The 144,179-nt window shown below is 44.9% G+C and overlaps 3 protein-coding genes across 3 annotated transcripts; all 3 read right to left on the reverse strand.

Annotated features, from left to right (window-relative positions):
• Positions 1 to 4,037: 4,037 nt before the first annotated feature.
• PIGT (phosphatidylinositol glycan anchor biosynthesis class T) lies at positions 4,038 to 20,046 on the reverse strand. The gene is made up of 12 exons (XM_063145566.1): positions 19,837 to 20,046; positions 18,041 to 18,218; positions 15,998 to 16,125; positions 15,062 to 15,162; positions 14,718 to 14,804; positions 13,115 to 13,202; positions 12,928 to 13,025; positions 11,414 to 11,579; positions 9,439 to 9,639; positions 7,638 to 7,803; positions 7,407 to 7,490; positions 4,038 to 4,606 (listed from the first exon to the last, which is right to left on the reverse strand). The coding sequence occupies exons 1-12, from the start codon at positions 20,018 to 20,020 to the stop codon at positions 4,354 to 4,356; spliced, it is 1,734 nt and encodes a 577-aa protein (XP_063001636.1). The 5' UTR covers positions 20,021 to 20,046; the 3' UTR covers positions 4,038 to 4,353.
• A 13,961-nt stretch (positions 20,047 to 34,007) lies between these two features.
• Positions 34,008 to 54,546, reverse strand: DBNDD2 (dysbindin domain containing 2). The gene is made up of 4 exons (XM_063120097.1): positions 54,334 to 54,546; positions 40,875 to 41,030; positions 39,629 to 39,775; positions 34,008 to 34,671 (listed from the first exon to the last, which is right to left on the reverse strand). The coding sequence occupies exons 1-4, from the start codon at positions 54,374 to 54,376 to the stop codon at positions 34,469 to 34,471; spliced, it is 549 nt and encodes a 182-aa protein (XP_062976167.1). The 5' UTR covers positions 54,377 to 54,546; the 3' UTR covers positions 34,008 to 34,468.
• A 53,011-nt stretch (positions 54,547 to 107,557) lies between these two features.
• Positions 107,558 to 116,307, reverse strand: SYS1 (SYS1 golgi trafficking protein). Its single transcript, XM_063145567.1, has 4 exons — positions 116,148 to 116,307; positions 113,225 to 113,491; positions 109,627 to 109,694; positions 107,558 to 108,405 (listed from the first exon to the last, which is right to left on the reverse strand). Exons 2-4 carry the CDS (start codon positions 113,384 to 113,386, stop codon positions 108,165 to 108,167), a joined length of 471 nt encoding a protein of 156 aa, XP_063001637.1. The 5' UTR covers positions 113,387 to 113,491; positions 116,148 to 116,307; the 3' UTR covers positions 107,558 to 108,164.
• Positions 116,308 to 144,179: the final 27,872 nt, after the last annotated feature.

Here is a 144,179-nt window from a genome sequence, read left to right on the forward strand (position 1 = left end):
TTAAGGAAAAGGTAAACCTTGATCTATTGGTATACCTCTGGGTGAATAGATTGGCAAGCATGGGGCTGTTCAGATGACACGCTAAGCCATAGGCCGCTAACCCCAAAGGTTTAGTGAGTGTGTTTAAACCATTGTTATGTAGCCACCATGATTAGGAATGGTTCAGATGACACACTAAGCCATAATGTTTAGCTCAAAATGCTTAACCTCCGTGGCTTAACGTGTCATCTGAACAGGGTCGGTATCTGTCTCCCAATGGTTTAGCAAGAGCAGCCAAAGTGATTCCTCAATTTTCACTCTCATTCACTATGCTTCATCAGCTTAACCCGACCCCAATACATTCAAAGATAACACCTTTTAAAAATGCCAAAATTAGGAATGAGAAAGTGTCAACAATACCAAGGCTTGAGCATCTTATGAACTGACACAAATACAAGGAGGAAAGGAGTTCCAAAAAGGGAAGCAACCATTCCAAATGCTTCTCAACATGTGCTGAGCAAATTTGGTGTACACATGGAATACTAAAAAAGATGTCCCCATTTGATCTGAGAATCAGTTATGAGAGCCAGCATTCTGATTTACCACTTGCATAGCTCGTTCATTATTTAGATTCTTGCCCCTAATCCCAGAAAGATTTAAAAACAAAATACTTTATCCTTTCTAATTCAGCTGAACTTCAGATAGCTGGGTTAAAAAACACTGTGGCCTCCTTTCAGTGCACCCTTTATAACTGGCTAAATAAATGTATCAAATTCACACGTGCTTGGACAACAGGGAACATAAGAACTAGATCCAATTCTGATGGTGAAAACAATGCTGCTTTGAAGCCCATAAAGATCAGGCAGTTCGTTAACCAGTGCATCTTCCTGTTCCCTCATTGGGAGCAGCTGAGAAATCAAGAGGAGCATGACTAAGAGGGAATCAGGTAGAATATATAGGCAAAATAAAACTATTTGCTAGGCTGAATAGTACATTTTATGGTTTAAATGGAAAGAATTTTTTTTTTTTGGAATTTGCATGGACCGTGTTCAGAGTAGGGCAACGAGGATGATCATGGGTCTGGAAACAAAGCCCTATGAGGAGAGAGTGAAAGAACTGGCCATGTTTAGTCCGGAGACGGGAAGGTTGAGGGGTGACATAATAGCACTTTTCAGATACTTGAAAAGTTGTCACACAGAGGAGGGCCAGGATCTCTTCTCAATCATCCCAGAGTGCAAGACATGGAATAATGGGCTCAGATTCCAGCTGGACATCAGGAAAAACTTTGACTGTTAAAGCAGTACAACAATGGAACCAATTACCTAGGGAGGTCGTGGGCTCTCCCATGCTAGAGGCATTCAAGAGGCAGCTGGACAGCCATCTTTCAGGTATTCTTAAGGGTGGATTCCTGCATTGAGCAAGGGGTTGGACCCTTATAGGCCCCTTCCAATGCTACTATTCTATGATTCTGTGATTGTACTGTGCTTTGTTCAGCTGCATATGTATTTGTATTAACATCCAGATTCTATTGCTACCTTGTCTGCTAAAAGACAAAGCTAAAGCCAGCAGCTTAGATTGCGCCAATCGACTTTAGAAATGAAGCGATGTTGATATAACTCAAGAAGTCTTCAAACAAGAGTTTAGGGAAATATCAAACAACTTAATTCAGAACTTTAGACACTCAGGTAGCATCTGTTGGATTCCTCAACCATCAGCAAATGGTCAATGATTGAAGGTGGTACAATATTCCCCTCCCTCAGGGCATTACGTGTGAAGTTCACAATGGGTATCTTTCTTTCAGTGACGGTATCTCACACTTCATGTCTTGCACCAACTAGAAGACCCATGCAAACTTGCTTTCTTATTCTGGATCTTCATTCTGATGCGCGCGCACACACAAACACAATCTTAAGTGACATTTGCACACTCTCCAAAGCTGCAAACACACATATATCCCAAGAACAGGTTCCATTAAACTCAATGGCACCTACTTCAGAGTATACACACATCCAAATGGCTAGCACAATTTGGATCTTAAAATGCATGTTTAAAAAAAATGTTACATATCCCATAAAATGGAAAAGATGCCTTTATAGTGGAAACAATGGGGAAGGGTCATCGCTCTGTGTCGAAGCGCATGGTGTCACATGCAAAACGAACCCAGGTTCAATCCCTGGTACGTCCAGATAGGGTTAGGAAAACTTCTTGCCAGACTGTGGAATGGCCTGCCGGAGGAGATTCATCAACTTAACAGTCTTTTAGCATTTAAGAAAACTATAAAGACTGGTCTCTTCCGGAAGGCCTATCCAGTGGAATTTTGGGATGCTTTTAGGATGTTTTTTTAGGAAGTTTTAACAATGTATACTACGTTTTTAATCAGTATTTTATGTATTTTATACTTTTTGTTGTTCCCTGCCTCGATCAGGATGGAGAGGCAGGTTAGAATTATTATTATTGTTGTTGTTGCCTGAAATTCTGGGAAGCTTCTGCCACTCAGTAGGCAACACTGAGCTAGATAAACCAATGTTCTGACTCAGCCGAAGGCCGCTTCCCATGTTCCCTAAATGCCAATTCTTATGGTTGTGTTTGAGGAACACCTGGTGGTTGGAAGGAGACATTGCACACAGCTGGAAAGAGAACCAGTGCTCATCCCAGCACCATTTCTGAGTAGCAACAATGAGAAAATAGTAAATATTACCTAGTAGGAAATATTCTTGACTCTCAAGCATCACACATTAGTCCTTGGACATTCCACTTTTGATGCATCATTCCACTTTTGGTCTAGCTATTTTTCTGCCTAACCACATCTCCCTCTCCTCCCCTTCCTTTTTAAAGGTATTTAAACTAAAGTGTGTTTTGTACTCATGCTCTGATCTACAGCAACTGCTGAAACAAGGACTCAGCAGTAGCAAGTAAGAAAGGTGACATTAAGAGCAACAGTAAGCAACATAGCTTGAACTTAAGTCAACCTAAGGAAGGTATTAAGGGGTCAAGAGGCTACCAGCCTTCCTCAACCCGGTGCCTTCCAGTTGTGACCAGTTACATGCTGGGAGTTGTAGTCCAACACATCTGGAGTTCACCAGGTTGGGGAAGGTTGAACTATACTGTTACTTCTACAACTGGGTTTAAGCTTCCAGTTGCCTTGACTAATGGTCTAATTCTATGACCCTGTTCAGACGACACACTAAGCCATGGTAGTTAAGCTTTTTGAACTAAACATTATGGCTTAGAGTGTCATGTGAACCATTCCTAACCATGGTGGCTACATAGCCACAGTTTAAACACACTCACTAACCATTTGCTGCAAAAGGCTGAGCAGCCTAACCATGGCTTAACGTGTTGTCTGAACAGCCCATATAGCAACACTGTGCGTTTTCCCCTCATTACCTATCCATCCTACGGACACCTTCCACCCTACCTCTGTGGTAATGTTTCACTTGTAGCCTGGTTACCTAGTTTATCAAACGCAGAGAAGAAGGTAAGCATACTGGCCCAAGTTAGGGAGCATGTCTTCAAGTTACACAGCAAATAAACTCAAGCTAGGAAGTATAACTTCAAGTTACAAAGCAAACTCAATACAGCCTTCTCCTTCTCCCATCACAGGACCAATTGGCACCAGTTCAATTCATACAACATACTTCCTCTTCCGTTTCATAGGCCACGTTTGCAGACCTTTGGGTTCACATTGCCCAATTGCTCCTGTTGCAAACGGAAGTAGCTAAACAAATCATAGACCTTCCATCTGCGGTTTATCATGACATGTGAGCAAGGAACGCTGGCTGGTCTCTCCCCAGACAAGTCAGAGCGATAAACTAAGAACAAACTTTATGACTCTGGCTTGTCTGGTGAGAGACAAGCCGGAGGTCCCGATTTGCACACACAGCAAACAAACCATGGATGGAATATCTGCTGTTTGTTAGTTGCTCCCACTTGCAGAAGGAGCCAAGTACAAGCGATCAAGCAGTGTGCACTGGTGCGCTGCTTCAATCAGAATAAGCCAGAATTCGCTGGTGGAAAAAAATGAAAACAGGTTGGCCGATAAAGTGGAGTAGTTCTAGTTCAGCAAGGCCAAGTGACAGGGAACAAAAGTACAGTCACAGAACAGTTTTATTTCCAGTGCCTCTCTACAGAACATAAAAGTTACCCTTATAAGAGCAGACTTTTCCCCCTCGGCATTTTGCATTTGCAGTCTCAAGATCAGTGATTGTGCCTGCCTGCCACCACTAACGACAACAACATCAGTGGCTCTTTTGGCTGTGAAGGAGCTAAAGGGCAAAATATCTTGCTTAGCCCAACTGCCTCTCACAGATTTGCCTCTGTAAGTCCTGGCTCTAGAGTTTCTCAAGCCCCAAGAAGTGTCTGAGCCAACTGCCCTCAAAGAAGTGGGACGCCTCTCATTTTACGGATTATGTTCGCCAGTCGCTTGGCTAGGCCTCCCTTCTTGGGTTCTTCCACATGGAAGGTTCTGGTCAGCAGATTGTAGAAGGACCCATAGCACACGGCTACCACAGTGCAGGTCAGGCAGATGACATTATACGGCATACTGAAGTCTGGGGTGGGCAGGTTCACCAGCAGCGGCTCTGTGTAGAGGCGCACAAAGTAGCTGGAGCCATCCATGGAAGGAAACCTGGGAGGGTAGGAAAGGAAGAAGATCAGCAATGGCCTTAGATTCAGATGCTGATGTGGTACATGTGATGGGCTTGGGGGTGAGGTCCCTTTAAGACTACTGACAAAGTTGGTCTCTGGGCAGATCTGGGACCGGGATGTCAAGGACCTTGAGTAATCATTGTGTCGAATCATCCTACTCTGCACCTGGCTGATATTCCCCTGTTGTACGTGCAACTGTGCCAATAAAAGATCAAGGCTGAGCCAGTTGCGGGGCTTCCTTGCAGCAGTGTGGATTCTGGTAACACAGGCTGAGAGGGAATGTTTTTCTGTCTGAGGCTACAGTCCACAGAGGTAGAGTTTGTGTAAAAGTTAGTTTAAGGGCTGGATGTCTTGGGAAAGGAGTGGCTGCTTGTTCAGCGGGGGGGGGGTGAGGGTTGAGTGTGTGAGTGTGGCGAGGGTGTTGTGTTTGTCCTTCCTGCCTTTCTTGTTTTTGAGCTGTGTCTTTTCCCCCTATGTGTTGTCCTGGCCCTGGGATGTGGGAACCCTACCAGACCTTGTGTGTGCAATTAATAAACTGTTTTGAACCCTACTGTGGTGTGGTTATTTCTGGCGAGTCAGACTCAGCCTAGACCGGGGGCGCAGGTGACTGGCTCCTTGACAGTACACAGCCCTTGCACACAGCGCTAGTGTTTCAGATTGCACATCTGGAGATAGGGCAAGGGAATAGGAGCATCATTTCTTTGATAAACAGTTTCAAATTAAAACTCAAATTGAATTTTCACGTGGATGCTTTCGATACACAAGTGTTTTTATCACACGTACACTGTAAAGTCAGATCTTTAGATTCAGAGGGAACCTTTTTATACCCTTCCCAACTAGATATATTGGACTCCAGTGTCATGTATAGCCCTACTGCTCCTGTATTGGGAGTAGGTGATGCAGGTAATCAAACAGAAACAGATTCAGACTCAGAAGACGCCGAGCCAGTGGGGGAGGAAGTTCACATGGGAGAGGCTTCAGCTAGAAATCTGCCCCCTCCAGAGTCTATCTCTTCAAGGCCAAATTCTATGCCTTCAGGGGACAAGGAGCCAACTTCTGGGGGGTGAGCATTCAGAAACCTTACAAGATGCTAGGAATCGCCAGAAACTAAAATGTTCAGCAAGGTTAGCGGCAAAGAGACAGGCGGACAGATTGCACGAGAAATCGCCCACACATCAACCACCTTGAAGTTATAGATATTTGAAAAGCCTTTTCTTTTCTTTGAACGGACAATTGTCTTGCTTAGTTTGCATAGTTTTTGCCTAAGGGGGAGTTTCACAGAAGATGCCTAGTTTGTATTACAGAAGTGTTTACTGCTTGCAATAAAGCTTTGTGAACTGCCTAGCCCTTTGCCTCATTCGTCTCCCAGAGAGAGCTGGAGCTGCTATAGTACATGACATCCAGATATGTTGGACTACACTTCCTCATCTCTTGAAAGTGCTCCATTATGTTACAGCCATGGGCACCGTACTTTCTGGGCGCAACACCACCATTTCCTATCCATGTGAAGACATTCCACTGTGATTCTGGTTGAGAACAATCTCAGCTCCAGGAGCAGGAGACCACAGCTCAAGCGGTGGAGAGCATGCGCTTTGCATGTTGAAGGTCGCCAGGGTTCACTGCCTGGCATCTCCAGTTAAAAGGATCAGGTAGCAGGGAATGGGGAAAGACCTCAACCTGAGACCCTGAACAGCTGCTGCCTGTCAGAGCAGATATTACTAGAGTAGATGGTCAAATATTCCATCCTGATTTGAGGCAGTTTCCTGCTTTCAGCAGAACTGCAAGAGTCAGTGGCACCAATTCCACATGAGTCATTTCCATCCTCCACCACAAGCAGATACCTCCAGTAGCAGAAGCCATATGCATACAACTCCCCTGTTATAACAGCTCCACTGGCTTCTAGTCTGTTTCCAGGCACAATTCAATGTGCTGACCATGACCTATAAAGCCCTATGTGGCTCAGGTCCAGGTTATTTGAAAGACTATATCCTTCCTTATGAGCCTGACCATGCCTTGAGATCTTCAGGGGAGATCCTTCTCTCGGTCTCACCACCATCACAAGCACGCCAGGTGGGAACGCGGGAAAGGGCCTTCTTGGTGGCTGCTCCAAGGCCCTGGAACTCCCCTTCCCAGACAGGCTAGACTGGCTCCCTCCTTGCTATGTTTCCGGAGGCAGGCAAAAACTTCTTTGTTCTGGCAGGCCTTTGGGGAAGAGTCTGGCCCTCTGTTTATGCATTAGATTTTTTTTTTAAATCGTCATTTGTATTTTAAGTGTTTTAATATTACAGCGGGTTTAATTATATTTTTACCTTTTTAATATTTGTTTCTGTTTTAATTGTATATGTTTTAATTTTGTAAAGCTGTCTGGAGTCCAGACTGACAAGATTGAGTCCAGGTGCTGGACCAGATTGACCCTTGGCTCTTATTATGTTCAATGCACTTACAGTAGGGGTGGGGAACCTCAGGCCCGAGGGCCAAATCTGGCCCTCCTGGAGTCCTCATAAGGCCCCGCCCCCTTCTCCAGCTCCACCCCTTTTCCCCAACTATTTGCCAATCGTTTAGTGGTTTCTCGGCTTCTGCAGCTTCTTCCCCAATTCTAAAAGGTTGAAATGCCTCTCCCAAGGCTTAGTTACTGGCAGTAAGGGCTGTAAGCTAACAACATGCTGGTATTTTGGCTCTACGCCTTTTGCCCTTGGCCCCACCCACCACCGAAATGCAGCCCCTGAGACCGTCTCCAGAACTGAATCAGGCAGAAAGAGGTGCAGCACCCCCTGACTTACAGCGACGCAAAGAGGGGGCTTAGATCTTCCTCTTCCTCTTTCATTGCAATGACGCTCGGGACCAGGGCACTCAGGACAGATGGGCTACAGACCAGAAACAACAACAAAGGACGGGGGAAGCGAAGATGGAAATATTATATAAGCTTTAGCCCCTCTGGGGAAATAAGCAAGGCAGCCTGTCTCAAGGCAGGCAAGCCCAGATGATGTCTTTGGCCTCCTGGAGCCCCTTACCTCACATAAAAGCCGTGGTTGGGGTCAGGAGTGTATTCTGTCCACTTCAGCAAGGCTCTCTCAAACTGGATGGTGATCTTTGTGACAGAGTTTGCTGGCAGCTGAATCAGCATCTCCAGGAGATGGGGCCGCTGTCGGTCCTGAGCGGGCTGATAGTGGATATAACCTAGCGCCAGAGACATGCAGTCATCACACAACGCTTTGTCGAATAAAATAAACAAGGGCCTTCCTCGATGCTCCCATTATGCCTTGAGGGACGTGCTTTACTTTGGCCTGAGTGACCTCCCCAGAACCCCACCCCCACCCCTGTAGTGGCTTTATGGGGAGGAGAAAGAACGTAGATCACAAGAAGGTATTTCTCCAAAGGCTCCTATATCTCCCCGTTTGGAAGACAAATACTTGTGGATTCAGATTCATTAGGAAACAAACGAAGGCGGCCAACCTAGACCCGCTGACCTGAGAGCAAGAATAATTGAACTCGATGGAACTTCTCAATAGAGGTCTACAGGATCGCAGACCATGGCTGCAATCCTACGTGCAGCTACTCAGAAATACTTCCCGCTGATAAAGTGGGGCTTTCTCCTGAATAACGATGTCAGGCACTGCATTCCAGTAGACAGAGGTTTGGATCCAGATTTAAGTTGCAATCCTATGCATGTTTAGACAGAAAAGTAGTCCTACAAATCTCAGCATGGCTGGCTGGGGAATGCTGGCAGTTGTAGGATTTTTTTCTGTCTAACCACTCGTAGGATCACACCCGTAGTCATGCTTTGAGAAAGCCCACTGAAAACAATGGGAGTTGAATTAGTCATGACTGACTGTCTTGCCCCATTGATTTCACTTGGTGTACTCTAAGCATGATCGAGTGTAGATCCAACCCAAAGTATCAGGATCGGTTTGAAATTTCTGTTCACACAAGGACTCGCTAAGCAGCCTTGGGTAAAATCAACATCCCCCAGCTTCAATTCTCATTCTTAAAATAGGTAGCACTAGTGAGCTTCCTCGGTGACACATTGCGAGGAGTAATTAGAAGGGCCATCAAGCACGTGGGCATGAAAAAAGAAACAGAAATGTTGGCAACACACTCCCGAAAGCATCTTTCAGTGTGCCGAGTCCTTTACAGTTCCCAATGTGCTGAGACCTTTACAGTTTCCATGCCTCCAGCTAGTTACACAGCTGAGTAAAACTGCTCAGCCAGGCAATCCTTTGCACACACACACACACTGTAAGACTGAATAACCTCAGGCCCCATAGTTTGAGGAGTAGGCTGGCCCGACGCTTTTTCCCGGCCTTATAAACTATGGCTTATTTTTTTTTAAAAAAAAAAAAAATTATTTATTTATAGCATTTATACACCGTTCCACACCTAAACAGATTCCAAAGAGGTGAACAATAAAAGACAAAATGATAAAAAGACAAAAGAAATAAAACACCATATTAAAAATTGTTACTTGTACCGATAAAAACCCTGGCTGGGCAGTCATGGAAGGCTGTTTTCAGGAGGCGCAGGAAACAACAGTGTTGCCTGACCTCCAGGGGCAGCGAGTTTCATAGAAAGGGGGCCATGAAGAACCACCAGGTTTAATACCAGCCTTTGGCAACCTGGTGTACTCCAGATGTGGTGGACTACAACTCCCATCTTCCCCAGCTAGCAAGACTGTGGGTGACGCAGTTCAACACATCTCAGGGGCCTCAGGTTGGGGAAGGCTGGAGCATACCAAGACATGTTATTTATACCATTTCCTCCCACAGGGCAAAGCCCTTTCCCTTCTGACCAGGACGGGGAGACGCTCTATCTTACTTGGCTTGTTCTCCTTTCCCTTCGTGATAATGGTCAACGTGTGAATGTAGAGACGTAGATACCAGGGCACAGTCTCCAGCAGTAGCACAGGGAAAGCCCGGTAGGGGTGTGCGTTATAGACCAGGGTGCTGATTTCTCCTGTCTGAAGGCCATAGCCGCTTACGTAGCGCTGAGCATGGAGCACAGGCACCGTCAGCTCCACTGCAGGATGGAATTTAAACCGGGGTTAGGACTCAGACTTCAGCAGAAGCGCCAAAACGCAGGGCCCTTCCAGCACCTGGCAGAGAGTTTGGGGACGGAGGAACATTTCCAGTAAACCCCTCCCCCCCACATGAGAATTGAAGGCGGAAGCTCCAGATCTTCCTCTACAGAAGAGGTGTTGAATGTCAGGCTCCCATCCCGGCCTTCCAGGGGTCTCCTCGGATGACCACATCCCCTTCCCTGGTCACGCGCCCTTTCCTCTGACTGCCAATCATTTGGGGGCTTTTCCCATGTCTTTCCCACTCCATTCTAAATGTTGAAATGCCTCTCCCATGGCTTAGTCACGGGCAGTAAAAACTTTAAGATAAAATATGCTGGTATTTTTTGCCCCCACAACTTTTTGCCTTTGTCCCCACTGGAAGACCCCAAAAGCCTCTCTGAAAACGAATTCACCCTTGGGCTGAAAGAGGATCGAGATCCCTGCTGTGCAGGAAAAGGAAGGTCCCTCGGGATCCCCATCTGCACCGGATCGTCCCTCTCTCCATTCTCCAAATAGCTATTGTCCCATAGTCTCGTGTTGTAAGCAAGGCACCACTCGCTCACTTGCTACGAGGGACTATGGGATCGTAACTACTGGCTAGAGTCTTCCAAGCAGGCAGTAGGCAACCTGGTGCCCTCCTGATGTTTTGGACTACAATTATTATTATTATTATTATTATGTATTTATATAGCACCAACAATGTACTTGGTGCTGTACAAAATATACAAATAAAACAAAATATACAAATAATACAACTCCCATAAAGTCCCAGGCTTACTGGCTATGCTGGCTGGGGTGGATGGGAATTGTAGTCCAAAACATCAGGAGGGCACCAGGTTGCCTACTGCCCAATACAGACATTCTAGGCAACTTGTCTAGCTAATAGCTACTGTCCACTACTCTCTTGTAGCAAGTAAACAAATGGTGCCCGATTTGGACATTCCAGCAAACTTTTCTGTTTGGAAGGACAGTAATAGCAATCCTGAATCCTCAAACTGCCCATGCTGCCTCTTCAGTGCAGCTCCTTCCAGATTTCCATCACAATCAGATTTAAAATGGACCAAAATACCATTGGGATCATTTGAGCTCTGAATTGCTAGGACACTTTTAGCAGTAGTCTAAGAGAGAAAAGAATAGCTAAGTACAAACTGTTATAGAAAAGGTAAGGGGAGATATGATAGGGGTGTACAAAATTATGCAAGCGGATAGGGAGACATTTTTCTCCCCCTCTCATAATACTAGAAGGCAGTGGGGTCATCCCATGAAGCTGGGAGGTTCAAGGCCAGATAAAAGGAAGGACTTCTTCACACAGTGTATAGAAACTATGGAATTCACTTCCACGACATGTCGTGATGACCACCAATTTAGATGGCTTTAAAAGGGAGTGAAATAAATTGCTGGAGGAGAAGGATATCAATCACTACTAACCCTGATGGCTATATGCCACCTTCAGTATCAGAGGCTGTATGCGCATATATGCCACTTGCTGGGGTACATGGGTGGGAGGGAGCTGTTACACTCATGTTCTGCTTGTGGGTTTCCTGTGGGCCGCTGGTTGGCCACTGTGTGAACAGAAGGCAGGACTAGATGGACCCTTGGTCTAATCCAACAGGGCTCTTCTTATGTTCTTAACAAACTCAAAATGCACAACCCAATTGTATCCCATTCAACTGGTGCCCATTTGCAACTGGTTGGAGAGAGGATGACAGCATTAGAGGCAGGAAAGCCACTCACAGCTATCCTGAGGCCGCTTCCATTTTAATTGCAAGTTGAGGCTGCGAGACCCATTGAAGAGGGCTGGGTTCAGGAGGTCATAGACTGCATACGTTCGTCTGTCTCCTTGGACTGACGCTTCATGTACTGACAAGGGAGGTGGGGAAACATCGAGTAATTCTTTCTCCTGAAAATAGAAGCAAACTCATTGTCCGTCACCAGAAAGACTGCCAGTCTCATAAACAGGCCACCTACACAGTAATCATGAACACCTAAGCCAATGTATGGCAACCTAGCACCTTCAGATGTATTGTACTACAACTGGGACCATCAGTCCCAGCTAGTTTGGCCAATGATCAGGGATCATAGGGCTTGGAGTCTAAAAAATCTGGAGGTCACCAGTTACCTACCCTAAACAAACATCTTTCTCCATGGCCAGGTTTGGACAATCGCAATGGGGGGAGGTACCATCATGGTTCCTGCCCCTGCCCAAAGGTGCTGGAACGGTACTTTGTGTGCTGCAGCAGTACTGGAGACATGGAGGACCTCATCAGCTGTAGACTTCTGACTAAATCCCCTCCTTACCCATAATACCTGTTCAGCTCAGTTTCACCTGCAGCCTCCATCAGGGATCTTTCACCCATGCAGAGCTCAGAGCAGACCCTATGACAGAAGACAGCTACACTGTGGAAACCATTATCGGGGTCCCCAACTTTTTTGAGTCAATGTGCACATTTGGAATGTTGAGTGTCATGTTGAGTTTCACAAAATGGCAGCCAAGAGGATGGGGCAACTTGCCCAAAAATCTAAGCACAAGGCAGGGGTGGGGACTGAAGACCAAAACATGAACACACTATTTTAAATCCAAACACGGATGGTGCTGCAGGGCAGCCCTTTGCTTTGCAGCCTCTCAGCCTCCCTCTTGTTGTTTTTTTAAATTAATTATTTAAAGTCTTAATAAAATAAAAATCAGGAGAGTTAGGCAGAGGTGCCTGTGGGTACACTGGTGCCCAGGGGAACCATGCTGGAGATTTCAGCTAAAGATGCTGAAGTCTTTAGCATCTGCCGAAGCCCCTGCCAAAGGAAGTGAGGCAGGTGGCTACCAGGAGGAGGGCCTTCTCTGCTGTGGCACCCTGGCTGTGGAATGAGCTCCCTCAGGAGGTTCGCTTGGCACTTACATTATATGCTTTTAGACACCAGGTGAAGACCTTTTTATTCTCCCAGCAACACCCAACTTGGTGTTTTAAATTTGTAATTTTGCATTGCTGCTGTTTTTATCTGGTTGCGCTTTTATCTGGTTGAGCTTTTATATTGTATTTTATATTATGGTTTTATACTGTTGTTTTATACTTTGAATGGTTTTAATTTCTGTGAACCGCCCAGAGAGCTCCGGCTATTGGGTGGTATAGAAATTTAATCAATCAATCAATCAATCAATCAATAAAATAAACCTCAAGAGAATCTGTGCCTGGGCACCCTGACATGGCATGGATGTTCTAGCCCTATTAAAAGATGGTTGAAAAGGAAAAGGTTACCTGGCCTTTACTGGAAATGTCAACGTAGACCTTGCTTTGAGATGCCAGAGGACACGCTTCAGTAAGAGTGCGAGAGAAAATCTTAAAGAGGGACCAATCTGGTGGGAGATTGACAGAACGGTCAGTCAAGAGATGGGTAAGGAGCGGTAACCGTATACATGGAGTGGCCATATGCCATTTGAGTTACCTTTCTTTCCGTGGCCAGTGGCAAAAGTATCGAAGACGACGGTAAGGGTCTGTCGGAGTTCCCATGACACGCTCAGGCAAGAGGCATCCTGAGGCAGAAGGCCAAAAGGAGAGAAGAAAACCATATACTGTACATCTTAAACCGCAATATATTAAAAACAAAGATAAAAACTACAGCAATTTCAATAGTTCATTACCATCTTCCAAATCCCGGCTGAGAATAATATGGTGGAGAACATGGAAAAACTAAACATAATGTGTGAATAATTTCCATCCTGGTTTTCTACGTCAACAAGAAAAATTCAAACCACATTTTAAAAGAAAAGAAAAGCATCCGGTAGGTACTGACTTTTATGGCAGTGAGGCCATTTTGTGCCACACACGGGCCTTGTTGCAAATGCAAGAGAATTCTGTGGTCGGCAACTTGTTTCCAATAATTTACACAGTCTTAAAAAGAGTATAGCCAGGCAATAGAGCTGAGGAACCTGAACAAAACTTGCAGATCAAAATCATCACCCAGAATTGAAGCAATGTCTGGAGCAGGGTATATAGAAAGGCCTGCTGTACGCTTCAAAATCGTGGACACGTTAGCAAGACGTGCGTTTAATTGCATTTAACAGCATTTAACAACATATGCGGAGTTTGTTTGTTTTGAACGGACCCCAGAATAGCTGTTTTTATAAGAATATTGCGTTTTTATGCTTTTTATGTTTTTAAACTTCATATATTTGTTTTAATGTTTACTGTTTTTAACTTTTGTAAACCTATTCTGGAGGTGACAGACTTGACCTTGGGGGAGCTAGGGGTGGCAATGGCCGACAGAAAGCTCTGGCGTGGGCTGGTCCATGAAGTCACGAAGAGTCGGAAGCGACTGAACGAATAAACAACAACAGCAAACCGCCCAGAGAGCTTCGGCTATGGGGCAGTATATAAAAGTAATAAATAGATAAATAAATAAATAAATAAATAAATAAATAAATAAATGGCAAGGGGGAATGCGAAGGCATGCACATGAAATAGGACCTCTTGCCGCAACAGATAGCGATACGCAAGGACTCCACAGCCAATCCCCAACTGAGCCTGAACAGTTTTCTTGCTTCAGATCTTAAGTGACCACAATCCAAGAACTGTTGTTAACTCAAGTAGCTCCTGCTACTGGTTCTTCAGTCTGGACTTAAAGACGGGGGTCAAGTCACCTGACGGTATTTTTGCATGCTTGAAAGCAAGGTGGACTGCCATCCTGGGAACTTGGTCAGCCAGTTCATCACCCCCAATGTCTACGTGTCCAGGTATCCAACAAAATGCAATGGGCACCACTCACGAATGGACACATCTACGGATAATTGGCCTGCTTTTGCTGAAGCTCATTTATAATGCACCTTTCTCAGAATGTTATAGCCAACTGATATTTATGTTTTTAAGGTGCGCATTTATATCTTAACTATTTTTACTTCTTTTTTAAATGATCTGTTTGGTTACAATAAAAAAATAATATTTTTAAAAATACAACCCATAACAGCAGCAGCTAGACAGCGAGGTGCATTGGGGAAACTGTCCCCAGCTCGTCTAACCGAACGACAGACCAAGCACACAGCTGGACTCACCCTGCAGATAGGACGGATATGCACAGCCTGAGAGTGATAACTGCTGTGGAACAAGCGTTCAGCCTTCAGCAGGACAGCCAGCCCAGCCTTTGTGGGAAGAGAAAAGAAACAGAAAACATGGCTGAATTTCTGCTCCACAGAACCCCCAGAAACAAGCCCGGGAACTATGCAACTAAGCATAACTGCCTCCCTGCCCCAACTCCAAACTATGAGCTCCGTTTGAGGAGGCAGAATTTCCACAACGAAGCTGCAGATGTCCAAATCTATTTTTCAATCAGATGAAGGAATCCAGAGGCATGGCACCTGTTGCTTCAAAACTGTGCCTTTGCAACCCTCACCCTCACCTTTGAGCTACATGGCAACAGCTTCTTCCACGGCGTGAGGTTCTCGGTGCAGACAACTTCACGGGGCAAGACAGCGTATCGTAGGAAACGATGGTCTGTAACTGAGCAAGGGAGGAGAGGGGTTAGAATCCTTACCTTATTGGGCCTGTTCAGACAACACGCGAAGTATAAAGTGTTGGTTATCACCTTTAAAGCCCTACATGGTTTGGGTCCAGGCTACCTGCTGGATCGCCTTCTCCTGTACAACCCGCCCCGCACACTCAGGTCCTCTGGGAAGAACTTCCTTCAGCCAGCCAAAACTAGGCTGACAGGTATTACCCAGAGGACCTTCTCTCCTGCTGCTCCCAGACTGTGGAATGGCCTGCCGGAGGAGATCCATCAACTTAACAGTCTTTTAGCATTTAAGAAAGCTATAAAGATTGATCTCTTCCGGCAGGCCTATCCAGTGGAATTCTAGGATGCTTTTAGTATTTTTTTAGTATGTTTTTTAGGAAGTTTTAACAATGTATACTATGTTTTTAATCAATATTTTATGTATTGTATACTTATTGCTGTTCCCCACCTTGATCAGGATGGAGAGGCGGGTAAGAAATAAATTTATTATTTATTATTAAGCCATGGTTAAGCTGCTGACCCTTTTGCAGCAAATTCTTAGTGAGTGTGTTTAAACCATGATTATGGAGCCACCATGCTTAGGAATGGTTCACACAACATGCTAAGCCATAATGTTTAGCTCAAAACGTTTAACCATCATGGCTTACTGTGTCATCTGAACAGGGTCATTGTGTTGGTAGTGTGTATTTACACTTTTATGCTTGGGTAGATTTTTAAAGATTTGTTGTGGGATTTTTTTGGTACCATTGTAATGTTTTAACTGACTTTGTACAACACCTACAACTTGTTTAATATAAATAATACATACATACAATCTCTTACCATTTGCTAATCCCAGAGGTTTGAAGGAGGCTGTTGGTACAACTGTGTTGGTGGAATCAATGAAGTTCAGAGAGGCACAAAATATCCCAGAGAGGATGTTACTAAGATCATTCCAAGCTTTGTCAACGCTGGACGAAGGAAAACATATCACATGAAATGACATATGAATCATCTGAAACTTAAAACATACATTTTAATAAACCGTTTTCAAACTGCATTTGCCCTTAAGTGTTAAACTGTGTTTGGGGTTGTATACTACACACCACTTCGGGTGCAATTTGGACAGCAAAGAATGCAGTGTATAAAATCTGTAAAAAATAAATAAATGGAAAGCTAGGGCTTCAGTCCAACTTCAGTACCACAGGAGAATCCTACAACAACAATACATTTCATAGCACTAATGTATATATTTATCAGCCTTCCCCAACCTGATGACATCAAAGTGTGTTAGACTACAGCTCCCATCATCCCCAGCTAGCATGGCTACTGGCTAGGGATGGTGGCATTGTAGTCCAATACATCAGGAGAGTGCCAGGTTGGAGAAGGAGGATTTACAAGAACTAGCTTAGCCTTTCCCAACCTGGCACTATGCCTATATACACTAGTTGCTGGGGAACATGGGTGGGAGGGTGCAGGACTCATGTCCTGCTTGTGGGTTTCCCATGGGCAGCTGGTTGGCCACAGTGTGAACAGAGTGCTGGACTAGACAGACTCTTTGTCTGATCCAGCACAGCTCTTATGTTCTTGCCCTCCAGATGTTTTGGACTTCAACTCCCATCAAACCTAGCATCAAGGATGCTGGGGGCTGTAGTCCAAAACATCTGGAGAGCACCAGATTGGGCAAGTCTGCTGTAAAGAATTAGCTCAGAAAAACAGCCATTCCATTAATGATCAGTAAGGCTAGATAATCCTCTCCAGTTCTATCAGATCAGAAAACACTTATTTTACACACACAGGCAGAAGGCCAGAAACACCAGGACTAGGAAGGCCAAATGAGCCACATTCACAGCCTACAAGCATCATCTGGTAGTTAATGGATGATCTCGTCCAGCCTTCCCCAATCAGGCCCCCTCAAAATGTGTTGGACTGCAACTCTCATTATCCCCAGCCATTAGCCATGCTGGCTGGGGATGGTGCGAGTTGCAGACTAACACATCTACAGGTCACCAGATTGGAGGAGACTGATGTACTCTGATTAAAAAGCAACCAGTGAGAAAAGAGGGACGACGGCCACCACTGGCTTAGGTGCCTGGATGCCACAGTGTGCCTTGGCCACCTTTGGCCAGACGGCCACCACTGGCTTAGGTGCCTGGATGCCACAGTGTGCCTTGGCCACCTTTGGCCAGACGGCCACCTTTGGCTTAGGTGCCTGGATGCTGCAGTGTGCCTTGGCCACCTTTGGCCAGACGGCCACCTTTGGCTTAGGTGCCTGGATGCTGCAGTGTGCCTTATTATTATTATTATTATTATTATTTATTTATATAGCACCATCGATGTACATGGTGCTGTACAGATAACACAGTAAATAGCAAGACCCTGCCGCATAGGCTTACAATCTAGTAAAGTTGTAGTAAACAATAAGAAGGGAAAGAGAATGCAAACAGGCACAGGGAAGTGTAAACAGGCACCGGGAAGGGTGAAGCTAACAGTATAGAGTCAGAACAAACTCAAAGTTTAAAAGCTATAGGGAAAAGAAAAGTTTTTAGCTGTGTTTTAAAAGCTGTGATTGAGTTGGTAGTTCTCAGGTGTTCTGGAAGAGCATTCCAGGCATGAGGGGCAGCAGAGGAAAATGGACGAAGCGGCCAAGAAGCTGAGTACAAAAGAGGGGCGACATTAGAATTTCTAAGATGAATGAACAACGTCTTCTAATTTAAACAATGCAATGGTCACCTTCAGGTCCAAGATTTTTGGAAGGCGGTTTGCTCGTGCATTTCCCCCCCAGTTTGTGGAGGGGGGACAAGATAAAAGTGCGCAGCTTTCGCACCCTTGCCCTTGATTGTCAGAGAGCCGATGAACCAAGTCCCAATCCGTTCAGGCACTTACTCAGTGACGGAGTCCTGAAACCAGACCCAGAGCTCAGCGCCAGAGGGAGCCTGCAAGTAAGGCTGGCCCCAGCTCCGTGTCCGCCAGAAGCCCTGAGTGAGGGAGAGGTGCAACTCACGCACCGAATACTTGGAAATGAGCTGTCCCAGGGCTTTGGGGAAGAGCCGGTAATGAGAAACTGGAGGGAGTAGAAAAAGGGAAAAAAGAGGAAGGTAGACCAAAGTTAGAAGAGCTTCCTTCTCTTCCAGCGGCAACCCACTTGCCCCTTACAGCCCCATCCCAGGCTCCAGCTAAGACAACTCCTGCTGCACTCCTCCAAGCCAGTCAGTACTTTACTCTCCAACCTGATTAGGTTATCACCCTCTCCTTCCACTCTGCACTTGCTCCTTTGGCCCAGGTTCACTCTCCTTTTGATACCGCATGCCTTCATTGGTTCTTTCCCAGAGTTCTCCGGGATGGGGGGCTCCCAGTGCTACCAATCCGAAGGCATGGGATGGCTGGTCCATCTCTTCTTTTTTAACGGGTTTTCCGCAGTAAGGAAAGTGGATGTAAGACATGGTGGGAAGTAACAGGAGAGTTACGTTGGAGACGGCAGCTTCTAGATCCTCTGTAAAAATCTATGAGCCAGGCAGGGTGAAAGGCTCGATAAAAGCCTTGTCTGGAAGCAATCCACAATGCTATAAATTTGTACCCGTGGGAGCTGGAGGACACATTCATCCTGGAACTGGTTCACATGTAATGCTAAGCCATAGTTTATTGCTATATTGATGGTTCTGAATGAGCCTAAGAAAAGCATTGGGCTCACACATCTCCTCCCACGTGGTCAAGTTTAGTTTCACTTTTAAAGAATCCGGGATCCCACTTTAGAACAAAAGTTGGTTAGTTTAACTTATCCTTAACTTGTCGTGAAACTTACCAGAGCTTGTTTTAAACCAGGATCCTTGATTTAAACCCAAGCCAGGATTTTTTCAAAGTGAAAACTATATTCTAAAAAACTCCTGGCTGCACAGAAGAGGAGAGGGGAGTGGGTGGGCCCCAACCAACCCTTTGTCTGGCTCACTCAGGCTCATCCCATGAGGCGCTAAACCAGTCTTACCCAACCTGGTGTCCTCCATTTGTTTTGAACCACAACTCCCATCAGCCCCAAGCAGCAGAGGCAATGTCAAGGATGATGGCATGTTTACTAGGAAATAAATCCTATTAATCTCATAGCCTTAAAAGAATGTTATTAAGCATGGCTATCCTAGGTAGTTTGCATAGGAGGATTCACTGGCATCCTGCGTAGCCCTATTGCTTGCAGACACCGTTAGGAAGGTTTACCTGGGAGTAAGACACACTGAACCTAGGAAAAATGCAGAGGGGAAGTGATGCCCAAGATCCCCTATTTTAGCCTTCCACAACCTGGTGCCTGCCAGAGGTAGTGGATTACAATCCCCATCATCCCCAGCCCATAAGGCAATGCAAGAGTTTCAGTCCAACACAACCATGTGGACTGGGGGTGATGGGAGTCGCTGTCCAACACAGCCATGCGAGATGGGAGTTGCAGTCCACACATGTCCATGCGGGCTGTGGATGATGGGCATTGCAGTCTACACATGTCCATGCGGGCTGAGAATTACAGTCCAACACATCTGGAGAGCAGCAGGTTGGGGAAAGCAGCACCAAATTATCCAGTGCAAAGTCCCGCCCACAGGGTCCCCCTTTCCTTAAAAGCCAAACGCCACGCCCCCAATTCAAGGCTGCCGCCCAATGGCCGCGCAGCCCCCAACCCACTGCGACAGGCTCCGCCCCCTTACCGCCCTCCCGCTGCAGGTCGGAATCCCAGCGAGTCCGGAACTGGAAGGTGGCGGCCAGGTCCCCCGATGGGAGGGGGCTGAGCAGGAGCTCCTCTCGCAAGGAATCCCGGCGGGCCTCGGCCGCGCTCTCCACAAGCCCCGGCACCAGGAGCAGGAGCCCGAGCAATGCCTTGGCCCGCTCCATTCTCGTCGCGCCCTACTGAGGCGAAATTCCGCACGCTCTCTGGCTCGCGCTAGCCAATGAGGAATGGGAGACTCTTTACGGTCCCACCTCCCTTCTCCCTGTAGCCAATGGAAGCGTTTCATAAGATTCCGGCAATCACAGAGGTATGAAAAAGAAGAGAGCTATCTCCTCGTTTGGATAGGTACTTCCGGGTTAATAGCGGAGCAGCCATTTTTAAATTCACGCTTGGTCGCATGTGGAAGAATTGCCCATAGAGAAATCATAGGTTTCTCTACGGATTCCTGTGAGCTGCTCTCTTTCCATGCCGATGTCCGCAATGACTCAGCTCACCCAGGGAGTCCTGGTGTGCTGGGAAAAGCCAGGATGCTCTTGACTGACTGCCTTCCCCTCGCTGGCGGTTTTAAAGCCGGTGGTACAGTGGAGGCAGAGCTCACAGATACTCACACAGCGGGCAATTTTTTCTTATAACAAGGACACAGACGTCGTCTGCCACCCCCACCCCCACCCCCACTCCCAGGGTTCCCTGTTCCCTCTGATCTTAGCTGCGATCCCCAAAAGAACTGTGTGGGATGAATTATCCCAGCAGCAATACTTTGATGTAATGCAAAGTAAAAAAAAAAAAATGTAAAAAATCGTGAATAGGCAATTAAGGAAGCAATGATATGCATGTTTAGCCAGAAAAAAAATCCTACAACTCCCAGCATGCCCCAGCCGTGTTTCTGGCTAAACATGAAAAACTTTAGACCCTAAAATCCATTAACTTTACAAAAGACCTGCTCTTGATGGAGATGAAAATGCAGCTGCCTAAATATTGATAAGTGCCTTCATTTCACACGTTGCCAATACCCTCCTGTCCTGGTAAAGGCATATGGATGCGTGCACAGCACCTGCCATCAGCAGACTTGCAGGTATGGAATGTTTTCCGTCTTTTTATTCCCCAACCTGAGGCCCTCCAGATGCGTCGGACTACAGCAGCCAGTCAGCCAGGTAACTCACACAACTCATTAGAAAGCACAAAGCAGCAATTCTGCTTTTTCCCCTTCCTGTAGAAAATCTGTTAAGGAAAAAAATTGAAGAAGCAGTGGTAAAAGATTAGTGTGTGTGTGGGGGGTATGAATGGATAACGTTGCCATCTGGGATCCTTGTAAAATCCTATTAACGAGAGCCAGCGCAGCTCTTACGGTACTGCCCCTAGCATGCCTGGTATTTAGGATGGGGATAAAGTGCATTTCAGGCTTCCCCCCTGCTGTGTTTGTGGGTTTTGAGATTTGTTGATATTCTCATGATGATGACAGCAACATAGCCAAGAACAGGCTGGAGCATTTCACTTTGCACTTAACAGCTGGTACTCTCAAGCAGAACTCGACCCTGGCAAATGTTTCTTGGCTTCGAGAGAAGACTTCGCACATCCTGGCAACTCTTTAGGTTCCTGTGGTGGGCCAAGCTGGAAGCACTTCTTCATCAGCGTTTTGCTCTTAAAATCCGTTCTGCCTGTGGCATTTCTCTGCCAATATAAAGTAGCATCTCAACAGACCTGTTCAGGGTGGGTATTTAACTGTGAGTGGCAAGGCTGCCTTGAGAGCAACAGGTGGTTCTAGGACATCTCAAGTGTAACTCCTGCCTAGGCTTGACAAATATCTCCGGGATCAAATAGTTCTGTGTTAATTTTTCGTAGTGGGGAGTAATAGTACTTTACCATGGATCCAGTCCGGTGAGTCTATGTCAGAAGGAAGAGGAAATAACATGCAGTGGTGAACCAAGACAGGTAGGGATCCCAGGTGATTAGAGGAAAGAAGATGAGATCAAAGTCAGGTACCCCTGCTATTCGAGCAGAAAAATAAAAAGTGCAGGTTATTAAAATAATAGCTTGTATTCAAAATGCAGTATGCAAGCTTTTGAGTAACACAGAGTACTTCCTCGGGCTGAATGATTACAAATCATTTTATAAACAAAAAAATCTAGACATGTTAAACTCCGCTGCTTCTTGTCTGGAGATTCCTTCCCTTGTTAAAATGGAAGAGAAAGAAAACTTAGATCCCAATCCTAAATATATTTACCCTGCATCCCATTGGTTTCAGTGGGTTTTCAGGGCCAGCATCAAAGGTTGGATATCAGTTAAGGGCCCATAACCAAGCAAAGGCCTGCTGTCAGGAGTCCCCTGGACCTGCTCCTCTTCACCATTTCAACCTTTATATAGTTATTTATTTATTTATTTATTTCATTACACTTCTATATCGCCCCATAGCTGAAGCTCTTTGGGCAGTTCACAAACCTGCTAGTTTGCTCTGCTCTCACTCTGGCCAAGACAATAGTGTCAGTGTGAAGGAGAAGTGATATGTACCACTGCCTGTTTGCTCATTGTCTCTCTGCTTGCCAAGCAGTCCAGATGACAGCAATGAGGAATAGGAGAAGGAGGAGCAGCAGCTGGCAACCATGCTGGTAAGATGGGAGGCTTACTGGGGTGGGGCCATTGGGGGTGTCTTGCCCAAAACCTGGAGCTGGCAGTGTGGGGTTTACTAAGGATTGTGGACTTAATTGGGTTAAAGCTAGGCCATTTGCTAAGTTTCTCCACTAGAGGGTAGGCATGATCTTTTTTAGACCTCAGTCATCCTCTTCTAGTTCCCAGTCCTGGGGTGTATTGAATATTCCCATCAATTTATGCTTATATCTGTCTACTTAAGCAACGCCATCAGTTGAAGCAGCCAAGTAGTCCCACTAGTGTTCAGCAGTGATGCAGTAGGGCAATTTTAGTGTCTGAACTTAATGATTTTACCCAGGGAGTGGATTCTCTGCCCCACTGACATTGGAGCCAGCCCTGATGCGATGCAAGGCCCTTTGCTTGTTTTGCTGAGTGGAGGCCTGGACATCTGCCCCCAAGTCCGCCTTGATGGCACTGCTGGTCTTCAGTATTGAGTACACCTTGCAAGATGGAAATCGTGCTCCAGAGACTAAATTAGTGAAGGCTAGGGATGTTGGAGAATCCGCATGAAAACAAGTGAGATTTTTTATTATTATTAATACAGCCTATGTATTTTGCAGCAGACTGGTTTTTCCCCTGTGGGGCAGAGTCTGCAGCCTTGTGGACCATTTACCTAACCTTCGGAAATTTTGTGCAAATTTTGTTGTAGAAAAATAAACAATGTTTTTTAAAAAAACAGCAAAAAATGTGCATTTTCTCCAAAGGCTAAAGGGTGAAAATGCATTTTTCCCCCAAGGGCTAAAGTGTGAAAATGCACATTCCCCCCAAATGTGCACATTTGCGCACATACGAATTTACACAGGTTTGCATTTGCACAAATTCAGAAACTGAAAAACCATCTGATTCTGTCAACGAAAGAATCGACAATCTGCGAACCGCAGACAGGATGGATTTTACACAATCCATACATCCGTAGTAGAGGCTGGTGGCTCCGGTGCCATGAAGCTGTGAATCTACCCTGGGTTTCAGTCAGAACCAGTCAGAACTCTAAAGGAGCTATCCAAGGTGCTGAACGCAACTGGTTCTGACTGAAACCCAGAGCAGATTCACAGCCCACTAATATTGGCGCCACCAGCCGCCACTTAACAGAAGAATTTGACTTGGACCTCAGTAAGAGAACTTGAGGGATTTTGCAGTGATAACCCTGGGTTGGTCTGGGCTCATAGCCCAATGGCTGGAGATTCTTTGCAGTTGTCAGCAAAGTACCTCTAAAAACTGAAAAATGTGTGCTTGATATCAGGAAGAACACTGGACTGCACCCACCAATAAATGTTATTTGAAATCTTATAGAGTACTACCCATTTTTTGGTGGTATCTCCCAAAATGTAGGTGTCAGTCTAATCTCTCTGGCCACCCTTTTTATGTCTATAAGATCATTACGCACAAACAATTATGAAACAGAACAGATCTTATTCATACATTAATTTTCATTAACCAATCTGATACTGTCTCTCTTGGTTCAATTAAGGATTATGAGCATTTTTCTCCCTTCAAATACTAATTTCCTCCCATGTATTTTAACAACTACGGTTCAAAATATTTGTACCTTGCTGCTGCAGCAAATGCAATTTGATTTTGCCTATCAGGAATATAGAAGGGATAGATAGATAGATAGATAGATAGATAGATAGATAGATAGATAGATAGATTGCTCTAGACACTGCCCGAAGTGGGCAGCTACACCAAAACATCAGCCACCACTTTTGTAGGCCCATAATGCTCAGACCCATAGTACTTAGCAGAACTTACCCATGTCCTGCTGTCATAGTGTTCCACAGATCTCACCTCCACACACTTGACTCCTGATGGTGTAGCATAGAGAAACACAGCACATCTTGATGTCTGACCACAGGTAGTTTCTACTAGGGGTGTGCACGGACCCCCCGCTCCGCTTCACTTAGAGATCCACCATTTTCGGAGCGGCCCGCTTCACCCCGCCCCCGCTCCGCCCACTTCCGCTCCACTCCGCTCGGAGCTCCGGATCCGGATCCGGAGCTCTGTTTTTTCCCCCTATAGGGTTGCATTGAAAGCTAAAAAAGTATACAACTTTTTTTCTGTTCAAGTTAGAAACCATGTTTGGCACCATGACACCTCATGGACGTATACACATGCACGCCAAGTTTCAAGCAAATCCCATCATCCCCTGATTTTTGGGGAATTTTTGAAAATCGGGCACCCCATTCACACCCCTTGGGATAGCTCTGTCAATTTGCATGTTAGAAACCTCAAACTCGGCACCATGAAAGCTTATCCATGTGTCCACATGGACGCCCAGACTCAAGGCAATCCCATCATCCCCTGATTTTTGGCGTGGCTCTAACCTCTAACGCACCACCCATCACACCCCTTTCGATAGCTCCGTCAATTTGCACGTTAGAAACCTCAAACTCGGCACCATGATAGCTTATCCATGTGTCCACATGGACGCCAAGTTTCAAGGCAATCCCATCATCCCCTGATTTTTGGCAAATTTTTGAAAATCGGGCACCCCATTCACACCCCTTGGGATAGCTCCGTCAATTTGCATGTTAGAAACCTCAAACTTGGCACCAGGGCAGCTTATCCATGTGTCCACATGGACGCCCAAACTCAAGGCAGTCCCATCATCCCCTGATTTTTGGCGCTGCTCTAACCTCTAACGCACCACCCATAACCCTAATTCACACCCCTTTAGATAGCTCTGTCAATTTGCACGTTAGAAACCTCAAACTCGGCACCATGATAGCTTATCCACGTGTCCACATGGACGCCAAGTTTCAAGCAAATCCCATCATCCCCTGATTTTTGGCGAATTTTTGAAAATCGGGCACCCCATTCACACCCCTTGGGATAGCTCCGTCAATTTGCATGTTAGAAACCTCAAACTCGGCACCAGGACAGCTTATCTATGTGTCCACATGGATGCCCAGACTCAAGGCAATCCCATCATCCCCTGATTTTTGGTACCCCAAATCAAGTCCCATTCTACAACTATGTCAATTTGCACGTTAGAAACCTCAAACTCGGCACCAGGACAGCTTACCCATGTGTCCACATGGATGCCAAGTTTCAAGGCAATCCCATCATCCCCTGATGTTAGGGGAAGTTTTGAAAATTGGGCACTCCAGTATGTCAGGCAAAGCAGACAGCTCAATGGGGCCAGTTCAAAGGAAATCCCAACATGCCATGAGATAACCCTAAATCTTCTTCCACACTTGAAAAATGGATTTTTGAACTTGATAAAGTCTAAGTGAGCGCAGGAAGGACTTCTCCCCTGAGTCAAAGCAAGACACATACACCATCCCTGCAAGGCGGGAAGGGGAGAAGGGAGGGAAGGCAGGCAGGCAGGCAGGCAGGCAGGCAGGCAGCATGCATTGTAGTGCCGCAAGGATGGCTTGAGCACTAACGCATAGCAAACCAACCCGTAAGCGTGCGCAAGGAGCAAGTGAGGCAAAGAAGGCTGGTTTTTTCTTTCTAAGCCAGCAGTTACGCATTGAGGGGCACAGAGGAGGACGACTGGGAGCAAGCGTGCGGGAGGGTGCTGGGCACGAACCGCAAAGCCCATCTCCCAGGCACCAGGCGGGCAGAGAGGCAGGCAGAGCAGGCGAGGAGTCAGTCCTGGCAGATGCCCCACCACAGCAGCACCCCGGGGGAGGCGGGGAGGCAGGCAGGCAGTGGGCATTTCTGGGGGCACAAGGAAGTGAGGTCAGGATGGCTGGTTTCTAAGCCAGCACTGCAGTTAGTCACGCATTGCAAACGCAAACCATCCCAGCGAGTCAGTCACCGAGGAGGAGGACAGGCTAGCAGAGGGGCAGGCAGAATGACATGTCATAGATCTAGTATTGGGGAGGAGTCAGTCCCGGCAGATGCCCCACCACAGTAGCACCCTGGGTGGGCATTGGAAAACGCCATCTTGTGGGTCCATACTTCCACCACCCCATGTCCTGCAGGGTTGCCTGCCTAACCCTTGTGGGGATGGGAGATGGAAAGCTTAGAGTGGCAGTGCCAGCAGCAGCCTTCGGCTTTCCCCTGGAACCAGTCGCCTTGCCCGCCTCTTTCCCCAGCAAGACCGACTGGTGCTTCCTCTGAAGATGCATCTTCATGCTGCTGGTTCCATAATGCCCTGTAGATGAACCCCTGCTTAGGCTGAGTTTGCAGTGGCGACAGACAGCAAAGCGGGGATCCGCTCCCAACTCAAAGTGGTCCCACACTATACTTGTCTTTCCCTTCCGTGGTGACATCACCAATTGCCCGCCTGAGCTCTCTGGTGTTGCCACAGAAACAGGGGTGGCAGCGGAAGAGGGGTGGGATGAGACTGGGGAGAGAGCCTCAGCCTGCTGCTGCTCCTCCTCAGCCCCCACATCCTGGAGGACCACCGCCTCCTCCCCCTCCACTGTGCTGAGGACCTCGTCTAGGTCCATCAGCGGGCTCATGGGCTCAAAGGATAATGAAGGAGATACTCCTCCTCCTCCTCTAATGGCACTGCTGCCACCTGCCTCTTGCAACCTGCCTCTTGCTGCCACCTGCCTCTTGCCACCTGCCTACTTACTGGTGCCAGCCTGAGCCTTGCTGCTTTCAGCACGCCTGCTCCTTCTTCTCATGATCACTAATAAAATATTAATACTACTAATAATATGTATAAGGTACTACTAAGAATATGTATAAAAAGAATATAATATGTTTAAATGTAGGGAAATGGGACAAGAAGTGTGTGTATGCTTTCCACAAAATGCTCAATCTGTGGCTGCCTGTTGCACTTCACAAAAGCAGCACACTCACAGTCCAAGTTACGCAGAGAAGAAAAAGAGAATAATTTTTTTTTGGTATTTTTTGGTATTTTTTTGTATATAGATAGAAGGAAACACAATCAAGATTTAAGAGAGGGGGGCGGGAAAGAACCAACCAAACACTACTACTATACTAATATGTATAAGAAGAATAAAATATTAATACTAATAATAATATGTATGAGAATATACTAATATATACTACTAAGAATATGTAAAAGAATATAATAATATGTTTAAGAATATTACTAATAAATGTAGGGAAATGGGACAAGAAGTGTGTGTATGCTTTCAAAAGAAAGCTTTCACAAAAGCAGAACAGTCAGGCTTTAATAGAGGGAAGGGGGGGGGCAACCAACCAAACACACACTCCAAAATTTAAAAATAAAGTTTATATTAAATCAAAGTAAGGGAAAAACACAGGGCAAACTAAGCTATAAGTCAGAAAGAAGCAAACAAACACACACACACACGCCAAACAAAATCTATCCTAATCTATCTCCAAAGTCCAAAGCAGGAGCACTAACTAACTAAGTCTTCCCTCCACGAACGACAACCCACAAAGAGACACAAAGCAGAAAGCTCTCAGGGTGGGTCTGCCTTAGTCCCCCCACCAACGCTGGGATTGGAGGATGATGCTTTATGAGGTGATCAATTCTCATCAGGATTGGGAGTTGAATGTGCCTGTCATCGCTTCAAAAAAAAATAAAAAAAACCCAAACCCCGATTTTTTAAAAAATATTGCACGTGAACCACAGGACGCAGAAAGTTGAGAGTAGTCTCAAAATGACCCCCATCCACGACTCTCTGAGCACAAGAATTTTCAGAACGATAGCTTAAAAACCAACCCAGTTATGCCCGAGTCTTTCCCGCAATGCAATCCTATGGGCGAAAAGCCGAAAAATGCCGTTTGAGCCGCGCGGTTGACCCAATTTTCAAAAAAATATAGCACACGACCCGCACGATGCAGAGAGGTGAGAGTGGTCTCAAAATGACCCCCATCCACGACTCTCTGTGCACAAGAATTTCCAGAACGATAGCTTCAAAAAAACCATAGTTATCCGCGATTATTTGCCGCAATGCAATCCTATGGCGAAATGTTTTCAAGATGGCGACCGGAGCACTCCGCCTGAACTAGGAGCTCCGAAAAATGGTCGCTTCTCTTTGCCTTGCTTCTAGGGGTCCGCGGTCCGCTCCTACTCCGCCTCTGGGTAAGGCGGAGCAGGCCAATCCGCTACTGCTTCTACGCTCCTAATCGGAGCGGAGCACATGCCTAGTTTCTACTCTATTCCCAAGCATTTAATGGTACATGAAGCGGCATCTATGTCTGCTGTATTTGAACGGGCCTATTGTTTATTTAAACTGCTTTTAGCTATTTCCATTGTTTAAATTCTTTTTGTGTGTGTGTTTTGGACTGTTTTTATTATGTTGTATTTTGTAATATTTTTATGAATTGTTGCAAACCACCCAGAGAGCTTTGGCTATGGGGAGATTTAGAAATAAAATGAAATAAATAAATGTTGTGGAGGGAGAAGGAACTAGATGCCTTTTTTCAGCAGGAACCATGAGTTTAGGATAATATTTAGGATAGTCTTTTTTATCTTGCTATGTCAACTTATTTATTTATTTTCTCCAGTGCAGTCTCAGAGAGTTGCATCAGTGAAGCACCTTGGATAGCTCCTTTGGAGTTTCTGACTGAAAGCTGGAGCAGATTAACTGCCCCACACACACCAGAGCCACCAGCCTCCACTGGTTGTATCCAATCATGTCATTCCACTAGAGCAGTCTTCCCCAACCTGGTCCCCCCCAGATGTTTTAGAGCATAATGTCTAGGATTCCTGACCATTGGCTATGCTGGCTGCAGAAGGCTGCGCTAATGCAAAACTACTACCATTTGTTTATAACCCCATTTTCATCCTCAAGCAAATGTCAAATGGAATTCTTCAGTTCTACCTGTGCAAGTTTTTAGAGTAATTGTTGTGCAAGACATTCCACACATTCTTTCACAAGCCAGTCCACAAGCAGACTCACAACTCATGATAACTTTAGTAGGCTAGCTGTTGCTTGCTCTAGTTGTGTTAGTTGCTCCATCAGGAGTTGCGCAAATGCTAGCAGAATGACACCCACTCTTGTACTTTTTCCACTAGTGTAGTGTTGGATTCAGCCCATTGCATACATATGCCCACTATTTCTCCTGTCTGGTTTGATGCAAGTCAAAAAATTGGATCCTAGGAAGCCATCTTATATCAAGTCAGACCATTCGTCTATCTGACTTTGTATTGTCCAGGGGTTGGCAAACTGGGGCTCTCCAGATGTTTTTGACCACAGCTCCCGTAATCACTGACCACTGGCCATGCTGGCTTTGAGGAGTTGTGATCTCAAACATCTGGTAGGCGCCAGATTTCCTACCCCTGGTCTCTACTGGCTCTCTGAAATTTCATACAGGAGCCTTTTCTATCCATGGCTGGAGATGTTAGGAATTGTACTTGGGATCTTTGCCATGCAAAGCAACTGCTCTTCTCCCCCGACCTCTGAAATCTGCCCTTGCTGAGGTCTTGAGGAACATATATCCTCTAACACTGTACTTTGCATTGCCACCAGTGAGGTGGGAGAAGGGAGGAGTTCCTTCCCAAGGCAAATATCATTTTTAGAGGTGAGGTTTTTCTCAGTACAGGAGCAGGGGTAGAAGGAGTTAAGTTCCCCCAACAGCATTTAAAAACCACTGCATGTTAAATGCAAAATATGAATTTAACAAAGGGTGGTCAGATGCAAAACAGGACAGTACTCCTTTCCCTTAACAGTTGTGTAGCTGTCATATAGTAGGTTCATCTGTTGAAATTCCCTCTTCTGCACAACTTTTAACAGTACAGGAATCCTGACCTCTTTTGCCTTTGGTCATCCTAATTTATGTCACTTAACTGAATTGTCATTGTTTTTGCATTTTATTGCCATTAGACTTCAATGTTTACATTTCCCCCTCCTATCACCCTTCTCTAACATGGTGCCCGCCAGATGTCTTAGACTACAACAGCCATCATCCCTGACTTTTGGCTATGCTGGGAGTTGTAGTCCAAAACTTCTAGAGGGCACTCTGTCAAGGAAGGTTGACACCCACCCACACCTGCCAGCTAAGGACAACTCTTTCTGCCTCTGATGAAGTAGACATGAGTTCACAGAAGCTTATGTCATCATATTTTTGTCAGTCTTTAAGATACTACAAGACCTTTGCTTTTCTGTGTCACACTGCGTGCCCAACTCTCCAACAAGGTTCCCGGCAGGAGTTTTTCTGCAAAGCTCTTACTAATTGTTTGCTGCCTTTGCAGTTCAGCAGTTGACCCTTTTAGTGTTTGTATTTTTCCACTGCTTTTCTCATTGCTTCAGGTGGGTTGTCTCTGTGGCCACGAGATCTCGATCACCGGACTCCCTTCCCACCCACCTGTTAGTTCCCTGAGTCACTTCCTCTTTGCAGTTCTTTCCCCTCTGTGCAGCCTCTCTCTGAAAAGTCATTTGCCTTTGCAAATGGAGCATGACTCATTGGCACCTGGATGAATGCTCTAACACTGGACGTTGTAGCTGAGACCTAAGAGGGTTGGCTGATGGGCTGAGTCAGTGCCAATGCCAGGCAGCTTCTGGGAGCTCCCCAGGAACTGGGCTGGCCCAAGATTATTTATAAATCAGGCTCCATTTATATCTTCTTGGGATTGTTCCACTCTCACAGTCAGGGCAGTGTTGTTTTTCCAATTGCACTAGGGGTGCCACTAGTGGAGTCTGGTGGCTCCAATGTCAGTGGGGTGGTGAACCTGCTCCAGGCTTCAGTCAGAAATCTCAAGGAGCTGTCCAAGGTGCTTCTGAAGTTAGTGATTTTTAATGTGGAGAAAAGCATGCAAACTACATTGATATACATTCCTCTCCCCCAGTGTGCACACATAAGGGAAACTTCTTGATACATGTCAACTCAGCAAAACAGGTGTGTGGTACTTTGTTTTCTGTGTAGCAGATTTGCAGTGTCTGAAGTGGCCCTCAGTGTTAAACAATTTTAGTCTTGCATAGGATGTAGGGAAGATAGTATTTGACTCAGGCTTGGAACCTTAGCTGGGAATAACAGTAGACAACTCAGAGGCCTGGTTACACTAAGCCATGGGGTGATTTGTTGAAATCTAGCTTGGTATTGTGTTTGAACCCATCCTTACAGATAAACCATTGTTTGATAACCAGTTACAAAACAGAAATAGAAGCCATGGTTTGTTGGGTTGCAAAATCTGGTTTTTTTAAGCTATGGCTTGTCGTGATTTTTGAACTGAGAACCATGGCATCTGTGCCTTATTTATACTGCTGTCTACCCTTGAAACAGAGGTGACCAGTAAGAACAGCCTGAAAATGAAACTGCTCTGAAAGCTGACAAAATGGGTGGAAGAGAAACAAACCAGAAATAGAGGAAACATTCTGCAGTTTGTTTGCTTGTCTGCAAGTGAATTCATGGTAAAAGGAACAAACCATGGCTAACAAACTATGGCTTAGCATTATGTACAAACATTGACTCTCTCTCAGTCTCAATTACCCATTGTAAACTGACATAATTATCTGTCTTAAAGTTGATTTGAGAATAAACAAGATAGATTTTGTTAAGTGCTCTGTTTAAGGAGTTATACATAAATGAATCGTTATTCTAATACAATATTGCACATGTGATTTTTCAGTCCCTGTCGCACATACATTGGTTATGATTGGTTACGATCAAGTAGTGAAGCCATTCATCTACTTTTTCATCCCTCAATGCAATAGAAATTTAATTGAATCAGTCAAAATGATTTTAATCGATTGATATAACCAATTAATTAACTAAATACTATAGCCACAGGTAAGAGACAGTGTTCCATCCATGGTGGCAGTAATTTCACACAGTGAGGTTGTCAACAGATAAAAACAGTTGGGTGAATAATCTACAGTGTCCTAGATATTCAGACTTCGGGTGCTTCCCAAAAAGGTTTTATGGTGCAATCACCCTGCCTCATTCACAGAACTTCATGGAGGATCCAGACAATATCCTCTTCCAGTTGTAGCCCTCCTGTGTTTTCCAACTACTGTCAAGGAGGGAAAGATGGTGTTACTGTACAACGCCTTTTGATGGGTAAGCACCAGGAGCTCTCCATCTAGAAGCACCCCTCCTATATACATTTGGCATTGTGGGTCTTTTCCTTCAATCAGTACATGGGTGGTAAACCTGTGGGACTTCAGCTCCCATCATCCTGACCCATTGCCCATGCTGGCTGGATCTGATGAGAGTTGGGAGACCAACATTTGAAAGGTCCATGCATCCCCCAGCCCTGGATTAATAGTTCCCATCTCCATGCATGTTTCCTTCCTGGTTCTTTTTGTGCCCTGTGTAGGGTATTCATTGTTAATGTTACACCAGAATAGCTAAGAAAGAGATCTAGGTGTGACCTAAACCATGTCTAAACATGCCACTGCAAATCCCAGGCAGAAGGAAAGAGCTACAGCCCATTCATAAAACACCAGTTTACTGCTTGTATGCCTACTGAACATTCTCCATGAACTGGTGTTGGCTATAACAAATGTTTACTAAGATGACATAGCATTTAGTGTTCAAAGTGTTTAGTGCTAAAATCCTTTCCAAATTCACATAAGGGTGGTCAGTATGACTGTCCCCCAGAGTGCAGAGGGAAAAGGCTGAGAACAAGAGATACTGGCTTGTCTATGGATGCCTCTCCATTCATGCTGGAGGTAAAATTTGAAACATGATCACTCTTAAGACTGATCTCACGCATCCCATACTCTTAAGCCACAGCTAGAGCTAAAGTTTATCCTGGGATCATCCAGGGTTCGCCCCTGCCCGAGCACTGGATCCCCTGTGTGTCACCTAGATGAACAGGTTTGACCCCTGAACGATCCAGGGATAAACCTTAGGTCTAGCTATGGCCTTAGCCACTACACTGAGAGTAAGTGAACACTATTGGGTCCCTTCAAATCTAGCCAGATGGTAATCCAAGGCTACTCTGCTACCAAGGCTTTCTTCACCTAAGTCAGGCCTGTACAACCTTTGTGACCCATTAAGCCTGCCTTCCCCATTGGCCATGCTGTCTGGGAATGATGGGAGTTGCAGTCCAACACATCTGGAGGGCACTAAGAAAGCTGCATTAAGCTGAATGCAACCCTCCAGCTGTGTATTATAGCAGGGGTAGGCAATGTGGGTGCTCTCCACAAGTTTTGGATCACGCCTACCATGATCCCTGCCCATTCACCATGCTGGCTGGAGCATATGGGAGTTGTAACCTGCAACATCTGGAAAGTACCAGTTTGCCTGTCCCTGTGTTATAGCCTGCCAGGAGCTTGGTGACCTGTTCTGTAAACCCAGGCAAACAACAATATAGCTTATCAAGTGCCTGCCAGGGTAGCAGATGTGCTGGCGTGGGTTGCATTCAGCTTGGTGGGTCAGAAATAATTCGAGTCTGATATAAGTAGGCACCCCTTCCCTGAAGTCCATTTTTCTTCTTGTGAGCCATTCCTTCCTAGGCTTCTTTAACTTCCCAGCCTGGGTGGCACGTTTGCAGTGTGGTAATGCAGCAGGAGACGAAAGAAAAACAACAAACCAAAAGCAAACTCTACCCCACTCCCAGTGGCTTCCCCAAGCTTCTAGTCCTGTTTATAGTGCAGCCCTCTCTTCCTCATCCTTACTACCCAGAAGGCCTCACTGGTCCTTTCCCAATAACACACATCATCCCAGTTTGTTTTGAAAGGAATATAATTCTCTATTATGTCACAGTTAAACAGCCGTGGTGTATATGTGTGTGTGTTGGGGACAGGGGAGGCTGCACGCTTGCACAAAGGCTTTGCTTGAAATAACTGTTGCCTGGGCCGCAGCAAACTGAGAGGGTGAGTGAAGCAGGAGCATTAGCTGTAGAAGCCTGAAGAGTTAGATTATTGTTATTTTTAAAATGTTTACAGTTCCCTTGCCTCACTCCATCCTCCCTCTGCTCCTCACCCTCTCCATGGATGGATCATCTTGCAGTGGGGAGGCTTATTTCTAACCCTCCTCAACTACAACAACTGGGACAGGGAGCATCTGTGGGGTTTACTCAGTGGGAGTCAAAAGAGCCAGCCAGCCACGTTCCTTCATCACTTCATGCTGGCAAGGTCCCATATGGTGGGGTGGATGCAGAACAAAACAATCCCCCCTGTTCCACGCTAGCTCTTGGTCTCCTGTTCTTCAGGGCCGTCTTGCTGCAGTTCTTCCTCATCGGACTGCACCACAGGGGTCTCGGCCCCTTCCTCGCTGGTATCCAGGCTGTTCAGGTCCGTAGAGGCAGAGGACGTGGACGAGATCCGGGATTTGATCTCAGCGGTGTTGGGCACTTGCAGAGAAATTTCCTCCTGGTAGTGGTTGGAATCTGACCAAGGAGAGAGGTAAAAAGGGAACACACAGCTGATGAAGCCGCTAGTACTTGCTATTCCCCCCCCCCAACCAATTTCTCTTAATGTTTCTGGTTGGCTAAACTAGGCTATACCACCCACTTCACTCTCACTTCAGTTTCTCAAGAGGTACAGAAGCACCATTGTTTATTACAACCATTGAACACAGACATCCACACCACCCTATTAATAGTAAATGCAAATGTGCCAAGTTTGATCTTTGCTGTGACACCAAGAGTAGTGTGATTCCACACACATACTACCCCTGCTCCATCCCCAAATTCGCTGTGTGCAGCTCATCTGCAAAGGTCTCATAAGTGCAGCAGAAATGTTCACCTTTTTGGTCAGAGGAGTTCAAAGTTCTTTCCGTAAGGAAAGCTTTTCCACACTGATCTAGTTGCCTGTCGCAAAAACCCTTCCTGGTTGCAGAGAACACCGCAGGATGCTCGTTGACAGCCTACCCCAACTTGGTGCCCTCCAGAAGTTTTGGACTGCAACTCCCAGCATTCCTGATCAATGGTCATGCTAGCTCGGGCTGAAAGGAGTTGAAGTCAGGAGAGAACCAGGTTGGGGGAGGGTATGCTAGGGTGATGCCTCACACAGCTGCAAGTTATAGAGGACGTTACAGTCCACACACAATATTTTATACACATACATACACCAACCACAAGGAATAGAATTGCTCCTTGCAGCCATTCTACAAAGCCTAAAATGGGTTTAGCTGGATAAGCCCTTATAGTGTCAGAGGAGTCAGGGACAAGTAGGGTCTTTTCATGCATCTCACCATGCCCGACCCAATTTAAAGTATTCTAAATATTAACATCTTTGGCCGTTTCCCTGCTGTTGCACTGCAGAGTTTTTTAGAATGTAAACAGTGACATGTAGTTGGAGAAGCCACCCTGAGACTGCCTCTACATTGGCTATTTCCCCCTTAAAATTTCTCCGTGGTGGCTCTTCCCCAGTCATGAGGGGAGGGAACTGTGCACGGCCACAATCCGAGCAGCTGAGACATGTCAAATTAATACTAGCGTCTTACGTGGCAAGTTGATTGTGCTGTTTGCACTGATGGGATTTCAGGTGTGGAATTGGCAGAAGCAACGTAAAAGGATATTTATGGAATTGTCTTGGTCTAGCTGCAGACACAGAAGGAAGAGTGGTCAGGGCTCTACTATTTTGTAGGCATGCATGTAGGATTGCTGAACCAAGCACACACTTTCATATCTGGGGGGGCGGGGGATTCAGCTCTATGAAACTCTCAGCAGCAGAAGAAGAAGAAAGGAAAGCTTATAAATGTCCTGGGAAGCATTTGGGTAAATATTCAGGTGTCAGAGCACGCATTTATCTAGGCGTCTACAATAGTTTCCACAGTTGCTTGTTGCTCAACCCATTTTTATTTATTTTTAATACATTTATATCCTTCCTTTTTTGGAAACCAAAGAAGCTTACACAGTCCTCCTCCTCTCCATTTTATGTTCACAACAACCCTGTGAGGTAGATTAGGCTGAGAGTCAGTGACTGGGCCAAAGTCACCCAGTGAGTTTCATGGCTGAGTGGGGACTAGAACCCACATCTGAGTCCCAGTCCAACACTCTAACCACTCTACCACACTGGCTCGCCCATGGTTATTATTATGCCCCTTGCTTGTACAGTTTACACTGCCCCTGCCCCCGCCCCCACAACTTCCTTCTATTCCTCCACTCATTGCCAAAAATCATCAAAATTATTTGAAAAGTTGCTTTTCGGAAGCAGAATGAATTATGCAATATAACAGATGGGAGTTTGTTTAATTTACACATTCTTTTTCCGGGTTGCTGAATTGATGTTGCCTTGGAACAGAACATGGCACCCCAGGGTGCCATATGATTCAGATGGCTCAAAATATTATTTAGCAACCTTCCCCGCCGCCCCATGGTTCTGCGCTATTGTGATGATCCAGTCAGTTAATAAATCATTCTCAAAAGACATTGCTGAATGTGTAACACAGTGACCCACTGAGGGGGTGGGGGCTGGTTGAACCACTGACCCCATAAGCCCTCCATCAAGAGCTAGCCTGCCTGCCTGGCCAGATCTCCTCCATGAATCCCTGGCCTTGTCATTCAACAAAGCACATGCCTTGCATTCTTTCTCCATGTTTGGCAACAGGAGCTTTTGTGCCTGGCTTGTAAATGACGCCTCTCGGAGACCTCTTCAGTGAGGCCGTTTAATGGAACGCTGGAGTTTGAATCACACTCAGGGTGACTCACTGTAGAAGAACAGGGTTTCGTTGCCTTCCCATTGGCCTCCTCCTGTGCAGAACACAGAGTCTCCAAGCATGAGGGGGATTATTTGGGGGGGGGGAGTGATGAGAGTGGTAAGAGCTTCAAGCCTGTACTATCTACGCCAGCCTTCCCCAACCTCATGCTCTCCAGATGTGTTGGATTGCAATTCCCAACACATCTGGAGAGCCACAGGTTGGGGAAGGCTGATCTACACACATTCAAACCATTCAGAAGGCAGGTAGTGATGTTGGCTATGCTGAATACTAAACATTGATTGGATCCTGTGGTGTTTGTTTGGTTTCTCTCCACCCCCCCCCCCACCCCCACTCCTCCTTCCTTTCTTTGTTGAAGTCATTTTAATGTTTTCATTCTACGGGGTCAAGCAAACTTCTCCTGGCAGCGGTACTTCTGTGGAAAAGGATTTTGGCTTTAACTTCAAGTGGTTGGGGTTTCTAGGGGTCAGGGACATAGCCAGCCACTTCTGTTCTCTCACACGATATTTAGCCCAACTTTATGCTGCAGTATCCTTACTCCGTGCAGTAAGATTTTTAATTTGTACACCGCCCACAGAACTTTGGTTACTGAGTGGTTTGAAAAGAAAAGAAAGAAGTGATGAGATGGAAGGGGTGATGTACTTTACCCCACATTGTAGATAAGCTTGACTTGAGGTAACCTGAGTTGTCATTCATAAACTGGAAAATACAGTGAAGGGCAGACAAAACCAAGGCCTAATCTACACCAAGCAGGATATTGCACTATGAAAGCGGTATATAAAAGGCAGGAGCCACACTACTGCTTAATAGCGGTATTTGAAGTGCACTGACAAGTGTTGGGGCCCATTGATACATACCATACACCGATATATCCTGCTTGGTGTGGCTCCTGCCTTTTATATACTGCTTTCATAGTGCAATATCCTGTTTGGTGTAGATTAGGCCTAAGTGCCTTGTTAAAAGGGTTGCCAAGTGAACACACCCCTACACTTAAGCAGGCTTTTAAGCACAGTTTATTGAAATCAGGCAATAAAGATTTTCACAGCACGGGGAATTGAGTATTATCCCCTGCTAATTACTGAAGCGGAGGACAGGAAAAATAGTGCTAGATCATAGAATAGTAGAGTTGGAAGGGACTTATCAGGCCATTGTGTCCAACCCCCTGCTCAATGAAGGAATCCACCTTAAAGCATACCTGACAGATGGTTGTCCAGCGGCCTCTTTACTGGCTCTAATGTGGGAGAGCCCCTAGGTCATTGGATCCTGACCCTGTTTACTCTAAGCCCGTCATCAGTTATGAGGTAAGCTAGGATTCACCACCAAGAAGGGGGACTGGAAGAGGGTATGAAGGGTCACCCTCAGACTGGGTTCACACAATCACGGAGGTAAAAGAAGCCATCATGGCTTCTCCCCCCCCCCCGCTCCTGCGCATGCTGCGCATGAGCCAGTTGTTTACATAATTACCCTAAATTGGCGTGTCATCTGAACTCAGGACGCAGTGCAGTGGAGGCGGCTTCGTACTCACCCTGCCACCCACGATGTACAGCAGGGGTTGTAGGATGGGTATGAAGCCATTCCTCCCACACCGCATTCAGACAACATGCTAACACGCACCCTGGGTAATTATGTTAACAGCCAGTGTGTGTGTAGCCTATACAGATGGAGGACCCATGATAACTTCTTCTACCTCTGCAATCATGCGAACCCAGCCTCAGTGTTTCATTTGCCTTGTAGCAGATGCTTCTTCCTTTCTGAAAGCCCCAGGCATGGCTATTCATTCAGATCGAGAAAAGGGGGTGGGCGGGGGGGGGGAGTGAGTGAGGAAAGCACCACTGCCTAGGCAGCAGCTTCCATGAGCTTTCCATTATCCACTCCCCAGAATAAAAAGCATGGGAAATGCAAGGAGATGGGACACACAGGGTGGGGAGAAATAGAGAAGAAGAGATACTACTGAGCTGAAGGTGAAACAAGAAGCCCTGGGGTGCTTCCAGACCGAAGCTATGATTGTGCCGTTCACCCTGCCTCAAACACGGAATTTTACAGAGGGTCCAGATAATGTCTTCCATTTGTAAACACCCCCCACCCCGGTGTTTTCCCACTGCTCTTCTTCCGTCTTTTTTCTTAACACACACTCACACACAATGTTATGGGCACAATCCTAAGAAAAAACTCCTAGAACTCCCAGCATGCCCCTCTTCTTATAACTCTTTGGCAGTTTACGATACAAAATGGGGTATAGTATATTCCTTTGAAGTAAAGTGGCTGCTTACGCATAGCCAAGCAAGAGGACATGGATTTCCATCCTTTTTTTCATAAGTTAATTTGTATGTACAGATGCAAATTTAGAAAGGAGGGTGACCTGTGTGCCTGCTCAGTCTGATCTCCAGGTACTGAGTGTTGATAGGAAACATTAAGATCTCTCCTCCCAGCATGCACCAGCCACCTCAATTATACCCCACGTCTTTGGTTGGATTTCTTGTTCTTTCCCTTTATTTTATTCATTTATTTGTTACACTTATATCCCACTTTTCCTCCAAGGAGCCCAAAGCAGCATACATGGTCCTCATCCACACTCTAACCACTACCCCAAACTGTCACTCTTTAATAATGAGCTTTATACCACTGCAAGTCACAAAAGGAGTTGGATGTGGTTAGAAAGGGGTGACTATGGGAGTTGTACATACCTGGCAAGAGAGCAGCGACGTTGTTGTTGTCCTCTGTCCCGCAGCTGAGAAACACATCCACAGTGTCTTGGTCAGAGAGGTCCATCATGTCCATTTGTTCCAGCATGTCCACATTCACCTCCATGGAGGAAATGCTGCCTAAGGGAGCTTGCAAAGACATGGAAGCCATCAGCTGCCATGCCACACTGATGGATAATCATTTCCTACTGGAACATACGATACCAGCTTCATAAATGCTTACACCTACGATCATAGATTTGGATTCTTGGGTTCATTTCCTAACCAAAAAACCAGCCATGAGCCAATAATGCACAGTTGTCGACTTTTCTCATGCAAGTGACAGGCACAAGTGGGGATGGGCGAATGAGCAATCGCTAGGATGCGCCGAACACTGTCTGGGTGCTTGTCTCATGCTCCGTTCCTCTCCATAATCATTCTCCCTTTGCACGTATGGGAAACTTGTGCAAATTGAGCAGTGATAGAATAGGGGATTTGCGCAAATGTCCTCCACAGATGAAAGCAGGGCTGATTCAGTCTATTGAGAAAAATTGTGCAAATTTGAGATTTTCACAAATCGAACTGGGAATCAGGAACGAGACGAGAGCATGTTCCACTATTTGCAAATTTTGGGGGCAGACACAGGCTCGCACTCACATTTGGAGCTTCATACGGGGCATGCGCGCATATTTGGCGAGCAAAAACAAAGTTCTCACACACCTGTAGGCCCAACCCATTTTGCTGCCTGAAATGAAGCACAAGACGGCACAGCCCTATCCAATCCATGTACATTGCTGACTGGACTAGCAGGTGGATCTTTTTTCAACACCGGCAATGGGATGGAATCCTCCACCTGCTCCTCAGGCAACAGAATACTTTAGGGGGCCCAGGGTTGGCTGTGTGGCATACATAGCTCTATCCGCCCAGAGAGGGGAACACCTGGGGGGTCAGGAGGAACAGTGGGGGAGACCACTGCTACAGCCTCCCAGCATTTACCACCTGAGGTGATTGCCTCACCCTGCCTAATGGTAGGGCTGGCTCTAGCAAGTGGTCCAAACCATTCTCATAGTCTAGGGCAGGGGTATTGAACCTCTTTCTCGACTTTTGTGTAGTTCCCCCCTCCGCCATTCTAAAAGGTTGAAATGAGTTACTGGCAGTAAGAGCTTTAAGCTGGTATTTGGGGGTGGGGTTGGCCCTGCCAATCCGAAAGAAGTTTAACACACACACCCCATCCCCAAGCGGCACTTACGTCTCCTGTGCTCTATCTGCAGATGGGACACTGGGAAGAAGAAATCAACATCGTGCTGGAAAACCTCCTCAAAGAATCTCTGCCTCTCGCGTAGTTTGAGCTGCTGTTGCTGCATCTGCTCGGCATCCAGCCCCCGCTGCCCATTTTCCATGTCGGCTGCAAAGGAACCAGAGAAAAAGAGACGTTGAGGCAACAGAACAGCAGACGACCAGGGACAACTTCCTATTTGCTTTCTAAAGGGTAAAACTCCCCAGAACATAAACAGACTAGAGACAGTACTGTAGAGAGAGTTAAAAGTAACCTGACAGTATGTTCACTCCTCATGGCTTACACAAGTGTCTTTTTTTGCCCTACTGTCACTTCCTGTCAAGTAGTTTTTTGAAACAAAACTTTTCAAAAACCTGTTTACCAGAGGTGAAAACAGGTTGAGCACATACCCATCACTTTCAAAACACCTTGAACTCTAGCGGTGGGGGAAGCACTGCTGTTGTGTCTGGCAAACAAGGTGTATTACTTCCTGTAGAGCTATATAGCACAGTAGTTCAGGAGAAGTTGTACCAACCCGAGAGGTATCAGGTTTGTTGTCTACCGTTCAGCCTCCTTGTTCTTCAAGCTTTGAAATAATTTTAAAGCCTTTCTGTTTCCCCCATCTGTGAAGATGGATTGTCACTCCATCTTCACAGCTTGGGGCGCTGACAGCTTGTCCTAACAGCAGCGTGCTGTATGGTGCTCATATCCAGTACAACTCAGCTAGGTACAGACTTGCAAGAGTCTCCCACCATCCACATCCCTGCTGTTACCTCTGATCTGAGCTTTGAAAAAGCAGGGATTACCATCCATGGCACTCTCCCTCCCAATTGGGAGAGGGAGCGGTGCACAGTGGAATCCCCACTGTTATCTCCAATGTGAGATCAGAGATAACAGCAGGGATTCCTCCAGGGGGTGCTAGAGGGATCCAAGGCTCCACAGGCTGGATGCAGAATCTCCACGGGTCTGAAGTTCCACATCCCTGTGCTAGAATGAAAACCTCCACTCTTAAACAAGCATAAGCAGCTTGGAGAACAGTCATCAGGCTTAAGGGTACTCTAGACGCAGGGTAGGCAGAAGTTTTGGACTTCGACTCCCAGAAGCAAGGCCATCCAAGATATTTTGCTGCCTGAAGCAAAGAACAAGATGGTGCCCTCTCCCACTCCATGTACAAAAGCTGACTGGACCAACAATTAAAACTTTATTCTACGCTAGTGATGGGACAGCACCCTTCAACACTTAAAGGCAGCAAACTAGCTTAGGGGTGCAGGGTGAGCTGTGTGGCACACAGCTTTCTCCTCCAACACCTTGCTGCCACCTCTCAGCATCTGCCACCTGAGGCAACGGCCTCACTCTGTCTAATGGTAGGTCCAGTTCTGCACAGAAGCCCCTGCCAGCATGGCCAATAGTCAGGAATGCTGGGAGTTGAAGTACAAAACATCTGGAGTTCTACTTCCTGCCCACGCCTGTTCTGGACCAAGCCACCACATGAATGGGTAGGCTGGTGGCCATACAGAGGTTCATCCTCTCCTCCCATCCATGCCATCTTCAAAGTGCATTACCTAGTGGTCCTCATTCATACCAACAATTAAAAAAAATCCAGAAGGGAGAGATTTAGTTGCCTCCCACCTAGTATGGAAGCCCCCACCCAGTCTCCATTGCCTGACCTGTGATGAAAGTAAAAACAAACCAACAATGGTAGACATTTAATATTTGCATTCAGATATTTGTTTCTGTGAGCTAAAAGCAAAACAAACCCATTAAAATATCTAATCATGCCATAACTTCAAGGCTGAACAGGCAGTTTAAGTATTACAGTCTGTTTTCCTCTGAACTCAGCTCAGATTTAGCAACATTTCTCTTAATTAATTTGCCACTGCACTTGAAGAGATCTTAGAAAGGGCCCTGATTAGAGCTAGCAAGCAACTCAGGTTCTACTTGCTAGATCACAGCAAAGCATCAGCTCTCTTGAAAGCTAATTGCAATTACACAAGAGCTGAGATGTCTTGCGAAGTGCTTCACTGTGATCTAGCATGGAACAACTCAAAATCGCCAGCAATATGGGCTAGGGAAACTGACAAGAATAAAAGCCAATTTATGGATCCCAATTCCAAAGGGAAGGGAGACAAGCTCTTGGATACTTTCTGCTTGAAAGTGAAAGGTGACCAAGACCCATTGGCCCTGTTCAGAAGACATCTTAAACCATAGTGGTTAAGGCTTTTTTGTTAATAAAAAAAGCCTTAACCACCATAGTTAAACCCTTAACCACCATGGTTTAAGGTGTGTTCTGAACAGGGCCAATGTTTTTAATGTAACTGCTCCCAAGTTTCTTCAGTCTGGATGCTTCCCCAAGCACATGCAATGATTCACCCTTGAAAAGATAACCCGGTTCCTGGCTGCATTAAAAAAAATTTTTTAAAAAATCCATTCTTTTAATTCTTTCCATGATGCAAACCACAAGGGAGGCAGAAGAGGGGAAAATAACAAATTCCACCATGTAGCATAACAATTACAGCTTATTATGAAGTGGTTGGGAGATGGGATGGTCTTTCCCCCACCTTTCAGGGAATCCAGAGAATCAATTACCAAAGCAACAAAAGAAGAGGAGGAGGAACATCATGGAGTAGCCCCTAGACCTCGTCTATGAGATTTTCCATAGCTTATCTCAGATAGCTACAGGCATCAAAAGCATCTCAGCTCCTCCATTCAATAACTGTGGAGGCAGGGACCAGCCTGACTGGTATAAGGAAATATGATTACGGAGCTGGGCAGTGCCATAACCAAGGAAACCAAACAAAACAGTGAACATTGTAATTGCCTCTGTCTCAGGCTGAGCAGCCCCGTCTGTTGCTTCAGGGAAAATTTCGACCAACAGCAACAATGGTTGAACTTTGTGCCTGCGGTGGAAAAAAGAGGTAGGAGGATGGATAAGGCAGTGGCTCTATGCAGGAGCCAAGAGAGTAGATTTCCAGGTCCAAGAAGTAATTTAGGAGTAACATGGCAGCAGTTATCAAATTACAGAAATCATGCCATTGAGAAGGGCTCTTAATATGTGTCCATCAGTTAACAAACATGCCTTTCCAAACTCAGCAGTCATATTACGTGTGCATTAAAGTACAGGAGGCAGAGAAGGGACAAGATGATGTGGGGAAGATGTGAAATTTTATTCCTAAATCTATTTATTATTATTTATAACTATTATTTGCATGCTGCCTTTCAAGATACAAATCCTACCAAGATGGTTTACACATAACATAAAAATAATAAAAACACAGCAACATTAACATATTTTAAAAATATTATCAGGACCCTTCCTACAGGGCAGTTGATGATAGATGCCCATATTGGGGAGGGGAGGGGAGGGGAGGTTTGGAACAGTCCAGCTGGGGACGGTTCTGAGCGCCTCTTCACCTGACCCCTCTCCCTCTTCTTGAATTCTTCTCACAGGGCTATTGATGCCAGAAGCAGTGGAGGCTGGTGGCTCCAATTTCAGTGGGGCTGAAATTCTGGGTTTTAGTCAGAACCAGCCAGAACTCTAAAGGAGCTATCCAAGGTGCTAAACCCTAACCCCAACTGGTTTCAGCACCTTGGATAGCTCCTTTTGAGATCTGGCTGGTTCTGACTAAAACTCAGAATCGAATCAACCTCTCATGCAAGCACTTGAGTCATTGCTGACTCCTAGAGGGACGCCTACTTTCGCTGACATTTTCTTGGCAGACTTTGTAGCGGGGTGGTTTGCCATTGCCTTCCCCAGTCGCAGTTGCCTTTCCCCCAGCTAGCTGGGTACTCATTTTACCGACCTTGGAAGGATGGAAGGATGAGTCGACCTGAGCCGGCTGCCTGAGAACCAGCTTCCGCTGGGATCGAACTCCGGCCGTGGGGAGAGTTTTGGCTGTAGTAACTCAAAGCCCCACCAAAATCAGAACCACCAGCCTCCACTGGCTAGACGGGTCTGCCTAATTCAACATGGAACAAGAAGAATGGTCTAAACAAGGAGGAATAACATTCTTACAACCCCTTCAAAAACTTCCTCCAAGGCTAGTAGTAGTAACATACAAGTGTGCTTCATGCAGTGCATCCAACATACTCCAGATGAAGAAGTTTGGGGACTTATTATAATATGGAGAGACCATAACTCAGTAGTAGAGCACATGATTTGCATGCAGAGGGGCTCAGGTTCAATTTCAGGTCAAGTTAAAAAAGGTCAATTATCAGGTGACGGGAAAATTGTCTTCCTGAAATCCTGGAGACCTGGAGACAGTCAGAATAGATCAGGGATGGGCAGAAGGGAGAATTGGATCGCCTGGTAGATCTCTGGGTGATTTCCAGTAGATCACCCAGGATTTCTGCCTCCCAATGGTTTAACAAGACCTTGCACACCCCTTCCAAGTTATACTGCTGAAATGAAGAAAGCTTGGGGGGAGCCAAAGGTAGATTTTTGCATGGTAGGACTGCGAGCTCCATTCAACACCGGTGTTCCCAATTCCAAGGAAGCGTGCATAGGGCTGTACCGCATGTCTCTTTAGTCAAGGCTGTTTGCTTTCATTCCAGCCCAGCCCCAGCTGTGTCACAACTGGAATCCATTACTAACCGGCTAGACCAGTCAGCTGCTTAGCCTAGTTTTCCCACAGAAAGTGGTCAGCAAGTAAAACAAGAGCAAAGGAGTGACGAGAAGAGCTCCCTGGAGGAAAGGGGGCGTTCAGACTGCCTTCCGAAAACGGTCCCTCCAAGGCTAAACACCGGAGGTGGGGTGGTTTTTATTTCGCAAAGGCATCCTAACCACGAGAGCCGATGTATTCTCTTCTGAGGCTTTCATTCCAGAACTAAAGAAACCCCGTCCTTCCCGCAAGGAAGCAGTTCCAGAGACATTTCGCAGTTTGAACCAACACAGTAAGAGACGGTCAGGGAGGAGTCCTACAGATGTGCTTGGCTGGGTGCCCTCTCCTCTATGGAAAAGATCAAAATTCAGAGCCAAAGTAACCTAAATTTTACACCAAGAAAAGGTAAATCATGCAACGTATAAGTAAGACAGGATTTGCATAATTTGCTCTGTGTCTGCTAGCTGTGGGGTGCGACAAGGAGTGATCCGGGGCATTGAAGTTGCACCCCCCCCCAAAAAAAAAGCCCTGAAAAGCTAATTTAGCCCCCCCCATGGCTTTGAAAGATTTCACCAGGCATCACCACTCTTCAAATTTTAAAGTCTAGACAAGCCTTCCTCAACCTGGGGCACTCCAGATGTGTTGGACTGCATCTCCCAGAATGCCCTGGCTGGGGCATTCTGGGAGTTGTAGTCCAACACATCTGGAGCGCCCCAGGTTGAGGAAGGCTGGTCTAGAAGCTTGCTTTAACAACAACAACCACAACCACAACAACAATAGCCACAACAATCTGAAACCCGGTTTCTCAGGAAACTCATTCTGTGTTGCAGCAGCAGCATTTGCGTGGGATTAGTGAATGTAAGTATAATCATCCTGCATATGTGAGAAGCAATTTTTAATTATTATTATTATTATTATTATTATTATTATTATTATTATTATTATTTAAAACATTTCTTGGCTGCCATTCAGGGCAGAAGCCCTCACAAGGAGGCTTACAACAATAAAATACATTAAAAAATAGTTAAAACATTAAAAGCAATAAAAACATAAACACAATAAAATAGCAATTGAAAACAATAAAAGCCAACAATAAAACCAGCAACAATGGCAATAGCAGCAGCAACAACAGTACTCCTATCATGAGAAGGCCACGGTAAAATTAGCCAGTGTGGGGTAGTGGCTAAAGTGTTGGACTGGGAGTTGGGAGACCTGGGTTCTAATCCCCACTTGGCCATGGAAACCCACTGGGTGACTTTGGGCCAATCACAGACTCTCAGTCCAGCCTACCTCACAGGGTTGTTGTTGTTGTGAGGATAAAAATGGAGAGGAGGAGGATTATGTACGCCGCCTTGGGTTCCTTGGAGGAAAAAAGGCAGGATATACATGCAACAAATAAATAAATAATAAAACAATAAAATGATTTGTTCTTAAAAGCCAGCAAAGATGGTGCACGGTGGACTTGCAATGGGAGCTTGTTCCAAAGATGTGGCGCCACTGCACAGAAGGCCCTCTCCCATGTGATCACTCACCTAATTTCTCTCACTGGTGGGCAAATGAGAAGGGCCTCTGTTTCTGATCTTGAAGTGTGGGCAGATTGATACGGGTGAAGGCGGTCCTCCAAGTAACTTGGTCCCAAACCATTTAGGGCTTTTAAGGTCAAATACAGCACTTTGAATTGGGCTTGAAAACACACTGGTTACCAGTGCAGCTGGCTCAGTATAGGTATTATGTGATCAAAGTGCCTTGACCTCACCAGAGCACATAAGGCAGCTGCATGGCGTGCACCAGAGGTTGGCAGTGTCTGGCAACCGCTGAGACCCAACGCCCCAGTAGGGGGCCCATTGCCAAACCCTGGAGTCCCCAGGCTTTGTTACTGCTCCTTCACGCTATTGCTGCCTGCTCACTTGCCACCTCACCCCCCCTCCCACACACACACCCCGTGAGCAAGTGAGTAGTAAAAGGAGGGAGGAAAAGAAACTGCAATCTCTCCTCACCTTGTCCTCTCCTTTTGGGAGGTGGTATGGCAGCAATTATCAGAGGACGTAGTCTATTGTTAGAGGAAATCTGCAGATATCAACCCCTTGAAGAAGGCCTTTGAAAGGACACAGGCCGAAACACTTCAGGCTTTATATCAATAAATCCTTTGCATCCTGAGAACCTGTTTCTCCCTTACCAGGGCAGCTCTAATAAGTGCACTAGGAAGCCAGGCCGTGGAAAGGAGGAGATCAGACCAAGGGAGATGGGACCGGTTGGTACTGTGTGTGAGTCAGTACATGCCAGGCTCGCACAAAATGGCTTATGTTAATGAGCCTGAATCGGAAAGATGTGTCGGGATTTATTCCCTGGATAAATGAACAAACCTGCTGATAAATTCCCTGATGAGATTTCATTAGCCATCTGGGCAGCCGGCCACAAGCACTGAACTGCCATTATGTAACGCACGCAGATACCCAGAGGGTTAGACGAGCAGCTGGCGATGGGTCCTGACCGCCCCATGACTGCGGTGAGGGTCAGAGACAGTGTCTCTGACTATATCATTTCCGTAGCCCCTTCCTCCTTTTTGTTTTGCCTACCGTTCTTTTCATTTATCTTGGGCAAAGAGGTCTAGATGCCTGCTTTCTCTTCTGCTTGTTCACTAAGGCAGGAGCCAAAAAGAAGAGAGCAAACCGTTCCCCTTCTCCATGTGACTGATGGTCTCTCGCACACACTGCCGGGTGCTACAATTGCCTCATTGGGATGGCATGTTCCCCACGACTGTTATGCATTCCTGCACAATGCTGCCCCTTGTGTGCTACAGTCTGCCTTTATAGGAAGGGGCGGGGCGGGGGGATACCTGCTACTGCTGGGCTTTCTTTCCCATGGCATCTAACCAATGGGGCCCTGTGGACATTCACAGCTGGGAGAAACAAAGTACCACTTCCCCCCGAAATGGTGACCTCCCAACATGCCTGCCACTCGGGTTCCAAGAGCATCAAATGGGCAACCCGGCTCCCTGCTGCCCGCTAATCCTTCCGGCTTTTACTGCTCGCTCATTATGCACCGAAGGCTGGGCCTGAATGCAAGTGCAGGGACCATAAGGGAGGAATGAAGCTGGAAGAATGAGACCTGGGGATTTTCTTCTAATTCCTCTATTCATCTTGTGCATGAAAGATTTTTGGACGAATGGGAAGAAACGGAAAGCAGGTGGGTCAGCCACAACATCAGCTGCTTCACCTTTTCTCAAAGAAAGAAGGACATCAAATCATCTTAAATGTTTGAATAGAAAAGTCGACTACAATTATTCTAATAAATTAAATAAAGCCCAACTCTATATAGTTTCCTGTCATTTCTTCATCTTGGATGCTACTCATATCCTATCCAGGAGCAGTATTTATTTGAAGTTCAATCCTAATCAAAAGCAAGTTCCGTTGAGTTCAATGGGACTTACTACCAGATAAGTGGCTATAGGATTGCAGCCTTAATTACATTTTTATTCCTCCATGGAGCTCAGGGTGTGGTGTACTTGCTTCTCCCTCTGCTTTTATCTTCACAGCAGCCCTGTGGGGTGGGATGGGCTAAGCTAGACTGGGGTAAGTGAGTGGCCCTGGGGTCACCCAGAGTGTTTTAGGACTGAGTGGCAATTCAAGCCCAGATCTCCTGGATTCCAAACCAACATTCCCCAACCTGGTGTCCTCCATATGTGTTGGACAATACAATACCCATCACTTCCAGTCATCTTATTACCAAAGGAAAAGGTCGTCAGGAATGGAGTCTGACATTGTAAAGAGAATTTGCGCAGAAGGACTGGAGACATAGGATTAACGCAAGAAATCCAGTGGATGCTTAGATTCTTTGGCCTGCATTGAAACTAGAAAGCAATGCCCTATTTTGGCCAAGGGTTGACAGGATTGTCTGGCTGCATTTCCGCCGGGGAGTGGTGACATTTGTCGTTATTCCTTGTCCTGCTGGATGCTGAATACAAATGCCCTCTGTGAACTGGGCAGCATGAAAGAAAGAATGGGCTGGAGGGGGAGGCTTGTTAATGTAGGCATCAATCCAAGAGAAAATGGGGGAAGGTTTTTCTTCATTTCAAGGCTCTTTAAAGTTCTTGAAAGCTCCCAACTGCTTGAAGGTTAAATAACTCTAATGAATCATAGAATCATAGAATAGCAGAGTTGGAAGGGGCCTACAAGGCCATCGAGTCCAACCCCCTGCTCAATGCAAGAATCCACCCTAAAGCATAGAATCATAGAATGGAGCTGCTAGGACCTAAGGAAGAGTTACAACCATATCTACAAGACTGAAGAATGGTGGTATCACTCTGTGGTTCAGTTTGCATGTAACAACAACCCATGGCTTGTTTAAATCATGGGTTGTCAGGGCTAAGGGGAGGGAATAAGTGTGCTACCTCCTACATGCTCATCATTTTTGCCTTCAGTCAAGAGTCCTGGAATGCCACATTCCTGGGTTGTTATCGTGATCTCTGAACCCAAAACCCTGGGTTGTTTAGGGGTTTAACAACCTAGAGTTAACCCAAGTACAAACCATGGGCGATTGAAAGTGGAAACGATGAATGTGCAGGAGGCAGCGCACTTATTCACTGCTGCTTGGCCCTGGCAATTCCTGGCTTAAACACATTATTATTATTATTATTATTATTATTATTATTATTATTATTATTATATCACGCCTTTTGTCCAATGCTGGGCCTCAAGGTGACATTACAAAATTTAAAACATATACATTTAAAACCTATAAATAGAGATATACAAAAGTTAAAACTATATTAAACAAATTCTAATATTTAAAAAATCTAAACATTTAAAATGACAATTTTAAAAGTCCTTGGCACAGACAGAGGTCCAGATCAACCCAGGAATTGTCCTGATGTGCAAACTGGTTGGGTGCCACTAAGACTGCAGATTCTGGGGGTGTAATGGGAAAAATGACAAGTGACATTTGGATTTCTAACCCATTCTTCATGAGCTGCCACTCAACTACAATTTAAAATAAAATGCTTGTAATGTATATGCATGAAAGTGACCTGTTTTCCAAGGTTCATTACTGTGGTTAATGCAACCCTTGCTACCATCATAAAACGCAGTTGTTTATGTTCATCGTACACACTAAACCACAAAGTGTAGAATTTGGCTTCCTCACACTCTCAGCAAGTTTCTAGCTCTTGCAAGAGAGAGAGAAAAAGATGTTCAGGTAGGAAGTTTCAAAAATCAAAAGGGGCTTGTCCTTCACAAGGGCTTAAATTCAAACCAGGGTTGATCTTGGACTCTGTTTTCAGTAGCACCACTTATATCTATCCCATACATTAGCTAGGATATTTTCTTTATTGCAGTCATTGACACCCATTCAGTCAAACACTATCTGTCACCATCAGATAGCCAGATCCAGAATAGCTGGATTTGAGGAAGTCAGTATTTCTAGATCAAAGGCAATAGTTTTGGGGTGTGTCTGAGGCTCAACCCTCTCATTTTACAAATAAACACCTGTTAGTTTAGTTCCTAATGCCTCCTTCCTCAATGTCCCAGAGAAGCTATAAAGGTGATGTGAAAGACCTCAGAGGGTCTTCTTAGATTGTCCAATGTATTGTGCAAACAACTTTCAAGTTTATCTTCGAAATCCTAGGGGCTAGAAATGTGCTTAAAAACAAAACAAAAGGAAACTGAGCTTCTTGGTATTTTGTAGACTCTGCACCCAGTACTAAATTCCACCATCACGAGGTATAATTATATTATTAAATTACAGAATTCACATTGCCATGGATAAGTCTTGCTAAAAGACAGCATTTTTCCAGGTACTGTTACTCCACATCCTATTCTATATAAATATACTAGAATGTATTCCAGGATTTATGTATTATAAAGATTATTCATCGCCTAGAGAAGTATCCCATAATGCTCCTGCTAGGTTTATTCAACCCATTCAGCTCCAGTAGTTAATTTCACCAAGGAATTCTGCAGCTACCACATGAACATTAGTGGGGCCCGTTTTATTCTGCATTTGCAGAGTACCTGCAGGGGACAGTTCCTCTGAGCATATGCAGAATGCCTCACCCTCATTGCACCTAACCACACACATCTGGGATTAAGCATAGGGTTTCCCCAATCCAGGGGTGTGGCTTCCATCCAAGCTTGAGCTCAGACACCATTTTTTTTCTTTAAGTGCCGTATTTGGGCCACTGGTTTAATCCACATTAAGGCTGCCCTGTGTGAGACCTTTACTAGAGCAGCAAAACTGAGAAAATAACTCTCAATGAAGAACCGTTTTACTTCAGAGCCAAACCTGGATTATTCCTTAGAAATTGTTTGTGGAAGAAAAACAGCCCCCAAGGGGATTGAACCAGGCAGGGACGACGGTGTCCTTCAGTGTGGATAAAAAACGTAACACAGAAGCTGCCACAGTTTGTTGTCCTTGGTGCTTCGAGAGCCTCTTGTCCTCCCCTCATCCTCTGTAATGCGCTCATGGTTTTATCCTACTCGTCATTCTATATAAAGCAACTCCTGGCCCTGGAAATAGCAGGGTCTTATGATGTAGTCTCTGCTGGGGAGAGAGCTGTGGACGGTGGGGATATTTTTAGCCCTGAGACTCAAGGGGTTTGGGGATTAGCTCGTCTCGCTTTTATTATGAATTTCTGACAGAGAGAAGGGTCACGGGGTTCCACCTCCTCACCCCGTACTCCTTCCCTCAACTCTCTGTCTCTCTGCCAAAACCGCCGCCTCCCTCACGTTGCCTCCCTCCTCCTCCTCCTGCACTTCCTCTCACAGTGGTTTGGATTATTTTATGCTTTTGCTGCAGTATCATATCCCAAAGGAAGGATGCATGGAGCTTTCGCATAGGAGCCTGTGATGGATTCTGAGGCTCCAGTTACAGGCCAGTTTATCCTTGGAGACTTCTATCTGGATTGCTCCCAAGAGTTTCTCCATCATCCCCCATGGAACAACAGAAAAAGGTGTTTTGTTTTTAGAGGAAGTCTGCAACCTTTTTGCTCAGCCATGTTCCTCCAGGGAACAACATAAGGCAGTAGATGTCTCAGACCCAATGTTACCAAATCACTCTTTATAACCCGTTCTTCAGGAAGAAGGCCTTAAGCCTGGACAGGAAGAGGCATCAACTGTCTTCTTAGATCCTAACCCAAATGGTGACTGCTCACCTCTAAGAATCCTCCAACAACAAGAGTAGCCTAAGAGCCAAACTAGACATGATGTGAAATGCACAGGGGTGGGGTTTTTTGTATATATTTCTGATTACATATCAGAGATATTAAATATTGTGTTGTGGATGCATGTAGGGCAATGCATTAGGGCAGAGAGGGATAGAGTCAGTTCAGCACGCCTGTGTGTGAAGTGATGTGAAGACGGGGGCATCGCTTGGGTTCTCTGTGGCAAAAGGACTTAACCAAATGCAAAGTGTAGTGGGTGGTGTGGGTGGGAGTCATGTGAATGCGTCAGAGCCGATGAGGGGGCTGCACACAGAGAAACAGTGACTGTTGGTGATGGCATTTCACAAGAAAGAGTGTCTCTAGGGCAAGTGGGTGCATTCCACCTAGCACCTCTCCATGGGGGTGGCAAGTATCTTGTCGTCATGACCATGATGACACTCTAAATCAAACCCAGAGTAGTAGCTCTTAATTTCTTCAGCTAAAGAGTTCCCTAAAGCAAAAGGCTCAAGAATTTTTCGACAGCTTACAGGAGGGAGCACGATTTAGCTAAAATGGAGAAGGAAGATTGTATGTTTCATTAATAACTCCCCCTACTTTTCCCCTTTAGAATTCAAGTCTATTTATGAACTCAGATATTCCTCCTTACTCTATAGATTCTTCCTTCCTGGAACCAAACCCTTTCAACCAGTGCTTTCATGATGGCAGGAGAGAGATGGCAAGGAGTGATCAATTGTACCCATTTTATCGATTTCATCCCTAAATACTGTGCAGCAGACCCAGGCCGAGGCCTCTTTAGGACTTCATAAAGGAGAAGTTGTTCAGATCTTCCCGTGTGTATTTACAGAAGGGGCAAGATGGAGAGATGAAAAGTCCAATGGTTGACAAGTGTGTGTTTGTAAGGTAAAGCCATCAGAAACAGACTGTGCATGGGGTGAAATAAAATAGACAAGGCAGGCATGTGAATCAGCACAGCTTGAGAAAAGAATGCCGTGGGCCGCTGTTTACATGACATACAATACTAATGGGTGACTACAATTACAAGACAATAGTAGGATGGTTCCCAGCTGTTGATCATTAGGAAGAGGTGTGAATCCGCTGAGCTTTGCCCAGAGCAGCACTACAAATCTGACCCGACACTTACTCAAGCCTGTGTTTCACATTGCAAGATGTGAAGATTCTGGGAATTTCTCTAACCTGGGATCAAAACTCAACTTCTGTCTGTGTATATGGAGAGAAGCTGACAATGAATTCTCTTTAGGAGCTGATCCCAAGGGAGCGCTGAACACTGGGGCACTGTTCAATCTTGCAAATCCATAGACCAGAAAAACCTACACACAGGGTAGGCTTATTTATGCCCTACCTCTGCCTCCCCCATCCTGGTGCCTTCCAAAGGTTCTGGACTACAATTCCCAGCATACTTGACTATGGGCCATGGTGCCTGGGGCTGATGGGGATTGATATCCAGAACATCTGGAGGGCAACAAATTGAAGGAAGGCTGCCCTATCTCATTTGCTGCCAAACAGCCTTGTGCGTTTTATTCTAACTCAGCTGAAGAAAGAGCAATGCAAAACGGTCAGCCCATTTCACAGAAATACTGAATGGAAGTTTTGGACAGAAAGAAACACGAGAGAGCTCCTGGCCTCCCTCTCCCCCCCCCCCCCAAGAGAAGAGACTTACAGGGCAGCCTCCTGTTGTGGCTGGGAGCTTCGGGTCCTGACATCGCCTTCAGACGACAGCCAGTGTGGTGGTCTGCCTCTATTCCAAGGACCACCCGGAGGCACCCTCCCAGCAGGTCAGAGGCGGCTCCTTCCTTCCGCAGCTCCCTGCGCTCTTCTCATCTTCCCAGGGAGTGGTCCAGCCTAGGGACTCCTCTCTCCGTCTGCCTGACTCCCTCCCAGCTCTGGCTCGGGAAAGGCTGGCTGGGACTTCAGGCAAACAGAACGTACCAAGTGGTCTATCAGCGAAGGGGGGAGGAGGTGCAGCTCGTGGCGGGGCCCGTTCCTCGCGCTGCCTGTACCATTGCCAAGATCGGAAGCGGAGGAGGTGGAGGGGAAACCTGTGGTTTTGGTTTCCCTGCGTTCAGCGCTAGCTGCGTGTGCCGCAGAAGTCCCTTAATAAACCAGAGCACCCACTCACCCTTCTGGAAAAGAGAACGGCTGAGTTTCGCAGCAGCAAGGCAGGTGTGGACAAGACAATGAGGATGAATGGAAAAGGACTACTGGCGGCAGAAATGGGGCGGGGGTCCAGATCCTTAAGGGAGGGGGGGAACACAAACTTTTTGGACTCTAGTTATTATTTTATTACATTTCTATGGCTGCAGGAGACTCTCTCTCTCTCTCTCTCTCTCTCTCTCTCTCTCTCTCTCTCTCTCACTCACACACACACACACACACACACACACACACACACACACACACACATGCTTCCTCCCCTCCTCAGATCTCAGTGCACAGGGATGGGAAGGCATGAAAGAGGTGAAAGCCTCTTCCCATCCCCTGCAATTGCCACCCGGATTGTTGTTTCTCCATGGCTACTAGCAGCAGGAAAACAAGCGATCTTGGCAGCAGTAGAGAATGGGGGAGGGGGCATGGGCAGGGACAGCCTCGGGGGCCACACAGGGAGCAGCCGAGGGCCGCATGTTGTTAACGGCATAAACTGCCCTCCAGGTGCTAGTAAAATCAGTGGAGGCTGGTGGCTGCAATTTTGGTGGGGTTGTGAATCCATTCTGGGTTTTCAGTCCGAACCAGCCAGTACTCTAAAGGAGCTATCCAAGGTGCTCAGCCCTATTCCCAGAACAGGTTCTGCACCTCAGATAGCTCTTTTAGAGTTCTGACTGAAACCCAGAATGGATTTTCAGACCTACTGAAACTGAAGTCAACACAGCCTCCACTGGGCAAAATGATATTGTTCATACAACAGTTGGCCCTACCATTAGGCAGATTGAGACAGCTGCCTCAGGCGGCACATGGTGGGGGAGGCAGTGGTGGCATCCTCCCCACTGTTCCTGCTGAGCTCTCCTGTACTAGAGGACAGTGCTCTGTATGCCACACAGCCTGTCTTGGGCACCCTAAACCAGCCTGCTACCTCAGGGGTGGTGGAGGATGCGATCCCGATGCCAGTTTTGAACTAAATTTCAACTGCCCATTCAGTCAGCTTCCATGCTTGCAACAGGTGCCTGTTTGCATTCTCTTTCCCTCCTTATTGTTTACTACAACTTTATTAGATTGTAAGCCTATGCGGCAGGGTCTTGCTATTTACTGTGTATAATCTGTACAGCACCATGTACATTGATGGTACTATATAAATAAATAAATAAATAAATAAATAATAATAATAATAATCTTCTGGGCAGATTGTCTAGGAGAAAAGTGATCCACTCCAGTCATCTGCTTCTTCTTGATTAATTTCCACTTGAGAGGCAATGTGGTGTAGTGGTGAGAGTGTTGGACTGGGAAGGCCTGGGTTCAAATCTCACTCAGCCAACGGAGCTCACTGGGTGACCTCAGGTCAGTCACTACCTCTCAGCCATACCTACTTCACAAAAGTATTGTGAAGATAAAAATGGGGAAACTTTGCAATATGCACACTCTCTTGAGCTCCTTAGAGATAAGGTGGGATATGCCTCAAGTCTATTAGTAGAGGAGTTACAGCAAATGGACTAGGCAGATGTTGGTTCCTATTTCCTTATACTACTCACAAAGCTGCATGAGGCATTTATAAATTTCAGTCCTTTGTTCACTTTATTCACGCTGCTCATGGGTCCAGTGAGAAAGAAGGAACTGGAAACCAACTTCAGCCTCATAGCAATTTGGCAATGGTGAAAAGTAATCCAAGCTTCAAAATCTTTTGCCCTTGCAGGGCGGGCAGTGAGGGTGGGGAACGGTCTCCACATTTTACCTTCACAGCTCATTGCAGAGGAATTCAGGCATGTAGGACAGACAAGGTAGCATTTGTGGAATTCCAAGGTCTCTTCGCCTGCCCTAATAGTGACAAATGCTTAAGGCTTCTCAAAACACACAGGACACAGGACACATGAAGATAGATACTATAAGCAAGATTCTAAGCAGCTAATAGCCCTTGGAGTCCATTGTTGCATAACCCACTATCTAATCTGTCTCTCCTGGGCACAGATTTCCCTATTCTAGACATCGTATTCTTGGTGTGCATTTATTATGAACTGATCTGATCGGCTTTGATCTATTATTAACTGATTTGAAGCACTTCTGCGCATGATGCATAATTAATTCATGGGATTCTATGCCACACGAGATGTGGTTATGGCCACGAGCTTAAATGGGTTTCAAAGGGGATTAGACAAATTAATGGAGGATAAGCCTATCAGTAGGTATTAGCCATGATGGCTATATGGCAGGGCTGCCGAAACCCTTTCAGCCCATTCTGTTTTGGAGACTCTTTTGGTGGGGAGAGAGGCTGCATTCCAGGGATAGGCAAGGCCGATGGCCAAAGGAGTGGAGTCCCAAATCTCCAAAATACCGTCATATTAGTTTAAAGCTCTGAACTGCCAGTAACAGCCTTAAGAGGGGCATTTCAAGCTTTTAGAATGGGGGGAAACTGCACAAAAGCTGGGGAAACCCACCCAATAGTCCGTGGTTGGTGTAAAGGTAGTAGGGCCAGGGGACGTGGCCTTCTGAGGACCCCAAGAGGGCCAGATTTGGCCCCCCTGGGCCTGAGGTTCTCCACCCCTGTTACATGGAATGCCACCAAATACCAATTGCTTGGGGAGAAAACAGTGGGGGAGGGCTCCTTTTCTAGGGTGATCATATGGAAAGGAAAGGGCTCCTGTATCTTTAACAGTCATATAGAAAAGGGAATTTAATCTTTGTAAACCACCCAGAGAGCTTCAGCTATGGGGAGGTATATAAAGGATGATGATGATGATGATGATGATGATGATGATGATGATTATAATTATTTCAGCAGATGTCATTTCTTTGCTTCAGCTATTGGGCAGCATAGAAATGCAATAAATAAATAAATATGCAGCGCCTGGTGAAATTCCCTCTTCATCACAAGAGTTAAAGCTGCAGGAGCCCTGCCCTCTTGACCAGATACAAACAGTCAGGCCCGGTTGCACTCCTAGCAGCATGGGGGGATTGCTGAGTATAATAATGGGCATTGCCTACTAGTATCCTCCAGCTGTTTTTGTACTGGGGGTGGCTGTTTGATTAGGACACCCCTTAGAGCCACAATGAAATAAGTAACATGCTCCTGGTCTATACATGCAGCAAAATGAAGTGGTACAATCTGAAGGTGGTAAATTGGACTGTACTACTTAAGACTGCAGGTAGGGACAAGGTCTTTTTTTAAAAGCTCCTTTGTTTTAAAACTCCCTATAAATTAAAAAGAAGAAGCAAACTTTGGAAACTAAAGAGAAAACTTCTAGCTCAGCCTATTCCCTGTGATGCTAGTTTTCTACTTGCAAGAAAATTGGTTTGTTTGGAAAGCATACAAAAATGTGATTCCCCCATCTCACAGGGTGGTTGTGATGATAGAAATGGATGGGGAGGAGGGAAGAACCATGTATGCTGCTTAGAGTTCCTTGGAGGAAACATGAGATATTCAGTGCAACAATACTAACACTACGACTACTAATAAAGCCAGCAAAATCACCTGCCACCAGTGGCTTTGGATTGCTGCGGATGTGATGAGATGCATCATCAAGATGAAGTTTGGGATACAGTGAAAGGGATGTCGCAAATTAAGACAGAGGTTCATTATGAGCAGCCCAAGAGTTAAGTTGCTCCCGGAGAGCAGTTGCCCCGTACAAAGCTCCTTGTGGAACCATGAAGCCCCACCCTGCTCCCTGCCATCTGCCTGCTCCACATCTGTCACTTCCACCTCTGATGTTCAAGTGCGTTGGGGCTGTTCAATGGGGAAGTGAGCGGAAGGAGAGATGTGACAGTTGCCAAGGAATCACTGCCGACGCTCCTCCACTGTACTCTCTGTCCCCAAACCAAAACTAAACTGCCTGAGAGAATTGAGGAGGCAGGAGTGGGTGTGTGAGTAGGGGGGGAGGGGGAGAGGGGGAGGAGGATGCTCTGATGCCCACTGGGCCCACGGAGGTACTTCAACTTTTCCCTTCTCCCCAGATGAAATGAAGGCTCCGCAGTTGCCGCGGAATTAAAGGAAGAGTGATTGAGAAACCGGCTTTCATATTTGTTTATTCAGAGCATGTAAGATAGAGAGATAGAAACATCCTCCATTCATCTTAGCGAGACCTGTGGATGAAAGGATTTGGTGTGCTTTTCATACATTGTTTCGCATAAAAATGGAAGAAGAGTCCTGTGGCATCAGACGAAGGGTTCATTGAGTCCAGAATTCTGTTCAAACAGAGGTGAACCAACTGCCTGCAGAAAACTAACAAGCAGGATATGAGTGCAACAGCACCCTCTCATCCATGTTCCTCAGCAGCTAGTGTACATAGGCTTACTGTGTCTGATTACTGGAGGTAGCACATAGCCATCAGGCCTAGTAGCCATTGATTGTCTTCTCCAGTAGGAATTTATCCAACCCCCTTTTAAAGCCATCCTACATTGAACATCTGGCATATGGTGAAGGACAAGATGGTCCCCACCACCCTGCAATTTCACATACAGAAGCTGAGCTTGGTAGTTGTATATTATTTCAACATTGGCCACAGGATAGTGTCCTCCACTGCACCAGAGGGCAGCAGTCTAGTTTAAGGGCTTCAGGGTGGGCTGAGTGGTAAACACTGCTCTATCCTGCAATACCTCACCGCCATTCCCCACCCCTCAACATTTGACACATCATTAGGCAGCCACTTCACTCTGCCTAATGATAGGACTGCCCCTGGTTTTGATAGATATACAATCACTGTCACACTGTGGGACTGATAACAGGAACCAGGCATTGGCTCCCTATTCCTTATGCTGCCAGAACAGCTCATCAAAGAATGGCCCTGTTCAGAAGACAACTTAAACCACAGTGGTTAAGGCTTTAACCACAGTGGTTAAGGCTTTTTTGTTAACAAAAAGCCTTAACCGCTGTGGTTAAAGCCTTAACCACCATGGTTTAAGGTGTCTTCTGAATGGGGACTGTGGGCAATACAAGCCAACTAGCAAACTGCAGACCAAGAACCTTCTTGAGAGAGGAAGTCAGGTGACCACGGAAGGCCAAGGGCACTCCACGCCTTACCATCTACTGTAGTTGGTAAGGAAGACCAACAACAAGTGGTTACTGGGATAAAATGCTGGGAATGTATTCCTGACTGTTAGGGGCCTTAGGGCAGAGGGAGAAATCAAGCAGCCATGAGGAAAAGAGGATGAGAAGCAGGCCAGGGGACTCTGGGGGTCAGATGCAGGTCACAAAAAGAGATCAATAAGAAATATGGGGCAGGGGGAAGCACCAGAAACTTGTATGATAAAGCATTTGTCTCGAGTCATTTTAAAGAAGCATTAACTTTTTTCCCCTTGATAAAAAGGGAATGATCTGTTGTTGTGGTGGTTGTGTGTTTTTTAACTCTGTGGTAAGCTGTGGTTCTCAGCAGGTGGCTGATAATGTCAGCTCCCAACAGTACCCCTGCCTATGGCTATTTTCCTTTCTTGATTGGCTTCAGGTTTCCTGAGCTGCCCTGCTTGTCTCCTTATATATGCCTCTTTAACTTCAAGCTGCCCCCCTGAAGACATGCATCACCAAAAATGAGGACAAAACAGGACACCAATTTGCATAAAATGTGCATTTGATATGTATAGATGCAATTTTAAAAATAATTATAATAGCTTTAATAGAATTACAGTACGTTTCACCATACGGTGGAAGCCTGTGACATGTGTGCCTTGCTTAGGCTGCTGTCTAGGTGCTGTTGCGTGTCAACTAGGCCCAGCTCTTCCTTCTGAAAGTTTTTTTTAAAATCTATATACTGGACTTGGACTGGACAGCCCAACAAACAGAGAATACCTTTAAAATAGATGACAGTCCTCTAGCAGCTCTTCAGAGGACTGTCCTCTGTAAAAGAGGACATATAGCCACCCTATGGTTGGGCCCAAGCCAATTTGTTGTCTGAGGCGAAGGGCAAGTTGGTGCGGCTTTCCCATTCCATGTACTGGCAGTTGAGTCCTACTTTAATAGTGGTGATATGATAATGTCTGTAATGGATGTCAGGGTCCACCTGACACCCCTGCAAGGTAGGCTCCTGGACCAAACGTCCTGAACTCCCAGGCAACCCACCTCCCTAGCCTTGTCCACAACTGGGACGAGCCAGATGTTCAGGAAATAACACACAAACACACATTTAAGGACCAAAGCAAATTTATTGCAATCACTAAAACTAACACGTAAGGCCTTGGTCGGTAAAAGACCTTTAAAAAGGGGAAGGGAAAAGGGGAAGGGAGATGGAGGAAAGGGAGTGAGGAAGGAAGGTGAGGAAAAGCTCTAACACTTAGCCATTACCCCAATAAACAATCATACGTCCCCACAACCAGCCGAAACGACGGCTGGCCTTCTCCAGGATAGCTACACATGTTAAAACATTTTTTAAAAAAACTTTCTAACTCCGAGCAACCCCCTCCTGGTTGCCTTGGACCTGATCTTCCCACATGACATACGCATGCACCACCAAGGAAGATGGAGGGTCTTCTTCATGGGGCTTCTTATCTCTTCATTGGACCCCGTGCCCCATGACCCTTGCTAACTAACCAGTGCCCTTCCTGGGCTTTTGCCTACCCCTTTCCACAGGGGCCAGGCCCACCTTCTTTCCCCACAGCTGAATCCAGTTAGCTTCTCCACCACCCAGGTGCTAGTGGGAGTCAGCCTGGCTCAAGGCAGGAATGACCTTGGCTGGCAGCCACCAGCTCTCGCCCTCCCCACCCAAGCCTGGCACAGCAGATTTGAAACACAATAGAGCATACATAGAAGGCAGGTTTCACAATCACATAGCAACAGCTTAGAGGCGCAAATTTGCACCCTTGTCCTTCACAGTGTCCTTCATTGTTCCTGGGGCAGCAAGATAATTTAGGGGTCCGGGACAGGTTGTGTGGCATATATACAGCTCTGTCCTCCACAGACTGGCCAGGGCACTCAGAAGGAATTGGAAGGATAGCACCATTGTGCCCCAGAATCTGCCACCTGAGGCAATCACTTTGGAACCAGAATCTTTCTCTTTTTCTATGGACTTGCCTCTTCCTTTGGCTTTGTCACCAGAAAGTAGAGACCCTGCCTTTGACACACACACACACACACATGGGTGGTGTTAGAAAGATGGCTGCAGTAGGGATCAAAATGAAGATGCCAAGAAATGATGAGTGTACTGAGGTTATAGGGTGGAGAAAGGGATGGGCAGGGGCTGTGTAAGGAGAGGAAGAGAATCCCCAGATTGAACCAGTCTGAGCCTATTCAGGCCTTACTGAATTTGCGTGCGCAGCAATCACAGCTAGAAGTGGCCTCCTTTGAAATCTTGGTTCCATACAGAAAGGCATGCCAAGAAATTGCCTCTTAACAACAACAACAATTTTTTTTTAAAGCCCTAAAAGAGGTAATCACCAGCAATGAAATGATTCACTGCAGGTTTAAAAGGTGGAATTAAGATTGGATTGTAACTGGAGTACTCCTTTGTAAAAGAAAGTTCACTGCTGATGTAAACATTTTTGTAAAGTTCTTTATTTGCACCTTTCATTTTAATTAAGGCAACGCTTTTGATATCGCTTGCTTAACACAGAAGGGATTTGGTGCTGCTTGTGGGTTTGGGCGGAGTGGGGAGTGGGGAGGGAGCAACCCTGGCTGGCTGCCTCAGGCTGAGTGTGCCTATCTGAGGGATCTGAGAATCGCAACCTTTTGAATGGGGTAGGCAAATGCACATAAGTTGGGGAACCTCCAAATGATCAAGGAGGACAGGGGGGGAAGGGAACATGATCACCTGGGGATCCCTGGAGGGTCAGATTAGGACTCCTGATGGACCAAATTTGGCCCTGGGCCTGAGGTTCTACACCACTGTGAGCCCTCACAGGATATTAAGAAGGTGTTCATGTGGTGGAGGTGAATGGCTCTGATGTCAGGGGGCAGTGAATACACTCTGGGTTTCAGTCAGAGCTGGTCAGAACTCTGAAACATCTGTCCAAAGTACTTTGCTTTGCATCTGGGATAACTCCTTTAGAGTTCTGACTGAAACCCAGAGAGGATTCACTGCCTCACTGACATCGGAGCCACTAGCCTCCACTGTGCTCACATGGACCATGGTATGATGTTTGTGCATACCACTCCAATAAAAGAGAGGCTACGTATACATGCAAAGTGCCCTAAGTCTGTCTCTTTATACGGTCTGTGTTTTTAGTCACGAGAAACTATTATCACCATTAAATCTCAATGACATAGATAAACACTGATGGGACCTGAACTGGATGCAACTATCCAAAGAACGGAAAAACAAAACAAAATAGCCCAGTGTGTCTTGTAGACGATTCTATGTTACTGTTGATAAGAAAGTGACAGAAAAATAAAACAACCAATCTTGGAAGGCTATGTACATAGGTTTGGACATCCCATCCCAAAAATGGTTACAGAGTTGGAAAAAGTACAAGAAAAAATGCTGCCCAAAATTATTATTATTATTATTATTATTATTATTATTATTATTATTATTATTATTATTTTATATAGCACCATCAATGTACATGGTGCTGTACAGAGTAAAACAGTAAATAGCAAGACTCTGCCGCATAGGCTTACAAAATTATCAAGGGGTTGGCACACCTGCCCTGCAAAGAAAAGCTAACATTTGGAGGGCTTTTTAGTGGTGTGGTTTTTTTTTTAAAAAAAAGATGTCTAAAGAAGACATGACTGAAGTTGACAAAATGATAAAGATTCTCCCTCATAGCATTAGGACTGGAGTTCACCTAATTGAACTGATTGGCAGTAGATTCAGGACAGACAAATGAAAGTGCTTCTTCATGCAATGTGTCACTGACTTCTAAAATTCCCTGCCACAAGGAATGGTTAGGGCTCCTGTCTTTAAAAAGGGGTTGGACAAATTCATGGAGGCCAGGTCCATCACTAGCATTGCGTCAGAGTAACTATATGCGACCTCCCATGTTCAGAGGCGGTGTACTTTTGAATATTAGTTGCTAAGGGGCAAACAACAGGAGCAAGAATGTTACCTTCAGAACACCTTCAGGGGTGTTACTTTCAGAGCTTCCTGGTAAGATTTGTCTGGCCACTGATAGAAACTAGTAATGGGCAAATGGACCCTATCGTATTTCTTGATTTGGTCACTGAATTACAAGTCCAACATTATATACTCAGATGAACGTTCTCTGTTACCGTTTTACCAGATTTTGATGAATCTGTGCTTTTTTGCTCACAGGCATTACCAAAATGAATCTTGAGAAAGTGTTATTTGTAATGTATTTTCTTTTCTGCACCATGTGCCAGGACGTCTTGCATCACAACATGTCCACCTCTGATTGGCTTTTATTACATATGTTTTGTTTACAGTTGGGGTAAATCAACATGGAGGCACCATAAGTGGAGGTGTTGGATCTAAGTTTTGTTTCCTTTGGCAAAGAATAACTAGACAGTGAAATTAAAATCATCTCCCTACACCCCTGTTCATTGCAAACAGGACTTTTTTCATTTTCTCTGGAAACTAAAGGGATACAGCAACAAATAACTGAGGATGTGCAAAATTGGCAGAGTTTGGTTGCTTTGTCATGCTGATCCTGCAGACATCACAGGAGCAGAAAATATGACTTAACATCAGTTTAACTAACAAAAATCTTAAAGCAGTGGCGGCTGGTGGCTCCAATGTCAGGAGGGCAGTGAATTCACTCCAGGTTTCAGTCAAAACCAATCAGACGGAACCAGTCAGAACTCTAAAGGTTCTGACTGAAACCTGGAGCAGATTCACCATCCTGCTGACATCAGAGCCATTAAAGTCAACCGGATCACATTTGAGATTCACAAACATACTGCATTTGACATCCAAAATGATTAATTTCGAATTTCGTCGACAATACTAGTGGACACATGAAGCTGGACTAGATAGTCCCTTGATCTGATCCAGCAGCAGAATTCTTATGTTCTTAAGGATGCAATTTTATACTTACTTACCTAGGGAATAAATCCCCTTGAACTCAAAGGGACTTCCTAGTAAGCATGGATAGGATTGCAGTGTAAATGTCTTTCAAGCATCAGTTGTAGTGAGATACTTCAATGCTTATTTTAACTGATTAATGAATCAGTTAAAAGCCAGACAGTTGATGGATTAAACTCCCCCCCCCCCCTGCGCAATTGGTTGACAGCTCTGTTAAAAACAACAAGCATGCAGACATTTACTTCACCGGCCAGACATGCATTGTTGTTTCCATGGTGATTTTAGTCTTGATGTGGCACTGAGCAATATTGCCCCCTGCTGATGAAATACAGGGAAGCATTTAGCAGACAGCTTCAGCAGTCTCCTTAATACTGTGTTCAATCACACAATCAATTTATATAACAAAACCCTGCTGCCTGTTTGATTATCTCATCCTTTCCCACTCGCTCCATTCTCATATGCGAGTGGCCCTCTCTCTTTCTCTACAGATCCTCCTTCTAAATGGGTTATAATATTTAAATTGGAATATAAGGCACTGTGGCTATGTGGTACATCCGAGATTTTTGTTGCAAATCTGTAGAAACCACAAATAGCCCCAGAGTGGCTGGCTGTGTCCTGACTTATTTGTTCTGACTTATTTTGTCTAGATTTGCTGTTCCAGTTGCTTACTTGTTTCTTTCTCTTCCTCTCAGTGGAACATTGAAATCAGAAGGCCACCAAGGAAAAGCCCTAGAGAGGAGGTTGGAATTAGAGTCACAGAGTGAAATGCAAATAATACTCAGCCAACCACTGAAGCCTGAAACCAACATTTAAAATGCTGCTTCCTTCTCCTTAAAGCAGCCTTCCTCAACCTGGGGCACTCCAGATGTGTTGGACTGCATCTCCCAGAATGCCCCAGCCAGCTGGCTGGGGCATTCTGGGAGTTGTAGTCCAACACATCTGGAGCACCCCAGGTTGAGGAAGGCTGCCTTAAAGGGTCTTGATTTGAGACAGAAAGACTCAACCCAGGGTCAGCCCCTAGGAGATTTTTTTGGTGGGCCCTAGGGAACCAGAATGCCTGTAGGTCCCTCCCCTTCCCTCCCCTCCCTCACCATTCTTCCCTCATCACAACCCCAATATGTGAAAACGATCTGTTTACCAGTGCTAGTCCCAATTCCTGTCCTTGTTCCCCCCCAAAATGCTGTCCTTATTTTGTCCATATTTTTGCCTGTTGAGGAGTCCTTCAAATTTTGTTAATATGATCAAATTAGTTTAAAAATATATATCAAAGACACAAGTATAGGATGTGGGAGGGGGATAGAGAGTCCTGGCTTGGCAGTAGCATATGTGAAAAGGACCTAGGTGTCTTACAGGATCCCAAGCTGAATATCAGCCAGCAGTGTGATGTGGCGGCTAAGAAGGCTCTTGGGCTACAGGCCATGGGAAGTAATAGTTCCACTCTATTCTGTTTTAGTCAGACCACATTTGAAGTACTGTGTCCAGTTCTGGGTGCCCCATTTTAAGAAGGACATTGATATGTCGGAAGTGCATCCAGAAGAGAGCAAACAGGATGGTGAGGGATCTAGAAACCAAGTCCTATGGAAAAAGTTTGAAAGAGCCTGGAGAAGAGAAGATTAAGGGGAGACATGATAGCATTCTTCAAATATATGAAAGGCTGTCATGCAGAAGATGGAGAAGAATAGAACAAACAAGGACTAGAACCAACAAGGGAAATTTCAGGGAAGCAGATTTTGGCTAAATATTAGGAGAAACTTCCTAGCAGTGAGGGCTGTTCAGCAGTGGAACAGACTTCCTAAGGAGATGATAGGCTCTCTTTCACTGGAGGAATTTAAGCACAAGCTGGATGGCCATCTGTCAACGATGCTGCAGCTGTACCTTGCAGTGCAGAGGCTGCATTAAGCAGGACTCTGAGTTAGCATCTGGCAACCTTAGTTCCATCTGATATTGCCCTGCTCCTTTCCTTGGATGGGCCTAATAGGAGCAAACTGCACCAAACCCCGCTTTAAACTCTCTGAGCCTTTCCCCCACAAATTTTCAACGATCAGCTATCCTGTGTCCAAAGGAGCCGGATAAGTGCTTTCCAACAGCACCTCTGCACTCAGATGATGTGGACCAATTGGAAAAATGTGCCATGCAGGACATGACTTAAGGACTTCTAATGCATTCTATAGATAGAAAGCTGCTGTAGACTTTGGATCAATCCCAGAAAATGCCTTATAATGAATCCCACCTTCATATCTCTTTGGCATTCCTTGGCACCAACTGCACCATCAGCTAATTACTCACCCCTATGATTTGCTGCATCAACATAGACCCAAATAAAAAACAGGGTCAACAATGTCCCCTTGGTGGTACCCTGCCAGTAGCAACACACCTTGTTGTGGTACTGCTGGCACTAGTACAACAAATTCACCACCATAGTGCCCGGTGTTGTAGTGGAGCTAGGCACCACGGGGTTGATGCATGGGACATGTCGATTATCAGGGACAATGACATGATCTGCCACATCCAGTTCTATTTTTCATAGAATCATAGAATCATAGAATAGCAGAGTTGGAAGGGGCCTACAAGGCCATCAAGTCCAACCCCCTGCTCAATGCAGGAATTCACCCTAAAGCATCCCTGACAGATGGTTGTCCAGCTGCCTTTTGACTGACGCCTGGCTTGGGTTTACCTCCCCAATGACAGCGGAGCCACCAGCCTCCACTGGCCACTCCTCTTAGCTTCATTGTTCCCTTTGAGGTTAGCTTCAGTCCTCCCAGTAGGTGAGGTGGGGTTGTATTTTCCTAACAACAAAATGTTGTTCTCCATTGTAATGCAAAGTGTTTTGGGGTAGCCTGATCTCCAGTTGGCAATTAAGACCCATTAGCTTCCAGAAAGATCTGCTTCTGACAGAGAGGGAGTCTGCTAGAACCGTTTTCTTGATATGGAACAACACAGCTGCCTGAATATGGAGGCTCACCTTAGCAGTGTGGTTATGGGGTCTGTCATGATGAGCATTTGCACTACATCACTGATGGTGCTGCACCATTCCCCTGCCCCCAATTCTGAATCCTTCAAAATTCTCCAGGTCTTCCTTGAAGTGACCAGAACAGAGCACAGTGTTCTAGCATCAGCGCCTCCAGTGTTAAGTAATTCCTTTTCGTTATGTGATGGAATTATGCTTTAATGAGACCTCATATGATGCTTCTTCCTTGACAGTGCAACCCTAGGTTCAGCACCTTTTATAGCTCCTTTAGAGTTCTGGCTGGTTCTGACTGAAACCCAAAATGGATTCGTAGCCCCACTGACAATGGAGCGACCAGCCTCCGCTGAGTGCCATCTGCCATGTAGGAAGGGCAATGCGAGTGCTTTTCCCACCATAGTTATAAATACTGAACAACCAGTATTCATACAGCTGGCCATGGCAAGAGGCTGCAGACATCACCCCAAAGCCATCAAGAAGGTCTGGTGTGCTGATATGCTAAAGGATGTGATTCCACAGTAACTCACAATACAGCTACTTTAAGATACTCTAACTCGTACTATCTCTACCAGGGCAGAGTGCCCATCTAATACATGGAGAAATTCCTTGGTGCGCCAGATCATTGAGAGCTCTTGTCCTTTAGTGAACAATGCCTTGTTTTGCATGTTGGGTTCAGGGAAACAGGTCCCAAGGCACTAGGGGAGAACTCTCACACTCGGACCTGCTCATATTAAGGCCAAAAGGTTAATACAAAAGTCCACCACTGTGAACATCATTAGTTCCAAATTATGCCATCATTCCTGAATTGTCATATCAAGCATCAAATGAGAAAATAATCAACAATCCATGTAAAATTGTCGATGTCTTTATATTGCAGACCAATCCATCTATTCCGTGCATTCCAAAATTCTATATCTAGAATTTTGCAAAAACTTATATAGAGGTTTGGAGCAAGTGAGCATAGAAACATGTTGCAAGCATGGGTTCAGAATCAAGGTTCTAAAGGAATCAATTTGGGGAATTTTACAGTATTTGGCTGCATTCGCATGTAACTCTAAACACCATGGCTTAACATCATGATGATGAGCCACAGTGAGCCTTGATTCACATGCTCCCTGCCTCCTCTGATGCTATTGAGCAGAGGGGTTTCAAAGTTTTACCTTCTATTTTAGATCAACCACCACTTAAATGGACATCGAAATTCAAACTGTGGTTAATCTTAACTATGGCTTGCTAAAACAAGTCACCTTCAAACAATCATTTATGAAGATGGTTTGTTAAAATATATATAGTTAATTTTAACTACAGTGTAGGGGTTTGATGACACACTAAACTGCAGTTAATCTAAGCATCCAGTCTCCTACTCACAGTTCTGCTGGGAAAGGAGAGGGGAAGAGGGAGTGTGCAAACCCAAAACTCACTGCAGCTCATTTTCATTATGTATTTTCTGTTCTGTTCGTTGATGTTCACAATAAAAAAAGTTTTAAAAATAAAATAATAATATTAAACCATGGTTTAGCAATACATGTGAACACATGTTCTCTGTTTGGACTTCTTCCTTTTTAATGCAGTGTCCAAAACGATATAAAAATGAACTGGGGTTGGATCCATCACTGGCCATCAGCTAGTGGAACGGAAACCACTAGTGGAACAGATTTCCTCTCTTCCCACTCTGCAGCCCCCTGAAGAGTCCCCCAAGTTGGCTCTGGAATATTGGGAGACCCAGAACATATGTAGGGCATGTGCAGGGGAGGAAAGGATGGTGAAGTCTTTTGGGTGAGCAGAATTCTGCTTGTACAATGTGAGATCCAACCCTGATTTGTAATACACTGGCTTTGTCGATACATGTATTTGGATTGTTGATTGTTGATGTTTTTGGCTTTACCATGTGATGCCTTTTCTGATACTCTACAACAGAGCTTTCAGGGCATTATTTGGATCATAAAACTAATTCTATTGATTGGGGCAGACATATTTTTAAAGGACCCCTTATGGTAGGGTGACATATGAAAAGGAGGACAGGGCTCCTGTATCTTTAACCGTTGCATAGAAAAGGGAATTAGAGCAGGTGTCATTTGTATATATGGAGAACCTGGTGAAATTCCCTCTTCATCACAACAGTTAGAGCTGCAGGTGCCCTGCCCTCTTTTAAATCTGGTCACTTTAGTATAGCTCCTGCAGCTTTAACTGTGGTGATGAAGACGGAATTTCGCCAGGTTCTCCATATATACAAATGACACCTGCTGTAATTCCCTGTTCTAGGCAACTGTTAAAGATACAGGAGCCCTGTCCTCCTTTTCATATGGTCAGCCTACCTTATGGGCCTTTTGGTTTCTCATTAAGTTCCACACATGGTTTGGGATCAGAACTGTTAGAGTTAGATTTGTTTGGTGAGTTTGAGTCATAGCTGCATAGTTTCAGCGTGTAACTGGTGCAAGGTAAGTGCTAGAGAAAACACACACACACGCTGCTACTTCAAAAGCAAACAGCGTTGTATTGGGAGTGCAAAGCATCTGAAGAATTTCTGAAGAAAAGGTTGACTACAGCAGTTATGGTTGCACTGTTCAGACAGAGGCACACTTACTATCAATGAAGAAGGGGGAAGGAAGGAAGGAAGGCCTGAGAGTTGCAGTCTACATCAATGAGTAGTTACAAGAAGAAACCAGTGGAAGAAGAAAACAACTTCCTTTTTGTCTATCACTCCCCACCGCACCTATTTCAGATGACTTATACAAGCACAGTTGCTTTACTCCAACAAGAACATACAAGAAAAAAGTATGTCTTCACATAATGCACAATTAACTTGTGGAATCCATTGCCACAAGATGTGATGACCAGTGGTTCATGAAAGATACGTCTATCTATAGCTGCTTGTCACTGGCTTGGATGCCAAGGTAAGTTAACTTAAGGAAGTTTATGGAAGTAAAGTTCCCTTCCCTATAAGAACATAAGAAGGGCCATGCTGGAGTCCATCCAGCACTCTGTTCACACAGTGGCCAACCAAGTTTGACCAGGAATCCAAAATTTTGACCAAGAACCCTCCCATCCATGTTCTCCAGCAACTGCTGCTGGTGGGGGGGAGGGGTTACAGTTGGCCCCATTGCAGGGATGGGGCACTGAGGGACTGCTGGAAGGAAGAAGGCACCTGAAACTTCCAGGAACTTCTTAAAGTCCACTTATCTTAGGATCCACTTCATTATAACTAAATAAACCTTCCATATCCGGAGGCAATACACTGAATACATTGAATAGGGAGAGCTGTAGCCATCATGTGGGCTTCCTACAAGCACCTGACTGATCATGGTCAGAAACAGCATATTGGCACTAGATGGGCATTTAGCCTGATGGATCCACCACTGGCCATCCACTAGTGGAACGGCTCTTATGTTCTTATACTGGGGAGGAAAAATAGGCAGGTTCTGAGTCTGACAATGATAATTCTACCCTGGTCGATCCTGTTTGAGGATTGATGAATGCACAGGCAGAGAGATGCAACTGCCCCCAATATAATATGAAGTAACCGGGGCCATGTTTGTTTCCAATGCAGGCTGGCTTATCACCTCAGCCTGCTGGTTCTCCTCAGAACAGTTCCTGTTCAAACTAGCACAAGTTTTCCATAATCTTCCTCCCCAATCCCTCTTAACTCCCCTGTCATTACTGGCTCCTGGTTTCCCGCCCCCTAATGTCACAAAGAAGTGATGTCACAGCACCTGCGTAGCTCAACATCATTCATGGCTCCCCAAAGCCTAATGGAGCCAGTAGTGTCTTGGAGCCAAAGGGAGCTGCCACCTTTCTCTCAGCTGTCTTGCCTCTGTGCTACAGACCCTACTGCTGAAGCTCTTGTAGAACCACCCGGAAGGAAAATGAAGGCCTTAGAGAAGAAGAAAGAATGCTTCAAGGTAAGCCATCTTTGTTTAACAGTATTATATATGTATAGCTAAGTTTTATTTTAAAGCTGATATTATTATTTTAGTCCAGGGTGGGCAACCAGATGTTTTGGCCTACAACCCCCATCATCCCTCACTACTGGCTATGCTGGCAAGTGCTGATGGGAGTTGTAGGCCAAAACATCTGGAGATCCAGACATTGCCCATTCCTGTTTTGGTCTATACTCTGACAATGTTTGATCACTATTTTTTTTTTATCCCTTGGGATTATTTCTATGTATTTGTAATTTCTGTGTGCTGATGTTGTATTCTCTCTGATTTGATACTTTACTGTATTATTTGATTTGTGTTTTATTTTTTGTTGATTAAATTGTTGTATGCAGTGCAATCCTGTACATGACTAGCCAGAAGTTCAATGGGACTTCTCTCAGGTGGGTGTATACAAGATTGCAGGCTAAGTGATTAGGTGAGTAATAAATGTAAATAATAACGTAACATCAGGAATCAGAAGTTTGTATTTACTCCACGCTGAAAGGGTGGTATATGTGTAGAGGGTGGGGAGGCGTAATGATGAAAACTGGCCTGTGGACTAAAATTATCAAAACGCTGATTTTAGCAACAGACATTGAATTCTTCAGTATAGCACCAAAAATTATGGAACCTCTTCTTTCCTCCATAACTAGTGTTCCATATTTATCATACTGACTGGGTTTGCTTATTTTATTTATTTATTTATTTATTTATTTATTACATTTTTATACCGCCCAATAGCCGAAGCTCTCTGGGCGGTTCACAAAAATTAAAACCACAAAAACCCTTATGATGGGTTAGCATGTTGTGCGAACCCAGATCACTCTTATCAGGTGGGTTGCTTTTCCCAGACAACCCACCTCGAGAACTATTGATTTACAATACTGTGAACCCAGACATGCCAACCCATCGTGGATAAAGGGCATCGAGCAGTCAGTTGCTCAGTAACAAAATAGAACTTCAGATGTTTCAGACTTCAACTCCCAGCATTCCTGACCATTAGCCATGCTGGTAGGGGTTTCTGGGAGTTGGAGTCCAAAAAGTCTGGAGATGTTAAACCATGGCTCTCGTTGTGTGAGATAGGCTGGCTAAGGAGGCCTAGACCAGGGGTGAGGAACCTTTTCCCTATGAAGGGCCATTGAACCATGGCAAAAGTCACTTGAGGGCTGCAGCTGACGGTGGGGGGAGCTAGTACCAAAAGTGGGTGGAGCTTGCAGCTTTGCATAACACAACTCTCTTTCTCTCCCTCAGCCCTTCCCTCTCTCTTTCTCTCAGTGCCACCCCAGCCCTGCAGGCCACATGAAATTAGGGCTGCATTAAATCAGGCCAAAGACTCAATGAAGCTCATTTGTGGCAGATACCCTATCCCGGGTCTAGGCAGTTGTTGGACTAACTTGTCCTATTGATTTCAATGGATCTACTCCATGGGTGCAGAACCTCAGGGGATCAATACAGCCATCTCCATAAGGTCATGCTGCTTCCCCCAACCAATGAGGTTTCTTAGCTTTTGCACAGTCCCCCCCCCGCCATTCTAAAAGGTTGAAATGCCACTTCCAAGGCTTAGTTACTAAGAGCTTTAAGTTAACATATGCTGTTATATTTGATATGCTGAACTTTTTTACCTGCTCCCTTTGCCTTTGCCCCCCACCCACCCAACATTGGAATGCTATCTCTGAGAACTCTGAAATGGAATTCACCCTTGGCATGAAAGAGGATCTACACCCCAAGGTTACTCTAAGCATGACTCAGTCTGGACTCAATCCATTGTATCTCAAATTACGATGTAGAGTGCCCTGAGAACCTGGGTTTGGAAGGCACAGTAACAGTATTTTAATTAAAAGATACATTAAAATTAATGTACAGTCCATTCCAACATGAATTCAATGGGATTTAACTTCCAAATGAGTGTACATGAAATTATAACCTTAGGGCACCCATCAGGCCCAAGCAAATGATCTTGTCTTTGGGTCATAAAGCTGAGCTACCCATCTTTGTTTTGTTATATGTATTTTTTAGCCCCACCCCACCCCACCCCCTGAAATTAGGTCTCAGGACTTGTTTTTAACTAATATTCGAACAGACTCCTTTCCTGAAGAGCTCCTCTAATCTAAATAGTACTTGTGTGAAGTTGTCTGTCTCTTTAGGGTGAAGTTATAAAGCAGTGCTGTTCTAATATTGGGCTCATGTTAGCAGTGGACGCTGGTGGTTCTGATCTCAGTGGGACAGAGAATCTGCTCTGGGTTTCAGTCAGAACCAGCCAGAACATGCTTCTGCCCCTTGGATAGCTCCTTTAGAGTTCTGAATACAGATGTAAAATTTCCAGAAATGTTGAGGTCATGGAGGAAAAACTGTTTCTTCCAGGGGGAAATGAAAATAAGCAATACTACTCTTCTTCTTCTTCTTCTTCTTCTTCTTCTTCTTCTTCTTCTTCTTCTTCTTCTCAACTCTAAAATCACTTTGTTGCTTTAAGACAGCCTTCCTTAACCTGATGCCCTCAAGATATTTTGGACTTCAGGTCCCATCAGCCTCACGCAGCATGGACAATGGTCAGGAATGCTGGGGACTGTTGTCCAAAACATCTGGTTGGGGAGGGCTGCTTTAAGAACATAAAGCATCCTTTCTGTTCCTAAAGTTATTTTATGTATAACTTAGTTTTCTCATAAAATTAACATATTTTAAAACTTTTAAAAGTAAACTCAGTTAGTAAATTTGTAGATATTGTCTGAATAGATTAAAACTATATTAAATGACTGCTACGCATCAGAAACATAAGAATCTATAGAACAAAACCCAAACTGTCAAGAACGCACATTTACTGTCAGGAATGCACAATGGGGACTTTACTCACATGTCGGGAAACTGAGCATAAACGTCTAGCAGTAAACTATACTTAAATTGATAATTTTAATATGGAATGAAAGAAATAACTATGCTGGGAATCTTACAGCAAGGATTAAAAACAACATTTCCAGACATTTTACATCTCTAGTCTTTCTATAAAAGTATTCTTATCACATAGTTTTCAGAAAGGCTGAGTAACAATATATAAATACTTTGTCTTAAATTCTAAAAGAAAATATTTCATGATCCAAAGCAGTTCAATTTTTCCCCATTTTTTGGAAAAAAACAAAAACAGTCCTTGGTGGGGGTGGGGGTGGGGGTTTCCCCCCAGGTTTTTTTCTGGGCCTTCACATCTCTAGTTCTGACTGAAGCTCAGGGTGGATTCACTGCCCCACTGACATCAGAGCCACCAGCCTCCACTGCTTGTGAGTGCTTATGATGTTGTATTTATTTATTTATTTATTTATTTATTTATTTATTTATTACATTTATATTCTGCCCCATAGCCAAAGCTCTCTGGGCAGTTTACAAAAATTAAAAACAGTAAACATTTAAAAAGTATACAAAATTTAAAAATCATCAGAAACATAAAAACAACAGTATTCATTTAAAAACAACAGTTCTGGGGGTCCGTTAAAAAACAAACTTAACGTTGTTAAATGCTGTTAAATGCCTGGGAGAAGAGAAAAGTCATGACCTGGCGCCTGAAAGATAACAATGTTGGCGCCAGGCGAGCCTCATCGGGGAGATCATTCCACAGTCGGGGGGCCACCACCGAGAAGGCCCTCTCCCTTGTTGCCATGCTCCGAGCTTCCCTCGGAGTAGGCACTCGGAGGAGGACCTTAGATGTTGAGCGCAGTGTACAGGTAGGTTCATGTCGGGAGAGGCGTTCCATCAGGTATTGCGGTCCCAAGCCATGTAGGGCTTTATAGGTTAAAACCAGCACCTTGAATTGGGCTCAGAAACATATAGGCAGGCAGCCAATGCAAGTGGGCCAGAATCGGTGTTATATGCTCAAACCTCCCTGTTCCAACTTTCAATCTGGCTGCTGCATTTTGCACAAGCTACAGCTTCCGAACCATCTTCAAAGGCTGCCCCATGTAGAGGGCATTGCAGTAATCTAATTTGGAGGTTACCAGAGTATGGATGACTGACGCTAGGTTATCCCTGTCCAGATAGAGGCGTAGCTGGGCCACCAACCGGAGTTGGTGGAAAGCACTCCATGCCACCGAGGCCACCTGAGCCTCAAGTGACAGAGATGGTTCTAGGAGAACCCCCAAACTATGAACCTGTTCCTTCAGGGGGAGTGCAACCCCATCCAGAACTGGTTGAACACCCCCCATACGGTCAGAAGAACCACCCACCAGCAGCATCTCAGTCTTGTCTGGATTGAGTTTCAGTTTATTAGCCCTCATCCAGTCCATTGTCGCAGCCAGGCACGGATCAGTTCAGCCTCACCTGATGAAGATGTTGACTCACTGAATCACAAAAATCTGTGAGAAAATGCCTATTAAACTCCCTCTGCTTTTTTCACCTCGGCACATTACTCTCCACAACATCACCATGCATTTCTAACCTTTTACCCGGCCCATTTTCAAATCAGTTGTGCTTTATTGTATGGGTGTAATTACAAAATTACATTTTGTTTCCCTAATGTAGCTGGTGCAGGGTCATCCTACACTATAAGGTCAGGGAAACCTTATCTGGAAGATGAGGCTATTCTATTGATACAGTTGACAGTGCTGTGAATGAAGTGCCTTAAGTGCAGGGGGTCTTTTGTTGCCCCCTTAACTGTTCTCTTATCTTTCCTTTTCTAAGATGAATGATGACGCAGAGAGTGGAGTATCTCAGACAAGCGATGTGGTGCATGCAAGGAGTCACCTGAAGAGGGTAAGATGCGATTCCGTTCCCTCAATTCAAGGTTTAAATGATCTGAGGGCTCCCCTACACCAAGCAGGATATTCCACTATGAAAGTGGTATGAAAGCGGTATATAAAAGGCAGGAGCCACACTCCTGCTTTATAGCGGTATTGAAGCACACTGACAACTGTTGGGGCCCGTGACACAACTACCCCAAGTAAGATATAACACTATGAAAGTGGTATGAAAGGGTCATATGGCATGTGACAATGGGGCCCAACACCTGTCAGTGTACTTCAATACCACTATAAAGCAGTAGTGTGGCTCCTGCCTTTGATGTACTGCTTTCATACCACTTTCATAGTGGAATATCCTTCTTGGGGCCTTGCTAGACCTACCGGATAATCCGTCTGGGAGGAGGGGCGATGGCACGCTACAGCTAGCGCGTGCCATCGCCCTTTTCCAGACGTCAACACGCAATGGGGCAAGGGAAAGCCCCGTCGCGTGCTCCGCGTTTTCCCCCCTTAAAGGGCCATGTGCACAGGAGCGCACCGCCGAAACAGGTAAGTCTTTTTTAAAAATAAAGGGTTCCCCGCTCACCCTGCCCCTGATTTCCCCCCCACAATGTCTGATGCCCTCCTGCCCTCTCACTCACTTGCCCGTCCTCCCCCCATCCGCCATGCCTTGTCCCCCATCCCCCTTCTTCTCCCCTGTCCCCGCTTGCCATGTCTTGTCCCCCGTCCCCGTTCTTCTCCCCACCCCCTCCGCCATGCCTTGTCCCCGTCCCCCTTCTTCTCCCCCGTCCCCGCTCGCCATGCCCGTCCCCTGCCCGCTTTCCCCGTGCCCGCTTGCCATGCCCTGGCTCCGCTCTCCCCCCCCATCTCTCCTGCTGGGTTGGCTCTCCCCCCCGGCCCCCATCTCTCCCCCCCGTGATTCCCCCCCCCCGGCCCGATGGGCACTGCGCTCCTATGGAATGCTGTGCACAGTCTGTGGCTTCTCCCGGCTACTCACGAGTAAGCAAGCAGCCGGGAAAAGCCACGGACCCTGCTAAACCTGTGACTCAGGCTGGGGCTGCAGAAAAGCTGGGCCATAAGCGAATCCGCTTATCCCGGGTTAAGTGAGGTCTTAGCCCGGCCTGACCCCGGAATCCCCTGTGCGTCATATCTGGATGCACAGGAGGGAGACCGGGCCTCACACCATGCGAACGCCTCGTCTAGCAATGGCCTTGGTGTAGATGAGCCCTAAGAAATCCTAAATTAACTCGAATAGTAGGGGGAGATGCAACTTTAGCCCTTTCTACACCTCCTGGCCTACCGGGAGGGAGGGGGGAGGATCTTGGGATTTCCTGGTTCCAAGATCCGCCCCCTGGATCCACACACCCATGCCACATCCAAGGATGGCGTGGGTGCCATTATTATTATTTTGAAACAGCAAGGCCGGTTGTGCAAGAGCAAGGCCCTGCTCCATTGAAAATGGGAATAGTTTTTTTTAAAAAAATAACAACACTCGAAACCGCCCCCTTAAACCCCCTCCCTGCAATTCCCTCCCCTGATGGGCAGAGAGCCGTGCAGCATGGCTCCGTGCATATTTCCAGGTAGGATGGGCACCCACACCTCCTGTGGTCTTGTGACGGACCTGAGACCATGGGAAGAATCGGGTTGGAGTCCTTGTACGTCATATGGACGCACAGGGACTCAGCCGTCACCAGTCCAGACTATCGTGCTGGTGCAGACACAGCCTTCATTGTCAACAGTTGGAAGAGATTAGTTGCGAACGGTGAATTCCAACAGGAGGCCTGAGCCCTATCATGGCTACCAATTTAGAAACTGGTGGAATGGTTTTGCGAATTTTCTCTCTCTCTCTTTCTCTGCTTGGACAGATAATCAAGAAGCTAGTTCTGCTCAAAATGCTCAAGAGCCAGAATCGCAGAGTCAAGTGGCTCTGTGAATTAGCCCACAAATACCGGAAGATGCTAGCACTCAACGGCTCTCTGGATCTCCCCACTTCCCCTGCAGGGTAAGTAACCATAGGCAAGAATCTCTGTGTATTTGATCAGAATGCAACAAACTTGGAATTCTCTCTCTCTCTCTCATTCTCTCTCTCTCTCTCTCTCTCTCTCTCTCTCTCTCTCTCTCTCTCTGTGTGTGTGTGTGTGTGTGTGTGTGTGTGTGTGTGTGTGTGTTGCTGGATCCAGGTTTTTGAAGGTTCTTCAACAAGACACCCTGAATGGACCTCCCTCTACAAGTATCTGGTCTTTATACTATATACTCTCACAGGCTAGCTAGTATTTTCAGTGCAAAGTTTCTGAGCCCTTATCAGACGCTTCTCCTCTGCAGTGGGTCCTCATCATATTCTCCTCTGATTCTTTATCTGTTCCGTGATCTTCCTTGTTTGCACTGAATTGCATCACTGTCACAGCCAAGTGTCATTTCCACGGGCACTTCCAGGACAGCAGCAAACGACTGGGCCTTGTTTTTCTGTATTGACCAAAGCAATGCTGGTCCATAACAATGCTTCCATTCTGTTCATGTGATAGGATGAGTATCACCTCCGAGGATCCTCCAAAGCCTGAAGACGATGTGGCTGCTGAGCCTGTCGTGGACGTTGAGGAGATTACTATAGACAAGGAGGTTGAAGCTTATCCTTCCGCTGAAACATCTGTAGAGGCTCCATCTCCAGAACTGTATGAAGCCCTCTGCTTGAAAGGCCTGCCTCAACGGCTTAAAATGCCTGCCCCCAAGGTGCTCTGTAGACCATCAGCTTTGCGACAGATCAAGCCCTGCTGCACTCGGTCATGCAATGAGTCACTGGAGCACATCGTCACTATCCATTACTCAGAGTGTCAGAAGTCGTATTCTGTAAGAAAACAAATTTCAATTGTTTTTGCCAGGCGTAGAAAGAAATTTTTTGGGATTTTGCCTCTGGATGGATTGAGTCTATACTATCAGGTCTCCCCTAAACACCAGTCTGGAGTCTCTTTATGGAGTCTTGTCAATGGCCAAAGTACATTACTGCAAGGCAGTATTGGAAAGTTTCCCAGTTACTGCAAAGTCTCTGCAGCAGTTCCAGCCTTGTTTGGTCTTGAACTGAACCACAACATATTGAATATAACTTGTAGGCCTCTATAGGTCAACAGGTGTTAGGTTAATCAAGTAAGAAGAAGCCCAAGCAACAACACCATCGGGTGTTTCTTTGAACTGTGTGTTGTTCTGATTTCCAAGCAGTAAACAGAATTCTTGAACCAGATTGGAAACAGGAAACAAGGGTCTTTTAATCCAGGGGTATCATGATTCCAAGCCTTCCTACTGAGATGTGAGACAATAAAGAGGTTTGCTGTGCAGTCCACAAAACCATTTTTCAGTAAATAGACACCTCTTCACACCTGAAGGGAGTGTGGATGCTAGGAGCTAGCCTCTAAGCTTAATTAACCTAACAAAGCAAGGTAGTTACCTATCAACTAAATAGACAGTTTCCACCATGTCCGACAGGACAGGCTCTTACCGGATTCCTCCTCCTTCAGCCTCTGAGTCCAATTCAGAATCTGCGCCAGAGAGACTGGGCCTCATCCTGACAGAGGATGCCACAACGGCTTTTTAGACTTTGCACAATATTCCTCCAAGTCCTTTTGTATGGCGGTTAATGGAAGGGCTTGGGTCTAGAGCAGTGGTTCCCAAAGTGGGCGGTACTGCCCTCTTGGGGGCAATGGGATTGCATAGGGGGGTGTTAAGAGGCAAGGGGGCAGCAGGGGGGTGCACGAGGTGGTCTTTTCCGAGAAGCGCCTCTCCAGAAGGTCTTAAAACCCAGGGACATTTTTATGGGAGAAGGTAGTTTGGTCCCAAGCCATATATGGGAATAATCCACACATGTATTAATACCGTTTAAGAAGAGTCCTTTTAACGGTGAATTGAAATGTTTCAAAAGCACCAAAACGCTAATAAAGAGGCATACCCTGCTTGGTGTGCCCCGCCATGCCGGCTGCAAAACAGAGGTCTTTGCTCTCTTTTCCCTCCCTCCCTTGGCAAGCCTGCGGCGGGTGCTTCCCATTTAAAGGAGCCAACTGAGCTACAAAATGACATTGAGCTGAAGTCAAAGCTTAAGAAATCATACCAGGAGTTTTGGTTACAGAAGGAAATTTCTGGTTGCGATCTTGCACTATGGAGAGTGGTTCAGAAGCTCCTGGTTGCATTTCCAACATCATATTTGGTGGAATGTGGTTTTAGTGTGGTCTGCCTACTTCTCTCCAAGCAAAGAAATCGACTCCAGATTACTAAACGTGGTGAATTAAGACTCATGTTAAGTGACTTTAAACCAGACATTAGGAAACTGGTATCCCTTCATCAAGCCCATCCACCACATTAAGAATTTACAGAATAGTGAGGTACTCTACCCTAGTTACTAAATGTGATATCTAATATTCTTGCTAAATGACTATCAGACTTTGAAAAGATATCACTGGATCAAGTTCATCAATTATGTTTAATTGAATAAACTAAAAAAATGTAATTGGATTTTGAATAAATATTCAATTAATTGTTACTGTTTTGAATTTTATTGTTATTATCTTCCTTAGTGAGTCGTTGAAAACTGCTATTCTGAATAATGATATTTATAGTGTAGGGAAGGGGGCACTGGGCATGAGTTTGTGGAACCAAGGGGGCGGTTACCTGAAAAAGTTTGGGAACCACTGGTCTAGAGCCTTGCTGCAGCATGATAATTGGGCCAATGTTTAATAGGCCCTAGTTGGGTGGAAAGACTACTCTGCTAGGGCCCAAGATGAGGGTGGTCATCACTTCTAATTTCCAAAGTGGCCAAGAGGCTAATATAACATAACATAACATAACATAACATAACATAACATAACATAACATAACATAAGAGCAGCTGTAATCATAGTATTGTGGAATAGTAATTTGGAAATGTTTACATTTGAGAATCCTTCTACATCTTCTCTTTTAAGATACTTGACTGACTGGACTGACACTCATTTCAGATGTTCTGAAGATATTAAGAGGAGCCTTGAAGACATAGATCTATTGCGTATCCTATTGACTCATATTTCTGCAATAAAGGAGATATTGAGCATCTCTCAGAAACAAAGTGTGTCTCTGGCCTGCAATAAAGCGGGAGGAGGGGGTGGAAAGGAAACATGTTTGTTTGCAAACATGAACTTGCATAGCAATACAACAGCGACGTTTTTGTGAACCTGGAACAACAGTTAATGTTCCGATAGTATCTGGCTACTACTTGAGGAGACTTCCTTATAGACAAGGAATTCCCTTTAGTGCCCATTAAATCTCCATCCACTAGAGAGCAATCTGATCTCAAGCAAGTTAAAGCAGAACTGTTGCTGCTCAAAGCTCTGGTGGGTTCAATAGTTTTCCAGAGGAGACTCCTGAGATAAGAAGTTGTTTAATGTACATTGGATCTGAATTTAGAAGCAATATTTGTTCTGCTAAATCCTAGGAAAGGCTGTCCATAAATTGCAAATCTCCCATTACTAATCTCTCAACACCAAAGAAGAAACTTGGGGGTGGGAAGGTGGTGGTGGCGATTTGGGCAAATGCCAAATACGTGTTCAAATCACCTTCACTGCAGATATCACCAGACAGACGTCCCTCATGCCCACAACAGCACTTGTAACATCTGAATAAAGGCTTGATTTTGTCCATACTTTGAATGCTATTTATTTATTTTTATTTATTTATTAATACTTGTATGCCACTTAATACAGTAAAATCGTTCAATGGTTTACACATCAAATTATTAAAGATCACTGTTAAATACACTGTTAATAAACAATTACAACTACAGAAATAAATTAAAAGAAACACTGAAAAGAAACAATAAAAAAGAGCAGCAGTATGATTATCAGTTACAAGCCAGTGAATATTCGCATCAACAAGTACCTTTTCAGGAGGCATTTGAAAGACACATTTTCTGCCTCCTGAATTGCACAGGGTATTTTATTTATTTTATTTATTTATTACGTTTTTATACCGCCCAATAGCCGAAGCTCTCTGGGCAGTTCACAAAAATCAAAACCACAACAAAACAACCAACAGGTTAAAACACAATTACGAAATACAGTATAAAAAGCGCAACCAGGATAAAACCACACAGCAAAATTGATATAAGATTAAAATACAGTTAAAACAGTAAAAATTAAATTTAAGTTAAAATTAAGTGTTAAAATACTGAGTGAATAAAAAGGTCTTCAGCTGGCGACGAAAGCAGTACAGTGTAGGCGCCAGGCGGACCTCTCTGGGGAGCTCGTTCCACAACCGGGGTGCCACAGCGGAGAAAGCCCTCCTCCTAGTAGCCACCTGCCTCACTTCCTTTGGCAGGGGCTCACGGAGAAGGGCCCCTGTAGATGATCTTAAGGTCCAGGTAGGTACATATGGGAGGAGGCGTTCCTTCAAATAACCTGGCCCCAAACCGTTTAGGGCTTTAAATGTCAATACCAGCACTTTGAATTGGGCCCGGACCTGGACTGGCAGCCAATGAAGCTGGAAAAGGACTGGCATAATGTGATCTCGCCGGCCAGTCCCTGTTAGTATACGGGCTGCCCTATTTTGTACCAGCTGAAGCTTCCGGACCATTTTCAAAGGCAGCCCCACGTACATTGATGGTGCTATATAAATAAATAAATAAATAAATAATAATAATAATCCAAGCGAGAGGTTATCAGAGCTTGGATAACTATAGCTAGGCTATCTCTGTCCAGATAAGGGCGTAGTTGGTATATCAACCTAAGCTGATAAAAGGTGCTCTTTGCCACTGAGTTCACCTGTGCCTCAAGTGACAGTTCTGGATCCAAGAGCACCCCCAAACTATGGACCCGATCCTTTAGGGAGAGTGCAACCCCATCCAGGACAGGGCAAACATCACCTCGCCGGACAGATGAACCACCCGCTAACAGTACCTCTGTCTTGTCTGGATTGAGTCTCAGTTTGTTAGCCCTCATCCAGTCCATTACCGTGCCCAGGCACTGGTTCAGAACAGTCACTGCCTCACCTGGGTTTGATGAAAAGGAAAGGTAGAGCTGGGTATCATCCGCATATTGATGACACCTCAGTCCACATCTCCGGATAACCTCCCCCAGCGGCTTCATGTATATGTTAAACAGCATAGGGGATAAGATAGAGCCCTGTGGAACCCCATGGCTTAGGAGCCACGGCACAGAGCAATAATCCCCCAGCACCACCTTCTGGAATCGGCCATCCAAGTAGGAGCGGAACCGCTGCAACGCAGTACCTCCAACTCCCAGCTCAGACAACCTATCCAGAAGGATACCATGGTCGATGGTATCGAAGGCCGCTGAGAGGTCCAGGAGAACCAACAGGGTCGCACTCCCCCTGTCTCTCTCCCGACAGAGGTCATCCCACAGGGCGACCAAGGCAGTTTCCGTTCCAAAACCAGGCCTGAAACCCGATTGAAATGGATCTAGATAATCCGTTTCATTCAAGAGTGCCTGGAGTTGTCCTGCAACCACCCGCTCAAGCGGTAGGGTGTTCCTAAGGACGGGTGCTGCTACTGAGAAGACCCCGCTTTTCAGATGTCATATGGTACATTTCATTTGACACAGATTGACCAGTAAGGCCTCCTCTGAAGACCTTAAAGGTTAGCTGGGTGTACATAGTGGGAGGCAGCTTCCCCACCCCAATCCTAGTGCTGTCAGACTTGATTCAATCATATTTCCCCCCACCATGCCTTGGGTGATGCTATATCAAGGGCATTGTGGGAGAATGTAAATGGTGGCTAGACCCAGCTGTAAGGTATTGTAGGAGGGGCTGCCCACCACCATCGACCAGAGCCCACTGACAGAGCTTGGATCCCACCACAGGATCCTTTAGCTCCCACAAACCTAGAGCCAGGCATTCACACTGGCATGAGGTGATAGGAAACACACAGAGAGATTCATTTTTTAATTTATTACATTTCTGCTTGGATCAACAACATCTGCAAGGTGATCTCAGTGCATAACGGATGAAAAGGAAAAATTAGGCTCAATATCTGAAGACCGGGGTGGGGTGGGGGTCTTTACAGTGCCAGGTTGGCGCCATTACCCTCCTCAAACCCATGTTTTCCCTCTCCTGAGGTGGTGTCAGGTGATCCCTATGCTGAGGAGGGAGCGTAGGGTATCTGGGTGGCCATCTAGGTCCCGGACCCACCCCCGCCTTCCTGGCGGAAGGTGACCAATCACTGGTCTTCCACCAGGCTCCGCCAGCGAGTTGGACCCAGATTGTACACGGAGCACTGTCTTGGTGTCGCTTTCTTTGAAAAAGTCAGGATAAATCCCCGACTTTAATCGGAGCATCGCGGGGAAGCCCGCGGTGGCTGAAAACCTGAACTCACATCATCCAGATCCACAGCCACCACGGGGCTTTCCCTAAGTGTTGACAACCCCCCAGTGTAAATAAGAAATTCTTTTTTTCACCTATGTACCCCCCACCCAGCAGTGTTAAGAAAACATCTGTGATGAAAACGATCTAGCATTGTGGGTTCTAGCAATTTACATTTATTTTGTAAGAAACCTGAGGCACACAGAATTAGGTAGCTCAAAGCTTCTTGACTCAGAGCCAAAGCAAAGGGCCTCGCCTATGGCAAAGGGAATTAAGTTCATCTCTAGTCACCAGGAATATGATGTAATGTTTCAGTGCTTTCTGATGAAGCACTGTGATATGGGCATGGGATTTGCTTTTCAAAGAAAAAGTCAAAAATCTACTGCAAGCCTTTTTCCAAAGCCAATGCTGCCCTTTAGATCCTGGCTCTTGTTTGTACAATGATTTCCCCACTCACCCACCCTTTGATTATCACCTTTAGGATATATATATCATGGGTTTTTACACCTCTGTGTCCTTGCGAATGTTACATTTTTAAAAATACCTCAGCTACCTCCAAAGTGCAGAAGTATTCCTAAGGCTCATTTTGAGGATATTGTAAAACCACTACTCTAATACATTTAAGAAAAAGAGTATCCTGATTCCTTCCTAGATGGCAAGGAACACCAGCAGATGGTGCTATGCTTTTGCATTGTGTACTATACAAATGTAATCTAGTGCTGTGCCCAAAAATAAGAGATAGCTACCCTTTGTTTTAACTTGTTTGCTCACTAAGGAATATAGGTTATTATTATTTTTATCTTTCAGTCCTGCCATACCACACAATAGTGCCCAAGATGGCCAAAAACAAATCAGATAAAATACAACTTAAAGCAGCAATATAAAATAGTGTGTGTTTATCTGAAAGTGTACATGTGCCACATGAAAATAAACAGTGTATAAAACAAGCAGGTAAAATAACAGATCAACAGATCAGCCAATTAAAAAAACCAGAAGCAGCAGCAGCAGCAGATGATGATGATGATGATGATGAAATATATTGGGTCTACAGGCCAAACGTCTGATAAGGTTTTTACCTTTCCTTGGAAGACCACCAGAGAGGGAGCTAAATGGACCTCTTTAGGAAGGGAGCTTTAGAGCCCAGTTACAGCCACTAGAAAGGCCCTCTCTTGAGTCACTTCCAAATGCACTTCAGTCATTGGTGGGACAGAGATAACTATTTCTCCCAAAGATCAGTCTTTCAGATAACCTGGTCCCAAGCTGTTGATGGTCAGTTGATATTTCTAGAGTTAGCTCAGTGACATTTGATGGCTAAAAGATAGTGGGTTGGATCCCACTACTCTTAGGCCCTTTCTACACCTAAGAGTTATCCCAGGAAAATGGAGGGATCATCCTTGCCTGCTCCAGGGATCCCCTGTGTGGCATTTGGATGCACAGGAACAATCCAGAGATGATCCTGGGGGAAAAGGCAGGTGTAGAAACGGCCTTAGTCATGCTTAGAGTAGACCCACTGAAATCAATGAGACAATTTAGTCATGACTAATGTAAGTCTAATTGATTTCAGTGGGTCTATTCTACCCATGACTTTGGCTGGGTCCTACTCATTTTCTTCAATGAACTTTCATGGCTGGTGGCTACTGAGCGAGAGCCTCTCCCAGCTCTCACATACTTAAATGGCAGCTGGAGAAGTGGTTGGTACTAGCAAAAGAGGATAAAGTTTTAATTTTGCAGCTGACGTTCAAGAAGAATCCATGGTATTGTGCAACTTAGTTTGTTCTGTCTGTCTGCTAATCAAGCTGTATTTATTAGTATTCACCAGTAAATGAATGTGATAAAAATGTCCAAAGTCTCCTGTGCACCCTCTTCACAAAGAAATAACATTAGAGTTCCCAAACCGCCCAGTATGTTAGGGTGTTTACACATAAGAGGCTAAAGTGCTTTTCTGTATGGCTACTTTGTGCAACATGATAATAAAACCTGCACTGGCTAGAATGTACAATTGATTTCTCTCCTCCATCAACATCATTCGCATGTGACAAAAATAGCACCAGAGAGGCTCAAGTGAGATTTTAAGCACCTCATGCAAAAACACCCTCAGAATAGAGTTGCCATCTGGAAAGGAGAAAACAGCAGCGCAAGGGTCTATCATGCTCTTGTGCCTTTAAGAGCAGCTCAATTGTCAGCAATCAATTGGGCGAATCTTTTGTGGCATGAAGTTATGCACAATCTCTTCCTAACAATGGCTAGGGAGCACAAACACTCATAGTGAGGCTGATGGAACATGTGCTAGAACAGAGGTGGGCAGAAAGTATATCTCCAGATGTTTTGGAATTCAGCTCCCAACTTTCCAGATCACTGACCATGCTGGCAATGTTAAGGTTCAAAAGCATATGGAGACTTACCCTCTGCCCACCCACTATGTCTATTACTTGGCAACGGAAGCAGAAAACAAGGCTTATTTTGCTGCTTCCAATGCAACTTCCAGTAGCTGGTCAGATGAGTTATTCTAGGTGGTTTGAAGTTTGGTAACATTTATCCCAGTGAATGGGGTGTTAGAGAACCCATGGAATCTCAGTGGCCTTGTTCAGACAACACACATGATGGTTAAGCATTTTGAGCTAAACATTATCATAGAATCATAGAACAGCAGAGTTGGAAGGGGCCCACAAGGCCATCGAGTCCAACCCCCTGCTCAATGCAGGAATCCACCCTAAAACATCCCTGACAGATGCTTGTCCAGCTGCCTCTTGAAGGCCTCTAGTGTGGAAGAGCCCACAACCTCCCTAGGTAACTGATTCCATTGTCGTACTGCTCTAACAGTCAGGAAGTTTTTCCTGATGTCCAGCTGGAATCTGGCTTCCTTTAACTTGAGCCTGTTATTCTGTGTCCTGCACTCTGGGAGGATCGAGAAGAGATCCTGGCTTATACTGCAAAAGGGTTAACAGTCTAACCATGGCTCAGCATGTTGTCTGAAGAGCCCCATTGTGACCACTTTGAATCGTCAAGCCCCGTTGGCCCCGTTCAAACAACACGCTAAACCATGCTGCTTAACCACAAAATGGTTAACGGAATGCATTATGCATTCCGTTAACCATTTTGTGGTTAGGCAGCATGGTTTAGCGTGTCGTCTGAAAGGGGCCTTTGAAAGTTGCTTATCTCCACAAATATCTTGACAGCATTTTTGTTGCAGATTTGATTTTGATGTCCCATGCACCATCTGGTTTAGATCTGTGGAACCAGTTCCAGCTACTGAGGCCTGAGGATGTAGGCAAGGCACTTGAGATGACCAACCCCTTTCATCCCTGCCCATCTTGGCTAGTTTGAGCAAGCCAGGATGGGTGGGTGGGTGGGTTGTTGACTGAGATAGGTCCAAATGTGGTAAAGAAGACTTCGTTGCATGAGGAAGTGGCGTCTGCTGTCCTTAAAAAGGAGGTAGTGTCACCGGTCCTGAAAAAGCCCGCCCTGAATCCAGGGGTATACAAGAGCTACTGTCTGGTACCAAATGCCCTCTTTCTGGGTGAAGTGCTTGAGAGGGTGGTGGCGCCTCAGCTCCAGGTGCTCTAGGGGGAAACTTATTTTCTAGACCAGGGGTAAGTAATTCGTGGACCTCCACATGTTTTGGCCTACAACTCCCATCAGCCCAAGCCAGTATAGGCAATGGTGAAGGGTGACAGGAGTTCTAGGCCAAAATATCTGGAGGAGCAAAAGTTGCTCACCCCTGATCGAGACCCACTCCTATCTGGTTTCAGGTCTGCTTTGGGGACACAATGAGCCTTGGTCGCCTTAATAGAGAATCTTTAGAGAGACAGGAAGAGTGTACCTGTGTTGATTTTCTTCGTTCTCTCAGTGGCTTTTGATTCCATCAGCCATGGAATACTCCTTAGACCGGCTCTGTGGATTGGAAGAGGGAGGCCCTGTTGTGCCGTGGTTCCACTCCTACTTGCAGGGTCAGTTTCAGAGTGTTGCTGTAGGTGGCTGTACGACGGTCCTGTGGCATTTGCACCTTAGGGTGCTGCAGTGTCCTATTAATTTATTATTTAAAACATTTCTTTGCCACCATTCAGGGCAGAAGTTCTCCCAAGGCAGCTTACAGCAATAAAATACATATAAAAAGTTAAAATATTAAAAGCAGTAAAAACATAAACGCAATAAAACAACAATAAACGTCAACAATAAAACCAGCAGTGACAACAATTTTCAATAGCAGCAACAGGTAAAATAATGTTTTCAAGGCCTTCTTAAAAGCCTGCAATGATGGAGCATCGAGGACCGCCGATGGCAGCTTGTTCCAAAGGTGTGGGGCCATTGCAGAGAAGGCCCTCTCACGTATGATCACCCACCTAATTGCTCTGATGGGTAGGCAAATCCTTTCCCAGTGCTGTTCAACTTTGATACCAGGGATGCACAACCTTTTTGGCCTTGAGGGCCACATCGGGCAGTGCAGGGGGCCGGGGGTGGGGGCACAAATGAATGTGCATGCATACACACACACTGTCAGGTGACAGGAAGGCTGCTTTGGGGGTCACTGAGGGAGGGGGCGCAAAATCCTCTTCTACCACTAACCCCAGCAATCCCAACAGGCATCAAAAGCAGAGATTCCAGGTAGTGCGGGGTCACTCCTAGTGATCCCAATTGGCATAGCTGCTTTTGTGCCTCCATTATTGGGACAGAAGCAGCAATACCAGGCGGAGGAGGCATTAGCTGCGTGGAAGCAGCAGTACCGGCTACTGCGGGGTCACCAGGAGGAGGAGGAGGAGGCTATAGCTTCGAAACTGCACTGCACTGGTTTAGAAACTGCAGCTAGTGCAGAATTCAGCAGTTAGGTTTACTGAGAGGGGCAGCCTACTGCAAACATGTTACACCTTTGCAAAAAGAACAGCACAGGCTGCCAATATTTTACCGGGCAAAGCCCAAGGTGATGCTATTGGCATTTAAGGTTACAAACAACTTGGGACCAGGATAACTGAGGGACCAGAACCTTTCTCCCATATCAACCTGCCTCTTCACTGAGATCTACAGATCTGGGCTTCTTGATTGTTCTGTCGCCTGCACATGTACCTCTGAAGACAGAGGTGGGTGGGTTGTGGGACCCCAACCTTTGGAATTCTCTGCCCCCTGCACTGCACCAGGCACCAACCCCCCTGCTAAAAACTCATTTATTTAATCAGGCAATTGCCAATTTTAATACGTAGCTTGGTACACATTTTTGTTTTTATGATGGCTTCATATTTTTATTTTAATAGTTGTTTTAATGAATTTTGTGCACCACCCTGCAATTTGGTAACGAGGGGCGGTATATAAATATTTTAAATATATAATAATTCCACATATAGACTGTGCTATAAATAAGGGTATAAATCCAGCAAAACAGATACACTTCCAAATCCAGCTGTTTTTAATGGGAGGGTTAAGAAGGTTGCCTAAATAAATTTATCTCATTGAAATGGAAGGGATTTTAAAAAGTGCTCTATTTTGACCACGCCCAAAGTGTGTAACAGGTCCAGATTTACAATAGTTTTAGAGAACCAAGAGCCAGTGAGGTGTAGGGGTTGAGAGCATTGGACTGGGCATCTGGAGATCAGGGTTGTAGTTCCCACTCAAGCATGAAGCTCATTGGATGACTTTGGGCCAATCCCTGGCTTTCACCCTAACCTACCTCGCAGGGTTGTTGTGAGGATAAAATGGAGAAGGGGGGGACCATGGAAGCTTCCTGGGGTTCTTTGCAAGAAGAAAAAGTTGGGATATAAATATAGTAATAAGTATAAATATAAAGTAAATCTACTTCCACCTTAACCCCTTCAGGCTGCCATCGAAGACATGCACTTACTTGGAAGTAAGGCCCATTGGGCTCGGTGGGTTTACTCTTGAGTAAACTTGCTTAGGATTTGCTCGGCACGTGCCCAGATCCAGAGAGCTCCCTCGCCATCCTACGCTCCGCAACCGTCACCTTCTGTTTCTGTGGCAGATTCCGCACACGTCTCTGCCATCTCCCTCTCTCTCACCCGCAACGCTCTAGCGTGGCTACTCCTTCCTGGACTAAACCACCTTTCCCGGGAGGGGGGGGCAGGGCTCCAGGGAGCCGGAGTGAAGGCGAGCATAAGCAGGAATGCGCTTTCCAGGTGGGCTGAGCCAAGGAGGGCGCCGCGTTTCGCTGGCTGCACGCACCAGCTGGAGTTCTCGCTCCAGGGATCTCCTGCGCGGGCTTACTCGTCGGGAGCACCGGGAAGCCCTGGAGGGCAAGACTGGAGAGGCGTCGAAGGACCAATATTTATACGGGCTTGCTGATGGCATGCGGCTGATGGTCAGGGATGGAGTCCAGCCGGAGCCCCTGAAGAGAGCAGCTGCAGGCGGCGGCGATGGGACAGCGACTCGGGACGGCGCTGCTGCTGCTCCTCGCTTTGGGTAAGTCCAAGCCTCGCCGGGGGGCACCTAGCCTCAGTAGGGGGGCGTCTAACGGGGGTGGATCGAATTGGAATTCCCTACGGAGCTTTCCCCAAGCCGGCGCCCGCCAGAGGTGTCGGACTACAACGCCTATCATCCCCAGTCAGGATGGCCGGGGAGGATGGGAGTTGTAGTCCGATGGCGCCCGCCGGCTCGGGGAAAGCTATTTTAGGCATGTGAAACGGAGCTACGACGGAGCGGCTCAGGCTTGCTGGAGCCTAGACGGACGCCACTTTCAGAGTCTTCTGCTTTAAACCGGAGGCGCGCCACCTTTTCCAGGCGACACACGCTTGCCATCTCCTAATGGTTAGTTGCCCCCACACGCACACCTTAAATATTTTAACTTTCATCCCACCCACCGCTCCGCAAAGTTGTTACCCGCTTCTTCTGTATGGCGAGATCATCATCTCCCACAAAGAGGGTTGCCAGCTGTTTTTCCAGGCAATGCTCCTGTGTCGTTACCAGCATCTTAACAGGCAAATATCCACGAAGTAAAGATCCCCACTCCTTCATGGAGATAAGACGAGGGGAAAAGCTTCACCTGCTAAATTTCTGCAATTGTCAAAACGGCCCAGGAGCCCAGGGTGATGCGTGTGTGTTTGCGTGTGTGGGGTGGTGGAGCTGACAACCTCAAGCTAAATTAGTTCCAGAGAAAATATCACAAAGAACACTTCATGTGTTAAACCTAAATTGGTCAGGCTACCTGCAAACACAGCAATGCATCCCAGGATGAATCAATTTCACCTTTCAGTGTATACGTTTGCTGTCTACATTTTAAAGGCTGTTCTCTGTCCAAAAACTTAAGGGCAGCATGTGCGGTTCCCCCGCTCCAATATTATCCTCACAACAACCCTGTGAGGTGGCTTAGGCTCTGGAGGGCAGTACTGGCCCAAAATCACCCAGTGAACTTCATCCAGGTCCTCAGCTTGAACCCACATCTCCTGGATGTGAGTATCACACAGTCTATCTATCTACTGCTCCGTGCTGTCTCCCATATAATGCCCAATCAACATACATGAGCCCTAGGGAATGTGGATTCTTGCTTAAGGCACTGGCTCTTGGATGCCTGGAGACAGTGGATGCTGGTGGCTCCGATGTCAGTGGGGGTGGTAAATCTGCTCTGGGTTTCAGTCAGAACCAGTCAGTCCGCAGCTTTAGAGTTCTGACTGGTTCCGACTGAAACCCGTAGCAGTTTCACATACACCCTGACATCAGAACCACCGGCCTCCATTGTCTGGAGGAGATTATGTGTACTGGGAAACTTACATACATCTCCTTTCCATTTACAGGGTACCTGCTCAAGTCCCTGGCTGCGGAAACTCAGTGTGAAAACATTTACCAAGATTTTTCTGACTGCATCTTAAAGCTAGGCGAAAACATGGCCAGTTATGAGGAAGAGGAGGAGGAAGAGGAAAAGAGCCAGGAGCAAGGACTACACACTGTCTGTGGGTGAGCAGCAAACCCTCCGACTTCTTTACTGCCTGCATAGAACACCACCATGCATGGATCCATCACTGACACACCTTGCTTCTAGATCACAAATTAATTCCAAGCCAGCCCCCAGCACCTTGCTCCAAATTCTCCTTGGAGAATGTTGATGTTGAAGATCCCAATATGTCTTAAGGGGTGTCTTAAACCAAAGTCAATCCAGAAAACAAAAAGAGTAAAAGAAATTTAGCATGAAACAATGTTCAAAGTACAAATGGAGCTATACATACTAAAATAAAATAATTTATCCATAAAAAGTATTAATAAACACTTGTTAATGTAAATATTTAATCCTTTAACAAATACATACAATTAAAAGACAAATTAAATACACCACAAACATAAAACGTACAGCTAGCCCAAACGCATTTCGACCCACATGGTCTTCATCAGTGGGATTTTCTTTTTACAACATTCTAGCCTCAAACATAAAAGATGTTAATTAACTCAGTAATTCCATTTGGATCTGCAAAGCAGAAACAAAACCAGAAGTGGTTGTTTGCCAAGGCCTATTGGAAGAATGTTGATGTTGAAGATCCTCCAGCTATTTTTGAAAGCCTGAAACATAATTTTCTCTTCTAGTAGAGAGGCTGGCCCTGGTCAACCAGTAGGGCTGTGAAATGGGACTCCCCATGGAAAACAGGGGTGTGTTGCTGCATAATCAGGGGAGCCCCAGGTATGCAGATATTTGGTTTCTTTTTGTTGGCTTGCTTTTTTAAAAAAAGGGAATTCCAAAATAGAAAGAAGGAGGGCAGCACAGATGTGCTCTCAGCATCAGGGTCAAACCAGATGCATGCGTGTTTATTAAATTTGGCTATGAAGTGTGTGCTTTTCCAGTTTGGCCCTGAGAGTAGAGCACAGGAATGAGCCCTCCGTCTGCGAGGTGGCTGATAGGCTTAGGCTGAAGGGAAGCAAGTGGCTGGCCTCAAGCATATATGGATGGAGGAAATTGGGACCAGTGAGGTTTGGACATCTCTCAACCTTAATTTCCCCCTTCCAAAGACCCTTTAAACCAGGGGTGGGAAACTTCAGGCCCAGGGACCAAATCTAGTCTTCCTGGAGTGTCTGTGTATCTGGGGGGGGGGGGAACCACACCCTTTCCCCCTACCCCTGATCATTTGGTAGTTTCCGGGATTTTGTGCAATTTCCCTCTGTTCTAAAAGGGTGAAAGACCTCCCCTAAAGCTTAGGCCATAGCTAGATGGGGCGATATCCTGGGCGATCCCCAGGATTGTCCCTGTGCATTCACATGATGCACAGGGTATCCCGGGAGCAGGGAGGGATGATCCCTCCCTCTACCCGGGATCTCGCCCTACCCTTTAAGCATGCTTTTTTTGTGGTCTGGGGATAATTCCAAGACTGTGGAATGTGTGGGTGCATGTCACGGTTTGTCCCAGCTCCTCGCGAGTAACAGCAAGGAGCCAGGAACCACGCACAGGGCACAGAGCTCCATATAGCAAAAGAAAAAAAAGGGGGGGGAGATTTTCTGGGTGGTATTTTGTCAAAGAAAAAAAGAGCAGAAGGAGTGGGAGACGTGCAAGAGGAACACTGCATCATCAAAAAGTCCCATGAAGAACCATGAGTGACGAAGTCACGACCATGCGATAGAACACTCATCTGAAGAAGCCCTTAGGCTTCAAGCTAAAATATGCTGATTTATTTATCATATTTTTGACTGATTCCTTTTGCCTTCAGCCCCACCCACCACTGGAATGTGTCCCCTTAGAGCTTCTCTGAAATTGAATCAGGCCCTTGGGCTGAGAAAGGTCCACCCTGTCCTACATCAATATCACGTGTGGTTTGTTCCTCAGTTCCTATCTGTAAAATGGAACCTAGTACACCAGTTGCTGGGGAACATGGGCAGGAGGGTGCTGTTGGAATTGTTTCTGGTCAACAGCTGGTTGGTCACTCGACTAGATAGCCCCTTGGTCTGATGATCCAGCATGACTTTTCTTATGTTCTTTCTTTACTCCGTTGGGCAGTTACAACAAGAGTGCAGCAAGGGCTTTGCTTTCATTTAAGAATTGCAGAGAGTGATGCTCAGTGAAGAGCATTGATTGCAGCCTAAAAGCAAACCACCCTGAGATAATCTCAACCCCACTTCAGCTACTGATCTCTGGGAAGACGTGGTCTGACCATATTCTGGGTAGCTTTGCAACAAGAGGCTTGGGGTTATGGCATATATGCTATGTGGCCATTTGTTTCCTCGTAATCTAATCGAGACCAAGAGGAAAGCAATAAAGTAGCAAAGTGTCTAAGCTATTGAAGTTCAGCCTGGAGCATGTCTGGGTAGCAGGCCTGATTAAAAGTGAGCGAGGGAGAGGGAAGCTATAAAGAGTTTTGCTGAGATGAATGGGTGTCACTGAAGGTTCCAAATGTGAATATGCTGGATTGAGAAGGCCAAGGGAGAAATTAGGAAATGTGGAAAGCAATCAAAGAAAAGCCAGAAACTCTGGGGAGGCATAAACCAGCCAGGCTTGCAAGAGAAGGGCTCCTGAGACCATAAAGGCAGAAACAGCTATAAATAAGTATAGGATCTTGCGAAAGGACAGGGCAGTTTGGGTGGGGCGATGTTTTCCATGTAGCAGGTTTAATCAAGGAGACAAGAAGGTTTTGGAGGAGGAAAGATCAAAGGAAGATGACCTGTAAGGGACATTATTGGAACTGGAAGTCTAGCCTTAGGTAGAATACCACTTTTACTAACACTTGTAAAGTGCACCTTTTTCCAACCTGCGACCCTCCAGATATTTTGAACTACAACTCCCAGAATTCTTGGCCAATAGCAGGCTGGCAGGGGCTGATGGGAGTTGAGGCCCCAAACATCTAGAGGTCACCAGGTTGAGGGAAGCTGGCATAGTGCTTTGAGCTGTTTCACATGCATTCTCTAGTTGTAATCCTTGCAACAAGCCTGTCCGGTAAATAAGTATTGTTATCCCTGATATTGCAAATGGGCGTGGGGGTGAGAGGCTGAGGCTTAGAGAGAACGGTTTGCCTAAGGCCAGCTAGTGAATTAATGGCAGAAGCGAGATCTGAACCAAGGACTTTCTGATCTGTAGCTCAGTTTCTTCGCTACTGCCCTGCCCTGGCTATGGAGGGAATGGCAAAGACAATGCTCATTGGTGTAGCTTGAGTGGGATATCCAGAGCCAGATAAGTTTCTGTTCATACTGCTTGACTTTCTTTCTCTAGTCACTATTTTCACACCTAATTTACTATTTATGTAAGAGAACCCCCTTTTGACACCTGCTATAAGGTGTTTCCAAAAGAGGGGGGAAATCAATTGCACTAACAATTAAAAGTGCAGAGCTCAAGCATGAAGTCACATTTGGAGATCCAAAAGGAAAGAAACACAGAACTGACCAATTCCCAGGGCTTGTCTATACACCGTAAATACCCCATCGTGACTGTGCAGTTGCCCCCCGTCGTTTATATGACGCAGCCACCAACTCGCAGCCACATCGGGCTTTTCCCTGTGAAACTGCACTTTTTTTCTAAGTGTCGATTTACCGTGACGTTTTCTATTGCTTCGATGTTGCAGCTGTTGTTTCTGGTCTGTCAGTGGTGGCTTTGGTTTGGGTTAATAAAGTGGGTGTAGCTCTGGGCAGATCCCAGTGCAGGGTTGGCACGGAAATCCAGGGCAAGGAGCAGGGGGAAGGCTTGGCAGGCCAAATGGCCACCAGGGCTATGTTAAAGGGGAAGGAAAGGAAGGGTAGTTCATATATAACACACACTCCATGAATAAATTAAATGAACTTGAGCACTGCATCTGCACTGCTACAGGCTTTCAAAGTTGTGCGGAGTTGCCCTCCCTCCCCCCACCAAATGGAGGGACTGGGTCTGACAACAGTGCTGTAGTTCTCCCCGGCTGGATAGCCCTCGCTACCTCCTGCCATGTAAGTCTATTAATGTTGCCTCGCAGTAGCAATACTGTGTGGTTTTGGGGGGGGGGATCAGCGAGCAAAACAGTGTCATATAGATACCTCCACCACCACCCCGGTCTCAGTGGCCATGTACTGATGTACTGGTATTACTGCAATGCGAAACAAGGTGGTGAAAAGAACTGTCACTTTCCCTTTGTTTGGAGCCAACCATGTTGAAAGTGTTAGAAACAGACCTGGATCAGAGCTGCTATTATTATTATTATTATTATTATTATTATTATTATTATTATTGTAACATTATTCATAATTATTATAATATTCATTATTATTTGATTTGATTTCTTGGATGCCTTTCTCAGACTCTAGGACCTAATCTACACCAAGCAGGATATTGCACTAGGAAAGCAGTATATGAAAAGGCAGGAGCCACACTACTGCTTTATAGTGGTATTGAAGTGCACTGACAAAGGTTGGGGCCCATTGACACATACCATATACCACTTTCATAGAGCTATATCCTGCTTGGTGTGGCTCCTGCCTTTTATATACTGCTTTCCTAGTGCAATATCCTGCTTGGTGTAGATTAGGCCCATGAGACTTGCAACAATAAAAACCACTTAGGTATGTTTCCGTAAAGGCTTCAGCTGATACAGGCTGCTAAGCAACAGTAACAACATGTAACGTCAGCTGATACAGGTTGCTAAGCCCCTTGCCCGACTCCTCTAGGGTCTCCAAGGTAATCCTACCCCCTTTCTGCCTCTTCGCTCCCCCCCCCCCCACGAAGGGGGCAGCGCCACAGTCCAGAGCATGAGCAAGGCATGGCTGGGGCCCTTGGTGGTCAGGTGAGAGGCCGCTCACCTGCTGCGAGCCCAGGCCCTGGCCTAATCTCATGCAAGCTGGGAGGGCCGCCCAAGGCTGACAGGAACCCCAGGGAGAGGGGGACACCTGCTCCCCCCTATCCCCGACCTCCCTGCCCTCCAGGTCTGCCAGACGGCGCTGTATCGGTGCCCTCCAAGCAGCCCAGCCCCCCCGATGATATTTAATTAATAAACGTTAAGATATGTTATGCTGGGTACAGCTAGTATGTATTTTAAAACCGCTAAAAACAATTATCCACTAAAATACCACCCCCTAAAACATCATTGACAACCATAACCAATTCAACTGATACTTTAAAGAGCCCAATATATGCCATGAAATGTCTGGGAATAGAAGGAAGTCTTTACCTGGTGCCAGCTTACCTGGGAAAGCATTCCAGAATTGGGGGCCACAACTGAAAAAGCCCTCTCCCGTCTTGCCATCCTCTGAACTTCCTTCAGAAGAGGTACTCAGATGATGATTGTAAAGGAACCAGTAGGTTCATACCAGGAGAGGTGCTCTGTCAGGTGTTCCATATAGTTAGAGACTCTGTGTACTCACTCTATGCAGTTGTCATATTTGGTATGGAGCAAAGCATTCAGCATCCAGAGAATCAAAATTTTCATTAAAAAAACCAACCAAGTAACTTCTAGCCCTGAAGACATCATTTTGATATCAGTCAGTCAGTCAGTCAGTCTGGTGTGCAAATGTATTGACTATGTTGGGAGAAATATCAGAAGCTACTGGGGAGAGAAGTTTTAAGTGGTCAATACCCTGCCCAGTTCTTTGCCCATGAATAGGAGAAGTGGAATATGTCCAGCTCTGAGCATCCAGTTCTGGGCACCACATGTCAAGAAGGATGCAGACAAACTGGAGGGGGTTCAGAGGAGGGCAACCAGGATGATCAGGGGTCTGGAAACAAAGCCCTATGAGGAGAGACTGAAAGAAGTGGGTATGTTTAGCCTGGAGAAGAGAAGATTGAGGGGAGACATGATAGCACTCTTCAAATACTTGAAAGGTTGTCACACAGAGGAGGGCCAGGATCTCTTCCCCATCATCCCGGGGTGCAGGATGTGGAATAATAGGCTCAAGTTACAGGAAGTCAGATTCCGGCTTGACACCAGGAAAAACTTCCTGACTGTTACAGCAGTACGACAATGGAACCAATTACCTAGGGAGGTCATGGGCTCTCCCACCCTAGAGGCATTCTAGATGCAGCTGGACAGCCATCTGTCACAGATGCTTTAAGGTGGATTCCTGCAGTGAGGAGAGGGTTGGACTTGATGGCCTTGTAGGCCCCTTCCTACTCTACTATTCTATGATTCTGCATTGAGCAAAATTTGCAAGCATATGTAAATTGTCCAAGGCTGTCCCTATGCCGGCCTCCTCCAACACAGCACCTTCCAGATGTTTTGGGCTACAATTGGCATCCTTTATACACACTAAATTCACCTTTTATTGTTGCACACCATCTGTTTTGGTTTTGGTTTTTAATGCAGAATATACACAGCCCCTATCATTGTGATGCAAGACTTGGATTATTATGATTCTACCAGTTTTCCAACTGGAAAAAACTAAATTCAAGCCAGGATATTCCCTGGGCTTCTTTCTGGTGTTGTTGTAACCAAAAGAAGAGAGTTTCCCCACGATGTTCATGTTCCATCTCTCTCTCTCTCTCTCTGCTAGTGAGAAAAGGCCAGTCAGTGACAGATATGGAGATTGGAATAATTGATGCATCCAAAAGCAACCTACTATGAAATTGGTTGCATTTGTTGTGGTGTGCGTGTGTGTGGTTTTACTTGTACAACATTCCCCCAGAGTCTGACACAGATAGGTCACATGACTATAGTCTGTCTTGCTGAACAGATGGAGGCTGTAAAAACTGAGGCATTCTGGGAATTACAATCATCCAGTTGGAAGGAACAGGGGACCCGAAAGCAAACAAACAACCCCCTGTGGAAGTTGGTACTTCAGCCCTGATTCTTTGCTCTGCCTCCTTCCTCTGAAATCAGATAATCTTGAACTGCTCCCAGACTGAATTGCTTCATGCACACACACACACCCCAATTACACCATTGAAGGTTTCAGGGAAAAGGCCCTGTTATAGGCCAAAATTGAGTTTACCTTGTTTGGCACCAGTCTCTCTCGTTATTATTTCAGGACATTTATTCTGCCACAATAGTTCTGTTTAATGAGCTCGTTACAGCTGGCATTTGGATAAATACTCTATTTTAATTATATATATTCACACCAGTGCTATTTCATGAATGCATAGGGTAGCTTTCCCAAACCTGGTGTCATCCAGATGTTTTGAGCTATGAACACCCATCATGATATCCAGATGTTTGGGGTAACTCCCATCATCCCTGACCACTGGTCATGTTGGCTGGGGCTGATAGGGATTGTAGTCCAAAACATCTGGAAGGTGCTGTGTTGGAGGAGGCTGTCATAGGGACAGCCTTGGACAATCAGTTTAGGGATGATGGAAGCTGCAGCTCAACACATCTGGAGAGCACCAGGTTGGGAAAGGCTCCGAGCCATAATGGGAGAGTTGGAGTGCCTGGTTTTAAAGGATATGGATATAAAATTGCTGATCTTGAAACAACAATATGTAACATATCCATAATACCAGCCTCTTTGCCAGAGGACTGAAGAATGGCCAAATCAGCCACTGCTTTGTGGCTGGTAATGCTGGGCTGTAACTCTGGGCCAATTCAAACATACCCTGGGATTACTCAGGAAGAAGCTTGCAACTAGCTAGATAAACCTTCCATCTTGTACCCCATTTGTAGGAAAAACATTAATTTAAGAATCACAGTCAGGCACTGGGTTCCCTCAACATCCTTCGTAATGATTTTTTTTTAATTTTTAGCCCACAATACATTCGTATGATCGAAAGCAAAGTCTTAGCTCTTCTTCCCCAACCTGGTGGTTTCCAGATGTTTTTCACTGCAACTCCTATAAGCCCTGTTCAATAGTCAGGGATGATGGCAGTTGCAATCCAAAAACGTTTGGAGGGCTCCATGTTGGGGAAAGGCTGCCAGGCAGGTTGATCAGGACGGCCTCCTTTACACCTACACAGGAATAGGCTCTGCACAAGAGGCATCATATTCATTGTCATGAGTGGGTGTCACAGAGGTCCCTCTGCTTTCTAGAAATAAAGTGCTTCTAGACCTGAGTTGTGCCAACTGCCCTCTAGGATGGATGGAAATAAAGTGCTTTTAGATTTTAGAAAGGAAATGCTTCTAGACTTGATAAAATAAAGTGCTTCTAGACTTGAGTTGTGTCTCTTACTCTCTAGGATAGATGGGATCTCCACTGAAAGGGCTAAAGCAGGCTCCTTATCCGTCAAAAATCACATGAACCAAACAATCCAGGTGTCGGAATATATCACCCTTTTCCAACCTGTTGCCCTGAAGATGTGTTAGACTACAGCTCCCAGCATCCTGTAGCCAGCCATGCTGGGGTATATATTCTTCTTGATAGTTAGGTGACCTATGTGCTGACCTATGTGTGACCTCTTCTCTTTGTTTCATGGACATGAACTAACAGTCTTCCCTCTCTCTCTCCCCTGACTGCAGATATTGGGATGAGTTTCACGCTTGTGCCATGACTGCCCTCTGGGAGTGCCAGAGGGAGGCTGCGACAATCTGGGAGATGCTGAAAAAGGAATCTAGGAAAATCACATTTCAAGGCAGCCTTTTTGACCTCTGCGGTTCCGGTGACTCCAGGAATTTCAGCTCAGTGCAGTTCCCAACTATTTCACTACTAAGCGTTACTCTGATGGTCACTTGGCTTAATTTATAAAGGTGGCATTGCCGCAATTCTGTACAAATGTACATATACGTCTTTCTGAGATCACTGTTAAATATTGTTAGGTGTGGGTTTTTTATTTTGTTTAGTGAATGCTCAGTGATCTTATCAACATGGAAATAAACCACAGCATTCCCTACTCTTTCGCTTTTCCAGTTGTTATCCATGGGAGACATTTTTCTCCCTCTCCCAAAATACTAGAACCAGGGGACATCCCATGAAGCTGATTGGTGGGAGATCCAGGGCAAATAAAAGGAAGTACTTCTTCACACAGCATGTAGTTAAATGATGGAACTCACTACCATAAGACATAGTGATGGCCACCAATTTGGATGACTTTAAAAGGGGGTTGGATAAATTCCTGGAGAAGAATTGGCTACTAGCCCTGATGTTGTGTGCTATCTCCAGTATTCAAGGCAGTAAACCTGTGTGCACGTTGCTGGGGAACATGGGTGGGAGGGTGCTGTTGCACCATGTCCTGCTTGTTGGTCCCTGACCGATGGCTGGTTGGCCACTGTGTGAACAGAGTGCTGGACTAGATGGACCCTTGGTCTGATCCAGCATGGCACTTCCTATGTTCTTAAGTTTGGCAAGTGCTCCAGTTTGATCTTTGCACATGGATCTACACTGCTGAAACGTGGTTCCTGTGGCAAATGGTAGCACAAGCGAAGAAGCACCATTGGCTTCCTCAGCCCAGTTTGCTAAAGAAAACATCCCTTCATGTAAACTTTGTAATTCCTGGATGACACCTCAAAACAGAAAATGCTGGGGAGATTCAAGAGAGCAGCCTGGATTCTTAGAAGCCATCAACACTTGGATTTTGCTAGAGAAACAAATTCCCATGAATTCAATTCATCCCTGGGAAAGTGTCTACCGACAGACCACACTGCTGCATTCCTGTGCTAATTGGCCATGGACTGGTTTGATTGATCTGATTTGGGCAAACAAATGATTACACAGGAAAGGTGAAATCAACCATGCTACAGTGGATTTTGGCAATAGGCGGTTATTGCCAAGAGCTCTGATCCAAAGATGGTTGATGGAATCTCAGGGCCTCTTGCAAGATGGAACTGTTCCACTCTTTTCTACATATGCATCTGAGGAATCAACCTGTACTGTCAATTTCTTCTGATAACCATCCCCCCTTCTTTCCCCAGGGATGATGTGAGAATAAAGTAAGTGCTGTTGATGTTTCTGGAATTGAAGGAAATGTTAAAGGAGCTGAAGGATCCGTTGGGAAGGGTTTCAACACCAAGTGTGTAACATACCTCTTGCTCTAAGATCCATGGGAGTTCTTGCACAATTCTGGGGCATGGTACAACCCAAGTGAGCCCACCCACGTGGCACGGCCAGCCTCCATCCTAATTGCTTGTAGCCTCTGCAGTTCTTCAGCTGCAACTGCTTAATTTGCAATGAACATATGAAGCTGCTTTATACCGTACCAGACTGTTCTAGCCCTCAGTTTGGTATGGTCTGACAGGCACAGTGTCAGGCAACAGATGTTTTGGGCTTTCCCAGCAACAGATGTTTTGGGCTATAACTCCCAGAATCCCACAGCCAGCATAGTCCAACACATCTTATTTCTACCACTGAACCAGAGTCCTTCCCTATTTTTGTCTGTCAAGCTGCTGTTATAGGCACCAGGAAGGGATGGAGAGAAGGCAGAATTTGTGACCAACTGGTATGCTGTATCCTACAGTTGCAAAGGCCCTATGGCTCCTACCTGTGACCACCTTGGTTTATTTCAAGTGTCCCCACTTGAATAACAGGAATGTGAGGCCTAATTAATATATATATATATATATTAACCCGCAAGCAGGACCTGAGTGCATCAGCACCCTCCCGTCTATGTTCCCCATCAACTAGTGTACATAGGCATATTGCCTCTGATGCTGGTGGTACCCATCAGAACGAGTAGCCATTGATGGCCTTCTCCTCCATGAATTTGTTTAACTTCCCTTTCAAAGCCACCATCACTTTCAAATATAACAGGTGGATCTGGGTAGTGTGTGTGGGGTGCGTGGGTGGGGTGTTCAGTCAGCACTGGGATAAGCAGCTGCTCTTCCCCACACCCATGTGTGAGTCTTCCTTTGCATGCCTCTCACCGCTTCCAAGGGGGCACCAACAGAGTCATTTTCTCCATGATGGGAGAAGCACGAAGAAAGGCAAAATGCCTGGGGTGGTGATGGCAGTGGGTTTTGCCACACCCAATGATGGGGGCAATTCCACTCTCACCCCACACCCTTAATTTGGTTCAGCATCCCTGTGTTACGTAGAGTGAGGCAACCACCTCCGGCAGCAGATGCTGGTGGTAGTAAGCAGCGGTGAGGGGTCAGAAGACAGTTGCGTATATCAGATGGTTTGCCCTGCATCCCCTAAGCCAGGAGTGGGGAGGCTCTTTCCGGCTGAGGGACTCATTCCATTACAGAGAAGCACCCAGGAGCTGCATTCCGATGGTTGGCGGGGCCAAAAATACAACAAATGCCCGCTTATTTTAGCTTAAAGCCCTTACTGCCAGTAACTAACCTTTAAGAAAGTGAATTCAACCTTTTAGAATGGGGAGAAAACAGGGAAACTGTCCAATGATTGGTGCTTGGGGCGGAACGGGGTGTGGCCACTTGAGGAATTCCAGAGGGTCAGATTTGGCCCCTGGGCCTAAGGTTTCACATCTCTGCTCTAAGCTAACTTGCTGCCCTCAGTTGCAGTGAAGGACCCTGTCTCATTACCACTGCTGAAGAACGATTCAACCTGTCCAGTTGGCTTATATGTGGGGAGGGGGGGGGCATTTTGCCCTTTGCTTGAGGCAATAAAATGACTTGGGCCATTCCTGAAAGTACACCCAAGTGAAGTGAAGTAAATTCTCTCCTAACCTGACCTCTCTAGACTCATCACTTTCAGTGTCCTCCTGGCAGCCTGGGTTACGTTTGTTGTAAGAGCTGGCCTAGGAGAAATGGGCTTCTAGTAAGACAATGCACTGAGGTAAGCCTTTTATTTTACCAGCCACCCCTGATTTTATGAATGGGGCAAACAAGTGCACAATCAAACAAGGTTGCTCCATCAAGTGTGGCCCTAAGGGAACAATAATGGGGGACCATTTATCCAGCGTTGCCCTCCAAGATCAGGGAGGCCTGTGTGTAATATTCTGGAGTATTACACCACTTAGCAGTTTGTCTCTACCATCTTATCTACTGCTATAAAAATAAATAAATCCTTTTCTGGTCTCCTGTGCCAGCGGTGGGCAAGAAGTAGATCTCCAGACTTTTGGACATAAACTCCCAGCATTGCTGACCACTGATCATGCTGGAAGGGTCTTCTGGGAGTTGAAGTTCAAAACAGCTGGAGATCTACCCCTGACTTACACTGCAAAATGCCAGATCTCATTATTAATTAAATCAAATTTCAAGTCAGCTGGCTGTAACAAAGAGAACACTCTCCAATTCCTTACTGACCAAATTTAGCAGTGTTGAAACGAAATGTTCAGATTTTCCAATGGACCCTGGAATAGAAGCAGCTGTTGCAGAAACATTCTGAGAGCAAGCCCTCAAGTGCCTACACCAGATCAGGTTCATTAAGAGAAGGCAACCATCTGCCATTTCCTGGCTCTGGCGCAGTGTAAATGCAGAGAAAGCCACTCAACACACAAGGGAAACTGGGCTGCACAGGCCGAAGTTCATGGAAAACAAACTCGCAGCACAACCCAATACATATTTACTCAGAAGCCCCATTGAGTTCAGTGGGACTCCCTCCCAAGCAAGTGGGAGCAGGATTACAGCTTGTCTTTAGAACTAAATATAATGGCTACGTGAGAGAGGCTGCCACCTGGCTTTGCTGCATGAAATAGCAAGAAAAGTGCATACACTAACACCTATATTCACATGACCCAACAGAAATTGCAGCATTTTTCCTCGGAGGATGCTTCTTCTAGAGAAGCAAATCAAGGGCAGCTCAGCAGTAAGGGAAGGCACTCTGTGCATGCTCAGAGGTACTTTATTCATATCCGGGGTTTTTTTTATAATAAAAGAACGCATGTGACCGAGACTGGGTGGGTGACTGAAGGAGATGAAGGTACAAGTACAAAAATGACTGCCAAATGTAGTTTGACTTGCACCACTGATTACTACCAGTGACAGGCAGACACCAAATGATTCGGCGGTCTATGAATTAAATGGAAACTATAAGCTGATGAGCTCCATTTTCTTCATAACTCCCACCCCACACAAAACAGGTTTCTAGCCCTGCCCAGAAGGTTCATTAACAGAATGTGTCATTTGCCTAGGTAAGGCTCTTCAGCCTTCCCTAGGGTGGTGGCCTCCTAATGCGTTGGATTGCAACTCTCGTCATCGATGATCATTGGCCATGGTGGCTGGGGCTCATGGGACTTGTGGTTCAAAACTTCTGGAGGCACCACCTTGGAGAAGGCTGTCCTAAGCTGAATCCCTGGCCTCCCTAATTAAAAGGAGCTCAGGTAGCAGGGCTGGCCTCTTGCCCGGGGCCTTGGAGAGGCACTGATTGTTGGAGGAGATGAGCCTGGTATGCTCCAGCTGAGCATTATGGGAGTTGCAGTCCAAGACATCTGGAGGGCACTAGGGTGGAGAAGGCTGGGTTAGACAATACCAAGCTTCAGGTGACACACACTACCACTGCGATGCTATTGCAAGTACTCTCACAAGGGATGGCTTTTCATGCCACCATAGAAAAAAAGGTTCTTGCAAACAGACTGATTAAAACGATCTATAATTGGGGTCTCCAACACGGTGTCCATGGCCACTTCTCCTATTCCCTGCCAGGCTGCCTGCCCCACCTGATTTTTATTTTTTCAAAATTTCCATAATAATAAGTTTGCTGGCATGCTGCAAAGCAAAATGCTGCTCTCTAGCACCATCTTTATTTGGGATCAAGAGTGGCTTTGTGTTTTGGAGCTCAGACATCTGCCTTGTTCTTGGGTAAGTTATTTTTCTTTTAGTCCCACCATTTCCCTTCTGAGAAATGAGTGTTCTATGACCAGACATGCGCATTATGGCAGCCTTTTTATGAATGGGCTAGCACTGCCAACCCGAGTCAGCCAGGTTTTTTTTTAGCATGCCCTAGACACTCTCGGAATTCCAAGGTGGCCCCTGATCCCAAAAGGCTGGGGAACCCTGATAAACAGTTTAGAACAGGAATGGTAGCATTTCGTGCAACATTATAGGTGACTCAAAGAAAATATATTTTAAAAATACCACCATCTGCTGGAGAAGTGTGGTATGCAACATTGTTCAGCAAAGTGCACCCTACAGCATGTTAACACCAGAAGAGAGGATTTTGGCTCAGATACGTCCACCAAACATAATAATGGGGCAAGTAAAGACCTGCCTTGTGCCTAATACAACCTTACAGAAGCTGAGCAAAATATGTTTATCATGCGTAGAAACTTTGCAAAGCCTGGCACCTGCAATTCAGCAACAGCGTCCATGGAATCCAACAGGAGCATTTTGAGAGTTTATCTATTTGCAAAATTATCCCTCCAATCATTACAAACCAAGCATTAATTTACCAATATAACTTATACAAACTAATCACACTCACAAATATTTATGTACAAAGGAAAAGTCAGTGGCATGTCAGAAAGGAAAGTTCATTGTTAAAAAATTACAGCTACACATGGGTGTTACAACCCTCTCTTGTAACCACCTTTTTAAAAGGAGGCAGTTTTGACTGCACGGGACACAGATCATAAAGTGATTACTCAGGCCTCTGTTCACAGAAGACTGCTGAAATGTGTATGCGGAGCAAGTTTTGCCATTAATGTCCAACACAGGATCCTGCAATAGAGAAAAAGACTTGGTTCACACATAACAACCCAGAGTATGGGTTGAGTATAGGTTGTCCTTGAATCATGGGTTGTTGTTACATGTGAACACTCTACACTATCGATTAACTATGGATTGTTAACTAGAACAACCCAGAGTTCACAACCCAACAAGAAACTATGTCTTCTCTTCCTAGGGTGTTTGTAGTTAACAACTGAGACTTAACCCATTATGCAGGGTTCATACATAATGACAACCCATGATTCAATAATGAGCCACAGTTCAATGACAACCCACACTCTGGGTTTTTATGTGCGAACTAGGTACCCTTGGCTATAAATAGCAGAATTTGATGATCAGAAGGTCTGAATTTCCATGGCAAAACATTCATAGTAGTACAAAACGGCTCATCTGAAGCAGCATTTGTGATTAGGGACAGCTGGCCCTCTATGCCAGCCATTGGGAACAATGCAGGCTAGCTGGTCAATTTGCCATGTGCTGTTCACCTTCTTGGAACTGGTAGGTTTAAAGTTTCTATGACACAGCTTTCTGAATTATATTGCTGGCTGACTACACCCTTTTTCTCCCTGCTGCGATGTAAACAATAAAACCCTGCCTGATCAGTAAGCTGAAACACTACAATGGAAAGTTGCAGTCTTTATTATTTTTAAAAAATAGTTTCTTCAATCCAATAAATATGGTTGCTTTCCTCTTTGTCTTTAGTCAATATTCCTGGATTCACAGCAGTTGAGTGAGAAATACAATATCTTGTCGTCTTGCATTGTCATATCTCCTTGATTTTAAATTCAAAAGACTATTGGAAGTAAAACAGTTGTCAGATTTACGGGTTGGTGGGGAGGCAATATGACATTTTCATTGTGCTCTGCTTGAAGCCCATTATCCAGATGGTGTCCACACTACAGAGGAAGACAGCTCTGATCACAACAATCCAGGGCTAATTCACAAAAGTACTCAATTTTCCACTTATATTTTTGTGTTTGTTGTCCCAATACTGAATCTGGTCTGTGCTACTTGAGCAAAATGGACATGCCTACAGGAGTGATAAGAATTGCTCAGATTCTGCTTTGTTCATCTTGTGCCCACATCTTGTATCTCAAAACCTCAGCTCTCCAGCCAATGTTTTTCAGAAGACAAAACAGACCTGTTGAGTTTCTTTAATTGCATTCTCATGCACCACATGTTAGCACCAAGATGCTGAAGCTGACGGAGAGAGACAGTACCTCTGACAGTCTAGACGTTGGATTTGGGGGCTGAATTTAATGGGATTTCCTTCAGTTCCGTTCGCATACAGAGGTATTCCCCAGTCACAGCCATGAGTGCCGTGCACACAGTATGTACAAGCCACCACGTTAAAGCAGTTGGAAAGTGCGCGTTGTAAATCCAGCAGCCCAGTAGGTGGAAGAAGTGGACTGTTACTGTGAAATCCAAGCACTGCTTTCCTCGCCGAATGAAATACAGCAAGCCTACGGCACTATAAAAAGGAAAAATATTATTCTACCTGAAATTGCATCATTCAAGGTTGTAGGAACTCAGTAACAAAAACTTTGTAAGAAATTATTATATTTATCCTCCACCAACAGTTCATGTTCTGTATGTGCTATATAAGGCTAATCTTAGGCCAGGACTTTTTAGTAAGTTTTTAACAGAGCCAGAAGTGGTGGTGGTGCAAACAAACAAACTCTAGAACTCTACTGGTAGAGCTTTCTGCTTTTTCTCATTTATAGCTGAGCTATTTTAGGCTCTTACGAAAATGAAAGGCTGAATATTTCTGAAGTTTTGATTTAGAAACTTTGCGTACTCTCCTGGCTGTTCTCTGTAGACACGACTTCTCTTTCTCTATATTCCTGAGCGGGAGGAATAGAAATAGTCACACTCATTGTCCATAAGGGACAGCAGCTAAATATTTTACTAGTCAGTCTGTGACCATTTACTTGTTTCATCCCTGCCACTCTTGATCATGTCTTTCCTAAATACCCTGCCCCTCTGATGATTTCATCTGACCTTCTCTTTGCTTCATTCCTTTGAATGGCTTCTTGTTCCAATATTGCTTTCTCAGCTTCTCCATTTCTTTTGCTTGTTGCCTTCGCAGGCTCCTATTTCCTCTTTTCCTATGCCTATTCTTCATAGAATCATAGAATAGCAGAGTTGGAAGGGGCCTACAAGGCCATCGAGTCCAACCCCCTGCTCAATGCAGGAATCCACCCTAAAGCATCCCTGACAGATGGTTGTCCAGCTGCCTCTTGAATGCCTCTAGTGTGGGAGCGCCCACAACCTCCCTAGGTAACTGATTCCACTGTTGCACTGCTCTAACAGTTAGGAAGTTTTTCCTGATGTCCAGCCGGAATCTGGCTTCCTTTAACTTCTTTCCCTAGCCAGCACAGCCAATAGTGAGGGCTGACGGGAGTTGTAGTCCAACAACGTCTGGAGGGCCACAAGTTCCCAATCCCTGCCCTAGGCTCTTCGTCATGCCCTGTTCTTCTGTAGGATCTGAACAGCTCAGCCAATGGCAGTCAGAAACTTCGGGTCAAACACTCCCAGAAGCTTCATCACAACATTCCTTAGTTTAGCACATTTTAACAACAGAATGCCTCTGTTTTCAGCAAAGGGCAGCTACACAGCAGCAGCATCTGTTATTTCATCTCTGTGAAAGGTATTTGTGCCAGAAACTAATATGGTCCAAATGCTGACTTACCAGGTGAGTGCATTCAGGATAAAAGCCATCATGGCAAGTCTCCCAAGGGAGGTGGAGAATCCCAAAACCTACACAGGGTTACAAAGACAGGCAGTCATTGAGATAAATTGGAATCCAGCTCAGAATTTATTTAACCCTTCTCCTTCCACAAACCCCATTCACAGCAAAGCCAAAGTAGCTTCATGGGAGAAAAGCAAATTCTTCTGTAAAGAGTGCAGATTTGTATGTAAAAGTTTAAGCAAACTTACCAAATCAACCAGGACTGGAACAAATAAATTAATTCCTAATGGTACTGCATACATCTTTTTTTCTTTTTAAAGAGTTGCACTGCAGTTGAATTTGAATCAATATATCCAAATATGACCTCCAATTTCTACGTGACATATCTTTCTCTCTTTTGAGGTTAAGTTCCCTCCTCCCCAACTGAAACTGCAGAATATTCCACACAGCAGACAGAGAGTTCCTTGACTTCCTGCAATTATCACCTAGAATGAATCTTGGATTCATTTGATGATCTAGATGATTCAAGCAATGGTTAAGGTTTTCCACAGATAGACTGTGGCTAAGATCAAAAACTTCCATATGAACCTCAATAATCAATTATACTGATTCAAGAGACTAGTGGCATTAATGGTTTGTTGGCTTCCTGCCAGGAGACATTAATTGTGGTCTTGCAGAACTCAAAACCACAACACTCCAGAAGCAAAACTCTACAACTGCCAGAGAAATCCACACTATCATGAGTCATTTCCCCATGCAATACACTGAGGTCAGCAGGCTGTGAAAAGTCCCTAAGCTGGTCGTTTCTGCTTGCTGAAGCCGGAGTCAGCAGAGCTTCATATAGACATTCCCTGATATTACAGACATAGGAAGACAAACAGAGCCAACACTTCCCAGGTAATACGGCTCTTGTGATCAACACAGGTCAAGCCTCACAGCAGTGCACCTTCCATTTCAGTGGACTGATTTACAGCCCTGCCTCAGTTAGGAGCATGACAGGAACAGGGTCACCACCTGTCCCAATTTTCACTCAGAAAGCACAGGAATTGAATATCTATGTCCACTGTCTGGTTCTGGACGCTCAAAACCTTGCAATGATGGAAGAGAAGTGCAGATTGATTACGGTAGGGTTCTTCTCACTCCATCCAGGCCTTTCTGTGTTGTCACTCAATTCACCACAGGTGGGGCTTGTGCTCCTGCCGCTCACCTCCACTTGGCAGCTTCAAGGAGAGGAGCGAGATGGTTGCAGCAGCATGGAATAGATTGGTTTCCTGCTCCTTGAAGTCCTTCTCCTCTCACTGCGCTCACCCAGGGCTTGTGTTCCCTCTGCTTTACTTCAGAGCCTAGGCCAGGGATGGGCAACTGTACACCTGTCGCTGGGGAACCTGGGTGGGAGGGTGCTGTTGCACTCATGTCCTGCTTGTGGGTTTCCCGTGGGTAGCTGGTCAGCCACTGTGTGAACAGAATGCTGGACTAGATGGATCCTTGCTCTGATCCAGCAGGGCTTTTCTTAACTTGTGGCCTTCTAGATGTTTTGGCCTACAACTCCTATCAGCCATAGACAGCATAGCCAATAGTGAGGGATGATGGGAATTGTAGAACATATCATCTGGAGACTCCCAAGTTGCCCACCTTATGCCTAGGTGTGGTCTTCCCCTCTCTGAACCATTTCTCCCATCATCTTGCTCACCCAGAGCTTGCATTCTCTCTTCTCTACTTCAGAGCCCAGGGTGTAGTTAGAGAGGGGGAGATGAAATATGCTCACACCAGCCTTCAGTGAGTCCAGTGACAGCAGAAGAGGGCAGAGGGGGAAGGGAAAAGCATAGCCCAAATCAATCTACTCTCTCCTCCAGCCATGGCCATTTCTCCTCCAGGGCTGGTTGCGTATTAAGAATATAAGAACAGGCCTGCTGGATCAGGCCAAGGGCCCATCTAGCTCAAATTCTGTTTGCAACTGTGTCCAGCCTGATGCCTGTTCCCAGCGTCTTGTATTCAGAGGTAGACTGCCTTCAGATCTCTACTGAGCTATGATGGATAACAGCCATTAGCATTACAACATTATCTTCTATGGATCTGCCTTATCCTGTTAAAAATACCCAAGGTTGAATTTTATGAGGCCCTGGGCAAATAACCAGAATCAAACCCCCTGCATCCCCCGAAGAAATAACACCAGCTTCAAGGAGAGGAGCTGATTTGCACTGAAAGAATGCCTCTGCTCAAGCATTTAACTGGGAATCTTTGATATCTCACTAGTAACTTCTGGCAGGGATAAGAGTCAATCAAATGGCCAGAACAGAAAAGAAAGCAATGGCCATGGTAGTTAAAACTGAAAATTCACAGGGAAGGTAGGTGGAGGAAGCTACTTCTTGGGGGTGGGGGTGGGAAATGAGGGGCTGACTCCATATCAAATCGTCACAAGGTTGTGTAGTGCATAATGTCAGTTCCTCTTAGCAACAACAATTCAAACCATATCTTCTCCGCAACGGGCAATATTTGGACAATGCCTATTGGGTGCAATCCTATGCATGTTCAAAGAGAAACAAGTCTGGCTGGGGCATGCAGGGAGTTGTAGGATTTTTTCTGTTTAAACATGCATAGATTTTTGTGTGTGTGCTGTATTCCCTTTATTTATTTATTTATTTAATTTATATACCGCCCCATAGCAGAAGCTCTCTGGGCGGTTTATTGTTACAATGTCCATATACTCAAAGCTGAGGCAGGCATATATCATTGTATATCCGGATGTGATGCATATTGAACAAATCTCCCCCATATAGCAACAAACGATGTTGATTCTGATCGTCCTTGGATTTGAAGCGAGTCATGAGTTATTTTTTCTGATATTGCCACACACCATACATTTTGATATATATTATGCATAGATAACACCCTTAATGTTGTTATGGTAAAGGCAGTAATTTGCAGGAGTGCAGATTAATTTCCTTTACTATGCAAGCCAGGTACTTAAAAGTAATCTCGTTGGGCAAAAATAACAAGACACATGCAAATCCAAATAATACAGAACATCGCCTGTAAAATTGGGTAGTCTTGTAACTGCTTATTTATTTATTTGTAAGCAGTGGATATTCAGACATACAAACATGATCCAAACCTCCTCCCTCCCACCCCTCAGAGAGGAAGTGATCATGGATCCCATGTATCTGCGGGGACACAAAGCCACGAGATGCCAGGTGAAAGACAGAAAGAAAAACAAACACCATCAGAAATTCCTCTTCCCTGCCTGCCCACTGTTCCTTACCCCTGAAACCTATGAACATATGGCTCTCCTCAACTACTGATCTATATACCTGATCTGAGGGAGAAGGAGAAAGTTACCTCTGTGGGCCAATTCCTTTCCTGTCCAGCATTTTCATTCCATTTCTGGATGCACTTTTACTTCCGCTCCCTTCCCTCTTTGGACAGTGGAAGAAAGGAATCTGGATTTAATCTGGCTCCAAGATTTTTTGGGTATCAAAGGTAGCAACCTCAGACAGCAATCATTTTAGCCTGCCATGTTTGTCCTCAAAATCTTAGTGTACCCCCTCTTTAGCTGTCCATTTCCCTCCCCCTGGTGCCTGCCCAAAGAAGAACTTCCTACCTCATAACTGAAAATCTGGTCGAGGGAAGGGCTGTTTTGAACTAGGCTGTCCACCAAAGCCAACAACAGCCCCAGCGAGCTGTAGTAAACCGCCTGCATGAGCACGATCTGGGAGAGGATAAGGGCAGGATCCCAGACATAACTGCGGAACTGCGGAGCCATTCCAGGAGGAGGCCACTGGCTGGTTATGCACAATCCAATGGCGTCTTAAAGAATCAAGTGCACTTGTCAGCGTCTGGAGACCACAAAGCGTGAGTCCATCAGCACCTGAAAGGGAACAAAACAACGTGTCATTCCAGCCACAGCTCATGGAAGGGATTATTTATTATTTATTATATTTATTTGCCCAATGCTGGGCCCCAAGGCAGCATTACATAATTTAAAACATATACATTTAAAACCTTTGAATAGAAATATACAAAAGTTAAAAATATATTAAATATGTTCCAATATTAAAACATTTCAAATAAATGACAATTGTAAAAGTCCTTGGCATAGTCGGAGGTCCAGATTATTTGCCAAGGGCCTGCTGGAACAAGGAAGTTTTTCCCTGCCTCTGAAAGCGCATCAACGAGGGAGCTAGTCTAGCTTCCCTGGGAAGAGAGTTCCAGAGCACTGGAGCAGCCGCCAAGAAGGATTGCCAACCTACCCATCTTCTAAAACTCAAAACTTTGTGTAAACTGCCCAGAGAGCTTCGGCTATTGGGCGGTATAAAAATGAAATAAAATAAAATAAAATAAAAATAAAAGCAACATTGGCATTCTTTGGCATTTACAACACTGCCACTCTTTTTGTGTGGTTTCCCATAGTGAGGTTCCTATCCCCAAGAGAGGCAATGGTGAAACTAGCAGACACAGAGACCGGCGAGAATAAATGAAAAGCACCCCAGCCTGGCCTGAATGCTGCACTGATGGCACTGACAGTGGTAATACAGAAAGGAGAGGGAGGGAACACAGGCAGATTCTGGCTGCACGGGCACTGCAAGATTCTTAACCCATCCAACCGTACATGTTTCGGGCAAGTTAATATTCAACACAAATAGAACAGCCATGTTAACAGTTACTAAAACAAGTATTTTCATAGCATTCCATTTGCAGACAAAGAACATCAGAATCACCTTTTTTGGATCAAAAAAAGGTCCGTCAGCTATAGCATACTGTATCTATTAGTGGCCAGCCAAATGCCTCTCAAAGCATACAAACAGGCTGTGAAAGGGAAAAGGTTAACATTGCACCTGGTAAACCAAGTTATATTACTTCTGAACAAGAAGGTTCTAACATTTCGTTACCATGGCTAACAGCAATTAATAGACATATCCTCCACTAATTCTGTGTTCATATATAGCAAATTTACCCACCACTGTTTATTTTAGATGTACAGGGACTTAGGATGCAATCCTATACCCACACTTGGGACTTATTGTTTAAGTCCCACTCACTGAACTCAAAGGGACTTACCTGAGTAGATAAGCATAGGATTGCCCTGTTTGTTAAATGCTCACTAACTCTACTATGATTATCCTCCCAACTATCTTGTGAATCTGGACCCATTTTACAGATGAGGAAAGGGAATGGGGAAGAAGGTTGAAATACTTAATAGTCATATGGGTTCTTGGCACAGTGGGGTTCACCGCTCTTTTATGGAAAGCACTTACTATTTATCAGAGATAGACGCAAAGTAAAATGAAGAAAGGATACACTGTAACCTACTTTGAACCCTTGGACTATGATAGAAAGGGGAAATGCATTCAATTATAAAGTAAGTAGAAGTCAGCATTCCCAGGGCCAAACCCTGACACGTACCCTGTACTTTGAAGAGCTGCATAGCACTATCACTGTCACCCTATGATGGCAAAAGCCACACCTGGTAAACCACTCTCTTAAAAGGTACAACAGCCTTCTCAGGGGCGCAACATGCCAACCTTGGCAGGGGATACTGTAGGGAGATAGATGTCCGCTCCATGGAACAATATGGCTCCAAACCATAAACAGAGCCTTTAAAGGGCCCAACATCATCTTTTCAGCACCAGTTTAAGCTTTTCCTCTAGACCCAAGCGCATATGATGGGCTTCTTAATTTAGTTGTTCTATCAAGTTGCGGGATTTCATTGTTAATTGCTTTTTGTGGCTTTAAATTTTTGTATGTTTAATTTTTGTTGTTGTAAGATGCCTTGAGGTTTTTGTTTTTTGAGAAAGTCATCTAAGAAATGTAATAAACCCATTGTTGTTGTTATTATTATTATTAATAATAATAATAATAATAATGAAAGCCCTATGCATATATAGTAGTACACATAGAACTACCTCCTTTTTTCTGCCAAGAGCTTCCCATGGTTTTAAACACAAACAGACAGAAACATTTATTTATTTATTTATTTATTTGTTGCATTTATATCCCGCCTTTTTTCCTCCAAGGAACCCAAAGCGGAAATCAAGATGGTAAGGCTTTCCCACCATTGCATCACCATACTGGGAGAAACCGGGAGCTGCCTTGAGTGCCATTTTTAGGCAGAAAGGCAGGATATGAATTAATTAATCCTATGTATGTTTAGTTAGGGGAGGGGGGGAACCTATAATTCCATGCTGCCTGGGGCATGTTTGGAACTGTAGGTCTTTCTTTCTGCCTAAAAATAAACAGGATTGGCCCCTAACAGAACAATCCTATACTTGTCTACACCCAAGTAAGTGCCACTAAGTTAAACGGACCTTACTCCCAGGTAAGTGCGTATAGGATTGCAGGCTAAATAAACAAAACCTGTCGGTTTTCTGCCTGTCATGAAACTGTTTAAAGGGAACGGGAGGGCGGGGGTGGCAGAACAGAGAGAAGTGGCAACACACGACACCCCCACCCCTAAACATGATTGCCACGAAAGCTGGCAGCCAAATCCCCGCCCCATTTCCCTTCTAACTTCCGTCGCGTTTTACCTTTCTCCCCGGTCCCCGCCGAGCCTCGGGCCCCCTCTTTCCATCGACCACTCCGAGCAACCGCCCAGCTCCAAACTCTCCTCATTCAGGGCCAGGCCCGTCTTCGCAGCTGACTCCACTCGCCCGACCACAGAGCCAACCGGCCTCCCGCCGCCTAGAAAGAACAGCGCCTGGGACATGACTGCGCCAAGCAGCCACAGAGAAACCTCTATGCGCCTAGAAGGGCACTCCTGAGGCAGGAAGTGATGCTGCCTTACAGGCGGAAGCGTGGGGAAATCGGTGGACTCTATGGCGCCTATGCCGTAGAGGTAAGAAATCACCTCAGGGTGTACACTTGCTTTCCTGTACACCTGCTTTCCCCCAACCTGGTGCCCTCCAGATGGCATGAACTCCCATGGGAGTTGTAGTTCAACACATCTGGAGGGCACCAAGTTGGGGAAAGGCTGGTGTACACCCTTACGTGGGAATAAGTTACCCTGAAGCCAGTAGTGCTTAGGTTTGCACTATAAGTCTACATGGCTATGAGTCTTTGAATTTCCTCTTCCGTCGCCATAGAGTTAGGAAAATTGAAGAATCACACGTCACCATACTTCTTATTGATACCGCTGCCCTTAAATCGAACTTCTTTCCCCCTTTAATTTTCAATGCTAAGTAGGTGGACTTCTCGGCGATACCGCGGGGTGCCTGTGGAGAAGCATGACGAATGGAAGCTTTCAATACTTAGCAGAAGTGCAAGCAGTATGTCACTCTACCCTTTTGTTCTTTAATCCCCACGAAGTTACACAGTTATATAGGCAGAAGGTCCTCTCACCGGGGAGCTCTATGGTTGCATACGCGTAAGGGCTATGCGTCAATCTCGCCCATTTCCAGGAGACGACGCAAGCGAGGGCTGTCATGCGCAGTGAGGAAGAAGCCGGGCCCTCAGAGCGTCGTTATGGAGACCGGGGTGGGTAGGACATAGAGACAGAACCGTAGAACAGTCCATGCCCACGTACTTCCAGGCTGATTTGGGAATTCCGTGGAAGACTGTTCATAGTGGTAGTAAAAGGACGCGTGTTTGCATGGCAGGCGATGGAGAACAATGCCCGCGCCTCTGCATTCACTGGAGGGCTGGGGCACAGAGTTCGTGCTCTTAACCCTTATGTCTGTCTTCCCCCAACCTTTTGTCTTCCACATGTTTTGGACTACAACTCCCAGCATCCTGAACATTGGACATACTGGCAGGGGCTGTTGGTAGTTGAAGTCCAAAACATCTGGAAAGCACTAGGCTGGGGAAGGCTGCCCTATGCTTCAACAGCTCTAATTGTGAGAACAAAGACACACTGACTTCCTCCCCTATTTTTGAGCTTCTTATGTCTCCTGGCAGTTTGTTTGTCTTCATCTGAAATGCTGTGAAACCAAACATTTGTTTTCCCATGAAGGGTGCTCCCAGATAAGGCTTTTAATGTGCAATTGCCTTGCTTCATTCATGGAATTTATACATGAGAAGCTGCCTTATACTGAGTCAGACCATTGGTCCATCTAGCTCAGTATTGTCAACACTGACTGACAGCAATGGCTCTCCGGGGTTTCAGTCAGGAATTTTTCCAGCCCTTCCTGGAGAGGCCTGGAATTGAACTTGGGACTTTCTGCATGCCAGGCAGGTGCTCTACCACTGAGCTACAGCCCTTCTTAATTTAATTGGGGATTTTCTAATCTCGTTGTCATCCATTTCTAATCCTCCCATGTCTTGCCACTGCTTCTTCAGTCTTTTTTCTCACTGTGGGAAATACATTAAGGAAGAAAAACTGGAACAGTTGCACAATGCCTTCAGATAATGCTAGGACTCCTCCATTCGGAGGTATCAAGGAAACCTTCTGGCAATGGAGGTTTAGAAGATTCTAACGGACCATCTCATCCCACCCTCTCTCTGGCCTATCATGGGGAATTAAGGCACTAGAAAGAACTTATTAAGGCGCAACATATTTTGACTCATAGGACTCTTCAATGAATCAATTGACTGAATCAATGAATTGAATCAATCATTGGCATGCTATCTGACTGAATAATTCTTTAGCTAATAAATAATTACTTAATCAGAGAGCATGCATGATTGGTTTAGCCGTCCCCTGATGTGGTTGATTCAGCCACTGCATTGAAGAATCCTATGGCTCAAAATGTGTTGTTGGGCATTAATAAGTTGGTTCTAGAACCCTTTTCCGTTGTTCCTGGGACATAGGGAGTCACTGCCCTAAAACATCTGAATCTGCAATCCCATGCACACTTCCTTTGAAGTAATAGTGGGATTTACTTCTGAATAAAGATGCATAGGATCAGGCTGTCAGGGTTATTGTTCTTCTATCCTTTTGTCAAAGACCTTCATAGAAGGTGATCACACCAGGCTGTTCAGTTACTGTACAGATCTTGCTAAGGTGGCCATGTGTCCTACTTTGCAGAAGAGAGACTTTAGTTTGAAGAGTTGTCAAATGACAGTCTTCTGTTTGCAGGGATCCTCTATTGAAAGGACTGACTGGCTCAAGTTCAGTTTAAGTTAGATCATAAGAAGAGTGAACCCAGGGGCCTTGAAGCTGTCCATCAATGGTTGGCACCTGGACAACAGACTGAGCAGGCACACAGGCAGGTCACCACCATGGTGCAATATATATTTATTCAAATTCTAGCAATTATTGCTAAATGTGCATCTATACATACAAACAAGCACATGCAAAGCTTCTGCAATCCTGTGTTCTCTTTTGTTCTCTTCCCCCAACCCCATTTTGGGTGATGCATTTCCTGTTTTTTTGCTGATGCGTAAGTGGCCTGCTGACAGTGCACAATGTCTGAAATGATCAATGCCATGGTTCAAGTCAACAGAAATTATGGCCTCTGACCCTGAAACCTCTCCTTCATCAGTCTCAGACATGATTATGGGAGCTCAGTGGTATTGCACACACTTTGCATGTAGAATGTCTAAAATTCAGCTGTTGACATCTCCCATTAAAGCAGGTGATGAGAAAGACTGGACAGCTTCCAGTCAAAATTAAGAAGTATTGAGCAAACATTGATCTGGTATATGGAAGCTTCCCACACAGGGTTTTTGAAGAAAGGCTTAATGTGCATATAATCCATGGCTCAATCTACACTCATGCTATTTATCGGTATTGAAAAGCACTGATAATGGTTGGGGCACATTACACATTCCGTATACTAGCAACATTTCCCGCTTTTTATTACGCATTATCTAAAATACTGGAACAGATGTCATGGTGTGTATAGATGCATAAAAGGGATATAGCATCACCATGATAGGATCGTGTCGATATGACATGAAGTGTAGATTTGGCTCAGGACTAAGGATATGTGCAATAGGTTCTGGGGTTAAGTTCTGGTCAGTCCTGGCTCAAATGAAACCCTGAACTTTAATGAAAATCAAGAATGGCATAAGGAAGTAGGGGAAATCCAGCATGAAGGCTAATTAAGATAAGCAACGTCTTGTCAGTGTGATTAACTGTGTTTGTGACCTAGTCAGGAGGAAATATTGACATTTCATCACCTGGTACATTTAGCACAGTTGTCATTTTTCTGCTATGATATGGCCTGTGTGTACTCCCAAAGCCATTAAGCTAAGGTTTTGATTGTTGTTGTTGTTAACCATTCTTTGCTTCAATATTTATGTATTAAATATTTCTACCCTTCCTTTTGGTCCCAAAAGGATCCCCAAAGGCAAGTTACAACAGCCAAATTACAGCAGGATAAAAATAAAATCATATGCAAATCCACTAAATGTCAAGGAACAAAGCTTATAAAAGATCATAAATTACCCATTTTGTCCACCCTCCCATAAATTATCTGGGTGCCCTCCAGATGTCTTGAACTACAACTCTCACAATCCTTAACCACTGGCCATGCTGGCTGGGGATATTGGGAGTTGTAGTACAACACATCTGAGTGCATCAGGTTGGGGAAGGCTCGCGTATTGGACTTCAACTTGAAAGACCTGGATCTGAATCCCTGCTAAGCTACAAAACTCACTGGGTGATCTCTGGCCAGTCAACCTCCCAGTTCAACCTACCTCACAGGGTTATTGTGACAATAAAATAGGGGGAGACCATGTATGCCACTTTGAGCATCTTAGACAAAATGAAGGATATGAATATAAATAATAATGAATATACTTTGAAATATTACAATATGTACCTGGGAGAGAGACAAGACAAATGCTGTTTTCTCAATTTGACCGTCTTCGTTATATCTCTTACTCCCCCAGTTTCCCCTTTTCCCTATAGGAAATCATTGTCTATATCCTGCCCTGAAATGTTCTAGGTAGCTATTTAACTTAAAGTTGTAGTGCTTTGTTATCACTAGGTGGCAAATCTCTTCTGTTATACATTTAGGGATTAAGCGGTATAGCAATGACTTTTGAGACCTCTCTGACTAATTTGCTTTAAGCACAACAAGTGTGCACTCGTTACTCATTTGACTGCACTCTCTATATTTTAAAAGCCCCACGGTGGCTGTGCAGTTACACTGCATCGGTTATACAACACAGCCACCAGTTCATACCTCCTGTGGGGCTTTCCCACAAAGCTGCATGTTGAAAAAGTCAAGGACTTACCCTGACTTTTTAAGCTGGAGCAAGGTTCCCACGGCTCTTCTGCCATCTGCCCCCACTCTGGGGTTGAGCTGGGGGTGTTCCTGGGTGGAAGGTGACCTCTGATTGGTCGCCAAAAGCTGAGCAGAGAGCAGGGAGCGGGCCCAGTGTGCTGAATGGCCACTGGAAAGTTCACACTGGCTCCTGCTATTAGGATTACCCGCTGCCAGCCCACAGCAGTGAAAGCATGGAGTTTTCCCCAAAGTGGTGGTAACACGCTTTCTTCAGGTTACCCTTCAGTTATAGGGACATTCATTGGCCTAGGCTTGGAGGTTTTTGTTTTGTATGTGGGAAAGACATTTCTTCTTCCATATTAGAATATTAATGGTGAACGTTGTGTGGCTGAATGTGGCTGTTTGGGCTGTCCTAAGTCATATACTAATATACAAGCCTTCTTCCTTGATGTGAGGCAGCAAATTTATTTATTTATTTATTTATTACATTTTTATACCGCCCAATAGCCGAAGCTCTCTGGGCGGTTCACAAATATATGACTGTTGTGTTCCGCCTCTAGGAGGGACTGTACCATGTGCTTTTTTCTTGCTTTTTTTTTCCTTTTGGAATGTTTATTTATTTATTTATTTATTACATTTTTCTACCGCCCAATAGCCGAAGCTCTCTAGGCGGTTCACAAAATCAGCTCTTAGTTGGAGGTTGGAGGGCAACTGATTTGTGGACAATCTTACTTTGGAGCCTTACTGCTTTGGCTATTGAAGATTTTTACGGCAGCTTCAGTGTACCAGACACAGATGTTATCTCTAAGGCTTGGGTGAGAGGCTTACATACAGGCTCAGTGGCACCAAAAGGTATGGCCGGGCAGCAGGGCCGGGCAAAGCTGGTAATAGGCCCAGGCCGGATAGGAAATGTAGGCCCTGTTTCAAACTGCTCATTAAGTATTTTTAAAATCAGTTCTAAATACATATATGAACTAGAATGATTTATTAAGAAAAAGGTAATGGCAAGTACTTTTATTCAAGATGTATATAAGACATCACTGCTTCACATTCACAAATGCTTTATGTGCTTTTCTTTGGGCAAATTCACCATCAACAACAGAAAAATCAAGCAACCTTGCCCAGCGGGACTCGGAGTAGGCCCCCTCAAAATCACAGGCCCATGCCAACTTGGCCCCACTGGCTCCCCCTCTGCCCAGCCCTGCCTGGCAGCTGCCGATGGCCAGGGCCACTTCATTGCCAATGCCCCCACCCCCGCTGCTGCCCTTGCTGCAGTGCTGCTTCCTCTGGCCATGCTGCCACTGCTGCCGACTCTCCTTCCCAGCTGTGTGCTAGGAGCACCAACCTGTCCACTGAAAGTGGACTTTAGAGGAGGAAAACAAGGGAGTATTCAGGGACACCCTTTGACCAGTGTAATGGGGTGGGTGGGTCATGGCATAGGAGTATGCTGAGGGACCATGCCAGAGGAGGGTGGTGGCTCTGATGCTAGTGGGGGTGGTGAACCTGCGCTGGGTCTGAATCAGAACCCACCAGCACTCTATAGGTGCTATCCAGGGTGGGTCTGATGTCAGCGGGGTGATAATCTGCTCCAGGTTTTAGTCAGAATCAGACAGCATTCTAACGGAGCTATCAACACCTTGGATCACCATATGCAAAGCTGAAGTTGATCCTGTCAATTCATCATCAGGGAAGTGGTGTGCAGAACATGAAATGGGCATGGCTTTAGGGGTTTTCTATAAGAAACAGTTGAGTGGGGTTGTGGGGGATGGTTCTTCTAGACTAACCTCTGGTGCCTGCTTTAAGCTGCTTTCTGAGCTGGGGCTCACAGGGAGGGAGCTCCAGCACTTTTTTTCTTAGCAGGGAGGAGGATGTCATCTGCAACCCCACCCCCCTCAGATTTCCCTGTTCCCCCTGAACTTAGCTGCAATATGAATTGTAGCAGGGAGAAAAAGAATTTCCCCAGCGAGTGGGTTTGCACGTCACAGTATGTTTTTATTAGATTTTATTAGATTGTAAGCCTATGCGGCAGAGTCTTGCTATTTACTGTTTTACTCTGTACAGCACCATGTACATTGATGGTGCTATATAAATAAATAATAATAATAATAACAGTAAGACACACCAGCTTGTTATTGTGGGTGGCTGCAGAATATAACATCCAAACCCAGTATGGGCTTCCTGTTGTGAGTGGTTTGGCGCAAACAAGGCACCCTGAAGACCTGGGTCTTGTAGCAGGGTTGTTCAGAGAGGCTTGTTCTCAGGGTGGCTTTTTGTGACGTCTGAACCCAGCAGGACGACTTTATTGTGGGTTGTTAGGAAAGGCTAACATTGAATACTACCCATGTTCTAATAGCCGTACCTTTTCCCTCGTGGTATGTAAATGATTTGCAGCCCAGGATGCCCTGCTCCACATTCCCAGGCTATGAAAGAAGTGTGCCTGTGTACCTGGTTCTCTCCACCACCACCCCGCCACTTGGACCCTGTGTACCAGTCGTTGGGCAACACCACAAGTGGGAGGATGCTATTGCACTCCGGTCCTACTTTTTGAGTAACCACAGGCAGCTGGTTGGCCCCTGGGTGAACAGAAAGCTGGGCTAGATAGGCCTTTGGTCTGAATCAGCATGGCTCTTCTTTATCCTGGTTGTGCTTTTATATTGTGTTTTATATCATGTTTTTATACTGTTTGTTTTATACTTTGAACGGTTTTAATTTTTGTGAACCACCCAGGGAGCTTCGGCTATTGGGAGGTATAAAAATGCAATCAATCAATCAATCAATCACTCTGTTCTTAATTGCCTGGGATAAAGCCAGATGCTACAGCAATATAATCCTCCACCCTGATTGAATGAGTTCAGAGTTAGCCTTTCACATTTATTTACTTACTTATTTATTTTATTGCATTTGTATACTGCCCCATAGCGGAAGCTCTCTGGGTGGTTCACATATGAGAAATGCATTTAAATATTCATTTATTTTTTGGCATGCATACCTCGCCTTGCTTGGAAAAAAAAATCTGAGGCAGCTTATGGCAAAAGTAGAACAATGCACAATAATATTTTTTTAAAAATAAATAACTAAATAAATAGAGATGCAGTCAAGTATATCATCCCAGCCCTGCAAAATGGTGAGAAAAGGAAACTGTTCTCACAGGGCTGAGTACTGTAATCCCCACCACTAGAAGATATGATCAGTCGAACTTCCTACTTTGATTTGCAAATGAAGCTCAGCTAAGAGTTGGTTTGTTATTGTTGTTTGCTTTATCTGTCTTCTATTAGCATAGATACTCATTAAACCTTACGAAAGCCAGAATTATTATCCCTAGATTGTAAGGGGGGGGGGGAAGGGGGTGAGTAAATGAAAATGGTAACTATGAAATGTATGAACGTGACAAACCTTCAATTCTTGAAATGGGTTATATAAATGTTAAGTCTTCTTGTTCATGCAGGGCAGGAACTACACTACTGCTTTAAAACGGTTTGTAACAGTAGTGACAACTGTTGGGGCCCAGGACACACTCCAGATACAGTTTTCAAACCATTTTCAAAGTGCTATATCCTGCCTAGTATAGATCTGACCCTGACCCTGGGATCTCTGTCTCTTCAGATATCTTCAAAAGCATATAGGGAATGACCTAGAGCAGCCTTCCCCAACCCAGTGACCTCCAGATATTTTTAATCTACGCTTCCCATCATTTTGTTAGCATTCTCACTGGGCAGTCTGGCTGGGGATGATGGGAGCTGTAGTCCCACAGATCTGGAATGCGCTGGATTGGAGTAATAGCCCCATCTATGTTTTTCACTTCCTTCTTCGAAAGAGAAATACTGTGTACATCCACTGGTATTTTCCATTGCACACAAGGTGTTTTCCTCTCATCAAAAAGACTGGGAATTCTCTATGTGGATGGGATTTCATTGGTATGATCAGAGAAACTATATATAGTTTAGATGTTTGCAGCTTGCATCCTATTTATTTAGAATCAATAGATTAAATAGATATCTCCTACTGCATTTTCCTCACTTCTCTTCCTTTGACTTGTTTCAGGTAAAAGGTATTAAGGAGGAATCTGTTTTTCTCTTAAAAATCTGCAAACATTGCTGACATGATAACAATAACAAAGGTTGTTTATTATGGCAGGGATCTAAAGAGCAGCTTAGGCTCAAGCAAGATGTTTCTGTTTGTCAAGTGGAATTTCTGACTGAATTTTCTTTAATTATCTGACCTACGTGCCATATTCCCAAGCTGCCTTTGAATTTCCCCTTAATTTCAGAAATGGCTTGCCATGTGACATGGGAAGCGGCTCTTTGAGAAAAATATATCAAAAACCACTTGATGTTTTGATAATGTACTGTAACAAATGGCACATGGAAGTATTTCTTCAGATTCTTTGGATACTGTTTTGTGATGTTAAATATGTTGCGATTTGTTACATTATCAAAGGCTCATCCCCATTTATGGTCAAGTCAGAAGTTAGTCAGGAGGATTTCTCTACCTTCATTTAACACCTTCAGGGTTATTAAACTAATGCATTAGACCAGGTATGGGAAACGTTGTTCTCCAGTTGTTGTTGGACTGCAACTCCCATCAACTGTCACTATTGGCTATGCTGGCTAAGGCTGATGGAGACTGCAGTCCAACAACATCCGGAGGGCCTTGTGTTTCTCATTCCTGCATTAGATGTACACCTTAAAATATAAATAACTAGCATTCATCTATAACAATAAGCCATAGCCAGAATTCCTGACCTATTCTGGATTACTGTGAATGAGCAATGCTGGTGCACAAAGACTATTTGCTCCTGCCTTTCTGTGAATGGTTAAATCTAAAGAAGAAGGCATAGCTTACTGTGATGTCCAAATCTGGGATCCTGGTTTGTTACTCCCAAACAAGCCAGGAGTGTAAGCCAACAACAAACCATTTCTTGGGCTTCTGAATCCTGGCTTGCTTGGGAACAACAAACCAGGATCTCAGGATCAGATGTCATGATAATCTATATCTTCCTAGTTAGTTTTATTTGCTTGTAATGGAGCAAAGGGAGGAGCAAAGTGGAAACAGTCTACATGCATGAGCACATGGCCCATTCAGAGTAAAGCAGGAAATCTGGATTATCACTACATGTGGACATGGATATTATTTGTCATTTCCCCCAATTAAGGCTTGAAGAATTTCATGTGGATGTATTTCTGGCAGTGTTCTGCAGGTTCCTATAAGAAGCTGCCTTTTGGACTTTCTCAGTCTACTCAACAATGTCTTGGCTTGCTGGATAAATGTGGCAGACCTTCAGTATGTGAAGGGCCGTTGAGCATGGAATGGATTGCAGGATAAGTTACACCAGTTTCCTTTGCTAGTAATTTTGCACTAAGAAAAAGCAAGAGCTCAGATTACTATAACTCCCATCTTCCCCAGCCAGCATGAACAATGGCTATGCTGGCTAGGGATAATGGGAGTTGTAGCCAAAACATCTGCAGAGCACCAGGTTGAAGAAAGCTGATGTAAGCCAATTTCCCACACTGAGGTGAACTCCTCTATGGTCAGAGACCCTAAAGAGATTAGCCCTTTATTATCCAAAAACAGGGATCGCCAACTGGCAGTATGAAAGCCAAGTCTTGTCTTTAAAGCAATTTCAGCTGGCCCTGAGTAGCTCTGCAAAATTTAAACAAGATGTGGTTTTAAAACAACTTCAGTTCCAGTAGTAAGAAGAGGAAAAAAGGAGTGTTTCTATGATTCATAAAAGTTGTGTTGACATGATAGCTCTTAGGCATCCTCTCCTGACTGCCAGAATTCAGTTGTCTGCATGATCTAATGAAGTTGGAAGGTGATGAAGTAGCAGGGATGACAACTTAAATGAAGGTAGAGGAAAACCAATGTTGAATCTAAATATGATGTAGAATTCATTTGTTTCTTTAAAGCCCTATGCAGCTAGGATACCTGAAGGAGCGTCTGCTCCCCCACCCAATGCTAATGACTTCATTACCATGAGATTTGTCAGATTCAAGAACTTGGATCATTTAGATGAGGTATTATGACTTCTTAAAAAGCAAGCTTTTGTCCTCCACATCAGATGGTGTTTAGTATGGTGGAGTGCACAATGCAATGGACAGGACACTTTGTGGGATATCCTACTGTGCACATATTACACCAGTACTGAAAGAATTGCAGTGGCTGCCTATTCACTACCAAATTGATTTGCAAGTTTTGTTGCTGGCTTATAAAGCCCTGAACAGGTATGGGACAGGCTATTGAGGATAGCACCTACATCAGTATATATAGATCAGCCCATTCACTGAGGTCATCGGAGGAGGTCCTTGTGGTCACGCTGCATTTTGCAGAGCTACATTTTATGGAAACTCAAAGGAGGGATCTCTTGGAATGACCTCCCTTAGAGATCTGCTAGGTACCTATGGTGCGGTTTTACCACCAATTAATAAAAAAAAATTATTTATGTGGGCATTTCTGGACACTGATACAGAAGATCTGTATAGGAAGGATAATAATATCGGGGATAGCTCAGACGGTGTGGTCAGTGAGTTAGAGCCAGACATCCTGAAGAGTGAGGTTGAATGGGCCTTAAGAAGCATTGCTAATAACAAGGCAGCAGGAGACGACGGTATCCCAGCTGAACTGTTTAAAATATTGCAAGATGATGCTGTCAAGGTGATGCATGCCATATGCCAGCAAATTTGGAAAACACAAGAATGGCAACTTACATCCCTATACCAAAAAAGGGAAACACTAAAGAATGTTCAAACTATCGGACAGTGGCACTTATTTCACATGCCAGCAAGGTAATGCTCAAGATCCTGCAAGGTAGACTCCAGCAATTCATGGAGCGAGAACTGCCAGATGTACAAGCTGGGTTTAGAAAAGGCAGAAGAACTAGAGTCCAAATTGCCAATATCCGCTGGATAATGTAGAAAGCCAGGGAGTTCCAGAAAAACATCTATTTCTGTTTTATTGACTATTCTAAAGCCTTTGACTGTGTGGATCATAACAAACTGTGGCAAGTTCTTGGTGGTATGGGGATACCAAGTCATCTTGTCTGCCTCCTGAGGAATCTGTATAACGAACAAGTAGCAACGGTAAGAACAGACCACGGAATAACGGACTCATGTATTCTCCTGCCTTTTAAGATAAAGCTGCTGATTCAGTTTGCATTTCCCGTGGATGTCTGGAATATTTTCCTGAGTTTTCAAATTGTTCTCTGCATTGAGTTGAAAAGCAGATGATAAATCCTCAAATAAAATAAATATTATATCTCGATGTGGTATTTCACTGTTTTATGCTACTTATCTGTTATGTAAATGCTGTTTGGACTTCATATGATAAGGTTGGTAAGTAGTTAGTTATGTTGGGAAGGGGAGTGAGCGAATGGAATGTTGGAGTGAATGCTGATTGGCTGTTGGATTTGAGTGTGTGAGGGGGAATGACAGTTGAAGTCTGTAGTTAGTAGTTGGTAGTTGGAGAGAGTTTGGGGTTATTCTGCTGCATAGGATAGATTAGTGTAGGGTCTGTGTTTTGTTTTGAGAGTAAGAGGGAGTAGGAGGAGTAAGATTAGGAATTTAGAGGGTAGAGTAGGTAAGGATACAAGACATCTTTATTGTAACTACTAAGAAGTGAAACAAATGAAACCATAAGCTTGATAAAATGCATAAACTTACTTCTTGTTAAATGAACATCATTTTGTTTCACCCTGGATTGGATTCTTTAAGTACCTAAGGTAAGGTACTGATTTATATGGTGGCAGCGGTAAAGTAGAAAGTGATTAAAGGTGCACAAAGTGTCAAGCTGGTTGCTGTGGGACAAAAAGGGGGTCAGAGAATCACAGAACGGGGAGGGGGAGTAAAAGGTGATGCCCCTAAGTGGAAACAGAAAGGAAGAATAATCCACAGAATGGGCAGACGTATAATGACTGCGTTCACAGTTGGGATTCTTTAAAGAGAAAGGTAAAAAGGAGTCTCAAGGTGAACGGCTCGTGACACTCTTCCCCATGCATGATGGAAAAGCAAAGGACTATCGCCAATCTCTGTCTTGAGGGGACTTTTCAGAAAACACATTAGTGTGTGAACACTTAGCCTCGCCTCTGGCCACACAGTTGCTGACCTCCTCCGGTCAGAAAGCATGTGCTTCACACTTATGAAGCCCAGAGATGTAGTGCTAGACTTAGAAGTGCAGGAGCTCGTAATGACTGCCCCCTTGCCATGCCTGTATGAAGAATCCATAGACAATCCCAGGATATATATTATGTCTGGTTTATCTGTTGTTTAGATTGAAAAAAGCGTTAACACTGTGGTTAAGAACTCCACCATAAAACACAAGCATCCATAACAAACAAACTAATAAAACAAATGGTGATGGGTTATAGCTCATGTCTCTACCAGAGTTTTAGGGTGGCTACTTATGCATTGCCCCCACAAAAAAGAGGAAATGCATCACCAATAGAAAAGGACACATAAGAAGAGCCATGCTGGACCAGGCCAAAGGTCCATCTAGTCCAGCCTTCCTCAACCTGGGGTGCTCCAGATGTGTTGGACTACAACTCCCAGAATGCCCCAGCCAGCTGGCTGGGGCATTCTGGGAGATGCAGTCCAACACATCTGGAGTGCCCCAGGTTGAGGAAGGCTAATCTACTCCAACATTCTGTTCACACAGTGATCAACCAACAGGCCTGGGGAAACCCACAAGCAGGCAAAGATTTGCCTAAAATTTGCATCTGCTAATTTATATGTAGAGATACAAATTTGAGAACCAATTACTAACATTTAAACAGAAATACAGTACACTCACCATTTATACTGGGGAAGACTGTGACCAGCTGAAGTGTGTGCCTGCTTAGTCTGTGGTCATGTTCTAACTGTTGATGGGCAACTTCAAGGCCCCTCCCTGCTCTCCTTCCTTACGGTTCTTTATCTTTAAACAGGACTTGGACTGGTCAGCCCTTCAAATAGAGGATGCTTTCAAATAGCGGACTGTCCTCTGATAGTTCAAATAGAGAACTGTCTTCTATAAAGTAGGACAGATGGCCACCATGGTCATAACTGCAATCCTATGCATGGTTACTTAGGAGTAAACTCCATTTAACTCAGTAGTGATAACTTGTGACTCCATAGGTCCAACTTGTAAAACACATGGAACTTTAACAAAAATCTTCAGGCAACTGAAATGTATGCTTTAGCCTTTAACTAGAAGAGCAAACAGTCTTGCATTCTCTTTTTCTCTCTTCCTGCCACTCCTTCCTCTTCTCTCTCTCTCTCTCTGGGCTAGTTTAGATGGCACAACAGCCCACTGTGGGTTAATTAATTCTTGAGAGGCCGCGGCACATGCCACCCTCTGTTATGAATGTTCAACTCCAGTTGGGGCTTACTGTGTCATCTGAACCAAGCTAGAGAGTGTTATTCAAAGGTTAAACAACCCTCACCTAATCCTAGAACAGACCAGGGGCTATGTGAGGGCTGTTTAACCCTTGAATAAGCCTTTCCATCTGGGTTCAGACAACATGATAAGGCATACGCTGTGGCCCCTCAAGGGTTAATTAACTCACACTGGGCTGTCATGTCATCTGAACCAGATCAGTCTCTCCCCCTTCCTCTTCTTTGCCCAGCAAGCTGCCTGGGGAAGAACAGATCACTTATGTCAGAGGTCTGAACTGATAATTTGCAGAGAGCTTTTGAAATTAGGCCAAAGTTTGCATTTGGCCCAAGGTTGCTTATGCCTGATAAAGTTTTATTGTTCTGGCTCTAGATGTAAAGGACAATGGAGAAGAATAATCCTAGTGCAGTGCATGATGGGAAACTGAGCAAAATTCTGTTTGTGTGTGGAATGAAAAAGGAGGCTGTCGAATAACTATCTATGTAGGATTCAGAGTGGTCTTGAGTCTCAGGGAAGCAAACAAAAAATCCCACTAAAGTGTGAGTCGTGAGAGGTTTGGTAGCACTCTCTCTGTGAGATTCGTTTTGGACTAGTTGGAATTTTCCCAATGTTTGGCAGGGAAGTTCCTCATGTTTACCTTGTTTTTTCCCCTTTGCTTGCCTTTTCCTTTTGTCATTCTGTGTGACATCATGACTGTGTCATGTTTCTCATATGTGGCTACCTTTCCCCAAGAGTACCTCTCCTCTTTAGTAAAAAGGAAAGAGGAAGTTCCGTCTGTGGCCGTGGTTTTCCAGGCAACATGGGCTGGCAGAGAGCTTTTCAAATCATTTGATTATGATGTAATAAACCAGTATGTTTGGGAAAGTCCCAGCACAGCAACAATGCCTACCCCTTGCAAAGAACCACAAACCACAGTACTTCCTCTTTTTATCACTTTTTAGAAGCAATTAGTTTCCATTTTCTAGTTCTATTTTCAGCACTTGATCAGAAACTTGGAACCATGGCAAGACAAGAAACTATATCTCAGCTGTATTGCTTCACATTGCAGCTGGATGATCAAATGCTACTTACACTCTGCAAAGAAAAAATAGGCACCTGCAGAAAGTTCTAGACTAGCCTTCTTTCAACTGTACCAGGGGGGATCTACACTACTGCTTTAAAGCACTTTATAACAGTTTTGACAACTGTTGGGGCCCAGGACACACTGCATATACAGGTTTCAAAGCGTTTTCAAAGTGCTTTACAGCAGTAGTGTAGATCCCCCCCAGTCAATGTGCATGCAGTATTTCTATAGAGGGGATATTTAATCATGTGACACCCCCACTCTTCCCTGCACTTTGGTGGCTTTGCCCCGGGCACGGGCTTACTGACTGAGTGAAGACCAAATTAGACATCATGTAGGAAATCCGTGAATGGATCTGCTAACTGTTTTTATCTCCCTTCACCTAAAAGACGCTGCAGAGGCTCTTGAATTGGATCAGGACTGTGGTACTTGGGGAGGGAGTTGATCATCTTCCTGTGCCATTTTCCCATTAAACCTGCCTGCTCCCCACCCCAATGTTTATTATGGGCTTATCCACTTTTAGCAAAAATCCTGCAGCCTTACCAGGGCTTTGTCTTCCAGAGTCTTCATTGGTTTAACCATCAGGACAATACACGCGCTCCCCCCTTGTTTTTACCAGTTTCTTCCCATATGTTTCAGTTATACCACCAAAAGATGGTGCTGTTTTATTGTGCGATTTTGATTTATTACAGCATTTTGGGGGTTTATCAAATGGCGGAAACCATCTTAAAAATAGCGTGAGAGGCATCAGAAGTTGGCGGTGTCATGAAAAAGACCCACAAACGTCCGTGAGTGACCGACCACAAATGTGCAATAAATCAATCATGTGGAGAAGCCTCGTTAGAAGAAAAAAGACAGCAAGGCATGGTTACCTATCTATTCTCCCTCGCTTGGCTACTAATAGCTTTGGCAGAAAGGCGATCTTGATCAAGTGCAGGTAGGGGGAATGAATTAATCCCATTCTTCTCTGCATCATGACTCTGATCCAATTTGCCCCTGCTTCCAGTAGCTACTTTTAAGCAAACAAAGACAAAAAACAAAAAAAAAACCAGCAGATCAAGTCATGGATCTCCCACAATTGAATCATCCACATTGCATCATATTTATTTATTTCATATTTATACTGCCCAACAGCCTAAGCTCTCTGGGCAGTTTACAACTAAAAAAGCTCTCTGGGCAGTTTACAACTATTTGGCCCTGAGACCTAAACGCCAGGAAAGGGGACTTCTCTTAATTCAACCCAATTCAGTATTGGTTTATTTTTAATGTTAAGTCAGTCCATTACAAAACAACTTTTCTGACTATTGATAGGCTAAACTCTTACAGTATGTATAGATGATTCCTTTTTGGAGCAATGGCACCACATTTATAATTGCTTTGCAACATGGGATACAGATGCCTTCCTTTCAAATTATGCCTTATTGTTCCTTTTCTTAGCCCTAGTGCCATTCCAGAAATCTATGTCACTGGGTAAATGCTATCAGCTGAGATGCTCTGTGTAATACGTAGAGATGTACAATTTTCAGAAATTTTGAAGCCATGGGGAAAACACCACATTTGGGCAGGGCGGGAGGAATGGAAATTTTGAGGAAAATTGGAATATATGCAACTATTACTTGAGGACCGAATTCAATTTCAGAGAAGCTCTTGAGGGACACATTCCAGTGGTGATTGGGGCCAAAAGCAAACAAACAAATGCCCACATATTTTAGCTGAAAGTGCATACTGCCAGTAACTATGTCTCAGGAGAGGGATTTTGACTTTTTAGAATGGAAAGAAATTTGCAAGAGCTGGGAAGCCAGCAGTTGGTGGCCAGAGGGAGAAAGCAGGAACCACCTACTTACATGGGGAAGGAGTGTAGCCATCTGAGGAAGCCTGGAGAACTCAATTGGGATGATACCAAATTATTTAGGGTGGTTAAAGCTAAAAGGGTTTACGAAGAGCTTCAAAAATATCTCCCAAACTGGGAGAATTGGCATTAAAATGGCAGATGGAGTTCAATATAAGCAAGTAATACATGCTGGGGCAAAAAAAAAAAAAATCCAACTTCACATTTACACTGATGGGATCCAAGCTGACAGTAACTGACCAAGAAAGAGGTCATGGCGCTGTAGTAGATGGCTCACGAAAAATGTCCACCTCATGTGTGGCTGCTGTGAAAAGGGAAAATTCCGTGTTGGGCATAACTAGAAAAGGAACAAAGTAAAACTTCCAATATCATACTACAAATCTATTGTGCAACCATATCTAGAATACTATGAACAGTTCTGGTCACCACATATTAAAAAGGATATTGTAGAATTGGAAAGGATGTAGAAAAGGGCAAAGGCCTCCATCAACTCCTCTATGAGGAAAGGTTACAAAGTTTGGGACTATTAAACTTAGAAAAATAGTGAGGAAAGGGAGACATGCTAGAGGTGTACAAAATTATGCATGGTGTGGAGGAAGTGGATAGGGTGAAGTTTTTCTCCTTCTCTCATTATACTAGAATCTAGGGTCACCATGAAGCTTAAAGGTGGGAGATTCAGGGCAGATAAAAGGAAGGACTTCTTCACAGGGAAAGATGTAGTGATGACCACCAACTTGGACGGCTTTACAAGATTAGAAAAATTTATGGAAGATAAGGCTAACAATGGTGAAGACAGCGAGATGCTACCTCCTGTATCAGAGGCATTATGCCTCTGTATAACATTTGCTGGGGAACATGAACGAGAGGGTGCTATTGCCCTCATGCCCTACTTGTGGGGTTCCTATAGGCAAGCTCATTGGTCACCATGTGAACAGTATGCTGCACTACATAGGCCTTTGAAGGACCAGATATTCTGTATGACAGAAAAGTGATAACCATGCACTTAGTTTGGAAACTATATGGCAGGAATCAGTACAACCCAGAAAGCACTGATCTTAGTAATGGGGAGATAAACCATCAGTGTACACTCAGGAAATATTACTGAATTCATGCAAATTCAGGTGGGGAAACTTATCAGATAAGTTCTTTTCCCGTTTCATTTATTACTCACATTGACCTCAAGCAAGAGATTTATTTATTTTTTATCATTTTGGTCACAGACCAGAGAAACTGAGTTGTTCGCATTTTTCATCTTGCGGTTTCAGTGTACATATTAAAAGTAAACAAAAATTTGCTGCTAACATTATTAACTAGTACTAGTTCATGATTAAAATAAACTATTACAATCTCATGCTGCACATACAGACATGCTGAATTGTACTAGTTTGAATGATATTGCTTAAGAAAAATAAGCTGGTGAACCCAAAAGGCTTAAACCAGTTTGTAAATTCCCCCATATCCATATGTGATGTTTCTTTATGCTTTATTTTCTAGTGCTCCTTCCCCACCCACCTCAAGCCTTGTTCTTTTTTATCTCAGTTTTACTAATGTAATGGGATGACCAAGCAAAACCCTCAATTTTCTTTAGAGAAACAGAGAGACCCTTCCTCCAAAATATCTATTAAGACTATTGAGGGGGGGGGTCCACCTTATTAAGGGCAGTCTAAAAGTAATTTTAAGTAAGGCAGGGCACTGAGAAGCTTTTGTTACTGAAGAAGTGACCTCGTCAAAATCCAAGTAATCTCCGGAGGAAGACTGAACATATGAAGCTGCCTTATACTGGATGCATTCTCATGCTCCTGCTTTTCCTCTCCTCCTCTCCTGCAATTGTGAGGAGGAGATTGGAAGCTTTCACTCCTGATTTCAATTAACCCCTGTTTAGCATTATGTCCAAACTCTTTAAACTGTGGTTAATTTAAATGACAGTTTGTTGGAGCAAGCTAGATTCATTAACCATGGTTTCAAGTCAGCTTGTTTCAAACAGATGACTATAGTCACATGCACATGGAGTGGTGGCGTGTGATTAGGGGGACTACAGAGCAGGGAGAGTTAAAGAACCACAACACATGTGGCTGTCACATGACTGTGGAACCATGCACCACCATATGGTTCCCTTACTTCTCTCTGCTCCGTAGTTAGCCCGTCCTCCTGCTGCTGCTGCAGCTATGTATCCCAGTGACCATCACAGCAAGAATTGGGTCATGCTGGACACTGTAGCCAGTGCACAATGATCACTACCATAAAGAAAGTCTGTGCTGGCTAGAGCATCACCAGACATTGCAGCTATTCTAAGCAGACATCTCTATGGTCACTTTTTTTCACGGAGTGGTCATCTTTAATCATGGGGAGCCCAACAGACATCACAGTAAGCCACTCCGGGCCCCGTTAACCCCACTGCAGAGTGTTGTTCCTTGGAGTAGTTAAAGTAGCCATCATGGTCGGGTTTCCCCCCAGCCCCACAACATGCTAAGCCACTGTGGTTCACTCAGAAATGCTAAGCACCATGGTTTAGTGTGATGGCTGAACAGGCCCAGTTTATCAGGTTCAGATGATAGGAAAAGCTGTGGTTAATTGAAAATGAAACCGTAATCTTCTGAACTCACAGCTATGCTGGAGAAATGAAGAAGCTTGGTTTATCCTAAATGTCTGAATATAGCTAGTCAGCCCATTGAGCCCAGTCTTGTCTACTCTGTCTGGCAGCGGCCCTCCAAGGTTTCAAGCAGAGCTTGACTCAGCCATGCTACTCAATCCTAAATGAGGTTGGATTAGTAATCACTTTTTATTTAGACTAGCTTTCAATCAGTAACCTGCTGTTTTATGATGTTCTTATTAAGTTTTAATCCTGCTGCCTTTTGATGTTTTATTACTGACATTTTATTTATTTGTTTATTCATTTATTTATTATTTATTTCATCAGCTTAAGCTGATACTAACTAAGTCCTTATTTGGATAGGGATAGCCTAGGTATAGTTATCCATGCTCTGATAACCTCTTGTCTGGATTACTTCAATGCATTATACCTGGGGCTGCCTTTGAAATGGTCCGAAAACTTCAGCTGGTCCAAAACAGGACAGCAAGATTGTTAACAGGGACTGGCCAACGAGATCCAATCATGCCAGTACTTTTCCAGCTGCATTGGCTGCTAGGCCAATGCATAGGTTTGATTCAAAATGCTGGTATTAACACTCAAAGCCCTCAACAGTTCGGGATCAGTTTATCTGAAGGATCACCTCCTCCCATATGTAACCTGCCTGGACCCTAAAGGCATCTTCAGGGATCCTTCTCTGTGAGCCCCTGCCAAAGGAAGGGAGGCAGGTGGCTACCAGGAAGAGGGCCTTTTCTGCTGTGGCACCCCGGCTGTGAAATGAGCTCCCTAGATAGGTTTACCTGGCATCGTTGTACTCCTTTGTGCACCAGGTGAAGACCTTTTTATTTTCCTAGTATTTTAGTGTTCTAGCTTTTTAGCTCTGCTGTTTTAAATCTGTATTTTAAATCTCTGCATTGCTGCTAGGTTTTATTATATAATATTGTTCTATAATGTTAAAACTACAATATAAAAGTTGTAATTTTAAGCATTTATATTTTATATTGTTTTCTGCTGTCCCTTGTAGTTTTAATTTTTGTGAACAGCCCAGAGAGATTCAGCTATTGGTTGTTCTAGATATGTAATAAATAAACAAAAGAAATAAATTTAGGAGGGAGCAATCATATGGCCCCCTAGACAGCATCTGATAGATTCCTCAATCTGAGTTTGGAGATAGCCCTCCAACCTCAGAGGGGGGCATCGGAGATCCACCCCCGCCAGCATGGAAAGAACCACACTGGCTATCTCTCCAAACTCAAGAGTGCAACCTTTGAGAGGTTGGGAAGGAGCATTTTAGAGGGCGCGGAGTCCCAGCCCAGAGGCCATAAGATTCATCAGATCCTCCCCTCTAGGAGCGGAGTGAGAGGTTTGCCTTGGAGGGGAGATCTGACCTCTGATTCCTTCCCCCCAACCACCATGGAAACATCCTTTTGAATGTCTGAACTCCAATGTCAGGAAGGGGTAAAAGACCCATGCCATTCTAGGCATGGGCCCGGAAGCATGCTGGGAAATGCCATGGATCTACAGGATCCACAGACATGCCCCCAAACTGGCCAATGATCTATGCTAGCTATGCAGTTGGCGTAGATCAGTCCTGGGAGGGTATCTGGAGGAAAATGGAAAACATCTGTCCCAAGGAGGAGGAGAAGAGTAGAAATGCTGCTCTTCCCTTTTTTTCGCACTACCCGGCAAAGCTTTGGATATCTTAGAGGCTCCAATGCCAGGGGGCTCTCCACAACAGCAGAATAAGATTGCTCTGCCTGAAAAGCCAACAGGCAAGCAATTAAAGCCTGTCTGGTCATATAGCAATGGACACACAGGGTCAAGCAAGGAAGCCAGGGAACATGGCTAGATACAGTGGCAGGTTGGGGTTTTTTATTTTTTATTTTTAAATAGTGCAACTGCTCGGGTATGCGCTGTGGCTTCCCTTCTTGGTGACTGAAAGCATGTCCTTTAAAACAGAAACAAAAACTAAGCATATATCTCTTCCTTTGCAGCAATACCCCCACTCATTTCAAGAACCCTTTCCTCCTTTTTAAAATTGAGTTGTTTTGGCCACTGATGTTGTCTAACTCCGTTTATGTGCAAAATGTGGCATTTTATTACTTTGCTGTTTGGATTAATGGATTTGTATTTTGCTTTATATTTGTGCTTATGTATTGTAATAATACACAGGCATTTTACTGAAAAGTAGTATTAAAAAATGCTTACTTACCGATTGACTTTGAAGGAGGTGTTCCTCAGTTTCTTTGTGATCACTGAACTGTTGCAGGACTGGGGCTATACCACTAAGAGAAATACCTCTTGGCAAGGGACTGTGTCCCTTCTGTGTTTGGTGTAGATCTTGGCAAAGAGCTGGTGGGAAAGAAACTACTACTACTAGTAGTAACTGTAAAGTTAACTAACTGCCTTTATTTTATGTATGCCACCTAAAGCCCCAGATAAGAATCACAGCGCAGAAACATTAAATTCATTCCAAAAACCATTTTTTTAAAAGTGTTACTTTAAAAGGTTAGAAAAAACTTGTATGTGAGAATGCCAAAGATACAACACCTACATATGGATGCAAACTACCTTCAGCAACAAGGCTTCACTTTTGTGGTATGTGGGTGGTATAAATCATAATAAATATAGGGTGACCATATGAAAAGGAGAACAGGGCTCCTGTGTCTTTAACAGTTGCATAGAAAGGGGAATTTCAGTGGGTGTCATTTGTATATATGGAGAACCTGGTGAAATTCCCTCTTCATCACAACAGTTAAAGCTGCAGGAGCTATACTAGAGTGACCAGATTTAAAAGAGGGCAGGGCATCTACAGCTTTAACTGTTATGATGAAGAGGGAATTTCACCAGTGTTACGTGATGGTCTCTCATTAGACCCATGTACAAACTTGCACATGTTCTAATGAGACTTACACCCGCTTATAAGGAATCTTTTGACATTGGCAATAGAGCGTCTGTGGCTAAGTAAGGCGATTCTTATTCAAGAAACTTACAGCACTGAAGGGGATAACGCCACAATGGCAGATTTATTGAGGTTGAAACAAATACAAAGGCACAAGCTAGTTTTGGGGAAATTAGCTGAGCAAGTAAAAGCTTAGAAGCAGTTTCAAGACTGAAAAATAGACTTTTTGAGACTTAAGAGCATACACACAGAGACAGCAGGGGAAAGAGTAGAAGGAATCTTTAAAGGCAATATACCTTTCCTTGGGCTGCAGCCCTTTCCTGTAGAGCAGAACTGGAGAGCATTGCAACTCTTAGTCTTAGGTGAAGAGGAAAAGAAGACAGCGAGGCAAAGCACTCACCCATGGCAGTTTGCTCTCCCAAGCTGGAATGTGTAGTCTATTCTGTGCTTCTGGTTCTAAAGGGAGAGAGAGCTAGCCTCTTTCTTCCCCTAACTTGAGGGGTTTTTTTTGTGTTTGATCTTATCTAAAGATCTACTTGCTATGGGAACAAAAGAGGGTGATTTGGGATGATGGCTGTACTTGATGCAACCTGGAGTTCACCAACAGGGCTACATTAGCATGTGTATGACCAGGTAAAACTCTTGCCATCCAGCATTCATATTCTGCTTAGTTTTTCCCCTACCTTTGTCTCTGGGGAATGCATTTGAAGAAGTCCATCAGGAAATGATTACTTGACCTAGGCCTTCTGTGAATGCTCTCAGTCTGTAGGTGAGGTTTTGGGTCACTTCAAAATGGAGTCAGTACTGCTCACAGAAGCTACCTTGTTGATGACAAGCCAATCTTATTGGTGGCGTCATCACAACAATTATACAGGTCGGAACTGGAGACTTATTTCACTGGTCTAGAATCATAGTAACTACTCTTTCTAATTAGACTTTATAGCCAATTAGAATTTATCCTTAAAACAGGATACAGTATTGCAAAAACATGTTCATGCTGAAAACACAATAGTGATAATCTGGCAATACACAATACTACTAACACCAGGTTCTCCATATATACAAATGACACCTGCTAAAATTCCCTTTTCAATACAACTTTTAAAGCCACAGGAGCCCTGTCCTCTTTTTCATCTGGCCACCCAAATAAATAAATACATATTTTTGTGATTAATTGGTGCTTCTCTTTATTAAGTGTGTATGTGTATGGTTTTGGTAGTAGTTATGGACAGTTGGTTTGCACTGAAACAAAGCAAGAGTGACTTTTAGAGATCTACTCTAATTTGTAAATTTACAGACTACTGAAAACTACAGGAAGTACTCTAGCAGGAAATATTCATTTTAGAGTAATTCTACTGGACATAGTAGGGCTTTGTGAACTCATGTCATAGATCGGTTGTATTAACATCTATAGCACCAGGGGCCAATAGACATCAGAGTCATTTTTTGTTTATTTATTTATATAGCACCATCAGTGTACATGGTGCTGTACAGAGTAAAACAACAAGATAGCTAGGCCCTGCCGCATAGGCTTACATTCTAATAAAATCGTAAGAAAACAATAAGAAAGGGAAGGGAATGCACCAAACAGGTACAGGGGAGAGTAAAACTAATAGTATAAAAGTAAGGTCAAAATCAAGTTCTAAAAGCTTTAGAAAAAAGAAAAGTTCTGAGCTGAGCTTTAAAAACTGTGGTTGAACTTGTGGTTCGCAAATGTTCTGGAAGAGAATTCAAGGCATAAGGGTCAACGAAAGAAAATGGATGAAGCCGAGCAAGAGAAGTAGAGACCCTTGGGTGGATAAGAAACATGGCATCTGAAGAGCAAAGAGCATGAGCGGGACAATAGTAAGAGATGAGTGAGGAAAGATAGGAAGGAGCTAGACTGTGACAAGCTTTGTAGGTCAACAGGAGAAGTTTATATTGGACTCTGAGGTGAATTGGAAGCCAATGAAGAGATTTCAGAAGTGGAGTAACATGGTCAGAGCGGCAAGCCAAGAAGAGGATCTTAACAGCAGAGTGGTGAATAGAAACCAACAAACTGATGTGAGAAGAAGGAAGGCCAGTCAGAAGAAGGTTACAAAAGAAATGGCTTCTATTTCTTTAAACGCACAGGCCTTGGGGAGATTACCGCATGAGAAATGTAGTGTCTCATTCAGCTCTAAAAGTTAACAGCAAAGATGCATGAAGGGGTAAACTCTTCAGGCAGGGTAGGGAAGGGTTAAAGAGCCCTGGGCTTGCACAAAACGACTCCATGCAAAAATGGAAAGTACAAAGAAGAACAAAGCAAAATGTATTAGTTTAGAGAGGAGGAGGAAATAAAAGGAGGAGGAGCCAATAAAGCAAGTAGTGAGGAACATGCAAAGAAAAGTAACACCAAGGGACTAAATAATTGCTAAGTAAAATCTATGTGCCAGTTACTGAACACAAATTACTCTGAAACTGGGAAGTATTTTTCTACATAGAAATGAGCCGTGAGCATATATAATCTGTTATCATATAAGATGTTACCTTTTTCTGTTTTGAGAAGATTAACGTTTCCTTCCCAGACAGGAAGTATTATAGTATTCACTAATTCTCTATTCGACTTCCAGCCTGCATTTACCAGATGCTATTGTTTGTACCACTAAACTAATCAACAGAACATAATCTAACTGAGGGAAACCCATATATACTTTCTGCTTTTGGCACAAACACATCAAAAAAGAGGATTGCTGACCAATGAAAGTAACCTCTTACAGCCTGATTCTATGGATGTTTACCTAGATGTAATTCCCATTGTTCTATAGTTTACTATCAAACTGTGCATAAGGTCATAGTTAGTTGTTTAATCAGATCAGTTTTAATGGATTAAATCTGCTTAAATTTCCATATGAATAACAATAGTTCTGAAGAAAAAAAGAATACTTTGTTTCCTTTTCTTTGGGAACTCGCTCCTGAAGATCAGGTTGGCAATACACTTGCTGAGTTTTAAAGCTCCATCACATCTAGGAAGAAACGCTGGCTCCCATCACTTCTCCGTCGTTGCTCAGTTACTTCCTGTAAGGAGCACGAGGCCCATTCCTCACTTCCTGTAAGGAGCACGAGTCCTGCAGGAAAGAACAACAACCGGACTTTTTCTGGTTTTTCTTGCGGTGCAAGAAGGGCCAGAAGGGGCCAAAGGCGCGAGAGAGGCAGACAATGTCATGTGAAGGACTTCCGAACAATCCATGAATGCCCAGTAACGAGTGTGCAATAAACCCCTCATCGGATGGTGCTCTTAGACAAACAATAAAAAATACTGTTTTGTTAGATCTTTTATGTAAGTTAACATTTTTTGGCCCATTTTAAATAACGTTTTGTTACTGTTTTATTCGGTTGTGTTTTTATTGTATTATTGTATTGTTTAAAATTGTATATAACTTTAAGGGCCCTGGTGGGCAAAACAGCAATTGATAAATACTTTTAATTAAAAAATCAAATAATAGTTGGTGCAGATACCATTGCAGACAATGCAGCAGAAGCATTCCTTCCTGTGCAGTAGAAGAGGGGAATGCTTTTTCTAAGAGGTACCCAGCCATCAGATTCCTCTTCTGACAAGACACCAGCCATCATAGTATAAGGGTTACAATTAATATTTTAATTTTAAAAAAATCTGTTGCCAGATTAAGCCCCCCCCCCCAGCTTTTTATTCTAAAGTTTGAACTGAAGAATCAAACTGAAGAATTGACTAAATGTTGTAGCCATAACCAACCAACGAACATCCACCTGGTTTAGCAAGGATCATCCACACAGAGATCTGCCTCTACATCAGATCCTGGGCGTGGAAAAGTGTTCCGTCCTTGCTTGAGTTAGACCCCATTCCTAGCCCCAAATACATGTTCAAAATCTTTAGAGATAATCACTTTTTGGGGGCGTTGAGCTCTGAGATTCAGTTTGCATCTCTTGTCCTGTATGTGAGAGTTTGCCACCTGCAAGTATGCACTGTACATGAACTTCCATACTTGCAGTCATATGCATGTGGAATGGTGCTAAACACAAAGGCCTTAGCTAGACCTACCTGTTAGTGGGTGACGGAGGGGTGAAGATCTTGCGATGGTTTTATCATGAGATTCCCCCTCTGTATACACACTGTACGTGACGACCTCAGAGGGTGAGATGTTGTGCCCGCCATGTTTTTTGTTTTCTTAAAGGGGAAGATGCGCACGAGCGCTCATGCACAAAAGATAAGTGGGGTTTTTTTTAAAAAAAAATATTTTCCCCGCGCACCCCACCCCACCCCTATGAGCACAGTGCTCCTGAGGAGCTTTGCACCCTGTGTGCAGGTCCCGGCTCCTTGCAGTGCAAACCGCAGTGCCTGGCCACACGTTCCGCAGTCTCGGGCTCAGCCAGAGACTGCAGAAAAACCGGGCCTAAGCAAGAACCCGGAGCAAGGGAGGGATCATCCCTTCCTGATCCCGGGATCCCCTGTGCGTCATGTGAACGCACAGGGATGATCCAGGGGATCGCCCCGGGATAAAGCCCTGTCTAGCTATGGCCAAAGACCTGTGATTCAGGAGTAAAGAATACCTGCCTCAAATCACCAAATTAATCCACAGATATCTAGTGAAAGCTAGGTATCTGAGTTTTGTAATATACCAGGATGATGAAAAAGTTGTGTTAGTAATATGTTGTTCTAAGCATGTGGTTTGAAGGCAGGAGTGAACAACTCTGGTATTAATGAACGGTCTCAGTTGTATGGATAGTATTGTGCAAGGATTCATACATGTCGGGAGGCATCTGCTACATATTTTCTGTTTTTCCTTGTTCCTTCTTCGTTGAACCTCCCATTGCGAGCAGCCGTTTTTAATTTCCCTTTGAACTCTTGTCAACATTAACTCCAGCTCACCCCTTTTGTTATAATTGGTTATTACTTGTTTACTGGCAACAAATTGCAGGCAGTACAACAAATATACTGATAAGCTCTTAAATGGAAACATTCACAGCATGGAAGAAAATGGAAAAGGTGGACATGGAAATAAAGAGCAATGGATAGGAAACGAGCTTCGGGCATTTCCACATAATCTATCTTTTGTACTATAAGCATGAATTGGTTACTCATTTGGATACACACCATCCACGCATCTTCCTTTGAGGCTGTGCTCATTTGGAAAACTGTATTTTCCAATCACCATACAGTATTTTGTTCTTCAGAAAACATACTTCCCTAATCACTTTCTATTTTTTTGGAATATAATCGAGGGAGTGTCATGGGCACCTACTGGATACTCTGTGATGTTTTTACTAGAGAATGAACTCACTGCCACACCGTTTTGTGAACTTCCTTCCCATCTTACCCAGTTTTTTTTCTCTTCTAATTTTGAAAGACTGTAGCAGCTGTGTGCTCCTATGCTGTGCAATCACATCACTGGTATACTTGTTTGCAAACTTTTTTTTCCAGAAAATAAGAAGAGCTGTGCTGAATTAGACAAAAGGCCTATCTAGTCAAGCATACTGTTCACTCAAGGGGCCGAGCAGATGCCTATGGGAAACCTACAAGCAGGACATGAATGCTTTCTGCTTGTGTTCCCATCACTGGCATACAGAATGCTGGAGGTAATGGCCTTGTTTGGCTGTCACAACAACTCAGGTTTGTTTTTTTAAAAAACCTGGATTGTTGTAAATGAGTGGGAGCGAATGATTATGCTGGCCCCTGCCATCTGATTGCT

Source organism: Elgaria multicarinata, chromosome 1 (assembly GCF_023053635.1).
Source record: "Elgaria multicarinata webbii isolate HBS135686 ecotype San Diego chromosome 1, rElgMul1.1.pri, whole genome shotgun sequence".
In the NCBI taxonomy this organism is placed as follows: domain Eukaryota; kingdom Metazoa; phylum Chordata; class Lepidosauria; order Squamata; family Anguidae; genus Elgaria; species Elgaria multicarinata.

Bases quoted from the DNA above. Each gene is read 5' to 3' on its own strand.
- PIGT (XM_063145566.1), bottom strand. From the start codon at position 20,020: ATGGAGCGGGCCAAGGCATTGCTCGGGCTCCTGCTCCTGGTGCCGGGG. The intron at 11,580-12,927 runs GTAACCTTTTCC...TTCTATTTTCAG, and splicing joins ACATTTCCAGTAAAGGCCAG to GAGAAAGAATTACTCGATGT. The intron at 7,491-7,637 runs GTAAGGGGCTCC...TCTGGTCTGTAG, and splicing joins AACCACGGCTTTTATGTGAG to CCCATCTGTCCTGAGTGCCC.
- DBNDD2 (XM_063120097.1), bottom strand. From the start codon at position 54,376: ATGTCAGGACCCGAAGCTCCCAGCCACAACAGGAGGCTGCCCT. The intron at 41,031-54,333 runs GTAAGTCTCTTC...GTTCCTTTGCAG, and splicing joins CCACAACAGGAGGCTGCCCT to CCGACATGGAAAATGGGCAG. The intron at 34,672-39,628 runs GTATGTACAACT...CTCCTTGGTCAG, and splicing joins CGTCGCTGCTCTCTTGCCAG to ATTCCAACCACTACCAGGAG.
- SYS1 (XM_063145567.1), bottom strand. From the start codon at position 113,386: ATGGCTCCGCAGTTCCGCAGTTATGTCTGGGATCCTGCCCTTATCCTC. The intron at 109,695-113,224 runs GTAGGAAGTTCT...AACCCTGTGTAG, and splicing joins ACCAGATTTTCAGTTATGAG to GTTTTGGGATTCTCCACCTC. The intron at 108,406-109,626 runs GTAAGTCAGCAT...TCCTTTTTATAG, and splicing joins ATCCTGAATGCACTCACCTG to TGCCGTAGGCTTGCTGTATT.